We start from the raw sequence: 137958 nt of genomic DNA, 5'->3' as shown, positions 1-137958 counted from the left end.
TCATGGATTTCTAATCGTGCTAGGGAAATAGCAAAGATTCCAAACGCTAGAATAATCGGCCAAGTTCGGAAAATTCGGATTGTTTAGAACAGAACTCTCTGCTGGAATTTATATTTATTATTCACTCCTGACATATAAACGGGACAGCTGATCGTTGTCCCTGTAACTTTAAGGTAATTTACACCAAGACTGGAGCGAATGTGCATTTCCCAAATTGAAAGATACCCAAAATTGTCTGCTATAGCCAGTTAGGTTTTGCGGCGTGTCTCGAGTTCATTATAAAGCAAATATTCTAATGCACCTGCAAATAAATAAATAAATAAATAAATAAATAACGGCCAACCATAAATTATGGAGATTTAATCCATTGCTGGGCTGTACCGGCAATGATTCGAATTTACGTTGGGTAAATAGCTCGGTTAAGGTTTGTAAGTCCTGGGCTGGCTCTTTTTCCTGCCCCTAGCAAGTGTTCACTAGTGGTATAATTAAGTAGTGTTATCACCGCTCCGTTTCTGTCTTAAAATTCCTGTCATAAAAATTCGTGCACTAAATAAATGCTTTTGTGTTTTGAGGAGATGATCCCTTCTTAGACTATCTCGCTGAACATCGAGGCACACCTGTAGTACCAAAACTGGGGGAGTTGAGACAGGAGAATCTACAGTTCGAGGTGAACCTTGGCAACGTGGGAAGTTAGAGGCTAGCCTAGACTATGGGAGACCCTATTTCACACCAAAATAACAAAAAAAATTTTATGAAAACCAGTAATTTTTAAGATTTATTCACTACTCTGAATATATTTATATGTTCCATTTAAAATTTTTCAAAATGACATATTTTAGAAGCTCTATGTTGTCCTCTTTTAAAGCCATTTTCTTATTTCTTGTGTGTTAAACATATTTAGTCTACATCTGCTTAGTTTAAATCCAGTACTGGAAATTACATTTATATTTGTCCTGTTTCTTCAAAAGCAACCACATTTACTCACAAAGCCTATTTCTATCTGGGTTGGTATTTTTAACTCTGAATTCATTTTTCTATGGTTAATAAATATGGAAATTCTTCAAGGCTGGAGTTATAATTGAGTTTATCTAGAGAATATTAGCATTTGATTCTGCAAGTTGCTGCAAGACACCATCAAACTTAGGGTCAAATTAAGTTGTGTAGTTGAGGTTTATTATATTGCACAGATAGATTGAATTTGAGTCTGTTAACTCAAATACCTCATATACTCCCAGAGGAGACTTTTTCTTCCTTACTGGCCTCTCAGTCCAAGGCAGGCATGTTTTCTTACGAGCTTCTTATGTGCAAAGAGTATTTCTCACCCCCCTTACATGAGGCTTTTGGGAGCCTCAAATTTTGTCTTCTATTACACTTCTCTTTGAGAACTGACCATTGACTATAGTGGCATGCTTTTGGGCTGTCAAGGCAGCAATTCTACATGGCCAGGGTTTGACTGATAACCTCTGAACAAGAAGTTCACTTTGGCCATTGTTTCCCCCAGATGTGCTAACTTTCCTTCCCTCGTTTCTTTTATATCCACTCTGAGAATTTCTTTTTCTTTTTTCTTCTTTTTTTTTTTTTTTTTTTTTTTTTTTTTTATCCAAGACAGGTTTCTCTGTGGCTTTGGAGCCTATCCTGGAACTAACTTTTATAGGCCAGGCTGGTCTCAAACTCACAGAGATCTGCTTGCCTCTGCTTCCAAGTGCTGGTATTAAAGATGTGCACCACCACCACCGCCCAGCAACTCTGAAAATTTCTTGATGTCCTACAAGAACATCCATGTATTTGAGTTTGTTTGAGACAGGCTTTCAAGGTGCCCAAGCTGGCCTCCAACTCACTATTGTAATCAAAGATGATCTCGGACTTCTAATCCTCATGCTTCTACTTCCAAACTGCTAACTTTACAGGCCTGCACCATCTCAACTCATCTGGCTCCATTTGAGCTTGTTGATCCAGAATTTTTCATCATTTTTTTTTCAGACATTGCATTCAGAATAAGGAGTATGGCATGCTGTCGAAAGTAGAAGTCTTTCGTGTCAGTGTAAACTGAGCTTCCTCGGGGAGTGTTTTGTATTGAGGAAAATGAAATTTTAAAATGATTCGAATTTAGTCAGTGTACATATACCCTTCAGAGAAACCCAGAGTAAAGCTTACGCACTGTCCATTTTCCTTACAGAACATAACCCTTATTGCTGCATCATATATCACCTGCAGGAAGCCAGTCAGGTTGTGGAATTGATAATACATGGTAGTGCCACCCACGCACAACCAACACATTCCTTGGCAGTGCTTCTAACGGGAAGAAGGGCTGTTTATGTGTGAATATTCTTGTGTTCCCTGATAGTAGCTTATTATTTCCTCCTGTAGGATGAAGTTGACCCTATTACATGCACAGACTTGTGGTGTAAACTTGATTAAAAAAAAGACACAAGAGACCAATAACATTGTAACACAAGTGCACTCCTTGTAGCACAATAAATGTGTGATTTTTCTTGCTCCTGTTGCTGAGATCCTTGCTCTTCTCAATGTTCTCTGTCACTCTGCCTAGTGAGAGCTGTGTAACATTGAAGGTGGCGTTAACATTCAGTGTGTCTGTGTCCAGATGTGTAAATGGGAAGTAGCAACAGCAGTTCAGACACGGGGGGGGGGGTGCTTAAAGCCATCATCTATGCAGAGCTCTTAGATTAATACCAGGTAGATGTTGTTTTCGGCGAATGTCAGCTGCTATTGCCATCATCATTCTTAGCATTATATGTCCCTTATAAGTTACCCATATTACAACTGGGACTTTGCACTTCTCTGGCTTCTGCTTGGTACCTGTGCTGCTTTTCAGGCCAGACAGTGTTGAAAAGTTAGCATTATTTGAAGGGAATTTTTTTTTTTTTGTCTGTGTTTGTGTACCTGCCGTGCACATGCCATGGCTCATGGGTGGAAGCCAGAGGATGTCTTATGGCAGGCAGTACATTCTTTCCTTCCACACTGTTTGCTCCAGAGAGGAAACTTAGGTTCTCATGCTTGCTATTAAGTGCTATTATCACTGAGCTACCTCCAAGGCCCTCTAGCATCAACTTACCCACAGCTATGATGCTGCCATTGTCATGATAAATTCTAGGGAGTGACATGCAGGAAAGTGTATATACTATGATGTACATCAGGGAAAATGAATGCTTAATTAGGAGTTAGAATTTAGGGAAATGATTTAAAAGTTGATGCAACGTGTGAGGTTATCAGAGTTCAAGAGAAAGGGGATTTTAAATCCTGTTGGCAGTGTGTTCTCATGGCAACATTTTCTTAGCTTAAGGTTCTAGCACTTTGCTGGCTTACAAAGAAATCCACCATCATGAAACAATAGACTTTGAAGATTAATAGTAGGTTTTAATTCTGCCTTTAATGGCATGTCTGCCCTAAAGACGTCTGCATTATGTACGAAGAATGAAAGGTACCTTTAGGAAACTTCTCTACAAAGTTTAAACTCCATTAAACCAGTCCCCGAATGAATCACAAGCACACCAATAGAGTGACATTCTTCCCTTCCCAGATCTGTGGAAGCCAGATGTTTTCTTCCCAGTACTCACCTTTCTCGGGGAGATCTCCTTTATTTACTTTGTTTCTTGGTGTTGGTGATAAGGGATCTGGAGGGTAGCAGAAAGCAGGCAGGAGATGGGGAACTAAAAGAGGGAGGGGACGCTTTACAGAGCTGACTGCTCTTCAGGAGAACAGTGGATGTGGAAGGGAAGACACTGGAAATGGATGGTAGATAACATGGATAAAATGCTGCCACAAAACATTCTTACAAATTGACTCCCAATCAAATGGAAAAAGATACCCATAACTAAGAGAATGAATCTCCTACATGCTAGAAATAGGAACTACACTCTATACTGAACACCTTCAGAAGCCAAAATAAATAGTTTACAGGTCTTAACTGATAGGATTTATTATATTTGTTTTTGTTTTCAGAGCTGCAGATGATACCCAGGCCCTTAGACACACTAAACAGATTATAATACTGTTGTATCCCTAGCCACCAGGCATTGAAGTCCTTATATATGGAGTGAAAATACCAACCACCTCAGATCCTGTGCTGATGGGAAGCAAATGTTAACTATCTTGCAGTACATCAGCCATCATAGATGGATTGGTTAATGTGCCCCACCTTTCAAAGGCCCACAGCACCTTCCAATCACCCTGGCAACCAAGGTTTTACTATGAAGGACCCTTCGGGGTATTGAAATTTTACAAAGGCCATTAACACTACATAAGAGTGCCTAAGTGAAGACAAACCTAATACTGCCCACCAAGGTTTTTCCTTACCCTAGGAAATCAAGAGCAGTTTGTATTGGAAATGATCTCATTTCTAAATGTAACAAATCAGAGAAAGAACTGACTACTCAGGCTATTAGCTGGTGGACTAAACAGAGATTTTGAAAGTGTAAGTCCTAGAAAGGTATGATTAATGAAATCACATCAGAGCAGGCAAATAAAGCAGATGGATTTATAAATGGAAAAGTCAGTCTGGACGGTCAATGAGGGTTCCAGAAAGAGAATAGGGAAAATATAGAGATACAAAGGAATCCATATTTAATGGCAACATTTTGATGTGGTTTTTCTTAATATATGAAACTCTGGTGGCAGAAACAGAAGAAAGGTTGCCACTGAGGAATGGGGGAGGAGAGTGTTGAGTGATCTTGGGCCATTTTGCTGAGAGAAGTCACCCCGTGCCCTGCTGTGTAATAACTTTCAGAGGTATTGAGTCATTTATGTAATGAGTACGAAATGGTACTGGGTAGCTGTGGTATTTTAAAATTGGACAGAGCTGACTTAGAATTCTATATGATTTAGTCACATGAGTTCAACTGAAGTGCTCAAGCTTCCTAGGACTAGGCTGAGAAGGGTAGTCTGCCCTGTAGATTGTGGCCACCCTCACCTTCTGCACTGCCCAGCACATAAATATAATCTAAAAATACCTTCTGCACTGCCCAGCACATAAATATAATCCTGAAAAATGATTTTAGAATTGGCAGTGCCAAGAACTAAATGGGTTGTAAGTAACATACCAAGGGTGCTGTGGTGAGAACAGCCACCCGAGCAGACAAACAAAGGAAGATACTGTCTATTGAAAATCTCAAAATAACGGGAAAATTGACTTTCATAGCCTGCTTTGTGTCATCATGTGCCAGACCCTCTAAACACCGTCAGTGGTTAAAAAAACGTTTCAACAACTAACTTCTCCACCATCGTGGAGCCCTCATCTAGTACCTGTTAGAAACAGAAGCAAACACCCATACCTAAACACTGAGTCGAACTAGAATCCAGATGCAGAGGGGGAGGACAAGACCAGGCTGCAGAAACACATAGAGACAGCTGACCTGAACAAGGAGGAGCTTGATAGCTGGGAAGCTAGCATGGGACTGACTCAGCTCCCCTGAATATGGGTCTCAGCCAGAAGGACCTCAGACAGTGGAACCAGGATGTATTCCTGGTGCACAAAAGGACCTTGCAGACACATCCCCCATGGAGGGATAACTGCTAAAGACAGGAGAGAAGTCCTAGTCCCTACTTCAAATGACTTGACAGATTTACATGACCCCACCTGGATAGCATTGTCCTACATGTGGAATTGGGGTGGGGGACGGGAGGGGAGGGTGGTCAGGGTGCATTAAGAGGGTAGAGAAGGTAAAAGGGAGGGAGGGAGAATGAGGTGGGATAGACATGTAAAATAATAAAATAAATCTATACTGAAAAAAAATAATAAAATGTTGACCTAAGTTCTACACAATCATTGCAGTTGTGCTTGAATGTAATAACTGATGTAATAAGTAATGGACTGAAAATAGTAATCAAATGTATCTTAAGGACTGTAAAGACAGGAGCAACAAAAAAAAAATTTGACTTCGATCCTGTGTGATCACTTGTAGCTTTTATTTGTGCTTTTAAACCATGACATAGAAATATAAATTTTTTTTTATATGCAAATTTTTGCTTACACACGAAACACTGTACTGAATTTGAGTAATATCTTAGACATTTTTGACAAGCATTATTTAACATTTTTATTCTCTTTAGCTAATTGATGTAACATTTTAATGTATCCATAAACATAGCAGACCCATGTTTTCTGCCTCAAAAAAGAATGGTTGTGAGGTATAGAAGCTTTATAAAATGATCCCAGAAACAGAGAGTAGTACCAGAGGGTCACTAGAGGGGAGAGTGATGATATATGGGTAGACGGGTAGATGTAGAGGCTGAACATCTAATACAAAACCCAAGATGGTGTGAGAACTAAGTTCTAGTATTCTGCAGCATTTTTAGGAATATGCCATCTGTCACAAAATAAGTAGGAGAAGGGTCAAAGAATCCCAACACAAGAGATGCTAACCATCCTGATTGAATGCAAAGCTTGCCAATTTGCTAGACTAGTTGGCTAGTATGTCCCATTATTCTCCTGCCTCTAGCTCACAAGCTCTGGAATTACAGGCTCACGTGACCACTCTTGTCTTTGTACATGGGTGCTGAGTATCTGAATTCAGCTCCTTATGCTTGCCCAGAAAACACCATCCACCATGCATCTCACCAGGTCCTCAGGATGCTTTCTTATTTTAATTTTTACTCTGTTCTTTATTAATCCAAATCATAGAACCATAGAAAGAGTCCTATCTTTCTAGAAGGAGCAAATTATTTTTCTAAAGTTGCCTAGGATATCCTCACCATTGGAAAATAGTAAAGTATGATAACACAGTTCTTTTCTAACTCTGCTGTAAATATATTATAGAACTTTCTACCTCGCATTATAGGGCTTGCCTCTCCCACTAATTCAGAATTTCTCAAGGGCAGAGACCATGTTTTATTCATCTGTTGATCCACAGAGCTGGCAGGTAATATGACTTCAATAAAGATGTGATGAATTATTGAATGAATGCATGTGCATTGAGAACAAGTTCATAAGTTTTCAAGTTCAGGCTGGTGAGGGCAGCATGAAAGTGTGGTGATGGCTAACTACTCAGCTGTCTGGAGAAAATGATATTCCATTGGCCTGAGAAGTAACAGACCTGAATGCTGAGAAGAGTCTTCTAAATAGAAGTCTTTGAAGGAGTCTCAAATACAAGAGTAGGTCAACTCCTTGGGAGTGATTTTTAATTAGCTTTCCTTAAAAGTGTAGGCAGAGGGAAAATGAAAGTAATATGGTAATTTGTGATGCTCTATATTTTAAAAATCCTTTGAAGTTCTAAATGCTAATCTGAAATAACAAGGCTTTTTGGGAATCTGAGAAAATATCTACTGCTGTTTATCTCAGCAAATATTTATTTAGCAGCAAACACTGCTAATATGATGATTTCACAAGGACACAGTTCTTGCAACACATTCAGCTGATCAAGACAAATTTGCTTAGTGCTACAATAGAGTGAGGTTTTGAGGTTGGGAGCAGATGATTCATCAAGATGAGTTAACATAAAATCTATTCAGATATTGATTTACTTGATGAAATCATACACAGATAAAAATGTAAGGTGATAATGATAATGGTATATAAAAATACAGATTCAAAAACACTGCAGCCACTAAATATCATAGTTTTGATGACCATCTATAGCAGTTGTTCTCAACCTTCCTAATGCTGTGACCCTTTAATATAGTTCCTCTGTTGTGTGACCCCCAACCACAAAATCATTTTATTGCTACTTCATAACTATAATATTGTTACTGTTATGAATTATAATGTATATATCTGATATGTATGATATCCAATATATGACCCCCAAGGGTGTCACAACTCACAGATTGAGAACTGGCCTGCCATCATGTATTAATGACCAGAATACTTTCTAAGAAATGGATATCATCGTTATGTAAGTGTCATAGTATTTACACATACAAGTTTAGCAGGTCAAACAGCTGTGTGTTATATATTTTTGATGGAGCCTATAGCTTCTAGACTACAAATCTGTACTTCCTACAATACTGATGGTCTGGCAATCTGTAACACATGATAAGTATTGTGATTTAAAGATATCTAAGCATAGGAAAGTTATAGTAAAAATGCTAGGCAATAAGAAATTTTCAGTTTCATTATGATTAATTATGTAGGATCACCAGTGATACTGATTGTAAACACGTGTCAAAATGTAATATATGGTGCTTCCTATGAGATTATTCACTTAATAGCAGGCCTACCCAGTTGTTAATGTATCAATACACTTCTACAGGCTGGCAAATACCATATTGTCTGTGCAAGTGGAGTGTCCCATTCTAACCTGTTTGCCCTGTGACCCCCTTGACATACTTTCTGGACAACCATCAATATGGGTCTATCTAGCCAAGGCCTCCCAGGACTTGGTTCTTCACGAGACAAGCTTTTGCTGTATGCTGTTACTTATTTTGAATACCACCCCTGGACCCAGTTTAAAGTATAAACGTAGGTTCTATAAAATAATCTGTAGAACATGGTGGCACTTTTGTAAAAATTTAAAAGTATGGCATATATGGGCCTTTACCTACAGACATATTTATATTTAGACAGTGAAAGTTAATATAGTTAAGACAGTGAAAGTTACTTCTGAATGGTAGTAAAACTACAATGAATGATATTTTAACATTTATTAATTTTCCAAAGTATATGACTGTTTTATAATGAGAAATATATCTTGTATGTACAGACAAGGAAAGTGGTAAGATGATCACCGCTGTGTCTCTGCCTCACAGTTTTCCAGGTCTTAAAAATCACACAAATATCTCACAGCTGTTTTTTTTTTTTGGTTTTTTTGTTTTTGTTTTTAAAGGTGGTTGTACTCTCTCAAGCCTTTCATGTTGGGTTAATATTGGTTTGAGGATACAGATGGTACCCAGGTGTCAAACTACCAAGACAGGTCACAAAGCCAATAACATTGGGATTCTGGATTCTGAGTCCCATGACAAGACCTGCACCAGACACGTAATACTCAGAGGTAGGAGAGGCAAATGAAGTCAAGACCATGTAGAGAAAAGAATTTCTTGCCAAGTCAAGCCTGGAACACAAGATGCCATTCCAATGGCTAGTGAAGGCCATGCGAGGTGGCAGAGACTACTAGTGAGGGCACTGAGTCTGTTAGAGATAAAGATGAAGTTCTCTTCTTGCACATGCTTGGGTCATGACCCATGTGGGGTGATGGCTAAAGCAGGTGATAAAAGTGGAGGACCAGCACTCCGTGTCAGGGGATCACTTGAATTGCCTTGTCATTTAGTTCAACCTGCAAGAGTGTGCTTTTTAGCACTAGACTGGTACTCAGGTACATTCATATGTTATCCAGATAGAGATTTCAAGTGGATCCACTAGATAACACTGTTCATTGCCTTGAGCTTGGATTCCACAGTGAAGCTGCATTACAGAAAGATTGCTGGTTCTCAAACAAGAGTGATTTTGCCCCCCCCCCAGTGGACATTTGGCAATCTTTATAGATATTTTAGATTTCATGCCTTGGGGAAGGACTAGTGGTAATAAGAGGATAGAATCCAAGGATGCTGCTAAACATTCAATAATATGCAGCCTAGGTACACGTAGTAGTTACCAGGCCTAGAATGGCAACAGCACCTTCATGTTATCGTTGAAGAGACCCAAGGTTGATTTGAGGAAAGCATATGGAAAACGGTGATAAATTATTGTTATACTAACACATTTCCTCCATGATCTTTTCTTTTTCAACTTCTCTAATTGCTGAAACAATATTAATAATGGAAATGAAACAATTAAACTAAAAGAAACTTTGCATTTTTTGAGGACACGAGATATGCCAGTGGTTCTCAACCTGTGAGCCAAGACCTCTTTGGGGATCACATATCAGATATTTATAATTCATAACAGTAGCAAAATTGCAGTTATGAAATGGCAACAAAATAAGCTTATGGTTGGGGGTCACCACAACATGAGGAACTGTATTAAAGGATTGCAGCATTAGGAAGGTTGAGAACCACTGCTCTATGCAATGGTATATTAATGATTTTAGAAGTTGGAGCCACACTCTTAGAACTGATCTATGCTTCATTTTTATTGCTTCTTTTCTTCACAAAATTAGTAAAGACATTTAAATGTTGAAAACATGAGGTACTACCTAATACTAATAAAATTTATCAACTGTTATTGGTAGCCTTTCCTAATATTTAATAAACATTATTTTGGGGGAACTTACTATAAAGCCTATGTCCTTGTATACTGAGATGTGTATTCTCTTTAAATGAGAATTTTAAATATATATCCTTAGTCTTTTTTTGCTAAATTAAATATCTGTCAAAAAGTAAGTTAAAGTAGTTTCAGCTGGGCCCCTTACAAGTTACTACTACCACTGGCATATGTGTCCTTTCTTTTTCCAGGGTTAGAACCATGGGAAAAATTAAAGAAAGTCTTTTCATACATCAAGTTCTCCAGGCATGCCACTTTCTTCTTTGCTCAATATTTTAAGCATTAACCATTGGGTTTTTTTTTTCCCATTATCTTTCTATAGTTGGTATTTTCTTTCATTCATAGTATTTGCCTTGTAGTTATCATGCATCTACTCTATCAACTTTATTTCCTTCATTTCTCTATCTCTTATCTTCATATTTTACTTCAACCAGTGCAGCTATCGTCCTGTAACATAATTTTATTTACACTGGCACATGCTATATGACTAGCTTCTAAATGTTGAATTCACATTTTATTACTTTGCTTAATTAATCTAGTCTTAGTAGAGTTGTCCTTGTTTTTATAAATTTCTTTGTATACTCTATATGTACAAAATAATGTTATCTGTGGACAAGGTAATGTCATGGGGTGAATTATGTCTGCCAAAAATTCATAGGTTTAAAGCCTAAATGCCAGTACCTCTGAGTGTGATGGCCTCTGGAGTTGGGCCTCTATACAACAATGACTGAGTTTACATGAGGTCTTTAGTATGGGTTGCCAATCCCATACTATCGATGTCTGTATGGAAAAGAGACAGACAGAAAAAAAAAAAAACAAAAAAGGAAAAACAAAAACAAACAAAAAAACTGATATGAAAATATAGGAAGAAGCCTTTAGAAAAAACTAACTATTTTACACGTTCATCTCAGACTTCTAACCCCTAAAAGTGTTAGAAAATATATTTCTGTTTAATAAACCACACAATCTACAATGTATATGGCAATTGTAGCAAACTTATAATTTCCTTTCTTTATTTTGTGTCCAGTTACACTGGGTAGAATTTCTCAAATAGAATTCCAAAGTGAAGGCAGGAAAAAAAATGATCCTGCTTTGTTTCCAAGATGGTGGTGGTGGGGTTGAATAGTTTGTTATTAAATACAATCTTAGTTGGAGGTTAGATTTTCTAAAAATACTACGTTCCTGGCTGAGACATTTTCTTTCTATTTCTAGTTTGTTGGAAGCTATTTTTCAAATAATGAATTAATGTCAAACTTTTCTAAATGTTTGTCTAAAGCTAGAGTTCATGATATTATTTTGATAAGGGGTGGATTTCATTTTGATTTGAATTTTGATGAGTAAACCAACTTCATGTTCCTGGGATAAACTTTTCATGGTTATGCTACTGTAATAATTTTCATAGACTAATGAATTTGATTTGGCTATTTTGAATGTAATTGGCTCCCATAGTCTTTTTTTTTTTTTTTGTAAAGGCAGTAAAGTTTAATTAGTTAAAAACAATTTTGGGTGGGGATTAGTGTCAGCATCACTTCTAGGAGCCAAGTACTGAACATCAGGGAGAAGTACACCACATGCTCCCTGTACACTTCCCATTGTGCTGTCAAGACACTGAGCACAGAGTCCTCTGCCCAGCACCAAGGCAACTTCTAGTAAGCATTGTTAGCTCTGAGATCAGAGTCACCTGAGCGGCATGCTGCACTGGAGCCCAGGAGAGGGGTTCAAAGGGATGAGGGGTCTTTAGAAGGACCATCTGTGAGGTCAGCATCAGAGGCAAAAGGGAGACAAAAAAAAAAAAAAAGCCCAGCTCATGACACAGACAGCCAGGTTCACAGAAGCAGATTATCTAGAAAGGACAAGGCCCTGAAAGTGTATTATAAAGGCCATTCCACCAATTTTCTTTTTGTCTTCAGTCCTCATTCAGAGACAGTCATTGTCACTGGAGTGAACTCTCTTTCTTTTCTGAGACTGGATGATTCTCTCTGTTGATTTTGCCTCTAGGTGTAGAGAACTGTATAACCAATAAATCAAAGAAGGTGATTAATGAAGTTCTTATCAGATCCTGCCACACAGATAGCCAGTGCTACATTGTACTCAGTCTGTGACAATGTCTCCAGTTTCTTAATGTAATGGTGAGAAGGATGTACTGAGAACCACTCAGAGAATCTCCACTTTAAAGTCACCGTAAGAAAGCTCTAGTGGAAGACTTTCTCTCTCCCACCAAAACTGTCCGGTTCTCAAACTAGCAGTAGGTTTCAGGGATACTAGAGGGATTAATGCTACCATTATAAATTTAGAGCTGTATACCTGGTTCCCACTAGAAAAGTTACCATTATGTCTCTGTATAAGTGTAGTGAGATTCCAAGTCACCTCCGTTTCCTCTCCACATTTCCTCTTTCCCTTTGCTACACTACAGAAAGAGTTGTCCTTTTAAAAGACAAGTCACAAGAAAAGCCAGAGACAATACCCTAGTCCACAAGTTCTCAAATGTCCTATCTTTCTGTCGCCTTTCTCTTTTAGCTTATTTCCGCTCCACCATGGAGAACACAGTAAAATCATGCAAGCCTACTGCTCCTCCAACAATTCAGTTGGGCGCCCATCTGAAGGCTTTTCAGTTGACCAGCTCCCCAAGTAGTGGCTGCATTGTTTGCTTTTACACCAAGAACACAGGATATCAATTGTTATATTCTTCTCAGTGAGCTTTTCTCTGGCTATCCTACTTAATATGTTAATGCCTCCTTATTCTCTTCACCACCCAGGGCCTCTTCCTCTCCTCCCCACCTCTTTCTGGCTCCTGGTCCCCTTCTCCCTTTCCTTTTCTCGTTTTTTCTTTATGTGGACTTTCCTTCTACTCACCGGAATGGAAACTCTGTGTGGACAGGGAATTTGCCTCTGTTAACTGTTGTATATTAGAAAAGTACCTGCCACAGAGAAATTCTGTTCAATGATGAAAAATCTAGAGGCTTCATTGTGAAGACTCTCATCGCATTGCCATTTACACAAACCCACATTTGTCATGTTCTCAGATTGATATATGGTACTCTCTGATTGACAAGACTTCTGTGCAGCACATCTAAGGAGATGGCAGTATGTGCTAAGCAGCTACTGGTCTGTGGATTTCTATATTCCAATAAAAAGAACACCAAACGAAGCTGAAGTTCTACAATAGACAGCAGGACACACCTTTGGATCCATGGAAATGTGACACCTAGCCTGTTATATGTTCCATGAGGAAGGAGAGAGAGACAACACTTACGGGTTTTATTAAATCACCACATAAGTGGATCACTGATCTATCAGGGCTGCAGGACAAGGACTCAGGAGCCTTTTTCTTCCTGATGGCACCCAGCAGGGACAGAAGCAGGTTTATAAGCATAAAATCACAAATATTTGTTGCCAAGTTGCAGTTATAGTTTTCACCAAACAGGAATCAAAGAGTAGGATCTTTCCTTGTATCTTTCATCATTGCCAATTGGCATACAATGCAAGCCTTTCATTTGTTCTTTCTGTTGTTAGGGACAGCCATACTGTTTCTAAAGAACTAAAGATGCAGCATAACCATTTCTATGGTTTAGGAATGAGGTCTGTCAGCTATGGGAATTCTCCCACTTTCACTAGGACTTGGGAACTTTGTTTCACCCGACAGGTAAAATGGAGTCTGAAGTCAAAATGGCAGTATTTGGGCCAAGGTGCTTCCACCTGCTCCCTTCAATACAATCTACTGGGATTTGGTAATCTCCACGTCTTACTGGGCATCATGCTGACTCTGTGGGGTGAAACAGTGTAGACAGGGATGAGTGTTAATGGAGTCACATATACTTTGAGACTTTGTGTCTCAGACATTTCTTACAAATTCCATCAGATAATCTTGAGTATCACCTTTGCCATATGTGTTTTGTCCCTCTACTTCTGCCATGATGTACTTATTTCTTTCTTCACGCTTACTCCATATCCTCACTTCTGCTCTACTGTTACAAGTCTATATTCACATTCTACAATCACCAAGAGGTCAATACACTGTACAATACATCTTTGGCCCTTGGAGGATGGAAGCCAATGATATTCTCACATCTTAACTCACCAAGTGATTATCCAGAAACACAGCTTACACTCTCGAGAACAAACATTAGCATTGTAAGTGGCCCAAACCCATCCTAATATGATCTCATACTTCATGCATATCCTTTTTATGCTCTTACCTCTGATCTCTTGGATTTATTCTCTGGTAGTAAAATTCCAAATAAGCCATATGCTGTAGTTAGTGAGAAAAAAAAAAGGCTCGGGTGGATAGTAGGAGTAAAAATCTTAAAGAAAGTTTCTTCAAGGAAGAATTTTGAGGTTGGCTGTTAGAGAGTGAAGAGGTTATTAGGATGGGTACTGCACTGACTGTTAGTGGAACACTCTTTACAGATAGACCTTTCTCTTTTGATTAAAAAAAAAAAGATAAGTGAAACAGGATAGGCTGTGGTTATTGAGATGGAAGAAAATACAATCATGGCTCATTAGAAGAAGCAAGGAATAGCTCATGGATATACTTAGTGATCTGACCAAGTTGTCTCAGACTCGGGAAAAGAAACATTGGAAAACTGATAGTAACAGCTTTTGGGCCAAGTGATATATAATAGATGCCATGTGTGAGAATGTTTGTGTCTGTGAATGTTCACACAGAGGTTGCTCCAATTCATGTCAGGAATCCTGTGTCCTGTTCAACCCTAGGGCTTCTCAGTAGCATGTGTCAAGGACCCAGATTCTCATTGCTATCAACAAAAAGGACTTTCCCTCATATAGACAGACATAACATTGTGATGCCTTTGTGTCAAAGGATTTGGCAGAACCAGCCAGCTCAGTCTATGGGACTTGGTTACTTGTGAATACATTTGGTATCTTCTGAATTAGAAAAGATAATAAAGGCAGGCTTATCGATTTTCCCTGCTACCATGTACTACCAATGCTACCATCAATGGATTGACTACGTATCTATTGATAGATAACTGATCCAGTGATTCATTTCTCAAAGGAAAAATTAAGTAATAAGGTAATAGTCATAGCATTTGAAAATATTAGCATATAATGCCCCTGCCTCTAGAGAATTTGTAAAATAAATTGGTAGAATAGTCAGTTAAACACTTAACCCATTTGGGAGACACTCAATATATATGATTAGATTGTTGTGGTACCCAAGGAACTAAAAATTCTAAAGTAGGAGCGCCATATAGTGCAATATGTGTCCTGTACCCAGAATATTTGAGTCAGGGTGAGTAAGGAGTCAAGCAGGTGTGATCCATTTCCCTGTTATTTGTACTCCAATCATGTAACTCTACCAGTTAAAGACAACGATATGTTTGATTTTGACCTGTCTCCCTTTTAGGTAGAAGGTGAATGTGCTTTTATGATCTAAGGAATACTGGACTTACATAGTTTTAGATGAAATTAAAATTGGGAAATATGTACATATTTCAAAGTAAATATTGAATATCTAATATTGTGGGGGTATTGTAGATATTTCTCATACTTTTTACTTACCAGTAAATAAACTAATTATGGATATTTATTTCTGGAAGTGTGAGGGGACAGTGTCTCATGTAACCCAGGCTTGCCTTGAACATGTTATGTAGCCTAGGATAGCTTTAAACTACAGATCACCCTGTTCCCACCGCCAGTATTTTGTTTACGGGTGTGTCTTAGCTACTTTTCTGTTTTTGTGACAAAACACCATGACATCACTTCCCTCCAAACTCATTAGTAGAGCTCTGAATTTCTATGAGCTTATGTTTCTTTTTTTCTTTTTCTGTTGACTTCTAATATTATTGCCTTGCAAAGAGGAACTATAGTCCACGTTATTTCTGCATTTTAATCTATTGAAAATTTTTAGCCATGGTAAATTTTAGCAAATGTTTAAAAGAACCATAAAAGACATTGAATCAAATACCTAGGAAGACGGTGCACCATATCATTACTGGGTCTTACATCCTTATTTATTTTTCTACCTCGGTTGTGTCATTTTCTGTGACATTTGTATTTTTCTGCAGCCTTTTGAAATTAGAGAATGTTATTTTATTTTGGGAGTTCCTCAGGAGATATTTGTTTTCGATATAGTCCTTATCATGGGCAAATAGCTAGTATTTTCCTTAATGCCATTTGTATTCATCCTCACCTTCATAATTGCCTAGTAGAATTTACAAACGGCATTGCAAACCTTGTTTCCCCATATGATTAACATCTCTTTGCCCTTTTACCATCGGCCTTCCTCAAATCATTTTATTCTAAACTGTCTGCTCTATCTACTGGAGTGTTCTTTACAGCCAATCTAATAGATTACTATATCCCATTTCCCCTGGGATATGACAGCTGTATTGAGACATTGTTATTATCTCATATTGCTTTCTTCTCAATATTGTCATTGTTTTCCGTGATTTATCAAGACAAATATTGAGGGCACAAGCTAAGACAGCATAACCTTTTTTAAATTATTTTTTTCTCTAAGAGCAAGAGTTGTGACAACCAATTTTGAATCCAACTTTGGTTTTCTCACCTGAACTAAGGAGACACTTCCCTGCGATACATCTTCCATATCCAGTCTCCACAGCCATGAATTCTTAGCCCCAGGTTTTTGGTTTAGGGTTCTAGACAATTCTCTATCAAGTATCACATATAAAGCAATCCTTTCCCTTGTGAGACTTCATAGCAAAATCTCGCCTATGGGGAGAAGCTGCTTTCTTTCTCTCATTCATTTGCCATGATTTAAAGACAGTGCATACGGACTAGGGGACTTGTGTTCACAGTGTTGGAATTCTCATTCTAGATGTTTAAAGGGGAAATTCTTTATGTAAGTGGATCCTCCCTCTCATTCCTCTGAGGTTCAGACCTGTAAAATCAAGGTTCATTGAAGCAGTTGATAAGTCTTTCAAACCCTCTTGTAAATGTACCACTTATAAAAAACAATGTTACTAGGTACTATGCCTCTACTATCTCTCACCCTCCCTGTCCAGACAGCATGATAAATACACAGCCATATCTTAATTCGGCTTTTAAGACTAAACCATCATACATTCCCTTCCTAAAACTAAGCATCTGCTGACTCTCTTCATGTAAACGCTCAGAGATAGCTATGTCCATAAACAAAATTCGATGATAATAAATATCAAATAATTCTTTATTGTAAGCATACTATTTTAATGGAATTTTTTACTTTAACTTGGATGGTTTCATCTAAAGAAATAAATTGTACATCATAACAAATATTTAAAGATTATGATTTACTTGATTCAGCAACAGGAAAATGGAATTTCCGTGTATCTTCAAATTTGACTTTTAGCCCAGATTTTAGACAAAAACACACCATCGTTTTTAGTTAATTTCATTTGCAGCTGAATTAGTCATAATTTCCTTTTTGGTCTCTTTTAGACTACAAACACATCATCAGTGATTAACCATTTACTTTCTACATTTTCAAAGTCTGAACTAAATTATATTCTCACTGTTCAGTCCTCTTAACAGAAAGATCAAAATTCATCTCTCATACTGTCATAGAAAGCAACAATTGTTAAAGTTAAAAGTTTTGTATGTGAGTCAGTCTTCAAAGAATTTGCATGTTAAATAACTCAAAAGATATATTTAAAAATTACATCATATTTAAATTCAATGCAATTTAAATTTGAAGGTAATTGCAAAGACAGGTCATTTTTCCATGCACGTAGTAATACAATGTTAAATAAATCTTGTACTGTAGCTACACTTGTTCAAGAACAAGTTAACAACAAAACAACAATAAGGACAACAACAAAACCCAACTAGGATAGACACCTTCTCCGTAGCTCACTGCTACATCTAACCATGCTTTGCTTCAGTTTTGTAATTGAAGACAGGACTAGTTTCTATTTCCCAAGCTGCTATAAAGATGAATAGAATAGATATAGCATAGAATCCTAGTAAATTCTTAGAAGAAGCCTGACTTTGAGAAACACTACAATAGTATGAGAGGCAGAATTGAAGATGCTGGAGTTGATCAGACCCAGGTCCCCAGCCAAGTTCTTTGTACTGTTACATTGGAACTTGAAAGTTATTTCTTTGTTGCGTCCTCTTAGCATCTAGCTAGCTAGCTTTCCCATCTGGTAAATGAAGGTAATAATACATGATGATTCCTTTGTGTGTAGTGAAGCACATGAGATGAAAGGCTCAGTACACTGTCACTGTGTGGTAAGACACAGCCAATGGTTCCCAAACACTCCAAATACCTTTCAGAAAATCTTTTCAGTATTTTTGATAGAAACAAAAAGGGAAGCATTAACACTAAGGCAAAAAGAGTAAAGATCCAACAAAAAAGCATAGACTCTTTTGGTCAATAGTACTTATGTTATGCAGGAACATCGTGTCCTTAAGTGCCAGTCTAAGGATAGAGATAAAATTCATTTTTTCATGCAACTCTGGCCAGTGCTTTCTTATTCTAAAGCCCCTTCAATCCAAGCATCTTAACTTGTTCACATACCAATGTCACAGTGATGCTCTTTCCAGAGGCTGGGTTCTTACAGGGCTGAGTGGGAAAGCCCTCCTTCCAAAAGTAGGGTTAGAATCCAGCAGTCAGAATCCACTGTGCATTGTTCATTGATTTATTCTAAACCTCTTCAGAGTTAGGTGAGTACAGTTCTACAGAGTAAAGTTTGAATGAGCAAAATAAAAAGTGTTTTTAAAACCTGATTTTCTGGAGAGGGGGAAATTCCAAAAGTAACAGTCAGTAGAGGGTGTTTGGTATAATTTTCTTTAAATCAAAAGTTAAAAGAAATAGTCTGTAAATATTTTTACTTTGAGAACAAAATGATAAAATAATTGAATGTGCTTTGAGGATTCTTTTAATTTCTGTGGACAACTTTTAGATATGGAAACCACAACTTGCAAACAGTTCCTGTTTCGTGGTGGCTAAAAATAAGCTTTTGGTGGGTGGAAGCCCAAATTTATGTCTAGAGGTCATTACAAATAGGAACACGGCTCACAGAAATCACATTAGACAAAAATCTCCTTGAAGCAAACTGGAGATATGATCTGCATTGAGATATATACTACTTGTGTTTCCTCTGGGAACTGGGCTCCTTGCCCCTCAGTGGTAACCCATTCCCCTTCTAGTTCCCTTTTACAGCATAGTGTATACAGGGCTGCAGTTTGGTCCCATTTCTCAAAGTCTTGCTGCTAATTTGATGTAGACCCTGCCTCAGGTCTGAGTCACTGTCCTCGTATAGTAGCATTCTGCACAGCGAATGCTCGTGATTTACTGTTACTGCTCTGCCTGCTCTTTTACTATCTCCGTAATGACTGCAATGCATATAGTCTATTGTCTGATGGTAAATTAAAACTTAATAACTAATTTCCATCTTAGCCGCATTACACTAGTCAGGGTCATCTTTTTCATACTCCGTATTTTGCATGGTTTTCTTTCCTTAGATAAACTAGCAGGCAGAAGATGAACTTCGTTGAACTTTATGTTGTCTGGTTAATCACACTGATGGAACTTTTCTTCCAAGCTACCCTTCTTCACTGGTTTTGGCTTTCCTCTAAAACTATTTATTGGGACTGGATATTGTGGCTCCCTCCCCTAAAAGTAAGGCTTACATGGAAATTATTGCTTCTTTCTGATAAGAGCGGGGTGTCGGTGCCCTGATTGATTCAAGGATCTTTCCTTGATAAGAAGCTGCTTTTCCTAACAGTCACATGATTAATGATGCCTTGCTCTGACAGCCAGGGTACTTACATGAGAGTGTGGTAAAATGATATTGCTCTAACTGGCTTCATAACGGGGTGTCATGATTAATGGCAAAGGGTTCCTTAAGCAGGGGTATTTATTTATACAAAGAAGGTAGTCACACTTACTATCTTTACAACAAAAACACCACTTCCCCCTTAACTTTCTTAAAAACATAACAGTGAAATGCAGATTATATAAATGAGCTATGTTAGTTTTGGATTCATAATATCCTCAAGGAGCTACTAAATTTTAAATTACTCTAATGTAATTGCAATAATTAATGGCTTAAAGTTGTTGTAAATGTATATTTTAGACTAGAAGTACAATAGCTAGCATAAATTGATTCTTTATTTAACTTTGCTTACTGTAGTTTTGATTAGTGCAATATAACAATAATATCTCTTCAAGAAATAGTTTTCTGGATAAACTTGGAATCATCAAGGGATATTATTAAAGCATACATCATTGACTCATGGGAACTCACAGTAGAGAGCCTATCCTACTATGAATTTTTGAAACAGCTCATTGGGCAAGTGATACAAGTTTATTTCTGGCAATTTCTGGTACAGTACTCCCGAAGCTCAGAGAATTACAACTTAGACATGTAGGGCAAAAGAAATGGCAATGGTTTCCCCTTTTCTTCCACTAGTAAGGTCTTCAGTCCATCCCTTTCCAGTCTTTATCCTGTTTGCCTCACAGAGTTAATAAAAGATAAAGAAAGAAAAGATTGCATGGAAAAGGTAGGAGATAAGGAAATCCAGACACTAAACTAAAGGTTCGCCAGCAGCTGTTAGAATCCACTTCTAACTTGGAACATGAACTTAGCACTCAAGATTTCCCTCCAATTTTAGTTGTCTCCAAATTATGCATGGCTTGGTATGGGTTATTGTTTTTAAATTTTTAAGAATTATTTTATTATTTTGTGTGTATGGGTGTTTTGTCTCCATGCATGCCAGTGCCCCACATGTCTGCAGTGTCCTCAGAGGCCAGAAGTGTGTATCAGAATCCTTGGGACTGCTGTCCCAGACAGTTGTAAGCTACTATATGGAGCTGGGGATCGAACCCAGGTCCTCCGAAAGAACTGCCGGTGCTCTTGCCGTTGAGCCATTGCTCCAGTTCTGAGTCAATTTTTTTGAACTGAAGACTAACTAATAGAATGAAACCCATTGACAGCATGTGTAAGAAAACAGCGAAATACAGAGACCTTCATGAGATGCTATGTGCCATGAAAAAACATTGAAAACAACCCTTCCATGTTCAAAGACTATAAGAAGTGACATTGTGAAACTGACCTTCCTACCAAAGGCAATCTATGGATCCAATTCCCATAAAAGCACCAGGGCCTTATTCACAAGCATAGAAAAAAAATCATCAAAAAATGTGTATAGAGGCAACAAAGACCATGGATAGCCCAAGAAACCCTGAATTAAAAGAATACTTAGGAAAGTGTCACCATACCTGATTGAATGTCACACCATAGAGTAAGAAACATAGCACAGCATGGGCACAATCATGGGCACACAGATCAGTGGGGCAGAATAGAGGATCCAGATATAAGTCCATGCAAGTTTCAATACATAATCTTTGACAAAGATTATATATATATACATATGCATATGTATGTATACATATATATGTGTGTGTGTATTTATACACACATATATGTCTGTGTGTGTGTTATACCGACAAAATTTATATATACATATATACATTATATTGAAAAAAGACAATATGGGGATGGGAATCGAAGATTTCAATATACAGAGAAATGAAGCTGGGCCCTTACCTCTCACTTTGTATAAGGCTAAATTAAAACCGAATCAAGGATCTCCTAAGAGAGCATGACACCCTAACCCTGCTAGAGGAAAAAAAAAATTGGGGAGTACATTTCAACTTAAAGGCACAGGGAAAATTAAACTTACAGTCACAGGCAAGATTTTTTTTTTTAAAGAAAAATAAGACTCCAGGAGCTGAGGAAATGAGACAGTTTGGCCAATGGGGGAAAAATACGACCTTAGGGAACTAAAACAACCTTTGCATAGTAATGTCAGTGGTGAGGAGAGAGACAACAGCATGGGAGGAAAAAAAATCTTTGAAAGGCTATTCATTTGACAGAGGATTAATGTCTAGAATATACAGACAGTAAACAATCTGCCAGCCAGTCAACAAAACAACAAAAGCTCAGCATCCTGTGCTGTCTGGAAAGTACAGATTAAAGCGACTTTAAGTTTACCATCTCACCTCAGAGATAATGTGAATGTGAGCTGATGATGGGAGTGTAGACTAGTGTAGCCCCTTTTAAAAACTTTCTAGAGGCTTCTCGAAAAACTAGGAATAGAATGATCACATGACCCAGCTATACTCCCTCTTATAATATACCCAAAGGACTTTATATCTTGCTACGGAGACATTTTTCACATGCATGTTCATTATCACTCTACTTACAATAGCTAGGAAATGAAATCAATCTGGATGTCCATCAAATAATTAATGGATAATAAAAATGTGACACATATACACAATGGATTATTACTCATCTGTAAATAGAAGTGAAATCATGAAATCTGCAATTAAATGGGTGGAACCAGAAAAGAATCATGCTTAGTGAGATCACTCAAGGCCAAAAAGACAAATACCACATTTTTTGTCTCATATGTGGATACTAGCTTCAAACTTTTGTGTGTTTAGCCTAGAGTACATGTGGAAGTCAGTAAGTCAGTAACTGGCCAATGGGTAAGGGATGGATATATGTATGTATGTATGTATGTATGTATGTATATGTATATGTATGCTTATATTATAATATATTATTTATTTAACTCTGTAAAGATGTGTTGCTTTGTTTATGTTATGTTGTGGAATATTTATTTAACTATATAAAAATGTGTTGCATTTAATTGTATAAAAATGTCTTGCTGTTTTACCTTGCTTCTTTAAGGCACCTGATTGGTCTAATAAAAAACTGAACAGCCAATAGTGAAGGAATATATGTGGGTGTGACTATTGGGCATGGAGGGTAAGTAGGAGGAAGAATTTAGGCTCTGGGGAAGAAAGAAATAAGAGATGTCAGGGTCCAAACAGACAGACACAGAGGAAGCAGGAAAGTAGGACATACAGAAGGAAAGAAAGGTAAAAGGCCCAGAAGCAAAATGTAGATGAAGAAAAAAAATGTTAAATTAAGTTAAAGAGCTAGTGGGACAAGCATAAGCTGAGGCTGAGCATTCATAATTAATTACAAGTCTCTGCGTTTTCATTTGGAAGCTGGTTGGTTGCCCAATGAAAATTCCAATTACTATTGTAGGTGCGATGCAAGTAGAGTTGGGAAATTATGGCAGAGAAAGTTTCAAGCAGATAGTAGAGTGGTGGGAGTGAGAAATGAGGGGATAGAGAAAGGGTTAACCAAAATGAAGTGTACATGAAAAAGTTACACAGTAGCCCATGGTCTTGCAACTATAAAAGGATAGAGAGTAGAACACATGTGATATGAAGAATTGGAGGCGGCATACAGGAAGTTACAGGTTTAAGTGGGTACAGGGGTAAGATATGGGGAAATGAGAAATGAATTAACAAAAATGAAGGATGGATGAAGAATCCTTATGAAACTCCACTAGTATATAAGCCTATTAAAGGTAATTTAAGAGGGGAAGAAGGAGGCTGTAGAGGAGAAGAGGGAAGAAGGGTGAGTAGAGGTTATCACACATGGTTGAACAATGACTTGCCTGCATATAGCATATTTTATTTTGGAAGACAAGCCACATGTAAGTTGGAATGCAAAGCACATGACTGTGTTAAACTGGAGGAGGAAGGGTTGGATGAGCAGAAATGACTCAGAGAATGAAAAAACTGCACAAATATTTGAAGTTAAACACTAATCAGCCACATACTTGGAGAAGAATGTTCCAGGTAGAAGCAATGGAAACTGCAAAGTCTTGAACAGTAACATGAGTGGTGTGTTATAAGAACAAAGAGGGTTCTTAGCTGGGGTCATCTTTGTAGGAATTTCGGGTGCCTGAATTGGCCTTTCCCCATAATCAGATTAGTGACTACTAATTCTCATCATAGAACTTACATCCAGTAACTGATGTAAGCAGATGCAGTGACCCACAGCCAAGCACTGGGATGAGCTCTTGGAGTTCAGTTGTAGAGAGGAAGGAGGGATCATGTGAACAAGGGGAATCAAGATCATGACAGTTGACCCAAGCTAATGGGAGCTCATGGACTCTGGACTGACAGCTGGAGAACCTGCATGGGACCAAACTTGGCCCTCTGAATGTGGGTGACAGTTACATGGCTTGGTCTGTTGTGCGGGCCCTGGCAGTAGTACTAGGACCTATCCCGGGGGCATGAACTGGCTTTCGGAGCCCATTCCCTATGGTGGGATACCTTTCTCAGCCTTGATACAGTGGGGAAGGGTTTGTTCCTGTCTCAACTTGGTATGCCAGACTTTGTTGACTTCCCAAGGGAGGCTTTACCTTCTCTGAGGAGTGGCTAGGGGTGAGATGGGGGAGGTAGAGGGATGGGAGAAGAGGAGGGACGGAGAACTAGGGTTAATATGTAAAATGAAAAAAATTAAATAAAAATAATTTAAAAATAAAACAAAAAGAGCAAAACGGCTGATATGGGCAGAATGAAGAAAATAAAACACAACACAAAATAAGGAAGAACAACAACTCATAAACACATCAGCAAATCTGACCAACAACATTAGCACCATCAATCTCCTCACCAAATAGGTTTGTTGTAGTCCTATTACCAGCAGACCGTGGCTCCCGCCTGCACTCAGGAGATGTGGAGGAGAGTGTCAAGGAAAGTCCACAACCTTTCAAGAAGCTTCCCTGTCCTGAGACTTTGTTTTGTGTGGTGTGTTGGGTTTTCTTTTCTCTCTCTTATTTGTTTGTTTTAAGGCAAGGCCTCCTATAGCTCAGGCTGTCATTCAATTTCTTTCCCTTTAGTCCCCGAGTGCTGAGATTACATGAAGGCTGTGTATTAGTCTTTCTGGTTTTCTTGATTGATTGGTCCATTTTGGTTTGCATTTTAAGAAATCAACCTCTACAGATACGGTTTAGCACAAAAATATGATGCTAATATTTTATTTCTTTGGACAAATACCTTACATCCACTAAAGAAATCTCCATTTGTTAACACGTAACAGGCCCGCATGCCATCCTCACTTTGCTTTGTGGCTTAATGTTCCCCTCACCCCCAAAAATAGAAATCCCTGACTCCATTCATTCAGGATATAAAACACACATTTGCCATATGTAACTAAGAACTATGGTATGGTCAAGTAGCGCCCTGAGAGTTTGCTCTATTTCTTGCTTTATTATAGTTGACAACACACAACTGGACCATTTGAATCTGTCATTCATTTCCCATGATCAGCGGTGAAGAATGAGAGGGACAGTCAGATCTCAAGAACAGCAGGAGGACACTGAGCTAGGATGGCCCTGAAAGTCCCTCTTATGTTCTTCTCTATGCTCTGTTTCATGTCTTCCTCTTACATTTCCAGGACCGTGCAGACTCATTGAAGCTTTTTTGTTCTTAGTCAAGATCTGTTCACTGTTCAGAAGATTTGTCATTTTATGGAAAACATATGAGTGGATTCTGTGTATCTAACTTCTGGGAGACTGATTTTCTGATACCTGATAAATCTTTAATTCTCTGTGGCCTCATACTGGGTGTCCCATAAATCAACTCTACCACACTAACTACTCAGAGGTAGCATGCTGTTTGGTAGGTTCAAGGGCTCTACTCTCATATAAGATGTTAAGTGCAATTGCAAAGACCCTAGCAACTTCTAACTTGGTAATAGTTTTGGATTTAAAAGAAACTGAAGAACATAATTTTTCATCATATTTGTGGACCAGGTTTATGTTTTCCAACATATTATAAAAAATGAAATATACTTGTATACTTAAGCATGATAATTATTTATCAATTCTAATGTTCATTATAGGCACACAAAAGAAAAAATATTTTTCTTAATACCCACTGAGGTTTATAGTGCAGACAAAATTGTACATGAAAATATTGTCTCAGATACACCTTTATTTTTGCAATGCTAAAGGTTTTACCTATGCTAGCAAATTTTCAGCCAGCTGCATTCCAGCTATGTATATTTCTTGAAATTATATATATGTATTTCTTGAACATTAGAGAAATGTTTTCTGAATAATTCTCCATACTGTGTATCTGTAATCTGAAATAAAAGTGTGCATAGTGCATGTGAAAAATGTCACCAAATATTAACAATAGCAGAATCTCAGTAAAAAATGAATTTGAAATTATTTTACAATGTAAAATGAAACAAAGCAAGTATAGTTATCATAGTTCATTTAAGTCAAAAGGAATCTATTGGGAAGCTAAAGAACCTTCACTGCCTGGATCACCTACGTGGACCTGGGAAGGACTCTAATGGTACTTTGGCTTCCTAAGGTTGTCATAACAAACTATCAAAAACTTGCTAATTTTAAACAATAGGATTTTCTCCCTTCTCAGTTCTATAACACAGAATTCTAAAGTCAAGAGTCTCGGAGCTTCAGTCACACTGGAGGCTCTAGGAAATGAGTCTCACATTTCAGGTTCCTGGTGCTGATAGGCATACTTTGTGACTGTCTCATAATGTCTGAACATGGCTTCCTCTGCCATTGTCGGTCTCCACCTCGCCCCTCCTCCTTTCCCCTTCTGCTCAAGTGTTCTTGTCACTTAGATTCAGGGATCTCTTGTGTAATCCAAGATAATCTCATCTCAAGTTTCTTAATTATATCTGTAAAAACTCTTGCCCAAATAAGGCCATGTTTACTGATCCGGAAGTATGATATAACTGTATCCTTTCTGGGGGTTGGGAAGAATTTCTCATCATGTATGCTCATTTATTTTTGAAAATAAAATTTCCAAAAGAAAAGAATTTTAAATGAGTATGGTTAAGAAATGTTTTTATATTTTGATTTTTTCCCCTCAAACTCTTTTACATTGGATGACTTTAGAGCTGATGTGAACGGACCTGATGGAAACTTGAATTAGACATGTCTTTGGTGTGAAAAAAAGTTTAGGTAATTTGTTGGTTTTTTGTAACTATGGTGAAGAAATTTAAAGTAGGGATGGCTTCCTGGAATACTTGTGTGCAAATTAAACTGGCTTACACACACCTCCCTGATACAAAAGTGCAAAGCCATAGGTATATTATCCATATCTATTCTATATAGGTTATATATCATATTCTTTAATGACAAGCACTATTAATGCATGTTTCAGACAAAGGGGAGTAGGAGGTGGGTATAAATGTTCTGAACAAGAAGTATATGGAAACTTCTTCCTATTACCTTGTATAGAAATCATGAGCAAAAGAGTGAATCTAATCAATGTTAATTTCAAGTCTCTCATACCAGTAATATACTTGTTAATACAACAAGAAGATTCATAAATTCACAATATTTACATGTAGTCAATGCAGAAGTTCATGAAAATTTTACTTTTCAAAATTCTTATGTTTTAAGACATCATATTTTAATAGTACTCTCAGCAATTAGCATAACCAGGTGTGAAGACATACATTTTATGTATTAGAAGTTATTCAAATATATATTAGAGCTGTTAGATCATGAGCTAGACAAGTCTTTCTGTTACAAGTTAAAAATACACATTACTATGGACACACTGAAATGACCTAAAGAAATACCAGTTCCAAAAAAAGCTCAGGGCCAGATGGGTTCAGTGCAGTCTACCAGAAATTCAAAGAGCAGCCAATACCAGTACTCCTCAAAGTGTTCCATACAATAGAAGCAGAAGGTTCATTGCCAAACTCTTTTTACAAGGCTACAATTACCTTAGTACCCAAGCCTCACAAAGACACAACTGAGAAAGAGAATTACAGATTAATATTCCTCAGGAACATTGATGCAAAAATACTCAATAAAATACTGGCAAATTAAATACAAGAATATATCAGAGAAATCATCCCCCATGACCAAGCAGCCTTCATCCCAGTGATGCAGGGATGGTTCAACATATAAAAATCCATCAATGTAATCCACCATAGAAACAAACTGAAGAAGAAAACTACATGATCATCTCACTAGATGCTGAAGAAGCCTTTGACAAAATCCAACACCCCTTCATGACAAAGATATTGGAGAGATCAGGGATAACAGGAACATATCTAAACATAACAAAAGCATTATACAGCAACCAACAGCCAACATTAAGCTAAATGGAGAGAAACTCAATGTGACTCCTCTAAAATCAGGAACAAGACAAGGCTGTCCACTCTCTCCATATCTCTTCAATATTGTACTTGATGTTCTAGCTAGGGCAATAAGACAACAAAAGAAGATCAAGGGGATACAAATTGGAAAGGAAGAAGTCAAACTTTCATTATTTGTAGATGATATGGAAGTTTCTATAAGCTACCCGAAGGTCTCTACCAGGGAACTCCTCCAGCTGATAAGCACCTTCAGCAAATTAGCAGGTTATAAGAAAAACTCAAAAAAATCAGCAGTCATGCTATATACAGATGACAAGGGGCTGAGAAAGAAATGAGAGAAACACCACCTTTTACAATAGCCAAAATCCCAGACTTCAAGCTCTATTATAGAATTATAGCTTGGTATTGGCACAAAAATAGACAGGATGACCAATGGAATCGAATTGAAAATCCTGATATTAACCCACACACCTATGAACACCTGGTTTCTGACAAAGAAGCTAAAATTAAACAATGAACAAAAGAAAGCATCTCAAACAAATGGTGCTGGCCTAACTGGATGCTGACTTGTAGAAGATTGCCGATAGATCCATATCTATCGCCATACACAAAACTTAAGTCCAAATGGATCAAAGAGCTCAACATAAATCCAGCCACACTGAACCTCTTAGAAGAGATAGTGGGAGGTACCCTTGGACGGGCTGGTGATAAAACTGTACTCTTGAGAGAAGCATATTTAATTTTTCAAACAATCTCAAATAGATATTTATATAATTTTAACCATAAAGTTGTTGTATACCTACAATGCCTGTGTATACTATTGACATTAACATTAAAATTTAATCAAGGATTTGAATAAAGAGCATATTATATATATTTATCCTCTCTGTAGAGGACAAAATTACAAAATAATCATTACATGAATAAATGAAAAGCACATATAGTCTAAAACAGTAAAATTTCAGAGATGCATCAGCCTGATAAGTAAAAATATTTGCCCAGAGGTGAGTCTCCTCACTCTAGATTATTTGATCTATCCTAACTGTCCCCTCTATGTATTTACATATATAAAAACTGGGGTTGTATTGCATGATATTTGCACGTGTGCACACACACACAGACACACACACACAAATCTTAAGTTGTAACTGTTCCTTTTTCATTATTGTTTTTTTATTTATGTAGTTATATTACTTTTTAAGAATGGGCTTATAATGCACACATATTTCAGAGACTCTCTTTTTCTGGTCTAGGAGTTTTAAAAAAATGTCAACATCTGGGTAAGGGTGAACATTTGCAGTTCTGTTTTATCACAAGTGGTTATCTTTATGGTTGTGGTTTGAAGGAGCAACATCCCCCCTCCCCCATAGGATCATGTACTTAAACACTTTCCTAGCCAGGGGCTCTGCTTAGAAAGACTGTGAAACTCCTAGGAGTTCTTACTGTATCTTAGCAGAAAAGTGGCTAATACACGTAGAAATGCAGAATTTAGTCTCTGTAAAGAGCCTCCAGCACCATGCTCCCTGTAAAATGAAGTATGTAAGATTAAAACGACATTTAGATATCTCACATGATGTAATTGTGATTTAGTTTTGGAAGGGGACCCTACAAACAACTAAAACACTCGTGATTTTTTTTTTAATGAAGCATACATTGGCAAAAATACAAAAGCTTGAGTTAAAATTTGTTTCCTATATGTGTATATTTGTTCACGGCTAGTAAAAACAGAACAGCTATATTAGGTGCGCTTTGTTGTTGGCATAAAATATGATGACCAAATGTGGCATATGAAAGAAAGCATGTATTTTGGATTGCGACTCCAGTGGGAGAGTCTATAATGGTTAGGGAGGTAGAGCAGCAGGACAGGAGCGAGAAGCTGGAAAATTACATCTTCAGCCCTAAGCATGAAGTAGACAGTATATAGAAGTGGCGGGAGGCTGTACAGTTGCAGGGCCGACTCCCACTGGAGTACTGCCCTCCAACAAAGCTCCACCTCCTGAAGGTTTCACAACCTCCCCAAACAAAACTGCCAGTTGAGGACCAAAATTCAAATCCCCTACGAGGACATGAGGACATCTATTATTCAACATACCATAATGACTTCATGTACATATTTTCATTTACATAAAACATAAGAGTTAAGACTAGGATGGTAGCCTACTTGATGCAAGAATTAGAACCTCAGCTGGAACCCCAGCAACCAGGTAGATAGCTGGGCAACAGTGCATACCTGTAATCCCAGCACTAAGAAGGCACACCATCCCACTGCATATTAGTAATTAAGTTATTTTGAAAATAGACTAATATATTTTACCCATTAGGCTTAGCCTCCGAAAAACAAGAAAATCTAACTTTTAATAACAGGCTAATAAAATGGTTTAATTATTCCAATGGCTTCTTTTTTAAGGGCGACAGTTTTAAATCCTTCTTGATGGCACACACTGTGGCTTGAAAAAGAAACAAAACCAAAAGCATATGGGAAAGAGGTTTTTCTTTTTATTATTATTTTTCTTATTTTACATATCGATCCTAGTCCCCTCTCCCTCCCTTCCTCCCTCCCTCCCTCCCTCCCTCCCTCCCATGCCACCCAACCACCCTCCCATACCTTCACCCACCCTTCACTACTCCACAAGGAGGGTGATGCCTTCTAGGAGGAATCAACAAACTCTGTCAAGTCATTTGGAGTAGGGACTAGGCCCTCCCTCCTGCCTCTAGGTTAAGGGAGTATCCCTCCATGAGGAATGTGCTCCCATCCTTTTGTGTACCAGGGGATACATCCTGGTTCCACTGCCAGAGGTCCCTTAGACTGCCTAGGCCTTCTAACTGAGACCCATGTTCAGAGGGTCTGAGTCAGTCCAATGCTGGATTCCCAGCTATCAGTCTGGGGGTCCCCCTTGTTCAGGTCAGCTGTCTCTATGTGTTTCTGTAGCTTGGTCTTGTCCTCCCTCTCTGCATCTGGATTCCAGTTCTGCTCAGTGTTTAGCTGTGGGTGTCTGTTTCTGTTTCCATCAGCTACTAGATGAGGGCTCTATGATGGTGAATAAGTTAGTCACCAATCTCATTATCAGAGGAGGGCATTTAAAGTAACCTTTCCACTGTTGCTCAGATTGTTAGTTGGGGTCATTCTTGTGGGTCTCTGGACATTTCTCTAGAGTCAGTTTTCTCTTCAAATCTATAATGGCTCCCTCTATTATGGTCTCTCTCTCTCTCTCTCTCTCTCTCTCTCTCTCTCTCTCTCTTCTTCTTCTTCTTCTTCTTCTTCTTTTTTTCTGTCTTCTGTTCCTCCCCTGACTCGATCTTCCTAGTCCCACATGCTCTCCTCTCCTCCTTTTCTCAGGAAAGAGGTTTTTCAAACCAATCTTCCTGTTGTCTTGCTGCTACCCACTTTATTATGAACACTGCATGCAGTAAATATACTCAGTGGTAATGAGCTGATCGCATTAAACCCTAGGTCATTAACAAGCTAAGCTTTAAGTTATATATTTTAATGCACAAATTTTATCAATAACACATTAATATTTCATTTTTGAGTTTACCAGGGGATTTCCAGTTAATTATTTTCAGGGGGAAAATTTTTTTCATCTGTCGTGGCACAAATGTTTTATAATTCATGGCTTTGGGACATAAAATTCATCATTTTTTTTGGCTAAGCTGCAATCCCTCAAGAGGACAGTCTGAAGCTCGGTTTGTGGCAGCCTCCTTCATCCTTGGCTGCTTGCAGCCAAGTCTGAATCTGAACCCTGACTCCAGGGTTCTCTTCTCGGTGTTGTGTCTTCCTAACTAGCGTCTGCTTCCATTGTTTTTGTTTATTTTGTTTTACTAATCTCAGCCTGATTATTGTGTCCACGGTATCAGAAAGAGTCATATGATTTTTACATAATTACTAAGGTGTCCCTAATCAGCAGAGTTTTTTTTTTTTTGTTTGTTTGTTTTTTTTTTTTTAGCAATTACCCAGTTAGGTTTTTGGGGATCAGGCATTGATCTTTCCATGACCCAATATATTCTGGCCAGGGTACCAGGAGCATGTGACATAAAGCATGGTCCAGGTTATTTCATTTAGTTTTAAGCAACTGCTTTGAGGACCAGAGTGATAGCCCAGTCAGCAAAATGCTTGCCTTACAACCATGCATTCCAACATCAGTGCACATGTGAAAAAGCCAGGTGTAGTTGTATATGTCTGTAATCCCAGCACAGGGAGGGGGAGACAGAAGGGACCTAAAGGCTCATTGGCTGACAAGACTGGCCTAATTAGCAAGCTTCAGGCCAAAGAGAAACCCTGTTTCAAAAACAATAGCAACAACAAAAAAGTAGATTGCATATATGGATCAACACCTGTGGTTTTCTTTTGCTTTCCATATGCACATAGGGCACATACATACAAACACACACACACACATGCACACATATATTCACACATGTATCACACATGTATACACATACCATACATAGATACACACATGTATACACATACCAGGCATACACACACCAAACAAACAAACACAGACACACACAGAGACATAAAAAACACTTTGAAGGTATAATTAGAAATAAGATGCAGATATATTACATGCACTGAACATTTACTTCAAACTAGAATTAAAATCATTACCACATATAAACCTGAGCAGACACAATGTGAAATAATACACTAATATATTAAATAAAACCCACTTTGGCCTGGCTGCTAGATAAATTGTCCTCAGTTTCCCAACCAAACTAAAGGTCAGAAGAGCAGTGACAGATTACATATGCTTGAGGCGTATTTTGGGTATCCCATCTGTCATAATTACTCCATGTTATTTAGAATATATTTCATCACCATCAAGTGGAGTTATGCTTTATCTAAAATGACCAGATAATATCACCACTGCCGAGATTCTGGATCCCAGCCAGTCCTCTGGCATTTCAGCGATCCCTAATGTAATCCAACACCACTGTGAACAGGATGTGTAAGCAGCTGTTGTTGCAGGCGGCAGGGCGGGGTAGCATTTATACCCAGTGGGCAGAGGACTGGATCATAATTGAACAGAGAAACCGAAAACATTGTAATCGTGCCTTCAGCAAAACAGTCTTCCTAAAAGTGTTTGGGTACAAGCAAAGGCTAACTTGCAAACCCAGTAGCTATTTCTCAATAAACATTTCTGCTCTGATGAAACAAGACTTGTGTGTCTGTATACATCTGTGTTGGTTGTGCAATTTTTAACATACGTTAACGTATGAATTGTTTGTCAAGTCGTTCTTGTAGGCAATTGAAGATTCTTTCTTCGACTCAGACTAGGGATAGAAATGGTAAGAAAATCAAAAAGGGCACAGTGGGAGAGGAAAGCATGACCAGGATGTATTAATTTTCAATTAAAAAGGAGGGAACACAATCTCAAAAAGAGGCACAAGGGAGCTGAGTCATAAACACAAAAAGCCAAAGGATTTGGACTGCGAGTATGTGACCCCCCCCCATAGTCAAGGAAGAATGGAATGTCTTTAAATGAGGACGTCTACGGGGGGTTGATTTGCCAACAATGATGGTATATACCTTTCTTCTCTTCATTGGCTACCGAAATGGATTCTGTCTTTTCAAATTAATTTCCCTCCTTCTACTGATCTCAGAAAAGCTCCTGTCTCATTCAGCAGTTTTTATGGTGCATTTTTTAGACAGAGGGATGGGGAAGGAGGCGAACAATTTGAGGACCAGAAGGTGATTTAAGAACTGAAACTTGCAAGGAAGCTTTTTACAGGAAGTTTGTCAAGGGACACAGATGTTGTCACAGAAGAGGAGCTGAAGAGAAAGGAAAGGTATTTCAGGGCTTGAAATCGACTCTATGCCTTCTTTCCAGATTGTAAGTGAAACACATGAAGAACGTGAATGATTTAAAATTATTGCTTAGATTCCCATGTTCTGGCTGCCTTACTGATCCCACCGTGGACCCCAGGGAATTCAACTCTATAGAAATTATGTTAACTTGTGCCTGATCCTTAACTTGATCCAACAGCTGGGCATGCTTCTTGTTGAGACTACAGTGAAGACAGGGAGCCTAAATAGTAACTTAGATGAGAAATAATGGCACAAAAGAAACTGTGACTTGCTTCATTAATCATCATTGACCTTGTCCTTGGTGATAATGGCTTCTTTCCTGCTTTGTACTGTGAACTAAATAGCATAAAACTTTATTTGGTTAATGTCTGATTTCAGGTACTCCCTTCTATTTTTCTCAACCATAAATTTTCTAAAGAATTTTCAAAGATATGACCTCTTCAGTCAGAGAACTACTATTGTAGTTTTAAAGTGGTCATAAATTATATTGCTCATCTCAAGCATACAATTTCCTTTCCCCTCCCACATATGTCTGAGACACATACATACCAAGATACAAACAGGCAAGCAACACACAAACCCGTGCACCACGTGTGCATGCTAACACACACAGCTCTCCCATCCTAACCTATCCTCTTTGTCTTTCTTTCTTTCTCTCTCTCTTTCTCTCTCTCTCTCTCTCTCCCCCCTCTCTCTCATTCACACACACATTTTACTTATTCACACGGCTTTTAAAAAGTCACAAAAAAAAAAAAGATAAAATGTGTAACCTTTGACTGAAGACAAAGACGATGGTAGTCTTTCATTAAATGTCACAGATTTAGGCACTGTGAGAAGAATATTATAGCTTAAAATATAGTTAATGGGCTGTGGGGATGCCTGCTTGGGTTAGAGTGCTTACTGCACAGTTGTAAGAACCTGGGTTTGAATCCTTAGCACCCATATAAAAGCCAGGCTTGGATGTGTTGTGAAGTGAAGAAAAAGGAGTGTGACTGGGCCTTGATGGCCACCAGCCTTGCTCTTGGCTTAATGAGAGAGATCATCTCAAAGGAAGCAAGGTATAATGATAGCCTACAACACCTGACATCCTCCTCTGACTTCTGAGGACAGACACACAGACATAGACACACACACACAGACACACACATACACACACATGCTTGCAACACACATATATACCACATATACACCGACACATACACAATCAGAAATAATATTAAATAAGATGATGAAGGCCTAGGTTTCCCGGCAAAATGCAAATTCAGTATCTCTATACCATACCTGTCAAGAGACAAGCTACAGTTAAAGATATACCATGGCTGTATTGATATGATGGAAATATATAGAGACTGTGCAAGCCATAAAATTTGACAAGAAACTGCAATTCCCTCATATTGTTCCCACCATGATGAACTGAAATTCCCTTTAAAGCTCTGGACCAAAATACCGGTTTTTTGTGTGTGGGTTTTTTGTTTGATGGTTTTGTTTTTGTTTTGTTTGTTCCTTAACTTCTGTCAGGTATTTTGTCACCACAAGAGAAAAGTAATACCTGTTAGCCGAAGTATCTGCTTCCTCAGCAATGAGTACCACTCAATCAGCGTGAACACTTTCTTTCTCTCTACTTTCGGGATAAGGAGTGAGTGGATAGCGTGGGTGGAGATAATCTCCAATGCTGGGGGAGTGGAAGTAGGAGGAACCTGCATTCAGGAACTCCCTGGACAACACTCAGTTCAAGGTCCTCCTGAGCATCTTAGCCTTGGCTAAAACGGATAGTATTAGAAGCAATAAGGATATGTGTTACAGTTACAGAACTTCCCTAGCATGTGCCACAGGAGGAAAGAAGGGAGGGAGAGAGGGAAGGAGGTAGGGGGAGGGAAGGAGAGAGGATGGGAGGAGAAATGAGAAAAAGTACAGGTGGATAGTATCCTGGCTCCTTTCTTGTCCTGGCACAGAGGCAGAGCTGGCCTCTATGGTTTGTTTAAGAGGCAACCCAGAACCATTGTGCTGTAGCTTTGTAGCCTTTGATGAAGAGGAGCACACGCAATCTCACATAGGAGTCTCTTCTTCCTGCTCAAAAATTCAAAATTCTAGTGTTGTTTGCTTCTCCACCCCTCCCCCAATTGCAGCTGGAGCACATTCCTCTCTATTCAAAGGGAAGGCAGAATCCCACTGCTTGGCCACTCCTAAGGAGAGTGTGCCTCTCTACATTTACATGACACTTTCAACTTGTCATTAGCTTGAAACATTCTATGTGTGATAAGATAAATTCTACTGAGACATTTAACGATGACACCCATCCTTCTCCAAGGAGCCATGTCATCTGAAGCCCATCATGTTTTGTTTTGACATTTAAAATTTGTTAGTGTTTTCCACCACTTGTAGGGCTTTAAGAACATGACATTTTACTCAAGATGAATGAGAGAGCTAAATCTGAAGTATGACATAATGGTCTAATGAGAAATTTCCACCATAATCTTGGGCGTTTTAAGACTTGGTCCCCAGTTGGTGGCGATTGTAGGGAGGTTTAGATGGCATGGCCTTGCTGAAGGAAGCATGTCACTGTCACTGGGGAGTAAAGACCCTTGCCAATTCACTCTCCATTGAGGATGCAAGCCCTCAGCTTCCTGCCATTCATTGCTGTGCCTCCCCACTAAGATGGACTCAATTGTTTTAGAGCCATAGGCCCAAATTTTCCTCTATGAGTTATCTTAATCATGATGTTTTATCATAGCAATGGAATTAATTAATGCACATATTGTTTACAATGAAGATAACCTGGAATCTTTTTGCTTCTAGTAAAAGCCTCCAGACTGTCATTTCTGTGTGAGGACTTCCAAAGTGTTTGAGGGTTGAGACATTCCATGTTTCCCACTTACTTGAGTGACACCTGAGCAAGTTGGGTCTAGTTAGCCAATAGTGCTGAATGATAATGAAGCTCTGTGGTTAATATGGTATTGGTAAGTTGCTTGTTTATTTGCTTACATGTATGCTGGTTCCCCTACTTAGATACGTTACAACAGCTGCACAGCACAAAACAACTATATCAGATCATGCTTATAGCTGCCTCCTCATATTCTTAAATATTTTATAGCTATGTTCCATTTTCTCAATCGAAATGTTGTTCTGAAACAAAGATAGCAAATACAGGTTTTAGAGTCACCAAGAAAATAATAATTTTAACAGTAAATTAAGTTTTTAGAGAAATTTAAAAACCTCACAAACTATCTCAGTTAACACAGAACTTAATACTCTAGATTTTTGTATAATTTTTTGGAAATGACTTACTAATGGACAAATAGAGTCCCACTATAACTAGGTCTATATTAATTTGAAATACGTTATGAAAATTTTAACAGCACAACTAGGAATAAATAGCACATCTGTGTGATAGGGATACATTATTTAACATTATATCCCTAAAGAACATGCTCAGAAAAGAATTAGTTTAGTGCATTGCTCTGAGTTGTTTTTAATAAAATCTCTTTGAGATGTCATTAAAGACTCTTAAAGGATTATTTAGTAGAAAAATACAATGTATAGGATAGAATTTGGGGTTATCTGGTGTGTGTTTTCATGGACTGAGAACTTGAATAGCAGTGGGTCAGTAACACAAAACTTCCATAAATCTAAATTCAGGCAATGTCTCTTCTTGATGGCATTTTCAACGCCTCCCTCTTTCTCTCCTCCCCCTTCTCTTTCCCTCTCTCTTAAAAAAGTGATGCTTCTGTCTTTCACATTTAAAAAGAGTGCATTTTGTATATATTCAATGTATTTTTCAGCAATTATTTACATTTCATTAGTTTCTTTTAAAATTCAACTTGTCAATGAAATTATTTCATGAGCATAGTTTCAAGTAAAATTCTCTATTAGTTTATATTGTAAAAGCCACAGGATAACTTTGCTTGTTGTTTGTAGTTTAAAGAGCATTCTTTAAACTGGCTATTAAATACAATTAGAACATCTTCCTGCTTCTGGCAAAAGAAAAGATTGATTCTTTATGTACATTGAACAATGAAAACTGAGCAAATGAGAGCACCTGTCAAGGCAGCCATTGCACATCCCGCTCTGAAAACACAGAGCACATCTTTGTAAGAGGCGGTCATATGGCCTTATGTCACATTTATTTGGCATCTATGAATTAAATACCAAAAATTTCTACCCCAAACTATAGGGGCATTTTGTATCTTATAGAATTCCATAAAATGGAACTGATGAGGTTTTGATAGAGTTAATGTATTTCATTTAATGACAATACTTCATAGTTACTAAAGAAGTTTTCCATTTGCTATTTCTAGCGTTTTGTTTTGTTTTGATTGATATACAACACACATGTAATGAAACAACAGTTAAGCCATGTATCATGTTGAGGTTTTGAGAAGTGACTATGTGTGCCATGAAAAACAGTATGTAACTCCTGACTCCTCAATGATCTAACCAACGACTGACCAGAATAGTCAACCAGTAGTTCTCAACTTGTAGGTTGTGACCCCTTCGGATGAATAGTCCTTTGACAGGGTTTGCCTAAGATCATCAGAAAACACAGATATTTACATTATGATTCATAACACTAGCAAAATTACAGTTGTGAAATAATGATGAAATAATTTTATGATTGGGGGTCATCACAACATGAGGACCTATATTAAAAGGGTCTCAGGTTAGGAAGGTTGAGAACCACTGCTTTATGCCATGTATACAATATGTCCTGAAAAATATATGAGAACTATCAGAAATGACTTCTTATGGCCATATGTAATTTACATGAGGGGGACAATGTAGTGAGATAGTCCTTCTGTGGCACTGACCACGCCCATTGGGGGGTGGAGCCATGGGCGGAAGTGACCTGTGGAAGGAGGTCGGAGGGGGCCAGGAAAGGCGCTCTCTTTCTGGCGTGACTCGGACAGGAGAGGATCGGGTTGAATTTCCTGGTGTTCATCTGTCTAGGTTGTAAGTTATTTCTCCCTGGATAAACATCTATTCGGCCTATTTGTTTATCCTGATCCTTATTTACCGCTATAGGACAAACTTTTCCCACAGAGACGATTGGTGTCAGGTGCACCTATCTCATGTATCTCAAGTAAAATATTTAATTTCACTGTAAATGTATCAGGAGGGAAGTATGAAATTATTATATACAGTATATTATTACTGCAGTCAGTTGTATATAGTTTTAAATTAGTAATGCATTACTATATTTGCTTTCATTTCTCTTGATTAAAAAATAGAACTATGTATGGTCCAAAAGTATTTGTGCATGCAAACATGGGAAAGTTTTAAATAAAAACTTGATTACTCTATATTTTATGATACTAAACAATAGACTATGATCAGGATACTTTTTATGTTTCCATACATTTTTCTTAAAATTTTTTGTTATCTCCAGGCTTTGCATTTCAAATTATTACACACTAAAAATATTTCTTGTGAATATGGACCATTGTGCAACATGGATGGCCAATGTGTACTTTATTTTTTTTTTTTTTTCATTTTGGACAACATTCAGATTCACTGATGTCTGTTGCTATCTGCTCTTTCTGCACATAGCCTGTGACTAACATGCTTTCCACTCCTGTATTACATTTTCAGGATGTCAAAAGAGTAAGTTTAGACACCATGTAGATTTTGAGGGAAATATTTTATGTAGCATATTGCGTTAGAGATTGATAATGCCAGCATTTCTTTTAATAACCAAGAAGCGCTTCAGTGGTGAATATGTAATGGTTTATTAATCCATTATTATTCATTGATAGTCATATAGATTGTTTCCCATTTTAACAATTATTCATAGGTTCTATAAACATTTCTAAGATGTTTTGCACTAAGTTTTCATTTTGGAGTACTTTCCTAGGAATGGAATTGTTAGAGTGTATGTTACATGTATGTTTAACTTCGTATACACTTGTCCAGCTGTTTCCCAAGTTAATATGGGTCTTCACGATTTCATAGTGATGGCATTTTGGCCCACACTTGCTTTGCTTTTTTTTTTTTTAATCGTTTGTAGCCTTTCTAGACAGAGACCCCATCTTTGTGGATTTCCTGTCTGATATCTTCATCCTCTGGGAATTCTTTACTATAGAGCCTGAGACTCAGCAAATATAGACACTTGGTCCTCAGTTGCATAACTTACTGCCTGTGTATAAAAAACTAAAAGAAGCCCACACTTGGCTTTGGAAAGAAAATCAGACCATAGATAAGAACCAGAAGATCTTCCCTAGGGGGCGAAATAGAATTCTAGTAGTGAAGTAATCAAAGAAGCACAAGATAAAGGAGGGCAGTGTGTTCCTTTCTAGAGAGCAGTCGACCAACACTGTGATCAGTGCCATGCAAAGCAATGAAAAGGAGAAGAGCCTTACCTGTATGTTCATGATATAGGTAAGGAACTGGGGATGTTCATAGTTATTTAAAAAAAAAAACGAGGCCAAATGATGAGCATACATCTATCTGTGCGTCTTGGTCAAGACAAGTTGGTCACCAAGAAAATGTTCATGGATGAACATAGCTACAGGTGAAGGTATTTAAAATCGTGGCTTCCACTGAACAAGGTTCCAATTGGGAGTAGTTATTACATAAGCTGAGCTCAAGAAATGTAGAGCATAGACATAAATGGAAATGAAGGAAGATAAATCCATTTCTAAATATTTGGACACAACCTATAGAAATTGGGAATGGTGTTAATAGGAAAAGTAGTAAATGAATGCCAACACACCTGTGCAAACCCACTGCATATAAGCAGTGTTGTTGTAAGGAAAGAGTGTATGTTCATATGTATAATATTGTCCTGTTTCTGTAAAGCAACAAATGAAAGCTGTGTGAGAGAAACAGAAGAGGGAGAGAAAGAGAGGGAGAAAAAGAGAGGAAGAGAGAGAGAGAGGGATAGAGAGACTGAGACAGAGAGACAAAACGTACTCATGAACTGGTTTATATACCTATATGGGAATAGAGAGCATCTTTGTTGAGCGAGGAAGAGTATCTAAAGCATGAGTTCTGGATCCTTGTTTGTCTTTCTGTACTTTTTTGCATATCTATCTCCCTTGTTACAACTAGCATTTGATACTAACAGAAATTCAACAAGATTTAACTTTAAATCTCTGTCTGAGAGAATGTGAGCTACCTTGCCACTTTATGCCTAGCTCCCTGCAGCCAGTCTGTGCTTGGTTCATCAAGAAAGCTTCTTGGGAAACTACCCTGCCTTTGAGCAGAAATTCGCTATCTAGAACCATAACATGAACTACATTCTCTCTTATGTACTATTTGACTATATATATATATTCCTTGAAACAAATTATTTTCTATAACACTATCTGCATTAGAATTGCTAGTGCTTACAGTGAATACTTCATTCTAAAACACATATTTAAGAAATTTTAGCCTTGAAATTTTCTGTGAATGTACACATGGGGTACGTCAGTATATCCCAACTGAACTAACTATAGGAGATGGGGGAAGTGAAGGATTGCCACCCTACAGCAGCATTGCTTGCTGATCGAGACACCATTTGTTTGCTTTGAGCTTCTGCTCTTTTCTTTCAACCTCAAGACTTCTGAAGGACTCTCATCAACCTCCATATACAACAGTCAGGTTGAGAAAATGAGTGGGTAAAACGAAGGGTGTCTTCTTTGTTCCTTTGCCTTAGAAAGGGGGTAAGATCAGAATGCACAGAAGATAATGTTTGTAATGGTTTGTTTAACTTTCATTTGCATTGAAACTGAAATGCTCTATAACGAAGTTTATAACATAGTCACTTCCCCCATTGCATCAGAGTTGTGTAGCAACCACAGAAAACTAACGTGTATTTCCACCATTTATCCCTTTACAGCTGAGTTTTGGGTTTCACAAGCATTCCTTTCAATTTTGTTTTGATTCCGTTGTTTGCTGTTTTGTCAAAAATCAGGCGTTCGTAGGTGTGAGGGTTAGTATCAGGGTTTTCGATTCGCTTTTGGCAGTAGGAATTGCACATGCTAGGCAAACACTCTATCACTCTACTGCATCCCCAGCTCATCTCGTGCCATATAGAATACCATATATCCAACCATATATATATATATATAGAATACTAATTCATTAAAGGTTTCAAAATAAGTCACTGTAAGTATTTTCTGTAAGTAGCTAGAGGATAAGAAAGAAATAATTGTTCTCTGAAATCCACAATGACAAAAAAGACAGTGATTTTAAAAATTCTCCTCTTACTCCCTGTGAATTTCAGGGAAATCCTCCTGATCTGCTGTAAATTCATAAACAAATACATTATCATTGTTGTGTGTAGGTGTAAGCATTCTACTTATCACGAAGGAATTTGTTGTGTTGTTGCCTTGGCCAGTTGTCGTTGAGCATTCCAGCTTCCTTTATAATGAAAAACTTAGAGCAATATGCCTACATAAGCCCAGATACACACAGCACTTCATTGCAATAGGATGGTTTTATGACAGTTGTATGATGATAGTGTTGAGCATTGGTTAAGACCATGGGTTTTGCACTCACATTGCTCAGACACTCCTCTCTGCTCATTCATTACTCGGTATGGATGCTGCTGAGTTAATTTCTCTCAATGTCATCTTCCACTCATGCAGGCAGTATGTACTGCATAGCATTGTGAAGAAGATTCCAGAGAAATGTTTTGTAAGGTGCTTAGCACAATGCTTGGCACATGGCCAGTAGACCGTATTTCTTAGTCATTGACTGTTTTAGACATGTTGAAATCCATTAATTGCATTCACTGAGTTGGAAAAAAAAGTTGCTTGTTACATTTTCATATTCTTCCATTATCTAGATCCTACAAAAAAAGTTTAAGAAAACTTACGTGAGAACAAGTCAGCCAATCCTCATGTGAACCAGATCAAAGAAAATTGTGGACTCTAGACAATAGAACATCCTCTTTGGAAATGCTATGGTTTTCGGGAAGTTGCCTGAAGTCTTAATGTCAAAGGAAATAGTCCAGAGGAAACTGTCCCTGCAGCTTTTGAGAACAACAATATTAACTGCAGACTATTTAAACTAATATTTAAACCCTCGAGTTGGCCACTGTAAGGAATGAGGGGGAAGTTGAGTGCTTGCCTTTCTTTTTTCTTTCCTATATTATTTTCTTCCTGGTGTCTGGCTATAGTCGCTGTTTGTAGTGATTCTAGGAAGAGGGCGGGAGAGGTACAATAGTAACAGAAAAAGATGAAAAAGAGGAGATGGCTTCATTAATTATATATCCCCGTTAGCTTAAAATAGGATATTCACTTTTTTTTTTTAAAGAAACTGCACAAGATTAAAGCGAGAAAAAAGCAAAGCATCAGCACTGACTTATCAGCTCCCAAGTGTTTGCACTATCTAATGGAATCTTTGCATTGATTGCCTAAGATGTTCCATTGGGCTGGACAGGCCATCCTGTGGTGACAAAGTTCAGTTGTTTTAAACAGCAAGAAGACTGTTAGCAAGCCATCCTCAGAGGCATTGGCCATCCCTAGCATTATAGCTCTGATCTTCATCATGCTAACACATACTTCCTAGATTGTTCCAGAAATTAAAAAAAAAGAGTATTTGTAAACTTTCCAAAGTCGATGAATCTTCCAGAACTAATATGTTTCCTGTATTTATTATTTATTCCTCATTGGCCCAAACAAGAGCATAAACTCAAAAAAAAAAAAAAAAGAGAACAAACAACTCAGAGTTGTAGAGTTACAGATCCTGACAAACTGTCTTGTTTCCCCACAAAAGGCTTCCCCTTAAAAAAGTTCTTCTTTTTTAAGATAAGAGCATGAGATTCTGGGAGATGTGGACATCTGAGACAAATTTATGTTGACAGTTAGCAAGTTATTGGGATACACATTCCCCCAAATCTTCTTTCTTTTGTATATTGTTGGTTCACATACACTCATTTTCACATTTACTGATGTATTATTTCCCTATGGAGCAGTGAAGGGTATAACTCATATCAAGGCTGGATCAGTGTCGCAGTTTTGGCTGAGTCACTGATATTGCATCACGTACTTTATTGATATTGAGATAAATATTTTCAATTCCATAGTCCTGTTGCGTGTTGTTTGCTTTGCTGTTCCAAACTCTTTTAGCACTCGTGAGGCCTGAAAGAACCTCTGTGTGCACTTCCAGCCCAGTAAAACCATGGCATGTAGTTCAAAGAGAGGGCATCAATTAAGCTAAGAACATTTTCCAGATTCAAGAGAGCCACCGCATTTAGAGCACGGTCTATGGATCAGTGGAGATAGTAGTTCAAAGGGACTAGCCAGTTTCGTAAAATAAGTACCTTGGTTACCCATTAAATTTGCCTTTGTAAATAAAGCACAGCCCGCTTCCCTTTGATCTTCGGAAGATAGTTCAGGATGCTATACATAGCACAGAGATGAAAGTAGACGAAGCAGCTTAAAGTGAAATACACCACCGAGTGATATACAGCGGGGGGATTGCCGCGAGAGGCACAAGTAATTTGTAAGTAATGTCCTTGTTTCGTAGTATTTTCATAGGGCGGTTGACATTAATTTCAGGGTTTTAAAAATTCATATAAATAAACAATGGGTGCTGCAGGGAAGGTTATAAAACATGACTCATAAATATGATCGATGGTTCATAATCGCCTGCATGCACCTATCTCCTTCCTTTAAAATTACATCTTACTTTCACGTTATTTTATCAAGCGTCCTTGGTTAATCTCTCTGCTGGCCAGGAACCTGATTTTTGTTTTTTAAATTTAATAGAAACGCCTCCATGACATACATTTGACTTTTTTTTTTTTTTTTTTTTTTTACCCCCTAGCATTGGCATGGCTTTTAATTCTGTTAGAGGACAGTGTGCTTAAAATAGAAAATAACACAGTTATTGTATTTTCTATCTCAATGACCAACTACTTGTCCCTGTTAACTTATGTTCGAGGCATGTCTCCCCTCCCAATGTCAAGTTTTATCTTAGTTTTTAATAGCTGCAAGGAAGGTGTCTGCTCACATCCATTTTTGCCATTTTAGTACAGAATGTAAATCTAAAGGAATAAATCTCTATTGAATTTTAACAGAGGTAAGGGATGAGAAGAAGAGGGCTTGGTTGGAATGCAATAACTGTGACTTATTTCACCCCGGAGGAAGCTTTCTTGTGAACAACTACATATGATAAGTGAAATCAGCATTTTACTTTAACCTTTCCCCATGTTTACTACAAAAATCCTTATTTTTTGAAAGAGCCAAAGTTATCTCCAAAGTCTGACTTTTCAGTATTTGTCAGGTTGCTCTTTTTTTCTAAATAAAAATTTAAAAGTGCCTACTTTTCAACTGTTTTTTATTTTCATAAACAAGCCTGTATTTGGCTTGAAATTCATTTTGAATAATGTTTATACTTAACAGTACGTCTTAATGCTTTTAAAGTAAATTTTGGTACCTTTAAAAATTAGCAGAGAATTACCTGTAGATAAATACATAATCATGTAATGATGTCTTAGATCCACATATGACAAAAAACATGATGATTACATAAAGATGTTCTTTCTAAATCTTTGGTAGCTATATGAAAGTGGTAGTGTGTTACAGCAATAAAACAAAATAATACAGATGTTGGCACCAGGAATTCATTTGCACCTGTCCAACAAATATCAGGTGTGTGTCTGTGTTTGTGTGTGTGGTGTGTCTATGAGTGTGTGTGTTGCGTGTGTATTTTTGTGTGGTGTGTGTGTCTGTGTGTATGTGGTGTGTTGTGTGTCTCTCTGTGTGTGTATCTATGTGTGTCTGTGTGTATCTCTGTTTGTGTGTATCTCTGTGTGTGTGCAGTGGTGTGTGTGTGAGTGTGTGAGTGTGTGTGTGTGTGTATGCGTGTGTGTATCTATGTGTGTGTCTGTGTATTGCTGAGGACTGAACCTAGATCTCACATACACTATCTTGGGTCCTTTTTCACTGAGCTACAAACTCTGCCCCTTTCATAAACAGAGAAAGTAAGTGTGATTGGGACTCAGTTTAATAATAAGAAATTTGGAAAAGTAGGTTGCATACAGAATTTCTTTTAATAACTTTTTATATGTATAATTTATATCTCCTTTTTAATGAAAATAGCTTTATTGATTTTTCTCATTATACTGGTAATAGAAGAACATTAACACAGGAAAGAAATGCAAGCACAATCCAGTCCAAATTAATTTTAACCATTATGAATTTCACTATTTTGAAATGTCTGCAGTTAGCATTTTGATGATTTTATGGAAATTGGAACTATATTCTATTCTTATATCCAATCATTATTTCAAGATAATATTAGACTTGTAACAACTTTAAATCAAGATTATAACACTTCTGACCTATATTTAATATTGCAGAAATAAGTCCAGGATGACCAATTAAATTTGAAGTTTGAATAAACAATACCTACTTATTTTTGGTCAGTCCCTCTAGGGCACACTAAAAAGAAAAAAAATGGTATGGTCTATCCACAATTCAAATTTAATCAGCTACCTTTCATTTTTATTTTCTATGTATAGCATGCCTTCCAATATGATTTGGCTACCTTAAATAAAAACAGAGGATTGGGGCTGTAGAGATGGCTCAGCCATAAAAGGCTAGGCTCACAACCAAAAAATATAAGAACAGAGGATTGAACATGTAGTTAGGGGAGGCTTTGAGCACACATAGGCTTGACAATGTTTGGCAATGATTGTGGAAAGTAAGAGCCCACCAAACCTCGTATTAATCAACCCTAAGATACAGTTTTCATATTTCACATGATTAAATGTTCTAATGTTGGCTGGACAGAATAGATCATATTTTACTACCCACAGAAGCTTGTTATTACCACTAGTATTAGAGGCAACATATAGCCATACATATGGTAATCATCAAATCATTCAAGGAGCATTTGGAGGAAAGACTATGATGTCTGCTTGCTATATGTAGCCATTTTTCTGACATGTTTCATTAGGAGCTAGGACATGCAATTATCAAACCTGAAGAAAAGCTGTCTGCTTTGGAAGAAAACCTTGTGTCTTTTCTCGGAAATGCTTCGGTCTCAATGCCACTGGTGGCACGGAGTCAAGTTGTGTGGAACAGCGTCAATGCCAATGACATCGGGTCAAAAGATGACTGCATATAGTTAAGCTCCAAGTGAGCAATACTACTTAGAACACTTTAAGTGCTTTGTTTTCTATTTGCTGTAGACAGTAGAGAGACTTATGGTAAAAAATCTGTAAATGGTAAATTAGTCTGGGGGAAGCTTTAATAAGCATATGATGGTAAGACTTAACCCCAACCTCTAAGAATGCCATCAGAGAATCAGAAAGTGCTCAAGAGCACTTGCACTTGCTTCTCTTTCAGAGGACCCAGGTTTGGCTCCCATTACCCACCTGGTGGCTGATAACTACCCAGAACTTCAGATCCAGAGAGTCTGACATCTCCTTTTGACCTTCTCAGGCACCCAGAATTTACATGGTGCAATACATGCTTGCAGGCAAAACAGTCACACACATAAATAAACAAATTACCTGGGAACATAGGTTAATGGTGGAACCGTAGCCCAGCATGTACCTGTCTGTAGGTCCATTCCTCAGTGCTTCTAAGACAAATAAGGAAGCAAACAAACCACCAAATCACCACATTAGATGGTCATATTTTAATTGACAAAGTTTTATGTTCGCTAACAGAATATAAAGTAATGTTATACTGCAAGATTTCCTAGGAAGTGAATTTGAGACATAGCTTGGTTGATAGAGTTCTTGTCTAACATGCAGAAAGCCCTGGATCAGATCTTAGAGTGCATCATTCAGATACAGTAGAACATACATGTAATGTCAGACATTGGAAGGGGAGATGATGCAGGCCAGAGGAGCAATTAGTCAAGGCCATTCTCAGTTACATAGCAAGTTCAAAACGAGCCTCAGGTACATAAAAACCTGTCTCAAAACAAACAAACAAAAATTAAAGAATCAACCAATCAGTAGATCAATAGGAAGTTAGAGTAGATGAAACACATTATTTGTTAATGATTTGCTAAAAGGGACGTTAAGTTTTTTAAAAAAAATATGTTAACTTTCCCTTGCTAGGGCTTTCGAAAACCTACTTGACAATGGGATTATGATTTATGTTTATTAATTATAAATTAATCTTTAGAAGTAGTATTCAGTAGGACTTTATTTTGGAGACAGTGTTATACAAAGCCATTTTTCTCATTGTGATGCTTGGATCTCATAATAAGGCCAATGTTAAGAAGGAATTGGTGTTGAATGGAAATTAAAATTGTGATCCCTCTTTCTTCATTATCCATTAATTTAGCTAATCTGTTTGTTACCTTTCTTTGAGATTATAATTTAATCACAACATTTCTCCCTTCCTTTTCTTCACTCCAAAGCCACACATCTACCCCTTTCTAATCTTCAAATTCATGGCCTCTTTGTTCATGAATTGTTATTATATGCATATATGTATATACATATATATTCCCAAATAAAATCTGTTCAGACAATATAATATTATTTATATGTTTATTTTCAAGTCTGACCATTTGACACTGGACAACCACTTGGTGTGCTCTTCCCTGAGGAGGACCACCTCTTTTCATTTCCAACCTTTCCCCATTGTTACCTTCATCCAGGGATTGCTGGTTACACAGTGGGTAGATTTAGGAAATCAGTATATGATATTGAAATAAATGTTTCAAAACCAGTTCGATAATATAACATTTACAATTTCTGCTGATAAATAAAGAAATGAATGGATGGAATACATAAAGTCAATCCACAAGGATGGCCCCAGCTAAGACTCCTAGCAATAGTAAAGAGGGTGCCTGAACTGGCCATCTACTGTAATCAGATCTGTGAATACCCTAATTGTCATCAGAGGGCCTTTATCCAGTAACTGATGGAAGCAACTTCAGAGATTCACAGCCAAGCTCCGGGTAGAGCTCTGGGAGTCCTGCTGAAGAAAGGGAGGAGGGACTGTATAAACTACAGGGGTCATGGTCATGACAGGATAACCCACAGAGCCAGCTGACCTGAGCTCTTGGGAGATCATGGATTCTGGGCCAATAGTTAGGGAGCCTGCATGGGATCAACTTAGGCCCTCTGCATGGGTATGATAGTTGTAGTAGTCTGTTAGTGAGATCAGGACCTGTCCCTGGATCTTAGCTGACTTTTGAGACTCTGTTCCTCAAGCCAGATTACCTAGTCCAGCCTTGACGCAGCAGGAGGAGCTCAGTCCCACCTCAACTTGAAGAGCATGCTTTGTTTAAGACTATGGGAGACCTGCTCCATTCTGAGTGGAGAAGGAGATGGAGTGGTAGGGAGGTGGGTAGATGGATGGTGGTGGAGGGAATGGGAGGAGAGAAGGGAGGAGAAACTGTGATCAGGATGTAAAATAAATTAATTTAAAATTTTCAGTCTTCAAATGAAATAACTTTGGTAACAAATACACAGTTTCTTTTCTTGTATCCAGAATTTCCCCCTAATGGGAGCATGTTCTAGCAATGATGAGGGCCAGAAGGAGGTAGAACAGACACGAGGTAAAGCCTTGACCCGGCAGTTAGAGCATTTAGAAGTCCTGGCTGACAAGTAGAAGACCATATCTTCCCTCTCCTCTGATTATTCTCTACAGTAAGCCTCCTAGTACTTCAGCTGTGAGTTTGTGGGGGCCCTTGGAAGGTGTCTGGATTCTTGAATTTTAGGTTGAGGGAGTTTGAGAAAAAAGACAATGAATGGATCAGAGAAGAGACTCAAAGTGTTTAGAGAAGCCGAGCAGTTTCTAGGCCCATTAATCTTGACATCAGTTTGAAATCATATGTTAATGAAAACACTGCAAATGAGAAAAGGGATGAACTTACTGTAGGGACGTGGGAAGATGAGAACCCCAGTGGCTTGAGGAAACAAGCAGTATCCATCCTGACTCCTGTGGCCGTAAACTGCACAGCTGCTCCCTGGTCCAGTAGCAGATCTCTCTTTATTTCTCCTTCCCTGCTTCCTTCCTCTCTTTCTACTTCTCTACTCCTCTCGGTCTCCACCCTTCCCTCTCTCCTCCCTTGCACCATCCCCCCACCAACCTTTCCACAGGATGGACATAGTCATTTTGGTCTTCTCTACTGCCTCGTGTTCAGGGGCCTAGCTTTGGAGATAGTAGCTGAGGCTGAACAATTATACTAGTAATAGTTTAATACACTGGAAAAGTTTTGTCAGCTTCACTTTGTTTCATAGCCAAAGCTTTGTCTGCTATCTCTTCTTCACGAGTAATAAAGCTTCATCTTTGTGAGTCTGTATTTGCTTTTTAGTATATACTGGATTTGATGAAGAAGGAAAAGATATTACCTATCTGGTTCCTTTCAACCCTGACACAAGGTTATCTCAGGTTGATGATATTAATTACCGAACCATGTCTACAATTTCTCTTCTTTTGATCTCATGATATCAAGAAGCCCTCAAGTATTAACCTGAGTCTTTATGAGGTTTATTTCTAGGAAAATAACGTGTGCAGTAGATATTAAGTATCTGGTCTCCTTGGTACTTAGATCCCTTCCTGTGAATTAATAAATGAACATTTGATTTGATACTTCACTTTGATGAGCCTGGTTAATATGCATCTGTTCACAAGAGAAAGGTCAGTCTACAAGATGATCTTGACATTTTTAAGTCAAAAGGGCAAAGTTGTAAGATATTTCAGAATTCAAGCTGATATGCGTTCAGTATCAGGCAGAGCTGCATGATTTGATTAGTGTCAGAAAATGTATGATTTCTTTACATTCAAATATGTCCATCCCAAGGTGTAAACTATATTTACTTGCTTCAAGGACTGGGGAAAATAAAATCAAAATCAGAGGTACGGTTAGCTGGTTGTAAGGTAGTAGACTACAAACTGACTTGAAATCGGGTAGTGATATGATTTACTTATAATGTATATGAGTCACGTGAGCATTTTCTTTCTTAGTTTCGAAGTTCTTGTTTCTGCATACTGTAAAAAATCTACAGGGCTCACAATGTTTTCATGCCATAGACAAGATACAGTCTTGTCCTAGGACTTACCTTCCAATTAATGGGACGCTCCTAAAATTATAGTGCGGGAAGATGCTTGAGTGGGCAAAGAGCTGGACTGGAGTTTGAATCTCCAACTTCCATGTCAAAACTGGTGCCATCTATAAATCCAGTCATGAAGGGATGGAGTGAAGGGATCCTTGGAGCCCACTGGCCATCTGGTCTAATCAGTCAGTGAGGTCCAGGTTCAGTGATAGAACCTGTTTAGAAAACAAAGTGGAGTGCCACCCATGTAGAGAGCAGAGATTGGTCCCATTCGGGCTTCCTAGCTGTCAGTCTAGAGCCTGTGAGCTCCTATGAATCCAGGTTTGTTGTTTCTGTGGGTTCTCTGTGATGACCTTGACTCCCCTGGCTCTTACAATCCTTCCTACCCATCTTCAGCTATTTGTGATACTCCTAAAAGTGTGACCAAGACTTGAGCTGGCTTTTGGGAACCTATTCCCTATTGCCTGGCCCAGCCCTGATTGCAAAAGGAGGAGCTTGGCTCTACCTCACCTTGCTATATGTTATGCTTTGGTTCACCCATGGGAGGCCTGCCCCTTGCAGAAACAGAGGAGGAGTGGATAGGGCGGGGAGTGGAGGGGAGTTAGGGGAAGAATAGGAGAGAGGGAGGGGAAACTACAGTCAGGATGTAAAATAAATGAAAAAAATTAATTGATAAGAAAGAAAGAAAGAAAGAAAGAAAGAAAGGAAGAAACCAAAGAAAAGCAAGATAGAGGAATGCACCCAAAATTTCCCTCCAGACTCTACATAACATTACCTACATATGCCTGTGCACACTCATGCATACGATACACAGACACACACACATAAGCACATATAAAAAACCTCACAAATGTGAGATTTTCTTTGTGGAAAAGGTTATTGTTGATGGTAGGCTTTATAACAAACAGTGTCTTACTATTCTGTCTAGTTGGGTAGTTCTCCACATGTGGGTCCCTACCCCTTTGTGGTCACATATCAGATGTCCTACATATCAGATATTTATATTACAACTCATAAGAGTAGCAAAATTACAGTCATTAAGTAGCGATGAAGTAATTTTATGCTTGGGGGTCGCCACAACATGAGTGAGTGTAATAAAGGGTCACAGCATTAGTAAGTTTGAGAACCACTGTTAGAGTGTCCTCACACTCATAATCTTTCTATACTATCCTCCCTAGTGTGAGGCATCACAGTGAGATAGAAAATGCACTTTTTTAATGCCTAGGGAGATTTAGAGTTCATTTTAGAGAGGTTCAAGGGGATCAAAATGCAATATAATTTTTCCATTAATAGTACCTATTTGCTATTAAGAAATGGCTTGTGGGTTAAGAGCACTTACTGATCTTGCAGAAGGTCCACGCTCAGTTTCGAGAACTCACATGGCAGCTCACAACAATCTGTAACTCTAATCCCAGGGGATCCAATGCCTTCTTTTGGTCTCTACAGGCACCTACACCTGTATGTGTGCACATTAACTGATACAGGCGCGCGCGCGCACACACACACACACACACACACACACACACACACACACTGGAGCGCTCACACAAATCATATTTAAAACTCACGTTTACTTTGAGTGATATTACAGAAAGTTCCCAAGCAATTCAACGTTGGCAATAGTGAAGACTAGTTTGTACCTTTAATAATATAATTGACCTAACTCTTAATGACTTTCTGAGACATTTCAAGCAAGCTTTTGCCATAGCCTCTGTGTCTATTATAATGCATCAATAGATGACTAGATATGAACAGGCAGGTCTTGTGAATTCCAGAAATTGAACAAGATAAAGATCTTTAAACTCCTAGCTTTCTAATTGGGTGACAATACATTATAGTAATGTTGTAAAGTTTTAAAGTATTACATGAAAAAGCTTGTTTCACAGCTGACTCAATGGATAATAGATACCAGTTTTTAGAGCACACCCAAAGCATCTAGCATGCTAGAAAGGTGTGCTACCACTAAGACACATCGCTAGTTCAGATATGATTCTGATGAGTAATTGTAAATTGAGATGAGGAAAGGTTAATTTACTACAGAGGGCTTTCTCTCTCTCTCTCTCTCTCTCTCTCTCTCTCTCTCTGTGTGTGTGTGTGTGTGTGTGTGTGTGTGTGTGTGTGTGCAGAACCAGCTGCCTTGACAACATTCTGCTGCAGTGAATCATGGCTGGCTGCCAAACAGAGCCTCTTGTGCAAAGTTGGGTGATGATCTGCATAGTTTAAATGATACATCGTCAGAGCCCTGGCTTCAGATGCCATGGGATGGAAGCCCCACACAAACTCCCAGAGATCTCACACTCATTACAGTGAGAAAAATCTGTAAGGCTGACAATTATCCACACGGACTTTTGGGGATGTTTACTTAATTCTTTAGGATTTCTTCCTCTTTATCAACTATATTCCCAGGTACTTTAGTCATATGACCATTGAATGCTTGCCTACATCCCTTCTAGGGTTGTGATTATTTGAGCTAAATGAACAGAATCTAAATTGTTTATGGAACTTGAAAAAAAAGTTTATCTTTCACAATCTGTTGTGATTGGCGTAATTCTGATACAGCATTTTGTATCAAGCCACAACTCTAGACTGCATTCAAATGGCGAAAAGGATGGTCTAGAAATGAGAAGGTGGGAGGGATCAAGGAAGTTTACAAGATTCTGGCTTTGGAGACTCTGAAACAGCATGTGCAGACTTTGAAAAATAGTTCCGTAAAGAGGAAAACAATCCCCCCTGCATTGATAGACTTACAGAAATTGACTAGTTTTCTGGGAATTCTTTGTATATATAAAGACAACCTTTTATATGAAATAATAGAGATGGGATCTAATGCATACCAGAAGAAAACTGATACCAATTTCATCAGGTAAAGGGAGCTGAAATAAAATGCTTAGCAATCATTCCAAATTTACTTTACTGATATCTTCCGTCAGGTGTGCCAAATTCCTTCTTGATAAACTGCTCCATGGAATTTTCCCCAAACTAGCCCTGGTGAAACTAATTTAATTAATAAAATATAGGTTTTTATAAATATAGGTTTTAATTATAAAATGCATTTTGATTGGCTACAATCTTATGATGGTAGAGGTTTGGGTTGAGTAAAACATTTTTGGTTATTATTTTAGAGAAGTTAATTGTTTTAGGTTGAAAAATGTTTTGAGCATGCATCTAGGATAATGCTAATCCATTCAGAAGATGAGCAATGGTGATTATACTTAAAGAGGTTGTTGTCTAATGACAAATATAGATGAAACATCATTATAAAGTATAATTTGCCTGTTCAAGGGATTCATGTAATGTGTTGTTGGTGAAGGGCAACTCTGCTGGACCTGTGGAAAATTTTTTTTTGGTATACTGTGTTGAAAATGCCAGTGGGTTATCAGCAGAAAGCTAGATTTACTAGTAGCAATTTCAAGTAACAGTTACAGATAGGAAATACTCATATTTGTGGGAAAGCAAATCAAACGCTTTTGAGGAACATTGGTATTCACAAGGAATGTTCCATTCTTCATGATTAATTTTAAGAATTATGGAAATACAAGCTAGTTATAAATATTTTTATGGGTGGCTTTAGATCTAATAGATAAAGATTTGATCGCTTTTCTCAGGACTGATTCATGAGAAAGGAAACTCCTTGGTTGGTTGTTCTAGTCTCAGATGCTCAGCACTTTTTGCTAGGTCCTATGACATACTCTATGAAATTAGTAATATATATATATATATATATTACTAATATGTATATTAGTAATATATATATATTACTCAAATATATATGTGTTATATATGTGTGTGTATATATGTGTGTGTGTGTGTTTGTATATTTAAAAACAATAAAAATAGCTACAAGTTGATATCAAAGGGTCAAATATTTCAATCTAGCATATTTTCTTTGTGAGTTTTAGATATACTTTCATCTATTTAAATTTTATTATGGTTTTCTTATGAGGTTAAATACACGCCCTTAGTAGGGGACCTGAAAATCATGCAAAAATTGCTGAAGCTATTACATCATTCTGAGTTTCCTTCTTCTGCTTCTTCCCTAGAATCACTTACTATTCTTATATTTTATACAACATGTATATCACATGCTTAACTGTATTTTATGCCTTACTTTGGAGATCATTAAAAGTATTTTCATTTCCACTATTCCTATAGATATAGGGCGCTAGCCTAATCTAACAAAAATAACTGAAAAATAAAATATCCAGATATTTTATCTGGTTGTTCATATAAAGTGGGCTAAATTGTTCAACACCTTAGTTAGTTCACCTGGATTAAATTTCCACCTGTTTTAAAATATGTAGCCTTGTAACCTGGTTTAGGATATTTAAAAGAAAATATCAAAAATTAGAAGGATAGAAGCTAGACTATTTTAGGTAAAAGACACAATATATGCAATGATCCAGGGAAAGGAAAAGGCCAATATATTTGAAAAAGAAACAGTGATTTTTAAGAAGGGATTAGACATGTATGACTGTAGGGAGAGCTTGAAGGATGGTTCATTAGGTGAAGACACTTGTGACCTTTGTTTCATATTTGGAATTCATGTAATGTTTGCATGAAAAAACCTATTACAAAGTTGTCCTCTCCCCTCCGCACACACATTGTGGCACACATTCATTCTAACAGTCATGTGCATGTTCACACATGTGCATGCACACGTACGCGCACACACACCGTGTATGGGAATGTGGGAATGTGAGCCCCCACCCACACAAGTCACGGCTGTGAGGAGTTTGTATTTCACTGTAACTGCAAAAGAAATATATCTCAGTGTTTAGCCTTGAACATTACCAATTTTATTTGTGTGTTTATTGACACTAGTCTACATTTTAGAGAGAGCAGATGAGTGAGAGTAGGCAGATGTGACACGGGCTTTGGAGGTAGTCCACTGTAGGCTCAGTGACACGGGCTTTGGACGCTCAACCGACCGTCATTTGCTTAGGTTCGTGGTAGTAGACAGAGAGCAAGAAACAACTGAACATCTTTTGTTGTAGAATTGATAGAATTTCCATTCAAGTGACCACACATGGGGAGAAGAGTAACCGAGGGATTAAAAACTAGATTTCCAGTTGGAAAAAAATATTTTGAGTAAATGGTGGCAACTCACTACTTACCGAAGAGCAGTGTGGTATTCTACCCATGAAAATATATTGTGCACGTTAGACCTGAGATGTTGTGTGAGTTTGGATAGAAGAGTTTAGAGTTCTAGGTTAGAGTCAGAGTATACCTGTAATTTAAAGCTGGAGAACTAAGTAAGATTATACAATGGGAATGTGGACCCAGAGTAAAAGAAGACAAACAACTGGAAGAGGCAAGAATGCTCAACCATGCAGCTGTTCTCTACTCTCAGAGCCCTGCAGGGCCAGAGAGCTATTGAAATTAATCCTGGGTTAATTTGGTGGAGTAGGATGGGAATAGTAGAGACATATATGAAATCCCTAAATAGAAACAGCTGCTCGCTCCTCTGTGTAGTAACCTGATGACTATTTATTTAGCTTCAGCAGAATATTTTGTTATAGGAAATATTGTTGTGGATACATTCACAGAAAGGCATTTTTAAGTAGGATTAAAATGTTTATAATGCACAGAAAATTTGGAGGCAGCGCTACCACTAAACTTGTAGTGCTCTGTGTATTATTAAAAATGAAACCTTTTCTACCTGTGCTTTGTGAGGTTATCAAAGAAAGTAAGGTCACCTTGGAAATGTGCTTATCCTGGCTCTGCAGCATTTAATAAGTGGTTGCTTTTTAGTTGGCATTTACTGGAAAGAAATAATTTAATAAGCCCATGATAGCTCTTAAATAATTATTTCACAGACTGTGAAGCTTTTCTTTCTTCTCCTTATTTGGCCTCAAAGCCTGGAGACTTTTGTTTGGCTCTGTTTTGTTTCTTTCCTTTGCTAAGGCATGAATGAGTTGAAAATCCAGCGACTCTGTTATGGTCTGCACTGGGCTTACTTAGTTAAAAAACAAGTTCAGCGAGTTTTAAAGAAAAGACCCATTGGTTAAGTAGAAGGCAAATATTTTCTTTAGTGCTGAGTGGGAAAGGGGAAGTCTCAGGTGACATGCCACTGCCCATCACTTCTCACTAACGCTTGCTTTCCTTATCTGCAGAGAATAGAGAAATGAGATAATACTTTTAAAATAAGACACATTTACATCAGAAAAGCACCAGTTTCCTCATAATACAGAATGAAACAACACCTTGGTTTTCTCCAGCATCTCTGGATTTGGTTTTGAATGAAAACCAAAACAAAAGAAGGTCCTACAATTATTAGTATATGTTTTTGACAAGGATGGAGTAATTAAAGATGACAAAATAAAGACACTAAATTCAGAAAGGAAGACTAAGAGAAGTACCTTCTTATGGCTATCCCACCATGAGCTTGTGGTGGAGCCAGCACATTCCCTCACTCCCAGATGCCTCTGAAGGCTTTACTGACCCCTGGAAGGCAGCCATGTCTGTGCACAATAGAAGTGACCTGAGAAACTCTAGAGCAAAAGGTTTTTCTTCACAGTGATCTTAGTTCCAGAGAACTCAGTTTGAAAAAGGGGGAGCCAAAGTGGTCTGTTTTCAAGCAGGGAAAGTTAAATATTACTGACAAGGCTTAATGCCCGCTACTTCGGGAGTCTTCAAAATTTAAAAGAAATTTGTTCCAAGGAAATATTCAGACTCAAAGTTTCTTTAGGAATATGTTGGAGTTCCAAAGCTTTCTGGTCATGACACAACTCAAAGAAATGCTATCCTTGTTGGAGAAGCCCCATGTTAACTCCATAAATAGATATTCTTCTACTGAGGGACCAGAGCAAGAAAGGAGGCAAAATGTCATGATTTTCCAGCATCACCCAGAACAACATCACCGGGTTAGAGTTCAACAGTGGGAATGGAAGTTCAGTCTCATCTCTAAATCTGCTTTAATATGCCTGCAGGCATGTTGAGGGAGAGGTAGCCTTGCTGTACAGCAGAAGGGTATAAAACCTTGTAGTCTGAAAAGAGGAAAAACCCTGTCGTTGTGGAATATTTAATAATGTAAAGGTATGTTACCTTTCTTTATTCTGCTGAATATTACTTTAACTGTGTAAAGATGTGTTACATTTGTTTATGGTGCCTTTGTTTAATGATGTAAAGATGTGTTGCATTTGTTTCTCCTTGCCTACCTAAGGCACCTGATTGGTCTAATAAAAAGCTGAACAACCAATAGTTAGGTAAGAGAGGGATGAGGTGGGGCTGGCAGGCAGAGGCAATAAGTAGGAGGAGAAATGTAGACTGGAAAGAGAAGGAGGAGAAGGAGGGAAAAGGTGAAGGGCATACCTGAGACCAGAAGCCAGGCAGCTACCAGTCAGCCAGACAGAAGAAAGAGGAAAGTGGAACATACAGACCGAAAAAAAGAAAACTCCAAATCACCGAGGTAAAACATAGATAAAAGGAAACAGATTAAAGTAATAGCTAAGATAAGGCCGATCATTCATAATTAATAATAAGTTCCTGTGTCATGACTTGGGAGCTGGTTGGTGGCCTTAAAGAAAGCCTGCCATGTCCAATGGTTATAATATCATTCTTCCAGTACTGTGGTTTCTAAAATTTGTAATATATATTCCACTAAAGGACAGTACTAAAAATGTTGAATTTATAGTCCAGACTCCAACAAATTAGGATGGATTAGGTGATTAGGTGGTGAAAGTAATGATAACTTTGGCCACATCAATGCTTATGAGAAGAACGTGGTCTCTGGGAAAATTAGACAAAAGTTCTCGTTGAAAATCTCAATCAAGAGCATGCAGCATATATTTTTTATAGCAGTGGTAACCCCCCTTGCTTCATCGTCGCCATCATCATTGTCATCCTCATCCTCATCATATATTATTTTACGAAACATCAATTCTCTTGAGACCCTCTTTATACTTAGATGTATAATCAGAACTGAATTATTACCAAGTGACTGACTTTTATTTATTTATTTTCCAAAACAGGATGTCCCTGTGTAGGTCTGGCTATCCTGGAACTTGCTTTGTAGACCAGGCTGGTATCGAACTCAGAGATCCTCCTGAGTGCTAGGTTTAAAGGTGTGTGCCAGTGAGCCTGGCTACAATTTTAATATGTATGCATGTATTTGAAATACCTCAGGACCTTATTACCTGGAAATTTGGGGGAAAACTCATTTAGCACAGCTTTTCAAAGCATGATTTTTAGTGGAACATGATCTTTTCTAGCCATAGATTGTAAGCAAGTTGAGATGACTCAAGACCTCTGCATTGGCTCTTAAATTGGTCTCATGTGTGGTTCTATTCAGCATGCCCAAAGTATAGCCCTGACCAAGCAAAATAGGGCACATACATTAAATTGCTTTTCCGTAACAAAATTAACTTCTCGTCTACCCTCCTACAGACCTTGGTGATCAAGTGCCACATTCTCAGGCAGCAGTAAGGAATAAAGTTCTGGCAAACAAAATTGGTGCTCAGAGCTCCCTTGGTTTTAGAGGAAGGAAAATAAACTGTTAAGTAACCGGAGAACTTTATCACTTCAAAAATAGTAGGTCAAATTTACTCCTCTCTGCACTTTTCTCCAGAGACAAAAGGGTGCTCGAAAGAAATGGGGCTGGAGGGGTGGCTCAGCTGTTAAGAGCACTGACTGCTCTTACAGAGGACCTGGGTTTGATTACCAACACCCTCATGGTAGCTCAAAACCATCTTTAACACCAGTTTCAGATGATTTAATGCCCTCTTCTGGCTTATATGAACAGCAGGTAAAAAGTGGTGTGTGTGTGTGTGTGTGTGTGTGTGTGTGTGTGTGTGTGTGTGTGTGTGTGTGCGCGCGCGCGCGTGCTGTATCTATATCCACCCATTCATCATCTATCTGTCTGTTTGCCTATCTGTTTCTCTAAGTAGGCAAAACACTCACACAACAAACAACCTCCAAAAAAGAAAGTCAAAGAAATGGCCACCAAAACAAGATACAAAACAAAAATACCACCAATCACTTTCTTCAATGGGATAGGTAAGATGATGTAAGATGATGGAAAATACACAGATAGACAGATAGAAATAAATGGAGAGATTGGTAGATGATGGATGATCATAATGTGTATGCACAATACAAGCACACACACACACACACACACACACACACACACACACATACAATCAGGCTTAGATCACCTCCTGAGCAATGTGAACAGAGCATGATCTCTCTGTGTGTACATGTTTTCACATCTTGCAAGCCATGTCATCAAGGCTTACTTTTCCATTTTTTCCTGCCTTATTCCAGTGTCCTTGGCTTTCCATTTCTCTTCCTTCTCTTCTTCTTCTCAGCATCTTTCTTCTAGCCCCTGTTGACTCCTCTCTTTCCTTCCTTCTTCCTTCTCTACCTCACTACAGCTTCTTTCTACCTCCACTCTTCTGGTGCTCCTTTCTTTCATCTTCTATTGAGTCAGGACCTGCAATTAGCACCCATGATGGAAATTTGGACAAGTTTCTGAGGTGGGGAGATAAGGAAGCCAGGGAAGCTTTGGGATAAAGGGACTGTAAAATATTTAATATGTGGGCATACTCAGGTTTTGTATAATTAGGATGCCTAGAAAAAACATATAAAGGGATACAGATTAAACTAAATGTGCCTTTAGCTGCTCGTTAATTAAATGAAGTGAATGCTTATGATTTGTTTTATCATTTTTGCATTAAGAAAATTTCTCAGATGGAGGATAATTACAACAGAAGCCTAATTACATGCTAACAGACCATCGTCTTTCTGTTCTGAAGCATTAATGATTTCTTTTGTGTCGTAATTGTTGTATTCATCAGGGCATGGCAAGTGTTTCCTTTGCAATAATCGTGTGGAGAGTGCAGGGTGCCAAGTGGGGGATGTGACACCGAAGAACACGCCAAAGCTTTCAAATGCATTTGACATTTCTAACATTTCTAGCTGAATTCACTATGGCTTTGCTACCTACATTATGAAAAAAATTTTGAAACATTTTGTAGTAAGCTTTCTTGTCGGGTTATCTTTGGATCTCCAGCCCCCAAATAATGACATGTAGACTTAATATTAATTATGAAACCTTGACCTTAGCTTAGGTTTTTTCCCCTCAACTTGCTCTTGTAACTTAAGCTAACCTGTCTCTATTAATCTACATTCTGTCATGAGTCTGGTTACCTACGTTCTGACAAAATCCGATGATGTAATTCCCTCATACCTAGATTCCTCCTCCTCTTCCTCTCTCTCCCCTGAAATCCTTCCTAGCCTCTCCTGCCCAGCTGTTGGCTAGTTGGCTTTTTATTAAGCCAAGCAGAAGATGCCTTAGGCAGAGACACATCTTTACATTATACACAAATATTCTGCAACTACATTTGTGATTCTCCTGTGAGTTTTAGCAGAAAAACATATCTTTTGAAAAATCATACCTTTCCCTCATTGAATTAAAAATCACAAGAACACTTCCAGGGACTACTTCAGATCACCGATTCACTAATTATTTTGTGATGGCTTTCAAGTTAAAAAAATCCAATAGTATTGTCACTTTGCACTGTAAATGGATGGAGATAAATTAAATGCACTTGACTATAGGTTAGAAGAGCAAACAAACCAGTAGCTATTGGTTGGCTGAGATTCATAAAGTGAAATTACACTCATGATGAATGTTCAAGGTCCAAAAGAAATTATGAATTGATATAAATGTGGGTACTTTGCAACACTATATAGTTCAATTATAACCATTTTAAGATTTTAAAAGCCAAAGAAGAATCAAAAGAAAAGCAGATTTAATAATTAATTTTCTTAAATGCACCCAGAAAAACCATGAATATTTGACCTATATAACACATGGGCCATTTCTGAAGTTGTCTTAAACAGGAAGTATTTGTTATTGTTGTTTGAAGTAAAAGAAAGTATATGAACTAATTTTGTACACTTGAAACCCTCCATAACAGAGATGAGGTTTGTCTCTATCATAACTGTTAGGTTTCAAAAGCAGGACAAATGGCTGAGGCACTTATTGAACACATCAAAGGTGACTCTGGATGCCAGGTTTTCCCTGCATCCCTGAGGGTCTACCTGTTACTCAGGCCTCCTTGGCTGGTGTACCCTACCCCATACTGTAAACTTCTCCAGCCCATGGGTTGGGCTACCCTTCCCTATATAACCCAACCCATTTTGGTTCCCTGTTCTTTTTAGTCTACTCTCTGTGTCTTCTGGCTGATGCCGCTGGTTCCTCTCTCTTCCCCTCTCTCTTCCCCTGGCCCTTTTCATCACTTGGCTCAGGCTCATGTCCACTCAGGATTCTCCCAGTTGTCTCTGACTCTGGCTAAGCTCTCCTCCACAAAAACTAGGAGCTGTCATGTTCTTCCCCCTTTTGCTTGTTTCTTTTTTCTTTTCTTTCTTTCTTTCATTCATCTGGGATCAGGCATGTCCCTTTCCTTTTTCATTATTTCTTTTCCTTTTCATCCAAAAAACATTGAACTATTGTTATCCATAGGATTAAAGGGCATGCCCTTAGCATATGAGTTGTCCAGTTTTCTGAGAATCGATGTTAGAGTTGCGAATACTGTTCTAGGACACAGAGGCAGTCTGGAGAGGCCTGGAAGCAAAAGGCTTGGTTCTCTTGCTCTACCTTGTGTGGTGTGATGTGAGGGCTCTGGAAGGACGAGCATTTCAGAGCAAGTATCAGGAAGTGGCTGCTGAGAATGGGGGTGGGGCTTCACAGCTCTGGGCCAGCAGTCATATCAAGTCCTTTCCCTTCCTTCCCTTCCTCCTCTTACCTTTCCCCTTGTTTTCATTCTTCTCTCCTTTTTCTTTTTCCTTTTCTCTATTTCCTATACCCTCTTCCTCTTCTTCTCTCTTCCTCCCTCTCTCATACACACAGTTTCCTTCCTTCTCTACTATAGTTCTGTGTTTTTGTGCTCCACGTCTCCTTCTTTGCCAAGTCCTTTAGAACGGCTCAGCATTTATAAAAATTAGTGTTTATTAAAGCATGTGCAATGTAGTATTAAGCTTATTAGTGTTAATAAGAATATTCCATATGTACACATGTCAATGTGTCACACACATGCACACACACACACACACACACACACACACACTTCTGTGTTATATTTACTAAATAAAGCACATGCCTTTCCTATAGGAGTTATCAGAATGGTCAATACATTGAAAAGTTTGCCATTGTCTAGGAAGCAAATGCAATAGTTAGTGTTTCCTCCACCCTTAGATTCCTTAAAAGGTTAGTGCTTGTCCCCTTTGGTAAATGCTGCCAGTAGAGATGATTTCCTCTCTCCCAGTCTTCTTGCCTCCAGAAAATCCTACCTAGTGCTATCAAAGTATTCTTCCTAACCACTATACAGCCATTTATTTCTAGGTATTTTGCTGACTATTAGGTCTTAGAGGACTGTGGGACTAGACAACCTAGCATTGCATTTTTGTCTTTGGCCTTTACATAACATGACCTGCCTTGATGTCCTCATGACTGAGAAGGATCAGTATTAAATTGTTGTTATTTGTATGATGCTTAAAGATAGTTCCTACCATATAGCAAGTACTGTAAAACAAAACAAAACAAAAGTTTGCTTATTTTTCTTAGGTAGAGGATTATGTGAAAGCCAAATTTTCTAGGGTAAAGGCAGATAATAACATAAAAGAGATAGCTATAGCATCTGTGTGAGAAGTTACCAGGAATTTGGAGCTGAAGGTTTCTCAGCGAGAGACCCCAGGGAAAGGGGCTACTGGGAAGACAGAGACCTAGCACACTGAGACTTGCTAGTGTTTGTTGTGAGTGGTCTGTGTGCTGCTACAGAAGCCCCTCCTCATTCTTTGAGACATTAGTCAAAAGCAGTGCTCAGCATAGACTGTCCTGGCTGTACTTTAGGAAACTCTTCCTGAAGGCTGCCACCTTCTGAGAGAAGGCTGGTACGCAGGAGATGGCAGGATGATTTCTAAAGGGCATCAGAACTCTGCAAGTTCTTCCTCCTTCTTGCCCCATTCTTGAATCCCCAAAGGGAGTGAAAGGTGAAAACGCTTTCACCCACTACTTGCAGGAAAGTGGCTTAGCCTATTCTATTTAAATCTCCAAGGACAGTGTGACCCCAGCTAAATTTAGGTCACTCACATATTACACAACCTTTATGGCCACTTCAGGAGGCAGGTGGACAGATAAGAAAACTGAGGTCACCCGCTGACAAGTCTGTCACATCACTGGTAAGGGGCAAAACCTTCACTCAAGCCCAGGTACCCCTTCAAGCTTTCTGCTATGGTTTGCTATTGTGCATTCACGTATATCAACATTCTCTGGGGTGGATGTCTCTGGCTCTAAATTCATGACAAGTTGTTCAGTCCAGAAACTGCAAACTTTCCCAATTAGAATATTGAATTCTTAAAATTAGGCTTGGGGAAATATTCCCAGCAACCTTATTTCCTGATTTTGCATGGACTAGAGTTCAGATCTCAGGATCAGTCACAGAACTTGGGCTTGGCCAAAAAGTGTCTAAGTCACCTTGACAGAAAAGGGAATCTTGCTTCAGGGAGTCTTTCTACATTCTTCCTCTCTCCCCTCCCTCCCTCCCTCCCTCTCTCCCTTCCCTCTCCTCCCTCCTTTCCTCCCTCCCTCTCTCCCTCCCTCCCTCCATTCCTTTCCTCCCCTCCATCTCTTCCCTCCCCTCCATCCCTTCCCTCCCCTCCATCCCTCCCTCCCTCCCTCCATGGCTTCCCTCCCTCCATCCCTTCCCTCCCCTTCATCCCTTCCCTCCCCTCCATCCCTCCCTCCCTCTACCCCTCTCTCCCTACAGCCCTCTCTCCCTCCATACCTCCCTCTTTCCCTCCCTCCCTCTTTTTTTTGCCAGTTTCCCTTCCCCCTGAGCTCTGTCCATCTGCCAGGGCACCTGCCTTACACCATTTTCTGTGCCTCTTTGACTGCCATCTGCTTTCCTGCCGAGATTTCCACCTAGGGCTTGCCAACACATTCCCCTCATACTCCGTTCCGCTTGGCTGCCTGAATTTACGCCTTTTGATGAGTCTTTGCTCAAGTTCCAGTCACACTCTAATTGATTGGTCTAGATTTTAGGTTCTGGCCGTCCTCATCTGCTCCCATAACTGAGTGAAATGAGGCCGTGTGTGAAAGTTTGGTGTGCTGCGGACTGGATAAGTTTGTCTGGGACACTTTGAGCCTAATAGCTTAAAGATTGTGGAACAGAAGGAAAAGGGGGCGGAACTTATGATATCATTTATCTATTGGTAAGTTCATGACAGTAAGGGGAAGGAAAAATGGGGAGAAAATCAATTTAGGTAGCACAAGTTTCCTGTTGGAGTCTAGGTTTCACGTCTGATCTGAGGAGTGGCCATTGGGACCTAGTTGATGAAGTGACACTATGGTCAGTTCTCCAGCCTTGGCTGGCTGCTGCTGTTTCTTAAGCTTCCTTCCTGGAAATGGCAACTACTTCATCCCCCATGGCAGGCTTGAGAAAGTTACATCCAGGTAACAGAGACTCATAAAACATCAGCAGAAAACTCTCTCTCTCTCTCTCTCTCTCTCTCTCTCTCTCTCTCTCTCTCTCTCTCTCTCACTCTCACACACACACACACACACACACACACACACACCTAAAACCCAAACGTTTTAATTCTTACCAGTCATTTTGGAAAATATTTATAAATTTTCCAAATCAACCCTGTTACATCCCAGATCTGTTCTAGTCACAGTGACTTACCTTGATAATACAGTTAAGAGATATACTCCAGTGTTGGGAACACCCATATGTCATTAAAATTAACTGTGGGGGTTCAATGTGACATTCCTGTGCCTCTGGTACGTTATCACCCCCTTCTTTCCCCTCTGAGATCAATGGTCAGCTTATACTGCTTTCTGAGAAAGAAAATCAGCCCTAAAAAGATACCACTTAATGGAAAGTGATGTGTCCTTTAAGTAAACATCGCATCACCACTAAGTAAGGGAATAAGGACATTAGTCATCCTTCAGCCAGCTATGTGTGCATACAGGCTGTGGAATAGAAATTCACTGCAGATCAGAATGTATGACTTTGGCTAGGAAGCACACATATACATACCTTTATGCACACATGTACACACAGACACACGTAGATCTGAATACAATAAGAGAAAATTTAAATTCCAATGACACTTTTTTTTTGTAAAGGCTGAATTCTAATCACAAAATTACAGCTGACATTACATGTTGTTATCTTATACATGGTAGAGTAAGAATATTTGTGGACATCATTTTAAAAATCAAATGTTTCAGTATTATAAATGAATAGACATTTGATGACTTGTCCAGTTAGATAGGAGCTGAAGCTGGGGGCTGGAGAGGTGAGGTGTGTCACAGTTCTCTCTGTCTTTCTCTAATTGTTGCACGTGGACACCACAGAAAGCTGGCATCGTGACACAGTGAAGTGCTTTGTGATAATGCTGTTAAGGGAAGAAGGGTTGGGAATCTGGTAGTTAATTAGACCTGTATTCTTTCCTTTCCTTTTCGTTTATTTTATTTTAAAGTAAGTGAATTCAGATTTTTTCATGAAGAAAAGGCATTTTTCGATTTCCTAAGTTTTGCTTTCTGAAGGGAAAGTTGTAAACTGAGAGCTGGGATTTCTCTAAGTTCCTACTGATGATTTATGGATGCCTACTGAGTACAACAGGGCTGTCGGTTCCAGTGCCTCCTGGTTAATGAGTCCAAAGTCTCTGGCGTTGAGACAAGAGTTGCCTCGGGTGCAGAGACGGTTTTCTGATTGGTTTAATATCCATCATGGTAAAGCCATACTTATTGCTAGCAACTAATTCCTTCATGCGTATGGAGCAGGGTCATAGGAAATGAGACAAGGGTGACACCTTCCCATACTACCTCAGAGGGAGGAGGTTTCTTTAATCGCTAGAGAGATGCACAGGGAGGTCGTAGTTCCTTTTTTTCTCTAGGAATAATGGTGACTTAATATGAAGTCTGACTTCACATAATGGCTTTGTGACTATGAGAGAAAACGTGGCGGCTAAGGACACAGATGTTGTAGATGGTGTCAGAAGGTGTAGAGAGACAAGACCTGTCCCCATGACTGTTTCAGAGTTAAGAAGCCATGTTTGTTAACTCATTGTTAAGCAAAATGCTGTTCTTACTTATTGTGGACGCATTTTGAGTAAAATTTCTAGTTTCCAATTTGTATATATGTTCAAATTTAGTTAAGAAAAAAATTAGGTTGTTCGGTTAAATAATAATTTCAGGTAAACGCTGAAAGCTACATACAATGGCATTAGTTCTGCGGGACATTGGGGGCATCTTTATTTATGTGAAATTTGAATCTGACTAGATACTTTGCTTTTGAATTTTTTAAATAGGGTTTCACTATGTCGTCCTGGTTGTACTGAAGCTAATTAAGTAGACCAGGCTGGCCCTGGAAATTACAGGGATCCTCTTGCTTCTGCCTTTTGAGTACTAGGATTAAGGGCGTGAGTTACCATGCTCAGCAAATACCTTGCATTTTATCTGGGTATTTTAAACATACACTACAAGGAAGGTTACCCAATTCAGAAAAGAAATAGGCTTTTTTGGTCTTATTGGGCTTGTGCTTTCAGAAGAACAAGGTAAGGGTATATTCATAGCTTGAGTATGTGTGCTTGACAGAACCCATAGGAAATGACCAGTCTGTCTTCCTTCTTGGAGCCTGTCTGACACCTAGATTTGGGATGCTGTAGTAGAGATTAACAGTGGAAAGGGGAAGACAAACGTTATTTAAAAACTTAAATTTTAGATGTTCCTTTACTAGCTGCATGTGTAGGCCTGGAGAAGTTGGTTGAATCTCAATGTCCCATCACAGTTCTGAGAAGTTCCTGTGTCATTGTGGGAAGCTGACACTATGTTATATACACGAGACTTGCTTTAAAAAACAAAAAACAACAACAACAACAAAAAAACAACAACAACAACAACAACAACAACAAAAAACAAAAACCTGTTAGCCTCTCTTGGCTGATGATTGTGAAGAACTGGCTTTTATGCCCAGAAGCCAGAAGCCAGCAAAAACTCAAAAACTCATTCATTCACGCCACCACCAAGCCCCTCCCCTGTTCCTTCTGCTCTACCTTAAGTATAAGTGAAATGCCTTGTGCATAGAAGAGCCTGTGCCCATCTTCCTGCATGGCTGAGTTCTGCTTTTTACTTGGGAACCTATAAAAGAGTACTTGTAAATATAGATCTTACTCATATTATTACCATTAAATAAATAGAAAGGAACTGTTTTGCCGTTTCTCAGCAGGCAGGGACTTTCATTTTTAATATCTTCAGCAGGAGGGAGGTACAGTAAACGCCACACACTCAAATAATACTTAATGCAGCATGCAGTGCCTTAGAATGAATTCCTGCCTTTCGGGCAGTGAGTCTATGCATTCTTAATTTGCCACTCCTTCCTTGAATGGTGACGGTCCCCATGGAGTGAATGTTGTTGAGAAAATGACAGAGTCTACAGAATGACTGCTGTGACATCCATCCCAGAGAGGGAGGGAAACTGACAGCCATCAAGTAGCCCCTGAGCTGCCTGGTAGGAGATCCTGCTCAGGCTGTGGAGGCAAAATGGCAAAATGAGGGTACAGAAGTTGCAAGAGGGGGCTGGAGAGATGGCTCAGAGGTTAAGAGCACTGGCTGCTCTACCAGAGGACCTGAGTTCAATTCCCAGCAACCACATGGTGGCTCACAACCATCTATAATGAGATCTGGTGCCCTCTTCTGGTGTACAAGCATGCATACAGATAATTGTATACATCATAAATAAATAAAATCTTAAAAAAAAAAAAAAGAAGTTGCAAGAGGTATGATCACATCAAGGCGATTACGGCTGCCCTGTATTGCAGGGTTTAAGTGTGTTGAGGTCTCTCATACTGAAATTGATTAAACTCCTGATGACCATTTGTCAGGGATATCAGAGAAATTATCAGAGAAATAACTACAGCTGTCTTCTTCTTATAACATGTGAATACTCTATGCTCATCAACTGGCGGGTGAGGGATTTAATCCTACTCCACCTGAAGAGGCTACCCTGCTCATTTGAGGGTCCACCAAACACTAGTGGATTCTTAAACTGTACTGCACATTTAATTTGCCACGAGAAGTTTAAAATGGCAAGCTAAGGCTCCACCTTTGGAGACTCTGACTTCAGTCTGCTGAAGTCCACCAGCACTTCAGGATTTTTCTCAAAGCTAACTAGAAGTGATCCTAACACAGAGAGTTTGAGAGCCATTAAACTGCTGTACTAGACCGACAGCTGGGATTCCAGACAGTGGCGTGGACTCTAACTGGACTAAGAGGTGATGTTAAACTATTACTTTGACTTTCTTTTAGTTCCACATTCCTTACTCACTGTGGAAAAAGAGGACATTTTTATCTATTTCATTATTTTATCATTCTCGGCTAGGTGACCAGTCTTCTAACAATGGAAGGGGATTTTCTTTCTGAGACGTGAGCATTGTTAGCATTCCTTTCCCCTGTTTTAATGGCAAAGCCACCCCTCTGTGAGGGAGCTTTTATATCTTTCAGGAAGTGTGTGGCACCAACAGCATTTGGATGGTGGTTTGTTCCAGTTGCCTTCCCTGTGAATCTGGCAGCTGCCTCCGCTTGTGAACACACTGACAAGGATGAAAGCAGCTTTCTGAGCTCCTCCCCACGATTCCAGAAGTCACTGTGTGACTGGAGGGGCAGTCATCTGATGGACGCTTTCCTTGCCAATCTGTGTGGATGTCTGTACTTCTTGTATGCCTCTAAGAGCTGGCTGTTTTAAGGGTTTGCTTAGGAAGAATGTTAAACTTAACCCTGGGCATCCACACTGTCTCATGGTGTTAACCTCAGTTCCAACCAGTTTAGACCATGTCCCCTTGTCACTTTAGTCATACGGCAAAAAGGTGATGATGGACACAGACTACAGCTGCAAATTGTACTCCGGTTATTAATTTTTCTCAAAGATGTTGCTAGGATATCAGGTAACACATTTATTGGTGAGGTTTTATTTGCTGTTAGATGTGGGAACAAATGATCACAGCAATGTATGCTATTCTGAGGGAGGGATAAAACACAATCTTTTTTTTTTTGAGGTGCAACATGATCCAGCAATTTAATTTTTTTTTAAATATGAAATTTCTTATTTCTGAGATAGAAATTAGGTTTGGAGAGATGCTTTGTAGTTATCGTGATGCTATCCGAATTTCTAGTTTAAAAGACAACACTCACCACCCTGTGTGCATTTTGAGATATATCACCAGTTAGAACATACTCAACACAATTGAGAGAAATTTGGGAAAGTCTGGATTACTTGTGAGCGAATTAATTGTTCTTTTCCCTATCTGAGCCTGGATATAGGGATACACCCATGGTTTTGCAAATATTAGTGGAGCTATCTATATCATCTATCTATCTATCTATGTATCTAAATACATATATATGTAGATATTTGATTGGGGAGTGCAACAAATCAGTAAGGATCACAGGGCACACGTTAATGACAAGTCACAGGAGGTGGCTCCATAAAGGTTGTGAAAACTAGTCTCTCATTGCAGGAATTGGATTGGGCCACCCGTGGCCCCCCTTCTCAAACACAAATATTTTCATATAATAAAAGCCTGTTTCCTTATGCGTATAACTCAGCTTCCACCCCTGCGACGACGCCACCATTTTAAACGGATTTGCTGTGAGGACTCCCTCAGCTCTGCAGGTTTTTATCTCTCCAGCATTCTATCTTGCAGAGGTGAAGAATCCCTCTGGGGTGTCACTCTGGGTGAGAGGGACAAGAAACACCCACTAGGACCCAACTCGGCAGCCAGCGGCCGAGCATGCGCTGAGAGTTTGTGCAGCTGGCCCTGGCTGCCGCGGCTCCCTCGTCCGGACTTGGCGAGGACTTGGGAGGGACAGCAGCGTTGGGAGGTGGCTTAGCAGAGACTTTCCAGCGACTGCTGCCCGGGACTTTTTTTTTTTTTTTTTTTTTTTTTCCTTTTCTTTTTCCCAGGAGTCAGCGACGGCGACGGCTGGGGAGAGTAAGACAAGGAAGCGTCTGCTGCGGGAGCCAATGCAGCCCTTTGGCTCTCCGGGAGGAGCGTCCCTGCCCGGATGAGTGTCCGCCGTGTGTCCCTGACTGTCCCCCGGCGGGAGCGCGGCTCGGAAGGTGAGTGGCCACAAGTCCTGCATCTCTTCTGCCCGCGGTCCGCACAGTCCACCCGAGTGGCTTCTGCTCTGCACCGTGCGTCCTGCCGGGGGCGCGCAGCCGTGGTGGCTTTGCCTGACCGCGCGGGCTTTGTGCTTTGCGGGCGGCGGGGACCTTAGGGTCGCAGCGGCGTGCGGGGCCCCGAGGTTGGGGGTGGTGGTGCGTGAATGACCTGCCCAGAGTGGGCACAGTCGTACCAGCCTCGATTCCCCGAAGTTCCCTCCCCGCCACCCCGCCCCAGGCTCATCCATTATTCCCGGACGACAAACAGTGTTTCTTACATTCTCCCAAAGAAACCCTAGTCCCGGGGCGGAATGCTAGTTCTGCGCTGCGCCCCCTGTGGCCCCTCGAGTTCACACCCGGGCTGTGCTACTGGGTGGTGGGGTGGGGAGCGCGGAACTCTCTCTCTCTCTCTCTCTCTCTCTCTCTCTCTCTCTCTCTCTCTCTCTCTCTCTCTCTCTCTCTCTCCCTCTCTGTGTGTGTGTTCATCTGTCCGTCCATCCGTCCGTCCGAGAATGGGGGTAGCAGTGGAGCCTGTGGCATCTCCAGAGGTGGGTGTGTGTGTGAGTGAGTGTGTGTGTGTGTGTGTGTCCGGGAATGGAGGTAGCTGTGCAGGTGTAACATTTAGGGCAGTTGAGAGCAAGCTGTCTCCTGGGAGAGGGCAAATAAAGTCTCAACAGAATAGAGAAGGCCCCTCCGCAGGTCTCCTGGGAGCCACCTTCATTCATCCGGAGATTCAGCCTTTTCTCTTGGCAACAGGTGTTATCTGAAGCCACGTTAGAACTTTTGGGAGCTTTGTTCCCTTTATGACGCTAACAAATGAGTTTTGATGAGGCGATGTCTCGAATAAACTAGGCTTGGGGATCCTGGGGACCCAATCTGAAGGCTAGCCGAATACAGGGCTGGGCTGGCAGAGGGGCGCACTGGCTGTGAAGTTAGTTCTCTGCGTACCCACCCCTGCAGATCCTGACTGCTTTGCCTGGGCCGGTAGGATGTGGTGAAAGGATGGGGCTTCTCCCTCCGGAGATTCACAATGGCCAGAGAAGATTCCGTCAAGTGTTTGCGCTGCTTGCTCTACGCCCTCAATCTGCTCTTTTGGGTAAGTCTACACTTCGATCATTCCAGCAGGTGGGCAAGACAGGACCCAGTTTTCTGCACCACCAGAGAAGGCTCCAAGGGGCATGGCTCAGCATTAATTAATGACGTGAGATCACATCCTCTGTTTTTCAGAGAAGTAAAATTTGACCTTCTTAAAATGCCTTTGATCTAGCTCAAGTTCCATCTGTAATTAGAAGGGAGGGGGGAGTACACTCCTGTATACAAGTGCCAGTAACATTAGACATGAAACTAGTCTATGAGATAGAAATAAAGACGCTGGTAGATAAGACAATTATGACATACCTCCTGGGAACTGCTACTTAGCAGGACTTTTAGAGAACTGTGCAAGCCTTATAACTTTTCTTTACGTCTGTGCCTATAAAAATTGGTTGGGACAAACAGTCTTTAGAGGGATTCATACCTAGAGAGTCTATCAAAAGTCTGGGTAGGTTTTTAAAGGGAATTCCATACCGTCTAAAAGGTGGTTTCCACATAACTGTTTCTAAGTTGGGATGTTTGGGTTTTATGTATGCTTTTGGAAAGAAAAGACACAGCCATTTAAGGATACAAAAATACATAAAATTTAACAAGCCCATGGAAATTATGCTGTATGAATTACTGACACTTCATGCTTTCATAAAGTGCTAATACTGTATTGTTTATAATACTTAGGAAAATATAAATACTAAAACTGTGAATGCTGCTTCAGAAGGCTGTCATATTAAGCAAATTCCCTTTTGCCACTTTTGTTTCCTTTCAGTAATTTATGTTCAACATTTCCTGTTGGAAATTTTAATGTGCAGCGTATTTCTCTGTCTGTCGTCTGCCCAACAGCTATTATATCTAGTCTCTTGAGGATGACATTTTTGTTAAATGGCTCCTTTAGGACTGACACCATTCTAAGATGACAAGTTAAGTCATCTTTTAAAAAGTCAATATGAAAATTAAATATTGAGTAGTTACATTCACGTTTGGAAATATGGAATCACTAATCAGTCTTACTGTACTTTTCAATTCCAAAAGGACACATTTTAAAGCAGGCCTTTAAATTGCCAATTTAATATCAGGTGTTAAGACTCTGAACTCTGTTTCTTCTAAAATGTGTAATTATTAGTGTTATTGCTAGGTTTTGGACTTGCCTATATTATGCATCCTAGGGACACATTTGTTACTGTTACAGTTTCTCACTAAAGGGACCTTTATGGAGGGCCTGGTTGAACTTCCTTTCTTTGTAAATCAGGAAATTGAGAGCCAGTTAAATGGTATGTCAGAGGTCAGCTATTCCGACAGTGGTGCCAGGGACAGGACTAAGCTCCCTGGCACCTAGACGATGCCTTTAGCAGGCAGTCTTTACTCACCTCTGAACCTCCGCATTAATAAGACCTTTTGTTGGTTGTTCAATGAAAAAATAAAGTACTGTGGAAATTTCTTAATATTTTTTTCCATTGGGGAAAAATACCCAAATCATTTTGCAAAGATATTGCTCTTCTGAATAATGAAGTTTGCCTAAAAACATCCTTCTCACACCCCCCCCCCCCCTGCTTTAACCATTTGCAAGTCCCTTTATTCTACCAGGGACTGCAAAATGTTATTCTTTTACTGTTAGCCTGCCCTTCAACTGTCTGACTGTGGGAGTATGTATGTTATGATTTGCTGTTTATCTAGATTGTTACCTGTTCTGTCTCCAGCCCTTCTCTCCCCCTCCAATATCTCCTCTGTAACAATTCAGTATGTGCCCCTCCCCGTGTTTTGATTTGTTTTAGACAGAAGTACCATTTATTTATTGCTACCTGCATGAACCTATTCATATTCATATACACGCATGACTTTTCATTTCACTGTTTTGTAATTGTCATAGACATGAAGTTGCTTATACCAAAAATATGTGGTGACAGAAGTAACATGAAGACAAAAATGTAGCCAACAGCAATAAAATATTAAAATGCAGTCTGTACAAAATAGTTCCCATATAGTTATTATGTGTTTGACAGGTAAACTTAGTGCCTTGGCTTTCTAGTTTTTAAAATAGATAAAACGCTCCTGTATTTTTAGGGGTGTGGTGAGCATTTAGAACAGTGGCACATCAGGACTGTCTGTTTAGAAGCTGTGTGGCCACTGCAGTTACCACAATCTTGCTAATCTCCTCAGGGAGACAAACAGGAAGTGGATTGTTACTATTCCTGGTAGCAGGAGTGGTAATTATTATTGTCCTGATTGGAACTGCTGTTACTGCCACTACTACTATATTTTTGATCCAGTAACCTTGTTTGAGCATTCTACAGCTTAGAAACAAAGTCATCAATGTACGTTACGATTTGTATGAAGGTATCCCTTGCCACCTTCTTAGGAATACTGTGCTTTTCAGTCTTGACCAATCTGAAAATTTAAAGTATTATGTTATTATTCTTTTTTTTAATCTCTCCCAATACCTGCAAGAAACACCACCTGCATACATAGTTACACATAATTTTGATGCACTTTCTTGTACTTAATTTTGTCCTTACTGAGGTTTCCCCCCTTGCTTGTTAATTTTGTCTGTTGTTAACACATTAGTGAAAGATGTTTTTATAGAATTTTTTTTTGTAGATAGGTATATGTTCTTTTATAGCACTGACACTTTTTGTCCTGGTTATTTTCTTTTTCCATATAGACTTTAAGATTTGTTATAGTGTGTGTGTAGGGGGTGAGGGGTGAAGTGTCTGCTGCCAATACCATAGCCTGGTGGGTGGACATCACAGGGTATGTGGATTCAGTTGAACTTAGGTATTTAGGCTTGTGTGGCAAGCCTTTCCTGACTGAGATGTAGTGCCAGCACTAGGATTTTTTTTTTCATTCAGTTAAAAATATCTGTGACCAGGCAGGATGGCTCATGACTCATGCTTGCAATCCTAACAATAGTAAGGCTGATACAGGAGGATTGCTGTAAATTGAAATTCAGCCTATGCTGAGATCTAAGCTAGCTCTTGCATACAAAATGCAACTTTGTTTCAAAAATAAAAACAAATATCAGGTAAGAAAAAAAAGATTATTCTAACTTTGGGAAAGCTGGCAATACAATAATATAAAGCAAAATATTTTCCTTTGTGACCAGCTTCTAGGAGGGCTTGTATGTTCTCTCTAGTTTTCATCACAGCCCCATACTCAGCTTCTTTTCACCTTCTTCTTCTTTTTTTTTTTTTCCTTTTTTTTGAGACAGGGTTTCTCTGTATTGTTTTGGAGACTGTCCTGAAACTAACTAGCTCTGTAGACCGGACTGGCCTTGAACTCACAGAGATCTGTCGCCTCTGCCTCCTGAGTTCTGGGATTAAAGGTGTGCACCACCAACAACCAGCTCTCCTTCCTTTTATTTTTTTAAATGATTTATTTATTTGCTTATTTTTTTTGATAAGGAAAGCAGTGTTCAGATGAGTTCAGTAACTTAGTAACTCTCTCGGAAGCATCAGAACAGGAAGTCCAGGTCTGGGAGTTGTTTGTTTCTGCATATGTAGAAAATAGAAAAGTTATACTGCTGGGAACCACGCTGAATGCACTTGCAATGATGTCAAGAAAACACAGTGGGGAATGTAAGCTATTCCACACCCTCTTGAGCTGGCCTCTCAGTCCAGAGCCCGCCTCTCAGTCCAGAGTATGGGAAAATCACCTGAGCAGTGCTGCTAAACTTCAGGCTCAGCTCCCCTTGTGAGTGTGCATGTGCATGTGTGTGTGTTTCTGTGTGCGCATGTGCATGTGCACATGCTCAAACATGTATTCTGGAATTGAACTGAAGGCCTTAGACATGCCAGGCAAGTGCTCTGCCGCTCAATTATATCCCTAGCTCTCAACATGTTAATGACGACCCTCTGTCACATATTGGTCTGAGCTATTCCCTTTCTTCACCAGCAGGGGCAAGTGCTGGCTACTAGTTACCGCTGGCATTACAAGGAGGACAAAAAGATGGGGTATCTGCATCCCATTTCCTAAATCAGACTTCACATCCTGATGATGGAGAAGGGATTGTTTCTCTCTCTTTTTTTTTTTGCAAGTTGACACACCTTCCCTTGCCACCCATAGGGCTCCAAAGTAGAACCTTTTACGATTCATATTTTAAATCAACAAACTTATACCTTTTGAGTATTGCATTGTCACTCAATCCCCTTCTCCCTACAGTGATTTTTTTTTCTTTCTGCAGAAAACAATACATCCTAATTTGGAAAACCTAGCCCATGTAATTTTTGTTTCGCTACACTCAGAACTGAACAGTCTTTAAGGAAAAGCATAGATCTTGACTTTTGTAAGATCTTTTGTTAAGTATGAGGTGTCCATGTGTTTAAGAGGAAGACAGTCCACAGGTCCTCAGACCCCAGTGCTCTGTATTCTCTTCATTCCCGAAGAGCTGTCACTCTGACTTGCCATCTGCTGAGTGTCTTCCTCATTACGGAGGAGCTTGACTCCGCTGCCGGATGCCTGGTGTTGCATGGGTGTTGTGCAGCTGTGTGGGTGCAGCTTATAGGAAGTGATTGATACTGGATCTCTGCTGCTTAGTGCCCAAGACACCAAAGGGGGGTTATTATCTTTATCTGAAGCGTCACACTCTTTCTGTTCGAAGGGCATGTTACTTGGAAAAAAAAATGAAAGTTTTCTTCTGTTTTAAAAATGACTGTAGCTTTCTGATATGGACACTGTCCTTAGGTGATGTGTGTCTGTGCCTGTATTATAAGTAGGAATAGTATGATTTCCTTTAGAAAGTTTAGGAAAATGACAAACACTCGTATTTCACAAATTGTATATTTGTAATTTTCTAAAAGTGTGATACCCTTTCTGTAATGTTTAGCCTCCTTTTCACTTATCATGTGAGTGTCATTGGGGCTGGCTTACCATTTTAAAAGATGCTAAGGGTGGACTTTCCCCGACTAAACTTGAAAAGAGACCTAGAAGAACTAAAAGGTGAGCTGGGGTTTAGGAATGGGCTGCGAATATAGATGAAGCAACAGGAGGACCGGAAGGAATTCCCCTTGCGTTATCTGGACATCAGCATGTGTAGCGAGATTTTCTACCACACGCTCCTTAAAAGGTTGCCCTCTTGGCAAGTGAGAAGAGTTTGCCTCCAAAATATAGTTATATTTTGTCATGGCCTTGAGTCCCTGCAAGCTTCATGGAATGCTTTTGTGGAGTAGATGTAGATTCTGGATTACCTCCATTCCTACTGGAGACAGGAACATTGGGTCCTTTACCCATCCTGGGACGGTAGAGTTGACTGCCCCAGATTATCAACTGTAGTGCAGATCGAAACCTTCTGCCTTTCTTTTGTGACTGTATTCATTCTCTTGTAAACCAGTGTGAGTCTGAGAATGGTGATGTCTCCGCTAATTATATCATAACACTGGAGACTTAAAAGTGAGCCTCTCTGGTCCAGGGAAGGAAAGTCATTGTAAGCAGGGAGAGATGATGTATGAAGACCCTCATTCCGAACTGTTGTTCTGATGCTATTGATTACCACTTCTGATTGATGGAGTCTGTGCTTAAGTTATGCCCTTAGGTCATTTCTCTATCTTTTCTGGCCATTATTAACATTATCTGTTCTTTGAAGATGTTGACAAATAGTCTTATCTGTGTGTTCTCTTTGTTTCTGTCATCTACTCCTACAAGAGAAGCTGAGAGAAGGTATGCAGGGCAGGGGCAGAGGTATCATGGGGACATGTAGCTTTGGCCTCCAAACCAGCAAGAATTTATTTAACTTTTAAGTAAATAAAAAGTCAGTTTTTTTTTTTTAAAAGAAGCAAAGCTCTTGACTCACTCTCAGGATTTACAAGATGAGTAGATGGAGCTTCTGAAAGCCTGGGTGCTTTGTCTGAGTGTTCTTTGTGGAGACAGGAGAACTAAGATCTAGACCTTGCTGACATTCTGTCATTGCTAACAGATTTGACACACAAAGGGAAGTTCAGGAAGGTAGTTTTGGACATCTGTCACTCTTGCAAAGAATCTGTGCCACTGCCATGTTCCATGACTTATGCAAACAGTTGAAGAATTTTAAAAGCTTTGTTTTTGACAGTGGCCTAGTTTGTGTGAACTATAGATATATGCTTCATAACACAACTTAGAAAATGTGGATACATGCACAGTTCCAATATACAAGAAAAACTTGACTTAATACTCCTAACCCCCATAATTATATTCCAGAGAAATTGGACCATGTTCTCAATAGAACACATTTGATATTTCTGATTATTTGAATCAGAATAGTTATGTCCCTGATTTGATCTATATGTGCAAAATTCATAAATTAGAATAATATAGTATTTTATATGCTTAGTCAAAAAGAGGAAATATAAGTCTAAGACAAAATAAAAACTAATTTGGAGAATTCACAGAAAGTACCACAATTGAGTTAAGAATATGAGTTGTACCTGTAATTTACACTTCTAAGTTATGTAACGTCAGGGTGACTTATTGAAGAGATTCAGTCTCTTTTTTGTTTAGTTCCTTGGTGTGGCCATGTTCTGTTTGCACCTTCTGTTATGTTCCTAACTTCCATGAATAAAACCACTCTTTGAGGACGAGATGATTTTCAGGAAGTTAAGCCATTTATTTTCAAAGGTGCTTGCTTGCTGTGGTAGCCGGCTTTGTGTTGATATTTATTTTGGCTAGTGTTCTGGGTGCAATGTTTGCTAGACACCTGTCAGGGTAACATAGTGAGACAGAATAGACTGTAAAGTTTACAGTTCGAAACATTCCTGTCCAAGTTTCTAACCTGCATTGTAAATCATTACATTGTCATTTGGATGACATCTCCCTACAGAAATGTCCAGCATGGGAAGTTTAGTTCTATTAGAGCATCTGTCTTTTTGCTGAAGATCTCAGCTTGCTTAGAAAGCAGAAAACATTTCCATCTAGTTTACTTCTTTTTCCATTTACTCACCTAAATGGTATTTGGCTCTACTGGGTATGTACTCTTCAGATGGGCAGGTAAAATAGGAAATGAGACAGAGGCTTCCCCAGGACCGTAGCAAGAACATTCAGAGTGCTGTGGGTACAGAGGGAGCCTGGAGACAGTCTTTCCCCTCTAACTGGTGTTTGGGCTGGTGTCCAAGGAGAAGTGGAGGTTACTTTGCTCCTGAGGACTGTCATTGTGGGGCAGAGGCAACTGGAAAAGCAGACATGGGACCTTGGGAGATGTGTGTGGTGCCCTTTGCAAGGACTTCCATCATTGTTCAACTGTGGGGAGGAGCTGGCAGCAAACAGAGTAGAAGAACTAGGTTAAGGAGTGAGTAAGAGTGCCTTGTGCGATCTCTGCAGTCATTTGAACTTCATTCTTTAGAAGGGAGATAAGGGAAAAGGCAGTAGGAGTTAGGGAATGGCATAGGGACAGCTATATGCTGAAGCATGCCTGATCCTGTATTGTGGCATAGGAGTCTATGAACTGCAGAGATACCTTATAAAGATGACATCATGACAAGAGAGGATGGGGGCTTGAATTAGTCTGAAGCAGCAGGAAATGGGGAGGGTTTTGCCAGATGCCTCTCAGGAACCATGCAAAGGATTCAAAACTAATTAAATGTCCAGCGAGGAAGAGGGAGAGGTTCGGGCTCTCTGCCAAGTTGCCAGTCGATGTGATTGAAGGGTTCATTATTCCATTCACTAGGCTTGTAAACACCATGAGGAGGACAAAGGAACAGAGCAGAGATCAGTTTTAGACATGCTAAGATTGTGCATGGCTGTCTAGTGGCTCTGTGTGCTGTCTGCCTGGTAGACGTCCACAGTCTAGATTCTTACATTGAGAAAGATTAAGAGAAACTGGTCAAAAGTGATTTTGTTTTTATGATGATTTAAAAGGGGGGAAAAACAAATATTGTCATAACAAGTGTCATTGGCTGAAAAGCTACAGAAATGGGATTCTAGTTCCAGTTTAGAGTTCAGTGGCTTCCCATTGTCATCATGGTCAAGGACACACACCACCAGGCAGCTTCCAAAGCTATTATCTGACTCTTGCCTGCGTGTGCCTTCCCACCAGGGGTGATTTCCCTTTCCTGAACTTGTCTTCCACTCTGGAACACCTTTGCTCTTCTTTTTGACTGCAAAGTTCTTTTTGTCCCTTTCCTTCCTAATTAACTTGACATTGCTCTTCAGATCTCAGCTACCTTAGAGAAGTCCCTTTGACCCTGTGGATTAGGTCAGGCAACCCAAAAGGAGTTGTTAAAGCATCTTTTACTATTTCTTTCCTGTATGCACATTCACACCTCTGATGAGTTGGTGATATGTGTCCTCTTCCTTCAATTAATTGCATCTCGGAGATAGTGTTAGTTTCTTCTCATTAGTGTGTCTCTAGCACATAGCACAGTACCTGGCCACGGTCATTGCATATTCTTTGAATGGAATAATGACTTCAAAACCAATGCTTTATTCATCCTGTCATTTAATAAATGTTCAAAAGAAATGAATTTCTTTTTCTCTTTGTTCCTCTCTCTCTCTCTCTCTCTCTCTCTCTCTCTCATTTCTCTCTCGTTCTCTCTCTCTGTAGAAAACTGTGTCTAGTGGCAACAACTGTTAATAAGTTTTACACAGTAAGACTGTGATGTTCAAAATGAACTAAGAAACATAAGGATGAGTTGGACAGGTGAGAACAAGGAGCAGATATGGTCAAAATGCATTATACTAGTGTAGGGAATTCTCAAAATGATTAAAAAGTAAAAAGAAAGACATTTAAAGATGGAGATCTGAAGATTATTTCATACTTTGTAGAGCAACAAAAGAGTTCTTTATAGGTGCAAAATAATTTAAAATAATGAAGTATCCTATCTCTGTGACATTTACAAGGTAAAGATCCACATATAGTCAGGTAGCTGTGAGATGAAAGATATGGAATAGAGATTTGTAAACAATGATGAGATGGTAAATTTCCCCACTGGCTTCCCAGCAGAGAGCCCTTTGCAAGGACATGAGCTCACCTTGGAGGCTACATCTAGAGAGCCAGTTTCCGAGGTCAGTGTCTGCATCAGCTCAGACTCATTACCATCTTAGATAACCCTTTCCTCAGCATTAACTCTGAAAATAATGGATGTTCATCAGAATGCCAGAATTGTTAGAAATCTGGTTAAGTCATACTTAAACATACTATGTTTAAGAAAAACAAAGACACATTTTGAAAAAGTGTTACAAGGAGTTTTCCCGCCAGCCTGGTCCCACAGCTGCATCAGCCCCAAATAATACAGAGACACTGCATTAGCTATAAAGCTGTTAGCCTGTTACTAGCATTTCTTATTGGCTAGCTCTGTCTTAAAATATTAACCCATTTTTATCCATCTAAGAGTTTCCACATGGTTTTACCTTACTGGAGAGAGGGTCTGGACTGCTGTTCTTCCAAGTCTCTACATCTTGAAACTCTACTACATCTCCCAGAATCCTCCGTGTCTCCCAGTCCCACCTATCTTGCCTTTCTATTTGCCAATAGTGCTTTATTCATTAACCAATACGAGAAACATATTTACAGAATGCTATTTCTCATCATCTGCTCTTTTCTGTCTAAAATAAAAGGGTTTTAACCTTAACATAGCAAAACATATAGCAAAACAGTTATCAAATAAGAACCACAGTTAACAATGTTTAGTTAATTAACATTTAGCAAAATTTAAAGAAAATATTTCATCATCTATCCTATCTTTGTGAGTCTAAAGTGCTATATGTAATTTATCTTTAATCCTAACTTAGGAAAACTATAACCATAATTATCTGTCTTCAACTCCATCAAAAAACCACAGAAGGATAATGTATAAACTCTAGAAATGACAGAGACATCTCGCTACCTGGTCAGTCACCTGAAGTTTTTCTGTAATGTTCCATCTTCAGCCAATAGGCCATATAGTGTGTCTGGCAGACTTTAAACTGTCCACCTGTATTGACAGTTTGTCAGTCACTTCTCTGTGTCCTGCAGATTGTCTGGCAGACTCTTCCATGAAGTAGGAACCTTGTAGTACTATACATCTTGTTTTAGCAGTCACTTTCCAGTGGGTCCTGCATGTCCAGTTTATACAGCATAAAGTCAAACAGTCCAGACAAGAGCAGTATCTTGCCCAAATGGCTAGTCTTGCCATATTGAGAGTAAAATTTATAATGTGATATGTGAGGGTGACCCAGGCAAGGAGGGAATAACACGCCAGGCAGATAGAGCTTAAATGAGGAGTTTATCTAGAAAGGGAGTGAGGGAGAAGGGAAGAGACATAGAGACACTGGGAACAGAAGAGGAGAGACGGGGAGAGAGAAAGGGGAGGGGGTTGTTGGTGGCTAACTGAAAGCAGGAGGGAGAGAGAGAGAGAGAGAGAGAGAGAGAGAGAGAGAGAGAGAGAGAGAGAGAGAGAGAGAGAGAGATCGGTCATAAGTGGGCAGGGGTCTGACTTTAAAGGGGTCCATTATACCTGCCTGCAGACAAGTACTCATGGAATCTTTGGCTGACCAGAGTACTGCCTGAGTGCATTCTGCCAAGTGACAGGGGCAGGCCAGCATAATGCCTGAATCCTTACAGTTTTTCCTTGCATTTTTGAGTTGTGAGATTTTAAAACACTAATAATTTCTCATTACTCAATGTCTGAAATTGCCAACATAGCCTCCTCCACTTTCAGGTAACCTTCCCGGCAGGGCATGGCTATTTGTTACTGCCTCTCAGTCATAGTTAAATTTCATCCCCAATTCACAGCAGAGCTCTAGAAAGTAAGGGATCTTGAAAATACATTGAATTTGTATTCATACCTAAAAGAATAGTCAAGTTCTTAGTATTTTAAGACATCTGATCAATGTTTCTCCAGTTTTCTGTGAATTTCTTTGCAATTGATTTGTCAGAGTTCAAAGCAGGTAAGCATATTACATTGGGCAATCTCTTGAACTCCTTTTAATATTTAATAGATTTCCCTTTCTTTTTTAAAATTTATATTGCAATATCTACTTTTTATAAATTGAAGAAACAATTTTGTTTGTTTTGTAAAATAATCTCATGGTTTTGATTTTCCTTACTGTATCCCAGAAGTGGTGGTTAGAGCTAGAACTTGTAGTTTGTGGTCAGTTACTGATGCAGTTGGATGTTTAACTGGGTTTAAGCTTGACTTTTTTTTGGTAACAATACATATATTTCTGGCTACCGCTGATTGCTCAGATCATGAGAACTAAAGTGTCTGATTGTATCTTTTATTGAACTAGATGAATCGGGTGGGTCTCGTATCTGCAGTCTGATATTTCCCTGCTATACATCCTTCTTTCATGGCTACAGTGATCCTCAGCCCAGCCAATGAATCGGAATGACTGTCAATCTGTCACACCAATGCCACTTTGTCCCTACTCCAGGGCTGGTTTACTGTGGGTTCAGGAAATGTTTGAGTCCTAGGTGACTCTAATGTACAGACAAGGCTAAGAACCTCTGATCTGCTAATTTTGTCTGGTGTTGAGGAATTTCCTGTATAGCACCATTATTTCAGGAGAAGTTGTTAAATGGTGCTACTGCAGTATAATGGCTACGTGTATAACTAGAAATTCTGCTTTTAAAAATCTGACTCAGTCTTTGGTTCTGCCTTTACTTTGTATAAGAAAAATAGAATAAGAATAAATAAGAGGTTCATGTCATTTTCTGAATAGTCATTTGGGTGTTCATCGTGCTATAATGATCATCCTTGAGTTTGGAACATATTGATGTTTCAAACCATTACATTTATTATTATTATTATTATTATTATTATTATTATTATTATTATTCTAATGTTCACTTTGTTTGGGTTTTAGTCAATAGAAGCTTTTATGGTAGGTCCTGTAACCTTTTTGACAATATTTAATTGTTCAGGAACCATATTTAACTGCTTCATTGTGTTTAAGAATGATGATTTTAAGTTCATCTTATAGATTTAAAAATTAAGTTGTTCTTAGGTAATTTCTTCACTGAACTTGATAGCACCCACTTAAAAGTTCATTTGTCTGTATCTTATTTGCAGATATTCTATTTAGTGTATGTGTGATTACTAAATGGATTAGCCAGATATTTATGGTACCAGTAAAATTCAATAGAAAGCCAACAGGTTATTAAGAAAAGCATGAAAATTATATAGCAAAGTCTCCATTTACGGTTGTTAACCTTCAAGTGAATACTGCATAAATCTCTGGTAACCAGTTTGTTATTTCTTCTCTTTAGTTAATGTCCATCAGTGTCTTGGCCGTTTCTGCTTGGATGAGGGACTACCTGAATAATGTTTTGACTTTAACTGCAGAAACAAGGTTGGTCTATTGAATTCTTTCACTTGCTCTACCCAGATCCCAACTTTTAAACATCTTTGCTCTGACCTGTTCATTGAGCTCTTCTCCTCCACCATTTGTAGAAGACATTTTTCTGCACCAGCAACTTATTTGCTGAAATTTACATTTATTATCACATTTTTATTAAGGAAAACTACTAATCTTGCAGGACATCAGGTAACAGTGCATTTGCATGGACAGTTCTATGGTTAGTAACAAACCAGTTGTCTGTCTGGCTTGTCCTTGTCTGTGAGTGGAGACTTTACTATGTACCACTCTGAATCACAGTACGGATCAAGTGAGAAGAAACCTTTCGAAAAGTCTGTAATACAGCAGAGCGTACAAGCACTGCACTGAATAATGGCTAAGTTTCATTATGATCACATCACAGGCTCTGATTAATGACTTCATATGTCCTAGCAAAAAGTCCCTACTTTACCTTCTCCTGTTCTCCAGTTTTCCTATGTATTCCTGTTCCCCTCACATTAGAAAATGATTAGTTATCAGAAAGAAGAAAAGTGCTGTAGAGACTCCGAGATCAGAGAAGAGGTCAATTCCCCTGGTTGGGACCTTGGTTTCTATAGGCTGGTGCTTTGGAGCCTATAATTAAAATGTGTTGGGGAAGAAATGCTAACACCTACATAAAAACCAAAACAAAGATAAAATAAGCAAGCAAATAGACACAAAGTGACAAGTCACCAGCTTTTGAAGGATGATAATTTGCAGAACCACAGCTCACAGTGGCATTTGTTCAGTGTCTGGGTCTGGGGAGCATTTTGGTCTTTTGATAATGATCTATTTATCTTGTGATATGATCTTCCTCTTTTAGGGTAGAAGAGGCAGTCATATTGACTTACTTCCCCGTCGTTCACCCGGTCATGATTGCTGTTTGCTGTTTCCTTATCATCGTGGGAATGTTAGGATATTGTGGGACAGTGAAAAGGAATCTGTTGCTTCTTGCATGGGTACAGTGTTTATACCTTCTCTTTATTATACTTAAAGAATTGCATGATAACGCATTGCTATGAGTCCATAACTGTATTAGCAACTCCAAGAGGTGGTCATAACAACATCCTGTCAGACCGGACCTTTCTTTCTATATGAGATGACTTTGGCACAAATATGTGCAGAGAGATAACATAGACCATTTAAATATTTCACTTCTGCTCTGTTTTTGACAATATTTTGTTTTGATAATATTTTTTTAGTGGTATATTCCCTCCTCCCTTCAGGGTCAGAGTTCCATCATAATGTAACCTCTCTCTTTCAAACAACCCACCTGGCTACCCTATTTAGAAATTCAGGTGGTGAGACGAGATGGATGGTACATTGCCATCCCCATACTGCCTTATATTGTCTGGTGGGTACAAGAGTCTTAGTTTCCTTAATCTAAATGTTTTATTCTTTTATTATTTTGTTTTTGTTTTACCTCTGAAAGAGTTGTGCCAAATTGCTTCTTAAATTGATTTTACTTCTTCAGCTTCTATAATTAATCTTATAAATAATGATGGCTAACTTTAAAAAATAAAAATGAGAGTCAATTAAAATAGTTTACACATGCATTTCTAAAAGAATACTAAAAGTAGCATTCTTGTGCCACCAGGCAGTGAGCCTGCTCACATGTAAGTTGCAGCTATCAGAGACTGCAGAGAAATTAATGCATCGACTATGTTTCTTTCTTCGTAGTAGGTTTCAAAATGAGTAGTTTGCTGGCTAACTGGATCTTTGGGCTGAATGAAGGAACTACTTTTTAGCACTTAGAGTATTTCCATAAGGCAAAAAAACTCCCAGCATGACTGACTTCAAGTTACCCAGATGACATCACCGAATGCAGGACTGGGGAGGAGTGAGTACAGATTGGCTTACCACAGCCAGCTTGCTCAAGTCTACGCTTGCCAGCCTCCCAGCCATGCCAATTCAAACAGAATCTTAGTGTGAAGCCGAATTAAGCTCTGAATGTCACAGCCTTGAATAAATTATCGGTATGTTCCTTGGAGAGTATCTCCCAGGTTGGAGAATAGAAAACAAAAGTTGTAGAAAATAAGCCATGCTCATGGAATGGAAAATGTGCTTAGCACCCTCCTTCACACGTGGGCCCTAGAGAAAAGGAGAATGGTAGAAGGGTTTCAGAGATTATGGTGTTCTTATGATGTCTTTAAGACACTTGGGGAAGTTTAAGAACTCATGTGCTTGACTTCATACACGTCTCCTATAATCTGAATACTGTGAGAATGCATTTCAGAGGTAAGAAAACCACAGCTGCCTTCCTAAAAACCACAATGATAAAATGTTCTCTCAAGACCAGTTTCTTTTATATCCAGTTTCAGTGTGATTGGTATCTTCTGCTTCTTTCCAACTTTTACTCTGGATTGTCCTTGGAAAGTGGTATGAGGTGAAGGGGGGGGGTCCAGGTATACTATGGAACCACAAAAACTTTTGAGAACACATTTTAAAAACCATTGATGTATCCCATTAGGCTGTCTCAATGCTAGCAAAAGAATCCAGTAGAGTAATTCAGTCTGCTCCTTGACATATTTGACCCAGAATTGTGAATGAGTGTCTAGTTTGTGATGTAGGAAAAGGCCTTATAATACACAGTGGCATGGAAGACTGAGGTCCTATAGGCATTCACTTATTCATTCACTGATTCTTTAAATATTTATTGAGCTTGTAAATGCTACATTTTTTTTCCATCAGAACAATGCACATGGTAGATGGATAATTCCACTGTTCTCTGATAAGACCTCTATTAGGGCTTGCAGTGGGTACTCTGAGTTCAGAGAGGAACAGCTTCAAGGGCAGCCTTAAAGGTCAGCACAGGTCTAGGGCTTTAGTAGTGATGTTGAGCACATCCTCTTTATCGCCCTTTCCTGCCTCCTCTCCCTTTTATGTTTGCTTGTGTTCTTTTTTCATGAGGCACCTTTGAGCCATCACTGCTTAGAGTGGTGCCACCTACATCTTGGTTCCTTCTCTGTCAACTCTTTGGTAGTCCAGTCTTCATTCTCATTATAGTTGCACTACTCACAGCAAGTTTCTAGACCTTCCTCTGTGTAGACCCAAGCACATCTCCATTGCTAAAAATAAACTGTGCTCTTAACTCCCAGTGGTCCATCACTCCCAACTAATATGTATCTGCTGTTTCTCAAGCTGTTTATCCCGCAGCTTCCTCCCCAAGCTTCCTGTGTCACACACAGCCAGTCCCTATGGGTCTTGGTTCTCCAACTGCAGGAACTCAGCCCCCTTTTCTGCTCCTTTTCGGTTAGCTCTTGTACAAGCTCTCAGGATGGAGTTTCCTGCCTCCACTATTGCCTATTTTAGCCCAGTGTACTTCAGTTAAGACAACACAACCATGATTGCATTAATCCTGTTACGCTCTAAGACTCTGATAGTCTCCCCATTGGGAAGTGAAGGTTTTACAAGCATCTGGAACGTGCATCAAACCCTTCTATCTTTAATCCTTCATCTGCCAGTTTTAGCTTTCATACCTACTTCATTATTCTCTAGTTAAGGTGTATTTTCTAATCTCTGGGGAGTTTTTCTTCTCCCTTTCCCTGCGTTTATTCTTGTCTCTTTAAGAATTCTTGCCTTAACCCTTTTGTCTAGCCATTAGTGTTCCATCAAGGCTTATCTGAAATGTTACCTCCTGAAATAATAGTGACAATAAGAAAAGTAGTGATATTTCTAAGATGCTTCTCATGCCAGACACCGTAGAGTTCTACTACTTGCATTTTGCTGTGTTACTGTATAAATACTGACTTTTCCTAAGTTTTTTTTTTTTTTTTTTTTTTTTTTTTGTAGTGTGTATTGCAGAATGCAAAACATTTTAGCAAACATGGTAGCAGTGGTCTCTGACAACTAAATGTTAAATGAAGCTTAGAGAGCTCAGTAGCCAGCCCAAGGTCACTGAAGGGTGAGGACTATGGCTGCGATTCAACCCTCGGCGCTTCTGATTGCCAAGGCCAATTCTCACTAGGCTTTTTCTCCAACTTGGAATTCCAGTGAGTTGGCCTGGTCATAAATTTCTTATTATGTAAAATCAGTCAAAACTACCATACTTTGTTCGAATAAATGTTTATTAAGCACAGTTACAGTTACAGTCACAGTCATGAAAGGCCATGACATTAAAATGGCGCTAGAGAGTTGCCAGCACCTTGGACTGAAGATGGACCATGGGATACTGTGAGAGTAGATGGATGAGCTTGGCTGTGGGGAAGGTTTAGATTACAGAGGGAAGGGCTTGGTTAAGGGGGAGGGGTCAAGTCTGGAGAATATGACATTGTTAGGTCTTGAGTAAATATTTGTGGAACAATCATTATGGTTTCTTCTTTGATGCCTCTTTGCCTTTTATCCTAATTGGGAAAACTAACTGGAGGTTCATTCTTTTTTATTTAAGATATAAATATTTATGTATGCACAATGTGTTTCTCTAATTTGTCTGTCTCCCTGTATTAGGACTTAGTTCAGTTTTCTTTTTTCTTTGTAAGTCGTATAAGCCGGATTAGTGTGAAAAAGCAATTTTGCTTTGCATTACTTTTGTCAAAACCACTAATATTTCTAAGAGCTGATGTGTCTCTTGAATAGTTACGAAAACAGGACCTGTGTTGGACTGGGATCCCATTCAAGTAAAGTAAAAGTGTCATTATCCAACTGTCCAATTTAAAACAATTTCAGGGTCTCCTTCCAAACAAACCCTTTTAACCAAGCTGTCCCTGCCATGCTCCACCCTAAAGACACTAAACCAAACTATCTGTAAACAAACAGGCTACCTATTAAAAACTTCTGATGAATGCTCATTAACATAACCCTTGTATTGAATTATTGGTGTATAGATGCAAGAGTATTTAAGGTTCCCAATAAGACACAAATTGTATAATTAAATTTAAGATAAATAATGGATACTTTTATGTGAGTATATAACATGAAAAGTTCAGAATATACATGTACCAAAATATTACTTGTGTGTGTGAGGTTTAAGTGACCATTCTGTTTCTGGACACCTTACTCTCTCTGATTACAAATGTTTCTTCCCTCCCTTCCTCCCTTCTTTCCCCTCCCCCGGGGCAGGGCCTTGTTTATGTAATACATGCTACAGCCCAGCCCTAGATTTGATCTTAATAAGTATGAAACTACCATAGAATAAGAACATATCTTTATATTTCTATTTTTTAAAAAAGACTCATTTTTATGTGTGTGAGTATTTGACTCCACGTACATAAGTGTATTGTGCGTGTGCCTGGTACCCGCAGAGGTCCAAGAGGGCATTGGATCCCCTGGAACTGGAGCTACAATCAGTTGAGAGCCTCCATGTATGGGTTCTTGGAAACAAACCGAGGCCCTCTATAAGGGTGGAAAGTGCTCTTAACCATGCAGTTACTTCTTCAGCCCCAGGAACATATATTCCTATGAATAGATTAAGAGTAATTAAATTCTAATTGTGAGAACATACTCATTTCTCATAGGTCAGAAATAATTGGGAAAAGAAAGTTGGACAGTGGTGACTTTCCAAGTAATTTCAGTGACACAAATTCCTTCAGCATTCGCAGGGAAATTGAAGCTAAATGGAAATTGGTTTTAAGCTTTAGATAGGTACTCCCCAAGGCTTTACTAGTAGACTAAATGAAATTCATTTGCTATTGCAGTTCCGCTCTGCTATTAAGGCAGGCATTAGGGAAGCTGTGCCAGCTCAGGGGGAATGTAAACAGGCTAACAGACACACACTCTTACAGAGTCAACAGCAGCTGAATGCGACCATCGGGTCATCATTTGCCAGAAGGGAAAGCTAATGTTTCTACTTCCCAGTCAGCACATGGCAGGTAGCCACGGACCGGTCAAAATGAAGCTGGTAGACACACAGGGAGGACCTGTGGATTCTTTCAAGGAAGAGTCATTTTCAACGCTCTCACTCCAGACAACTTGCAAAAAGATGATTGAGTTTGTGGAAGCATTTCAAAAGCTTCCTTAAAATAAGCAGTGACTGAAGCAGCTCTGAACAATTTCCTTCATGGAGATCAGAGAAATCTTCAGCAACCTTTGCGGGGAGGGAGTTTCCTCAGTAGCGCTGCTCAAAGCCACAGTGTATCTTTACATAGCCATAAGTTTTCTACAAGCCTTGGTTTAAAGTTTTCCCTTAGGTAGATGTACATTTGTTAGCTATAGAGCCATTCATAGGCTATCAAGTGAACATCAATCGATTAGGTGGCACGTTTCTTACCTGGTTTGAAGTTTGGAGTTGCGGAACCTAGTGACTTTAGGCTTGACTTCTAAATTGAGGGTCACTGTGTTATTTTCCACATGCTCAGCATCTATCCAGTTTTACCTTTGCCTTCTCAGAAAATGTTCTTGATGATTCATTTTGGGTAGGCTAGTTACGGAAGAGCAGAAGTAGTGTGTCTGAAGACATGCAGCTGGTGATGCTGTGATTAGTGTTCAGATACAACCTGTGTGCAAAGCCCATGAGTGTTTCACCGCAAGGTACTGTTAGAATACATCTGATTGGCTGCACTGGCCATGCTTTTTTTTCCCCCCAATGCTTAACTGTGCTCTGTCTATTAGTCCTACACACTTTATTATTTTAAATATAATCTTTGTATTTTACCAAGACTTTTACCACAGTTACTCTTGCTAATCCAGTCAAAGTATCAAACATGTTCTCCTCTCCTTGCTTTCCCCTTCCCATTGTCCTGTCTCTCCATAATTACATGCACTGAGCTTGCAGCCTGTGATGGGCATTTCAGAGACAACAACGTGTGTTCCGTCACAATAAGCACTTTGTTTCATACCATTTCCTAATGCGTTTGAGGTACTTTTTAGTTAGAGATAAGCCTATATCCATTGAGCCAGCGACTGCTCTTAGTGTATGGAAAGTTTAAAGTTAGGTGTCTGCGTGGTGGCACCCATCTCCCGGCCTTTACATGCTGGGCACGACTTCTGCTCCATGTGCCTGTGGTGAGGAAGGTAGCAATGGTGAAATGTTCCTGACCTCTCCTCTGCTTCTGTATTGCATCTTTTCTGAATTTCTTTGGCAAACGCCAAGAGGTAGCTATTCATTTAAAGTCATGTAGCTCTTTAAATGACTTGAGAGAACCTTGAGAGTGCACAGAATCTTAAAATAAGAGGGGCAAATAGTGAAGGGTAAACGTGAGAAAATTAAATCCTGTAAGGATAAGCTGCTTAGATCAACTGCGCAATGGCCAATGATTGCAAACTACTAAGTAATAGTATGAATGCAAATCTATTTAGAAATGTAGTTTTCAAAGACTGGTATCCATATACCTTTATTCCCTCTCAGATAAAAAGTGGTAACAGGCCCTGGTTATATATTTGTAGGTTAAGATGAATCTTAACAACTCAAATGATAGAAGTGACTATTTGAATTTTATTTCAATGTGGAAATAATATAGTTGTACTTCTAGATTAAGCAATACATGGACTTATGCCAAAATAAGTGACTATTTTTTTTAAAAATATTTTCTTTAGATTGTCATAACTTGGGTTTTTATAACTTTAGAGCTTGGAAGCGACAAAGTTGCTCAAAATGATTGGATCCATGAAGATGTCATAGAAACAGTGTTCAAGTAGATGGGGATTTTTATTAGTTGATGCTTACTGATTTAAGAGTTATTTCAAATTAAGCAAAAATCCAAACGATTTCAGGGCATCTCCCAGGTAACACCTCTTGAAATATCGTAGAGTTTCAGGTTCTGAAAGCATGGACTGAAAGCCTAACAGAACAATTAGAGGTTTTCCTTTTTAAGAATTAAAATATTGTAATTCCATAAACTGTGTGTGTGTGTGTGTGTGTGTGTGTGTGTGTGTGTGTGTGTGTGTGTGATTCAAAGTACTTGGGAAGAACTCTGAGAAACAACTGTCTTGTTCTGTGGAGGGTATACAAGCATGCATCTGTGCTAAGACCTGAGGGCTAAGGATAAAGGCAGGGGCTGGGGGAGCTTAGTGGGCAGGGGCAGAGCAGTGGCTACCGAGGCCCCTGTGGGGAGCAGAGAACTTTAAAGACACGAAAATGTTAATAAACAGAGCAAATCTAGTGACATTTAGAAGCCCCTGGTGGCTAGGAGCAGCACACATGTAAATCATAGGGAGCTGGTACCAGGTACAGCTGAGATGGGCTGTAGGTGCTGGGATGGGGTTAGGGGCAGATAGTCCTGAATATCACGCACATGATTGGCAGTCTGTAGTTTTTAAGCAGAGGAGTGATGCCATCCAGCTCATCTTTAGCGTATATCCCTGGTATCAGTATGTGCTCTTAGTTGCTTTGGGGCCTTTTGCTCAGCAGAATGGACAAAGATGCCTGACTACGCCACTATGGACCAAGGGGGCTCTGTTTATAGATTTTTAATGACAGAAGAGAAAATAGAAGAGATTCTTTAATACTCTCAAGGTGCCTTTAGCTCTAAATGTGTCTATTGTAAATAAAATTGTAGCAGTCTGGGTGTCTTTACTGCAGATTTGATAGCAAAAATATAGCCATCTAGCTAAATTGACACCAAGAAATAGCATGCTGGCCTAAGACATTTTGTGGAGACAAGTGAGCACCTGGAGACCTTGTTGGAAGGTACAATAGTAGTACATGTTTGGTATGCTCTTGGATTTTTCTAGCCTCAGATAAAACAGTTCCATAGACAGCAGGGCATGATGGTACATACTTGTAGTCCCAGGTACTCAGAGGCCGAGGGGGGTGGATTTCAAATTTGAGTCTAGTCTGTGCAACATAGGGAGATTTCCCACCACTAACAACGTTGTACTACCAGCTAATTTATGTATGGATTTGGTTAGAACGGCTGCTTGAGATGGAGTTAGTGAGGTTTGGATGAGTTGACTTGGAGATGACGTATATGCTTTACTTTGCCATCATGTGTTTGTTTCGGAACGTAGGTCCTCAAAGGTCAGTACTTTCCAGTGTTGTTCTATCCACGTATTTGTTTGTAACAGAAGTGCATTTCTTTAAAATCGTGTTGAAATTCATGTGGTTTACTTCAATCGCTTCCTGCTGTCATCTAGACCAGTGCTTCCCAACCTTCCCAATGCTGTGACCCTTTCGGTACCGTTCCTCATGTTGTAGGGACAGCCAACCATAACATTATTTTGTTCATAACTGTAATTTTGCTACTGTTGTGAATAATAATATAAATATTTAATATGCAGGATATCCGATGCGTGACCCCAAAGGGGTCATGGCTCATAGGTTGAGAACCACTGATTTAGACTGAATGGTTTCTATTTTGGGAACTTGAGATTTAATGATTTTGCCGTTCACACATGATTTCCCTCCTTTGTACTCCAACCATGACTGCCAGTCAAGAATTGTTTTCCTTTTTTATTGCTATTATTATCCTAGTATGTGTGTATGCATGGTGTGTGTGTGTGTGTGTGTGTGTGTGTGTGTGTGTGCTCACACTTGCTAGGGTGTGAATGAGGATGTCACAGAACAACCTTGGACTTTGGTTTCCCCTTCTATTTGCATGGGTGCTGGGGCTGACGTGCCTTTACCCAGTGAGCCATTTCAGCAGCCCAAGAGTTCTGTTCATGTAGCTGCTTCTTTGCCTTTCTACTGTATGGAAGGGTTTTCTTTTCTGTGTGAGATACCTGAATGAAAAGGCAGTTGGCAATGAAAGTGTGAGTAACACTCTAAGTGAAGCTCCATGGCTGCAGAATGGCCATTCTAAGGACATAGAAGGTCACTGAGATGTATAGGGGTTTAGGATTGGGCAAGTGTGTGAGGGACTACCTTAATTTGTCTGTGTGATATATTGGTGAGTTTATTATAATACAGTGGTTTCATTTTATTTATTTTAAAGAAAACATTTTTTACTCAGGGAGATAACATTATTTACTTAAATAGGTTAAAATTATGAAAGAACAACTTGTCCACTCATTATATATGTACACACACACACACACACACACACACACACACACACATTTGCTTATGTGTATTTAGGAAAATAGAAGCTTTCTTGCAATACTGAGGATTTAACCCAGGGCTTCATGAATGCTAAGCGAATGTGCTATGACTAAGTTTTTTGGTTTTTTTTTAACTTTCTAACATGCGCGTGTGTGTTCGTGTGCGTGTGTGTGCTCGAGCGCGCGCATACAAAGTAAATTGGATAGATTAACTAAAAAAAAAGGTTAAATAATGTGAGAACTTGTTCTCATGGTTGTAAGGTTTTGAAGTTATTAGCAGTTTGAGTTTTGTACTTTAGTGTTTTTCCTGTTGAATAGTATGTCTTTAGCCTTCCAGTTTCATCTCTTATTAGAGCTATTGTCATGGTGATGCCTGCCGCTCTCATGCTTGGAAAGGGTTGGCACATTTGGTTGAGTCTGCATGAGGTCATGCTCTGGGCTGTCATGTCTAGCCTTGCTTGTGTATGTTGCTTAGGTGATGTCTAAGGCCACTTTCCATTTGTGTGTTCATGCACAGGTTATGTGAACAGGGGTTCTCCCACTCTGATGAATAGCCCAATAATCTGTAGCCATTGCCTCTTCAGGAAGAGCCTGTAAATTATTTGGGATCTGTCTATGCTTGTAGACTTGAGCTGACCTAGTTTACAAGGGAACAGAAGCTGTATAACACAGTGACCTCTCTAGCGTGTCCAGCTGTTTTATTGCCTGAACCTTAATGTCTTCCCTTTCATGATATAGGTCATTGCCCCACCCCTACCCCAGGAACTTAAAGCACTCAGCCAGATCCCCAGAGTCAGGCAGGACTCATCAAGAGATGCAAACATTGATGTGAGGCTCACCAACAGCCTTGATAAAGACATCTTCTCAGCAAAGACCAGTCAAAACAAAATTGCAAAGGGAGTAGGTGACATGAAGCATGCATGTAAGAGCACAGCATGCCAATATTTACCTGAGCTTGGATTTCTGCCCATTTCATGTGGTTACAGGACTGCAAGGTTGCTCCTTCAGCCACCCTCGTTCTTTCCAAAACTAGATTAAACGCATTCTGTTGGTGATTGCTCAAAGGAAGGACATTCAGTGTTGCCCTTTCTTTGAAAACTTTATAGGACCACATTAGACCTGACTGATGCGCCTGTAGAATGTCCCCCTCCTGTCTCTGCTGCCACTCTGTGTTGAGTGCCATCTAAACAGAGGCTGTGTGTGTGTATATGTGTGTTTTAAGCAGCAAGTATTCTTGGGCTGTTAGCATTTCAGCCCCTGTGAATTCCTAACACAAGGGCAAACCATTCCATTATCTTGTACAAATATTTGGCCCTGGAATTCTCTTATTTACTAACTATAAGTAATATAATATTTTTAAACCCGCAGTCTCCGAGGGAGGAAAAATAAACAACTGACATAAAGATACTGAGCACTGAAACCTCACAGAGCTCAGTATTTGACAGAGCAGAGACTGGAGTTTATCATTGATCATTTAGGGAACGCAGGCCTTTCATCAAACTCTTTGCTTGTTCAAAGAGTTGTTCTGAAGCGGGGAGAAAAAGTCAAAGGGTCTCTGTTTTTAAAATATTAAAATGTCCAGTAAGACATGTTGTATTTTGAAACTGTCTTTATTTGGGAGAATTTGTGTGAATTTCCTAGATACACAATTCAGGTTTTTGTGGTTTAAAGTTACGTGGAATTTTATGTATGAAATAAAATCTAACTGGTTGGTTATAAATTGAGAGGTGAGTATACTTAAATAATTTTTATAGTGTTTATCACTTGTAGTGAGATATCCCCAATCACTTTTACTTTTTTTTTTTTTTTTAAATCAGGAAGCATTTTCGTTCAGTTGGTGATACTTGGCAAATTACTTCTTATTTTCTCACAAAATATATGTAAACATTACAATGTTGCTTTATTGGAGAAAACTTCTTTTCCAATTGGTATTATGGGAGAACCTGGATGGATAACAACTACCTTATTTTTTGATGTTGCATGTAGGGGTTCGGTTTTTGTTCGTAGTCTATACCACAAAGTTCTTACTATAGAATTGAATGCAATAGTGTTAAATTTTACACAGAGCACATTTTCACTGAGAGACACTACTGTAATTAAAATATTCATTTTCTACACTTCTCAATATCCTACTAGGTTTAGCATGCTCAAAACACTGGTTTTCTTGGCAAAGATTAGTTTTGTTAATTCCATTAGATAGACAAAAGTTAAAAAAAATATTTAGGAAGTAAGTTTCCCCAGTAATGAAAATTAATTAAAATATTTCATTAAAAATACATATTGCCTTCTTAGAAAGATTTTTAAAAAATATCGTTAGTAGTAAAGATTAAAAAAAAGAAATAAAATCACTTTCTTTTGTCAGTTTACTGAGCTCTGGGCCCTCATCTGTCTAGTCCTTCCTCATAAAAAATGTAACATGTAAGTAAAAATGAATTAATTTTATTGTCAGAAGGAAGCTAATCTGACCAAAGTTGAAGCTATAAAGTAAAGACAATATGGAGCTTCTTTCTGATCGGACTAGTTAGAGAGGTGATAGGGCAATTAAGGTTGTGCCTTAAACTAGCCAGAGTGTGACAAAGGAAAAAGGGAATTTTTTTTGGTCATTTTAAAAAATATGTATTGGTAGGTTTTTATTTTGCAACTGGAAAGATGAAAGATGGAATACAGGTTTTGGGGAATCACACACACACACACACACACACACACACACACACACACACACACACCATATGTATGAAAATAAAAAGATCCAGAATGGAGAGGAATGCTGTGAAATACTGTTATCTTGAACATTACAGCATGGATGGAGAGGGACCATCTATTAGATACTGTTATCTTGAACATCCCAGCATGGTTGGAGAGGGACCATCATGGAGTAGTTAGCAGGCAGAAGGGGGTAGGTGGGAATGACCAAATTTCTATGTGTATGGGATTTTCAAAGAATAAGTTGAAAATATTGTTTAATTGAAAACAAATGATAGCCTTATAATTTTTGAGTAGTAAATTGTATTAATACATGTAGATAATATATGATTTGTATGTGTATACACACATTCATGTGCATCTATATATACATATTTGTGTATACACATGCTAAATTTTTTTTATTTTTGCATCAACTTTGGTGTATACGATTTGATTATACCCATATGTAGATATATTTCATCAGTAAAGAAATTCATCTCAGAATAAAGTTACCTTCATGATAGCATCTTAAGCTTCATGATTTTGTTATTGAAACAAGCTATTGTAGAAGATAATCTGACTCCTGCTAGTTTCAGTAGAATGTGCATATGGCTTTAAGAAACAATGATTTCCAGTCAAGGTCAAGGCCGTAAATCACATGTAAGCACATACTTTGTGTGTTTTACTAAACTACCCCTAATTTGAACTACTGAAGGTGTATTAACAAAAGGAAGATAGTAACCTGAGCATTTTGGTAAAGTTTCTGAATGCCACTCAAAGTATTTGACTCTAATTACCCCGAAATACACTTCATGTGCTTACAGTTTCCAGTACTTTGGAATGACTTCTTTTTAGAATTAATTCTTCAGTATAAAGCACACCTAAAGTCCTCTGGTTTCTGCATCTTTTCTCCTGCCCCCCCAAGGCTGCAGGGAGAGATATCTGCTTTAAATTTTTGTCCTCCCTTCTACGAGAGAGCGCTCCATGGATGTAATTTAAAGAGTTAATTTAGTGCTAAAAGCCTTATGAAATATAGAAGTCCTTCACCCCTGCCATTTCCTACTTCCAAAGGCAACTGCTATCAATTGTGCTGCTGCAGATTCCTGTGTCATTTGCCTCCATATCTCTAAATCACATTTTTATGTAAGGTTTCTCATTCTCCCAGGCTTAGTTTTAAGTACCGTACGTTAACCTCAGTAAATGATGAACGCCTGGTCCTTTCTTGCCCACTATTGCTACTTCTCCTCTCCTTAACCCAGAGGTATCACAGCTTTGGTTAGTTCAGAGTTTTCAAGATTAGAACTATGAAAAAACTCTACTTGCAACCAGGCCACATGAAATAGTGCATTTATGCTTTATTTCTGAAATAATGTCATATTGAAATTAATAACTTAGTTTCTTATTATAATCTTACATAATTGTAATTCCTTCTGGGATCATTTTTCTTCACCTATTGAAATGTATGGAACCATCTAGTTTTTCAGATCTCAGGCTGTGCTAAGCCTGTTCCTGTTTAGGAGCTATTCATCAGATATTCATCAGATCATCTTTTACCATTCTGTCAATTCATGCACGGCCTCTTATTTTAAATACATTTAGGATTTTACCTCACTTTTTGTTTATCCTCTCATTTCCATGATGAGTTCCTGGAAAAGAACAAACACATAATTCTTTGTGTGTGTGTGTGTGTGTGTGACTGGAAATGGCTTTTTAATGCTGCTCACACATTGATTTTGGAGGGTAAAGAGTTACAGCTTGGAAATAATCTTTTTGCCAGAATTTTGAAGAGTCTTTTCTGCTGCCCTTTAGCTTAACATATTATTGTTTGATTGAGTTTTGAAATGCTGCAGAAAAAGTGTGTAGACTTGACCTTCAGATCTGCTGTCTCCTTGTGGAAGACGATCTTAGTAGCTCTGTGGCCTCATCTTCTTTCTGGTGGAGACAGGGTAGTCACCAAGCTCCATGGCATTGGGGAGGGCACAGTAAAGGGTCCAGCGTTTCCTTAAATGGGTTTTTCAGAACCAGCCACCTGGAAGTGGATAAAGCTTCTAGTACTCAATGAAGTTGCTCTGAGATTTTCTCTCTACCCATTTATGCTTTAGTCTCTTCAGGATCATGAATAGATTTACCACTCTTCTTTCTACCTTCCTCAGGACGCCTGCTGCTGTGTCATTTCATGTTTTGTTTTCTCTGGGATGATACCTTTGTTATTATTTTAGTCACATGTTAAGAGACAGAACAGACAGACAGGCATGTGCTTGATCTGTTTACATTAGGGTGGAATCTTAGTGAAGGAGATATCAGGGAAGCTGATCATTTCTGTAAATAATTGCCTCTGTAGTAAATTTGAGGATTTGCTATTGCTATACTCTTTAAAAGGGATTGGCTATGAACACCCACATTTCTACTGAGGGACGCATTCACCAAGGACTTAAATATACCTGGTCTTTACCCTTGCCATTTTCCAGTCTTAAAAAGAAGATGCCACATCTTTCCCTTCCTCTTCAAAAACATCCAGTGGAAAGAGGCTTGTAGTTGATGCCATGCTTCTATGCTGTGGGCAAACCTAGTTATTTTTAAATAACAAACGTGTTGATTTCAGTGCACTACAAAAAGAAGTTGACTTATTCACCTTTCACACCATCCTGCTGTAGTTTTCGAACACAGACATTTTGAAAAGTTCCAGATGTAGTCTTTCCAGACAGGTATTTTACTAATGATTTTTAATAAATAATCTTTGGGATTATATTCTGTTGTGGGAATGACAGTCATAGTCTCAGAAGCTTGAGCATTGTTTGACCTGGCCATCCTCTAGCCATAATAATTCAACAACAGTGCTGTATTGGCCATGTGCCTGGAGGTGAGCCTAGTTATTTTAAACATAATGTGTGTCCCAATAGAGTCTATTACATGATTAAGAATGGATACCATTATTTTAGGGAGTGGTCAGAATGCAAGGGTACAATATGTCATTGAATCCTGAGTATGGTACTGCTAAGCAATTCTCATTTTATGAAATAGGAAACAGCCTTACTGGTTTGTGGAAGACCATCAAGCTATTAGTTAAATTATTCAGAACCTGAAGCTAGGCCTATTATGTCAAGGCCCATATTTTTCTATTACCATAACAATTTCAAAAAAGGCAGCAGTGCAACTCTACATGTGTGTTGCATGTCCTATTATTACTAGATGCTTTTTCAAAATTATAGTGTTTTGAGGGTAAAACTTGTATGTATAATGCAATTTTCAGCTTATTTAGAATAGAGGGTCTTAACTATTTTAAGGAACCTTACACTGAACAATTTTACAAAGTAAGTAAAATGGTGATGAAAATAATTACACTTGAGTTTCCCTACAGAACCATGCAATTTCTTATTCTTAGTTCTTTGAAATGCTTAGTTGCTAGTAGCCCTGGAAGATGGGGAGGGGCACAGTGCCCCCCCTTACCTGTGTAAATGATCTTAAATGTTTCCAGGCACACTGGATTATCAGAGTGTAGTCTACAAAAACAGGCGAACGTAAATCAGAGAGGCAGTATTTAAAACACAAATATATAGGCAGATATCAAGGGAGTCCCATGTTAACAAGAGACTCAAGGTTCAAATGAGAAAGGAGGAACCTAAGAAAATGCTGAAACTGGCCGTTCGAGTTTGCAAACTGATTATTATTTCCGCTAACATTTACTGAGTATGCGCTGTGTGACAGGTACTGCTTAGGCACTGGGTATAAAATGATGTTTAAAAATAAGATCTTGCCAGCTGGAACTGATGGCCTAGCTACTGACAGACACAGTAATTTGTGGAGAAGGCAGGCAACTGGTTTAAGCCTCTGAGGCCTAAAATACAGAAGACAGGGAGACCCAGAAACATAGAGGAAAGGAGGAGAGTCCAGCGGTCGGGAGCCAAAGAAAGTGCCAGAATAAATGGTACCCCATGGAAGACAATGAAGGCTGTGCTGGAGGGAAGAAAGGGACAATCAGTATTGCACTAGGTTTCATAAAGTAATACAGAGAAGCATTTGTAACACATTTCAAATTTCCTGGAGCACTAGGTTGGATACCAAATCTCCCTTGACAACTGCTTCACTTTTAATCTTCATTGTATTATACAGATGAGCCAACTGACAGCAGGGCAGTTAAAAGAACAGTCCCAAACCACTGCTATTTGGAGCTGGCTTTGAACTTCAGTTTTCTAGCTCCAGATTCAGAACTTCCCATGTTCTAGAAGGAAGGCACATAGGAGGGGACAGGCAGAGTTGCTGTGTAAGCAGGCAGGTTCAGGTAAGCTCATCAAACATACTGCATGCACCTCATTCCTTAGCTAGACAAACATTACCATCATGCATCCAGATGCTTTAAATTCAGCTCCTCAGTGAAAATAGTGATTGAATGGTCCTCTGCACAATGACTGGTAGGGTACTGACTAAATGACTCAGATCTCCCCAGAAAGAAAAGCAAAGGGAAAATACAGCTGGCTTATGTGCTGGAAGGATGGACTTGTCATGCGGAATCTTCCCAGAGTGGATTTGACATTTTGAGTGTTCCTGGAGTTAGTTGACTGATGTTTCAGGTTAAAGCAATAGTAACAGTGTAGGATAATAGACAGGACCATGTAGCATCCTTCATAAAAATGTTTACTTGAATTAAATCATACATTTAATTTACTTTAAGGAAGCGTGATAATGTAATAAGGAATATTTTCAACCTCAAGGGCAAGTAAGTCAGTCCCTTGAGTGTTAATGGGATCAAGACCCACTGATTATTTCGCGTGGGATAGCATCAGGTGAAACCACTGGAATTTCCCAGAGTTGAAAGAATGGCCAGGTCATATGGAATTTATCCTGTCATGTGGTCAACAGTCAGTTTTGAGTTTGGGGATGAGAGCATGTCTGATGTATGTACTTTACATCCCATATCTGTGGATGTTTAAGTAATGATAACGGAAGTTCACTGTCATGATTCTTTTAAGAATGCAGGGCTAGAGAGAGGGCTCAGCTGGTAAGAGCACATGCTGTCCTTGAAGAGGACCAAGGGTTCAGTTCTCTGCACTGGGTGACTCACAACTACCTATAACTCCTATTCCAGAGGAACTTGCACACTCTTCAGATGGCCTCCATGGGTACCTGCATACACCCAGGCACATACATACACAAAATCATAAAAATATAAATAAACTAGACATGATAGCACACTTGTTGGTATAGGCCTGTAGCTTGAGTGGATAGGCCTGTCCGTTTTCCACGTATTGCACATATTGCATACATCTGCCTGTGGTCAGGTCCTGTATCCTTTTCCATACTCACCAGTGACTCCAGGAGGCATGGAATGAGGATGGTAACTCAGCCAGGACTTCAGAGGTTTTAATCTCAGTCCAGAAATGTTTGTGGCTATCACCAAGGTAGAGTCAGGGCAACTCCCTTTCCAGCCAGCACACGTAGTTATCACCTGGTCCGTGTTATCTGTAGTGTTATCTTGTTTTTTTGCAGGAACTGCTTCGGCTTTTAATGTGAGCGGACATCAGTTTTTTGGTTTTTTTTGTTTGTTTGTTTTTTAACGTATTTTTAATATTGATTCTTTGGAAATTTCACATCATGCACCCCAAAACCATCTCTGTATCTCCCCAGTACCCCATGTCTGCCCCTCACCCTTGCAGTGTCCTCCCAAAGGTAAACCAAAGAAGAAACAATAAAAGTAAGATAAAGGTTCTAATAATAGTAACAATAAAAATACAAAGAATGTCAGTTTCAATTAAAAATCAGAGGGACAACAACAACAAACCAAACAAGCAAACAAACAAAACAACAACAAAAGGAAAAAAACCAAGAATTTGGGTTAAGGCTTTGTGAAGTTATCTCATAGTGCAATTTTTCCCTGGAGTATAACTGCCTCCTAATAGCTCTCTTTCCTAATAGCTCTCTCTCTCTCTCTCTCTCTCTCTCTCTCTCTCTCAATTAAAGGCAAGTCATTGGTTAAGCAGAAAAATCCTAAACACTTGACATTTTTGTATTATCATAGTAAACATAGTTTTCATGTTGAAATATTTCTTAAATATTAAAGAGAGTGCTTAGAGAGACTGACGGGGTAACCTAGTTCACCAGATTTCTTTTAGCCGACCTTTCAAAGCAGAAGTTTTTCAGCACATTCCTAGAAGTAACGCTTAGAGATGAGATCCGAGTCTTGAAGCCACCCATGTCTGCATCTGTGTTACATACAATGGGAATAGAAGTGCCTGGTGAACTGGGAGCTCCTTAGCAAATCCTACTTCATCTTTTGAACCAATTACTGTTTCTAAGTTGTGCTACTTAGAGATTAAGCAGTTGTATTTTTTGTTTGTTTGAATGCAAGAAATATGAAGAAAGCAAGTTAAAACTACTAGCAATGGTTTCTATTTTTAAGTCAAGAGGACTATTTCACAGAAATAGTAGGCAAATGTAATTTTCTACATCTTTGTTTGCTCTTCTCATTTTGACAAACTTTGAAGAAAGACTCTAAAAAATGTCAAGCTTGAAAGTCAACAGTCCTGTGCCAGTATACTCCTTTATTGTCCTCCCCTCCTATCCTAGTTTAGCCATCATTTTTGTAAATTTTGTGACCTTGCTTTATCTGGAGGCTGCTCTCTGTAAATAAAACAGCTAGAAATGTTTTCATTGTGTGCATCAGATGATGCCACCCATTAATGATTCCATCACACTTAGAATAAAATGCAAATCCTTTGCCCAGCCTGCTGTACCTCAAAACTGGTATCTGCTCTATCGACCTGGCCACATCTATACTCTGGTTACTTTGAGTTTGCTTACCACTCTCATCCACTAAGTGGCTTTGTGCTTGGTGCTTCCTCCTCTGAGACTTCTTTTTGTCTGGAATCCTAACAGAATTGTTTCCTCCTCCTGCTCTTAAAGATCGCCTTTGTTAAGAAGTTCTTTCCAGCCCATGGCATTGGCAACCATTATCAGTCCATCCTGCTTTCTTTTTACTTGTTATTCTGTGTAACAAGGATTTGTCAAGCACTAACTATGTGATAAAGAACACATCTGGGTGTCTGCTCTTCATAGAGCTGTGATTGCAAGGAAGGAGGTAATTGAAGGTACCGCCACCATCCAGTTTGATCACCAAATCTCATACTTCATAGTAAATAGAAGACCTGCGTGCTCAGTGGTGTTCTGTTCCTGCTGGGATCAGTGCAGAGAACATCTAGGAGGCCCATTCTTCCTCCAGTTTTCACTCCTTGCTTCTGTAGAGGTCACCTCCACCAATGGGGCGTGGTAAGGATGAGCACACAGAGCGATGCTGCAAAGGACTAGTTCACCAAATTTACCAGGCACAATTCTAAAAGTCACATGACCTACCTTTTGTGGGACCATCCTGTTTCAGAAGGTTCTTGACCAAATTATGAACTTGAAAAGTAGGGTGCTATCCAAAAGTTACTCTGTTTCTAATAAGAGAATGGTTTCCCTCAGGCACCTGAGCTCTGAAGTACCGCTTTTAATGGAATGTGTTTCTAGATTTTGTAAATAAAATACACAAGTTCATCGTCCTCCCACAAGAACTCCATCTCTTCCTCTGCTTTGGGGAGACACATCTTCCTCTCCTTATCTATGTATCCAGGTGGCCCAATGTCCTTTTGTTAAATTGTTGGAAGGTCTTGTTTCCCACTTGTTTGCAAGGCCACCACCTAAATTCAGGTCAGACCTGTGTTGGCTGTCTTCTAAGATTTTTCAACTCATCCTTCAGCCCTTCCCTTTCAAATTGATTGCCATCCCGCCATTATTTAATCCATTCATGTCTTTCTCTTATTCAAAAACACACAGAGATGCTACCTTATTACCTATATGATGTGTTTAAATTCTGTTAGTGGGTCATCTGGTGTCCCCATGATCTGGCTTCAATCTGCCTTTCAACTCTGTTCTCGCTTTTCTTTCTTCTGGCTGTGTTTGTGTTCCTACTCGCTGTGTGGGGCCACCCACCTGCCTCTGTGTATTTGTTTATGTCATTTTCATCTGCCCAAACTTCTCTCTTCCCTTTGTGGCAGATCTGCTCCCTGTTCAGGATCCTGCATATTCTCTACTTCACAGAAATAACGACTCCTTATTTGTATTTCTGTTTTCAATACTGCCCTCAACATTGTGACCTCTTTGCCTCTGCATGCCTCCTGAAACCTCCTCCCACAGGAGAAACTTACTGTTCACTTCCAATTAGCGTGAGTGTGTAGTAGAGATTTTTCATTTCCATCTTCTTTTTTTCCAAATGCAAAGGAGCCTTCCTCCTCCTTACCCAAAAGAAATTGAAAATGCGCCATGGGGAAAGCACTGAACTTGCAGACCTCACTTCATTCTTTGTGAGAAGAACTAGGTGGATTTTCTCAGAGAACTCAGTTCAGTTTTATTAAATACCATCATGTAAGTTCTTAGCTCAAGGAAATGATTGATATTTATAAAAGATTTACCCTAACAGCTGACTAATGACAAAACAAAGGCCCACTTAGGTGAGTCCTCATGGTTACCAGTAGCTGGCCCGGGCTTGGGGAAAGTATTTCCATGTGCTCCCTGGAAAGGAGTGTGTGTATTCTTGTTATAGGTCAACACAACCCTGATGCCTCAGATAGCTTCATGCTAACATTCCCTTTGTCTTTCTGCAGTACTTTGGAACTTTACTCGTCATCTTCTGTGTAGAACTGGCTTGTGGTGTGTGGACATATGAGCAGGAGGTTATGGTGAGTTCCCAGTGGGGCAGAATCATGGTGTGGGAAACTGGAGAGTGACTGTGCTATGTTGTTGTTACTTCACAAGATCACATGACATGGTATGGCTGAACATTCCTCACACTTCTGAAAAATCAATGCATACATACATACGTACATACAAACATACATATTTTTTTCCTCCCCTGTGGCTAAAGCACATTTCCAAGTGATAATTTAAAATCTTTATCTTGGGGTACTGTGATACATTGTTAATTCTGTAGATTGCTTAAACAGGGACATCATGGATTGGAACTAGTCTGAGACCATCACACCGGCTTCCCGAGTTAATAATGAGGAAGATGAGCATGTGTTTGTTGGAGAGTACTAGACCTCCTCCTTCAAGCCCATTCTTGCTGACCTCAGCAGAAAGCAGGAAGGAAGCCAGCATCTCCTGATTGAGGCAAGCTAAACCAAGCTGCCCTTTAAGAAGAGTTGCTGTGTGCTCACTGTGGTGTAAAAACTCTCACAGCTTGAGATTTGGCTGCTTGAAAACAGAAGTTCAGCATTTCCCCTCCATTTCAGCCATGGAAACCCCCAGGGAAAAACCTTCATAGCCTCCTTAGAGTGAACGAGGAGTTTTTCCAACCTTTTTCACCTGGTGCTTTGTCACTTGCATCATCCCCCCACCCTCACCCCCCACCCCTGGCCCTTGCATAATTTCAGTGGTGAAATGAGTACAGTTGTTCCCAGCGAGGAATGGCGTTGCTGTGTATGCCTGTGAATGCTGGCTCGTGCCATGCCTCATAGCATACTTCTGTTTCCGCAACGTGGTGCTTTGCGATGTGTTGGCCAAGGCTTAAAGGTGATTCTTAGTCACATGTGTTCCTTTGTTCCAGTCCAGATGTGCTCAGTTAGAATGGAGGGAAGAGACAGGGCCTGGGCACCGGACCAGTTCCTGGTGAATTTTAAACATCTAAAAATTCAAGACCTCCTAAGAGGGGTGGTAGTTTTGTATTTGTTTCAGAGATAAGCAGGACATTAGGCATTTGTGTAACAACATTGATGTCATTTCCGTTGTCAGGACAGTTATTACAGGTCCTGTGGTGAATCTGTAGTGTGCTAAGACTATGGATACTCAGTGGCTACTGCAGACTAATGCCGAAGTTGACCTGTGCAGGCCACTGTGCTAGCAGTCATTGCTCTGTGAAGACACTCATGCTTCCGCATATGAGGACTCATGGGAAGAAGACAGAATCTATGGAAAGTTGAAGGCTCAGGGTCTGTCCTAACTAATTTAATATACAATTGAGAACGTATGGGGGGAAACAACCTCCCATAAAATGGGAGCTCACATTTTCATGTTATCCCTAGAAACGTTTACACCAGGAAAAAGGAAAAAGTAGTAGGGCCCAGAGTGTTGTTTCGGCTATAAGGAGATTTACCCTGTTTTCAGAAATAGCCTTCATCCCCGACATGCGAACAGCAGAAGAATAGATCTTATAAATAAGTCTTAATTCTTTTAACCCCCACTTTTGGGCTCTATTTGATTTGGTAATTGAAAATTACTGTTTTGAAATGAGTATCATTCTATGGATTCATTTATTTATTTAATTTAGAGACAGGATCTTATTTCACAGCCCAAGCTAGCATAAAACTCACTGTGTAATGCAGGCTGTCTTCACATTCATGGCAATCCTCCTGTCTCAACCCTTTAAGTGCAATAGTTCTTGCCACGAGGCAGCACACCCCATTAGTTCTATGGATTTTTCCAGCTGGATTGCGAAGTCAGTGTCCTCCTGATATGATGAATCTCCAAAGCTGGGGTGAGTTGATTCAGCGTGTTTGAGGGGGGTGCTTTCTCCATGCTCAGAAACACGGGGACACAAAGCAACTCCATTTACTCAGATGCCGCCCTCTAAGCAGGGACCCAATGGCCTCAGGTCCTGGGGCACTAAGTGAACACACACTGCCAGCCATTTGAGTCAGGGGCACATGTCATTGACTGTTTTGCTTGTGTAAATCTTCCCCATTACATCACCACCGGGAGAGAGGCAGGAAGGGCTGCTTGAAAGTGAAATGTGGAGAGCAGCCTTGCACAAAAAGAAAAGTCGGCTTTGCAATTTTTATTGCTTCTGTACTAATAACAGTGTAAAAGAAAAGTGTCATTAAAGTTTATTGTCTGCCAACTTTCACAGAATCCAACCTTTACATAGAATGGGCTTTTGTGCTCCAAGCGGTTTCACGCAAGCAAGTTGTTCACTGTGTGTTGTACTTTATGGCCAGACCCCAGTGTTCGGTGCCAGATCCTCAATGGCCCTCTGTTCTCTTGCCACATTTGGTTTCAGATTGATGGTGACCACAGTGAAGAAACAACCAGTGCTTATTTTGGAAAGCAAAAATTTAGAAAAAACTTACTCTGTTAGCTAAGTCAGGAGACTTGACATGTGTCTCCTCACCCATTAGTTTTATTGTCTCCATGTGCTCAGCTCCTATCAATCCTCCAGTTAAAATCTGTCGATAATGCTGCTTCAGATGATATACTTCCCGAGAATTTATTTCACTTCCATTCACGGTATGCCCTAATGCATATGAGATAATAATTTTTAGCCGGTGGCTTGACCTTTGTCTAGTTTTCTGAACTTTATTAAACCACAAGAATAGAACGGATTCCCAACCAACTTGCTGTTCTTTGTATTAAATGCTTCCAAGTGGTTTTTAAAAACGACTAGAAAAGAAATAAAACTGAAGGATTTCTGTGGCTAGGGAATTTTAAACTTACTTCTACTGATATTACTCCCCCGCTTTCCCGACACCCCCCCCCCCAGGTAGCTCTGTCTATTCTTGAACTTGCTTTGTAGACCAAGTTGGCCTTGAACTTACAGAGACCCACCTGTCTCTGCCTCTCAGCTGTTATTACTATTTTTAAATTTAATTTTCATTAAAAATGGCATGCGCATATCTGTGCCCTGTGTGCATGTGTGTGAACATTGTCTGCAGGTGCACATACCCGTGCTGAAATGCTGAGGTCAGAGGGTAACTGGTGTCTTCCTCCACCCAGCTCTGCTTTGTCCCTTTGGGACAGCATCTCTCACCGAATCTGGAGACTGGCATTTTCTGCTAGGTTGGTACCCTTAAACTCCAGGGATCCTTTGCTCTCTGTCCTTCCCCCCCCCACCTCCTGAAGTGCTGGGTTACAGGCACACGTGGCCATAGCCAGCCTTTTCTATATGCTGGGGATTTGAGCTTAGGTCCTAATGCTGTGCAGCATGCACTCTTATACACAGAGCCATCATTCTAGCCTGATAGTACTGTTTTTAATAAGATTTCAAAATTACCCTGGTTTTAGGTTTGAGGGGGTCAAATGACCCTTTCTCAGAGGTCGCCTAAGATCATTGGAAAACACAGACATTTACATCATCATTCATAACAGTAGCAACATTACAGTCATGAAGTAGCAATGAAAATATTATCGTGGGGATCATTACAGCACGAGAAACTGTATTAAAGTGTCACAGCATTAGGGAGGTTGAGAACCACTGTTTTAGAGGCTTATATGCACCTGCTTTTTCTATGTCTTCGTTCTTGATCCCCACACCAATTTCTTGAATGGCAGGCGTGTTGGTGTGAGCTTAATTTAGGCTCTAAGCAAGTATAAATTAAAATGGTATGTGTGAGCTTTAACACACTCTGTATACATGTGGTGTTGTGTTGTCAGTGTGCTCTAGGTTGTAGATTTATGTATGTGAGTGAGCCTTTGTCTGTGGTATTGTGTTGCCAGGATGGTGAAGGTTGTAGATTTATATATGTGAGCAAGCCTTTGCCTGGCTGGTTGGAGTTATATGTTGATACTTTGTTCTGTTTTGTTTCTTATCTCTAGGTGCCAGTACAGTGGTCAGATATGGTTACTTTGAAAGCCAGAATGACAAATTATGGTTTACCCAGGTATAGATGGCTTACACATGCTTGGAATTTTTTTCAGAGAGAGGTAAGTGCTGCCATTCCTGGGGGTAGAAAGTGCAGAATAAGTGGCAAATTGTCAAAACAGGTGTCCAAACTTTGGTTTTGATCATATTCTTCAGTGAAAACTGAAGCCTGGTGTATTTTTTTAACCCCTGCAATGCCGCAAATCATCCCTGCTTGTCTTTCCATCTCATTTACACTTTCCATCTTCATTCCTTCTTGTCCACACATGCTTATTTAGAAGTTGTTTTGCCCAACTGCTCTGAAGTTTCTTTTCATGAGTTATTTGATAAATAGCCAAAGTGTTACGTAGGCATTTCTCTTTCACTGTCACTTTGCTACTTTTAGAGTCACCGGTGTTTTAAACATTATTTCAACACTTTAAAAGCTTGCTTCCATTTGTTGTGAATGTCATTAGTTGTGAACATCATTGCCAGCCTGGTTACTAAGTTATCATTTTTTTTTCTAGTCAGGATGTCTTTAGTTCAAATCCTAGCTCTGCCACTTACAATCATTTCACTGAATTCCCTAGGCCTCAGTTTCCCCACTTGTCACATAGGAACAGCACAGGTATTCACCTCGTGGGGTGCCAAGCAGAGTGAAGACAAGTGAGTCAACCACATCATCGGCCTTATCTCACTTAGCCTCTCCTGCCATTACGAAGTATACCTTCCTTCCAAATCTTCTACATTTCATCCATCTGAAGTGGGAACTGATTTCTAGATGCCTAAAAGCCAGTGACTGGAGATTACTCATTGATCTTGCTTTAAACCAGCTCTCCTGAGCATTTTCCTGGTGAGCCGAGTGACAATGCTTTCCTTTCTCTTGCTCTGGACCATGAGGCATATGAGAACGAGTGTCTTACTGGACGGCCATCCCTGTCTATGCCCGTGGCAGAGATTCAAGTCTAGGACAATCTCCAAACCTGGCTTCGGATCACAACTGTTGAGATGGTGACATTATCAGTGTCGCACAGATTTCCTGTTATTTCATCGTTTCCTGACTTTGTTTGTTGCACCAATAGTGTAAAAACGGTGCAACGAGGAAGACACACAAAACGCTGGGGCATTTATAGTAAGCTGGGTTTGGGGGCTGCCCTGGGTGGAGCCCTGGAGTCTTCATTTCCAGGAACTGATGAAACAGATTGCCATAAACCAGATCGAGAAACAGTGAGCTGCTTCTCCTCCTTACAGGGCTCTGCCTCCGTGAACAGTTTACAAGCACTGCGAATGTTACATGCTAGTTTCTCTTGGCATGTTCTCTCTTGCTTCACAATGCTAGTTTGCACAAAAGGTGTGGTGAATACTGCCAAACACTTGGACGACTTTCAAACTCTTTATATTAACCTCACAGAACTGCCACAGTTAAGTGTCACAAACAGGGTCCCTTAGGCCAAGTGTTTGTTCACTATTGTAGAGGTTAAAAGTTCAAGATTGGCAATACTGATGTCTTTTGAAGCCTCTCCCCCTGAATGGTCTTCTCCCATGTCTTCTTGTTGTCTTGACTTTATCTGTTCTGTGTTTAATTTTCCTCTTCCTATAAGGGTGTTATTTATACCTAATTATGGCCCTTGATGATGGCCTTATTGGAAATCAGTCACTCCTAATGACTCTTTCATCATAAACTGTCCCATTCTGTGCCACCAGGGCTAGGATTTTTAACATGTAAGTTTAGATGGAGAGAGACAACTCAGCCTAGGATGACTTTCTTCCCCAACAAATCATGGACCAGAAAATCACGTGGTCAGGTTTCAGCCCTTGAAGCCCCTCAGTCACTGGAACCATGTGCATGTGACAACTGAATGGAACCCACATAATTCTTAGTAACCCCATTATAAAAATGTATTTATTTTAGCATGGTACTGGTTGTGTACTTTGGAATCGCTGATGTTGCCATACACTGACCTGTGATTTTGGAAAGTAACTTCGCCCATGAAGGGCCTCAGTTTATTTACATGCAAAATAGTGATTCTACTGTGTTTTCTACAGCTTGATGTAATATCAACTCGTAGTGAAACAGTCTTGGCAGGTAGTGGCAGAACACAGGAGTGTACTGGGGTAATATTGAGTTCACCTTGAGGAGGTTCAGGAAGCTTCCATACACTCTCCTCTGTTGGATAGGCAAGACAACCACAGAGAAGAGGGTAGTGGTTCCTTAACAATGTTGGCACTGCACACGGCATGTTTAAGTTATCTGGAAAAGCCGCCACTGTGGAAGGCTTCATTTCCTGACAAAGCCAGATAAATGGCCCACTCTACTGAGGCTGGAGGAAGAGGGCTCAGGGCTCTGAGATCTGCTCTGGGATGTCAGCCCCACAAGGTTTTGTGTGGCTAGGAACTGAGGGAAAAGGCTTTTCTCTGGGTAAAATGTGATGTCAAACTGTGATAGTTTACAGCATTTAGAAAGGGGAGTCTTTTAACCATGTCCTTTATTTTCAGGCTCCCCAATGCTTTGCATCAGTGTGTGACATCAGATTAGACAGTCTGTGACATTTGTGTTAAATTTGTAGCTTAGGATGTGCCTTTGTTGTGATGGTTGTGGTACACCCATGGTTTTAAAACAATACGGAAAATATTTTTACATTTTCCCACAACTTGGTATTAGTGGCTCCCAGTGATTATCATTCAAAGTGCTTTTCAGATGTTTTTCTTTTTCCTTTTAAAATCATAAGCTCTTTAAAGCATAAGCTGTTTAGGCACAGCGAGTGAAAACATACCTAGTACATTGAACATTTTCCTCGCTTGCCGTTGCATGAGGAATTCAGAGTTCTTCCAAGTTTTGGTTAAGCTTTGAAATGGCGCTGGATTGTGATATTTTATGATTCAGTCTTAATTCAAGCACAGATTGGCCTCCTGGGCTATGTAATTTGCACAGCCATAACTCTCGGCAGGGTTCTCCATGACTGCCCATATTCCTTCCTTCTCACTGTGTAAAAGAGAACTTCTCTTTTATCCAAGGACAAAGCTCTCCTCACCACAGTTACTTCTTCTCAGTCCAGCCTGCACCTGCCTTCAAGCAGTGTTTCTAAGCCTTCATCACAGTTTTTAATACTCTGTGGTGAAGTACAACAACAGCCACAAAAAGTAGTCTGTTTGGCCATGGTATAGAGAAAGACACGCTCACTTTAAGTCCAACTACATTCAAACCAGGAACACCATCATTTTTTTCCTGAGTTTATAATGATGCAACATGATGGTATATCAAGAACTCCACCCTATTGGGTGATACTAAGTTGGACAAATTATTTACAAAATTTTTGCCTTGGTTAAGGACAAAGACTGGCTAGTGACCTCTGTGATGTGAGCTTTGGTCATCAAGTCTGTCCATAGAATTTTTGAAAACTTTTATTACAGTAGTTGTCTTTGTTGAGTAGTTATGCTAGTGAATGGACAATAAATAAAATGCTTAGCTACTTTCTAACTAGAAACTAGTTAGTTTCACTAACTAGAAGTTAGTGAAAATACAAGTTCATCTATTGAATTTGTAAGTATGTGTGTGAAATCTGCCATTGCTGTGATCATCCACAGAGGATCCTAGAGGTGGAGAATGAGACACGGGCTTGCTTTTAGGTGGGGTGGGTGATGCTGTTCAGAATGGTTCCATTATGGGATGGTTACTTGGATATTCCCTTAAGATGGGTCTGTTGTCAAGATAGAATACACACATAGCTTTTGCTGATAAGTGAGTTTCACACTGAGTACAAACATTTAAGTAATCTACTATGACATCTCTCAAGTTAAACAAAAACTATATTGTGTGATTTCTAAGTGTGGCGGGTAACTCTTTTTCAGTTTAAGTGCTGTGGTGTGGTATACTTCACTGACTGGCTGGAAATGACAGAGATGGACTGGCCTCCAGATTCCTGTTGTGTTAGGGAATTCCCGGGATGCTCCAAGCAGGCCCACCAGGAGGACCTCAGTGACCTTTACCAAGAGGTAAGATCAAGTATGGTCATCATACCAAGAGCAAAACTTCCCAAAGAACTTTTAACACTATTCTGATTACATTTTTACTTTCTGTGCAAATCTTTAGGCCTGAAATTTTTCTCTGATAAATGCAGCAACAGGAAAACAAAGTGAAGAAAAATGATCACTAACCACATTTTAACAAAGGAGCGTGAGAAAGACCTAGTTCCATCATTAGTTGCGTTTTCTTTTATTATTTTAAAAAAATAACCCTTCTAGTTGATTGGATTTTATACTTCAATGCTTAGAGCCTGTTTCTAGTGTGTTTTAGGGCTCCTTTCAAAGCACATGTGTGTGGATTGTGTAGATGAATGGATCTGTGGGAAGCCTGGGCTCTGTAGTTTTCAGGGATACTTTTTTAAGGGCCCTGATACAGGGGAAAGAAGTCTCCTGAGGAAAAGCCTGTGTGCTGCTCTTTGGTTCCCCCTGCTGGTAATAGCTGGTAACCTCAGTTTTGGTTTGCTGAAGCAGTTTTTCTTACTGGGTTTAATCATTTGGTGCCAAAATGTTTACATATTGTCTGTTCTGGGATTTATCCCAGTCATCAGTTGCCCTTTCTTAGGAGTTTTTATGCTCCTTTATATTTAATGATTGCCCAGTCAGTAATGGGATTAAATTGTAATGTAGTTGGGCTAGAGAGGTTGTTCCCTGGATAAGAACACTTACTGCTCTTCCAGAGAACCTGGCTTCAGTTCCCAGTACCCACTCTGTGGCTCACACCCATCTGTAACTCCAATTCCAGGGGATATGACTCCCCCCACCCCAGTGCCTGCATACACATGCATATATCTAAATTCAGACATACACACATATACATGGGATTATATAAATGAAAAAATTTCAAAGTTTTACAGTAGTCACTGGCTAAGTGTAGTGATAGTCATTAAATTGGATCAAGTGATTAAATTAAAATGTCATTACTGAGTTGCAGTAAGTACGTTTCTACCTGTGGTCATGTAGTCATGGGACACGCGGAACGCTTGGGGCTTAACCTAAGAATATGTATTTGTATTCTGTGTATCTATGATATGACTGTAATAATAAAACGTGTGGGTGTGCATGTTCATGCACACATGCTGTGCATATCTGTACATGTGCAGTGGCTCATACATGTGTATGTGGAGGCCGGAGGTTTATTTCAATTGTCTTTTTTCCACCATGTCACCTAGTTCTTTATACATAGGGTCTCTCACGGAACCTGGCGCGCACTGTCTAGGCTGGGCTGCTTAGCAAGCAATCCCCTGGTATCTGCCTGTCTCTGCTAGCCAAGTGCTGGGGCTGCAGATATGTGCTGCTGTGCTCAGCATGTATGTAGGTGCTGGGGATTTGAACTCACATTCTAATGCATGCATAACAAATAAATACTTTTCCCCCTGAGGCATTCCTTCCCACCCCCAGCCTCAGGACTTTTAAGATATATGCCTTTTATTTATTGTAGGAGAATTTTTATTGTTGTTGCTTCCCCCACGCCATGTTGTACGTTCATATTTTTTTTTTTTTTTTTAAGGCTAGCTACCGAAGTCAGTTGTGGAAATGCATAGTTTATACTGCACGTTAATTGATTGGAATTAATTTCAACAGTGCTGTAAGCTGAGTGGCTTCAGCAACAGAAACAGGATTGTAGTTCAAGGTCACTATGCTTGCACGGTGAGGTCAGCCCCTTCCAAGGCCCAGGAAGAAGGGCACCGTGTACCTCTCCCTCAGCTTCTGCTCTTGTTGAAAGCTGTCCTGGCCTGCGTTTTTCTCTTCACTTGGTATTTTTATGTGTGTTTCCGTCTCTGAACTTCCCCTGAGAGGTCACCTTGGAGCCCACCGTTCTGCAATCTGGGTTCATCATCACTTCATTACATCTTAAACAACCCAGTTGTCATAAAATCACATCCTGAACTGTGAAGAGAACAGATCAAACATAAATTTTTCGAGGCCATAGTCTAACCTATAACCAGAATTTTTGTGACAACTGAGTAACTCAGCTTGTTTACTATAAAAGATAATAATAATAATAAAAAACATGTATTGCAATTCCTCCCATAACTGAAAATATGGTGTTTGGCTTTGATTATTTTGCACATGTTAAGATTAGATGTAGTTGGCTTCAATGACACAAAGGATACATCAGATACGGTTAACTGAACAAAGCATGGTGGAGACAATGTTTCCAGGTCCCTCACTCAGTGTTCGTGCTCAGGTGGACTGCTCTGTTGTCTAGGGATTGTCCTAAAACATGATGAAATGCAACCAAGCCACAGTTTTCTGTGCTCCAGAACACAGGACTCAATATTTCTGAGAGCGTTACATAGAAACTACTGCGGAGATTTAAATACATTATAGCTTACTGCTGTTCGTTAAAAGAACATGTGATTAGGGCATAAATACATGTAGGCATGTGAATTGAATCCTATCACTGTTCCTAGTGTAAACTTTGCTCATTGGTTGGTTCTGACAAGCAGTAAGTCAGTATTGGAAATGACCGGGCTCCAGCCCAGTGATGTGGCGTCTGCCTTGATGCTGATGGTTAGAGCCATAGTGGCGATCGTAAGAATATAGTGCTGCTCGGCAACTGTCTTTTTTTTTTTTTTTTTTTTTTTTTTTTTTTTTTGCAGTGATTTTCTTCTTGTGAAACTCAATTATTTATATTTTTCCTCCAGAGTGGCTTAGATTATTTTTGCTAGTTTTTCACTTCATAGTGGGATGCTTTCTTTTGGTGGTTTGTTTTCAGGATGTCTAACGGAAAGGTTGGAGGAAGCCATATTGTTGCACTTGTGTAAACTGGTAACCCAGATTAATTTAAATATCTTCTTATTTTAGTCATAAGACCGTCAATCAGCTGGTCTGGGCAGTTATAAATCAATTTCAGACACAGACCTCTGATTAGGTAGGTTGTATCAGAACAATCTGCTTTGGCATCTTACAATTAACAACTGATGCTAATATTAGTAATGATAACAGTGCACAGTTATACGCATAATTGACTCTCAAAAGTGGATCATTTAGTAGCTTTATTGCTCAAGTACAATTAGGTCCATAATTAAGAGATTAGCATCCTGAGATCACCCAGTAACAAAATGGGTGCTTAAAAGAAGAAATAGTGACTAAGAACTGGGGGATTTGAGAGGATTCTTTGGAAGTTGAGGAAACTAAGGGGAAATAGTTTAGATATTTTCAAATATCTCAAAGTTCATAATTCATAACAGGAATGAGGCACACACAGGGTTACTCCGAGGACCAGATATTACAGGAAGGAAAGTTTGCATCAATGGGAGGAAGACCTTGCTTATCAACCTCTGTCCAATCCTGAGACAGGCTATCTTGTAAGATAGTGTCTCATCACTGAAAATATTAAAGTCAAGGTCGGATAGCCACGTCATTGAGGGCTCTAGAATGGGTTTTTAAATTAAGAGTGAATCTGTGCTAGATGGGCTTCAAGGTCCCTTTATCTCCCATATTCTGTAAGCCCAGAGATAAGTACTGGCTTTCTTCCTGTCCCCTTTCTTCAGAAGTCTGAAATCAGGGAAATAAATCACTCTCAACCATCTGGTGGCCTGCCTGGTTCCCTGACCCAATAATATTTTATGACACGTTTTGAAACCTGTGAAAAATGATAGGATAGAAATATAGCAACAACTGCACATTTTTGAAATATCCTTACCAGAGGTGCAGTTAGGTTGGGCAACACAAATCCTTGAATGTCCATAATAAGAGGCATACACACATGAATAAAATATAATTACAGGTGCAACTATCTCTGACTCTTACTTTGATTTTCTATATTCATCTACCCAAAATATTTTGTGATTGTCTTGAGTTCCACATGCATTGTAGAATGTTGTGAACAAGATTTTCTCTGATAGCTTAAAAGGGTAGTAATATAGACAGTTAGCAACAACACGAAAAAGAGAATTACAGAAAAAAAAGGAAAAACAGGTGTTAGTAAACACTTTGAAGGCTTTGAACTCAGTACAAGGGTGAGGCTTTTTTGGTGAGGGAGCTTCTTTGGATAGCATGAGACTATCACAACAGTTACTAGTTCACCTGAAACCAATTGGTGACAGGATCCAACTGGGCAAAGCTTGTGAAGAGTATTTTTTGGCTTAGGAAACTGCAGGTACCAAGATTCAGGTGGACTGAGTCAATGATCACCGGCTTCCTGGTACCCCATTCTTAGAAAGTGTTTGTGTAATCATGCCCTCAAATACTGGATGTTAGACTTCATCTCAGCCAAGCTTCAAAGTCAGAGTTGAAGTTAATGAAATTCAGCATGCTGCACATCTTGTTTCTCCCGTTACAAACGTGCAATGTTTGGGCTTGGTCTGGAGAAAACAGAGAGGAGTAGAAAATACGTGGTGTTAAAAAGTTTCACACAGCAGGGATCCAGGACCTGCTGCCCATGGGTGTGGGCTCTTCTTGGAAGAACTACAAATTTACACCATCAAACAAACTCACTTTCAGTATTTTGTGTGCATTTTGCTGATGAGCAGTAGTCATAGCTTTCATCGAATCTTTAAGGGCTTTGTTAGGAAGAATAACTGTAGTCCTTATCTCAGATGGGAAACAAACAGGCCCTTCAAGGGAACTCAAAGGCTTTTGTGCTCCATCTCAGGAAAAATCAGATGAAGCTTAACAGACTCATACCAGCTCTACTTCAGATGAACCCACTCAAAATGTCAAGCAAAGATGGACAGAAAGCCAAGTGAAACATGTCTAGAGACATGCATCTTTGTTTTGTAGTTAAAAGAGAGACACTTGCTAAAATGGATTGACTACTTCTCAAGAAAAGTAATGATCGAAGTGATGTATGTCAGGGTAGAAAAGAGTGAGACCCTTCATAGCAGGGTGCCTTTGGGGCATTTTTCCTTTAAACCCTTAGACTTTCTATAGTTCATGTGTTGCTATAAACCATGTATGATTATGGATCAGTGGTTCTCAACCTGTGGGTCGCAACCCCTTTGGAGTCAAACACAGGGGTCAAATATCAGATATCCTACATATCAGGCATTTGCATTATGATTCATAACAGTAGTAAAATTACAGTTATGAACTACCAACAAAAATAATTATATCACTGGGGGGGGTCACCAAAACATGAGGAACTATATTAAAGGGTCTCAGCTTGAGGAAGGTTGAGAACTACAGCTTTACATGGTAGTTTACTTCTTCTTCTCCTACCAACTGTGAATAAAGGATGTCAGAAAGGGCAGCAGGTATGGAGGGTTTTTCTGTTTCTTGGCTTTCAGGGCGTAGTGAACCTGGACAAAGTCTAGTGTGCAAAGATCTTCAAATACAACATGGACTGGGGACCAGGATCGGGGCTTAATTAAGAGCAGGTGAGCATTAGTGAATGGAAATTTACTAAAAGGAAACCTTAAGACCAGGGGGGATTTAAGCTAACAGGAGCCAATAGAGTTCTTGCTGATGGCAGACTAATGTGATCAAACTTTCACAAGGTGAAGGATGAGATATGAAGAATGGAGAGCTCTAGGTAAACCAGCAGAAGAATTCTTGCAAAAACTGGTCCATACAGATGGACGGACATGGAGGAGTGCAAAAGAACTAAGAATAACCCAGAATTTGGTTATCAGTCTGAAGTCTTCTTACTCTCATTAGAGTATTGTGTGATATATGGGCCGAGTATAATGAATTCACGCTGTTTATCACCTCAGAGATGCTGTGTGGGTCTGTTCTTGCTCATGTCTTCTGTTCCTGAAGAATAATCAAATCAATATACACTCTTCCTGAGATATTCCTGCCGTCCCCGCTGTTTGTTAATAACCTTCTCCTGTTAGCATCGTCGACCAGTTCTAATGATTAGCATTCTCTGTGTTTGGTATCATTTTGCACACATGACACCCTGTTCTAATCTTCTCTAGCATTTCTGTGCTGAGGTGGAAATACAACGAAGGTACAAGATGCTCTGGTGGGAAGTGAGTGTGGCCTTTTGTAGAGAGCTCTACCTACTGACACAGCCATTTGATTTTCACCTAGGTCATCCTATTCTCCGGTTTGGATGGGATTCTCCTCAGGACCAAGGAAGTCTTCACACATGAGGCAGACAAGAAATCAAGAGTGAGAATTACAGAGAAATACAGGGAGGGGAAGGAGGAGCAGTTTAGACCTTTGGGCAAGTTAGCCAAGTCACAATAGGGCCTAGAAAATGAAGTAAGATTTAGATCCTCTTGAAGGAGGGCACAGAAAGGAGCTGGTATGCAATAGGCAATCCTTAGTTGCCATTGTCTTTGTGCTCCAGACGTACAGTGGGAGGAACACATAGCAATGGTGGTATCTCAAGGGGCTTTCAGTCTAAAGGGTAAGTGGGTGTTACCCAGGTGAAGAAAGCATTTGATTGGCAGGTGTCAGAAAAGGCCATTTCCCGCATAGCCATGTTACAAAGTTAGAACTGATGGCAAGTGAAGAGAATGGCCTGTCACTGTGATGCACAAAGCAGGGCCTGGGTTATGAATAGCACCATATGTTCTGCTAGCATGCAGATTTTATACTTGAGTCTGTAATTGCCTAGTCAAAAGGCAAACGTGCTCACAAATTTAAGGCATTCCTATGAAAGGGAGGCTTAGGACAAAGTAGTCATGGGATACTGATTTATTAATAAGGAATCTCCACTGCCAGATAAACACACAGTGAGCCCCCTGCCCAGATGGTAAATGGTAGGCAGCTTTTCAGGCTCAGTGGTTATTTAGATGGAATTTCCCCAAGAAGTTTCTTTCTCAGGGTTCTTTATATAAACTCAGAGGTCTTCCCTCCTGCCTTTCTTCTGACTTCATTATCTCTTTCTAAACTGCCAGCAGGATCAGGTTGACTCTGGCTTGGGGTGTTGCCTGTTTTATCAAAGCCCCTGCAGGACCAGTTTGGGTTGTTTGCAGCTGGTGGGGGCCAGGCCTTTTATCTTCAGGCTTCACTTGATCTAATCTGGCCTGGAAAGCTCTGGCACTTTTGCAGCAGCTATACAAATGCATTGTTCTTTCCCTTCGCTGTCTTTCTTGACGCAGTTCAATTGCGAGTTTCCTGTTCCTTCTTCACTGTTCAAAAGGGCCACTTTCCTCCTCCGCTTTATTAATAGAGACTAGTAATGTTTGCCTGCACAGTGCAGCGCCTGCTGTATGAAGCTTTTATCGTGTTTTGGCCTGGGAAAGTATGTTACGCAGCAATAACTTTAGATCTGTCCTTGAAATTCATAATGCTGGTGTTATTAAAAAAGGGGGGGTGGGTGATTAAGGATCCTGTCCTGGGGTGGGAAAATTAGGTAGGAGACTGGTGGATAATTAGCGTGATCCTAGGGCTAGCATTCAGTGTACGGCATTGAGAATGGGCTGGAGGGAATGATGGTGTAAGTCACTTAAAATCAGGGACAGAAAAAATAGGTGGAGTCTGTGGTTCATGGCCATGAAGCTGCATGAGGCTTTGATTTGGACCCTGGATAGTTGAAGCCTGGGCTGAGGGGGTGGGGGTAGTTAGCTTCTGTCTGTTCCATTACTGAAATGCTGCCTTTAAGACTGTGGCTAGGAACAGGTTGATGCAAAACCCCAGGTCACAGAATGGAGCTCAGGAGGCAGAACTCAGCTGGAGATGTGGTTTTCCTGGGTGCCAGTTAAAGGAGGACTAGGTCAGAGGCTTGGATGAGGTAGGAGTTTGTTGCTTTTTCTTGGAGTAGACAGCTGGCTTGGGCTGCCAGTCAGCCCTGAGGTCAAGTTTGTTCAGGTGAGGTAACCTTGCCTTCTTAGTTACCTGTAGAGTTATTCCTACTTTCCTCAAGGTCTCTGGGCAGAAGGAAAGGATGTGAAATGGGATCAAAGCCTATTCCAGAAAGGCCTGCCTGCATGTTGTGGTGGTTTGGCTTCCCTTTTATGCAAGGGTTGAAAGTTATGTGGGAGGCAAAGGACAACACTGTTTCCTCACCAACCAAAGGGCCATGGCTGACACTGTCCAACACAGCAGCTGGCTGGTCCGAGAAGGACCCCAAGGGGCCAGAGAAGCAGGGAATATATAGGGTAGAGCAAGAGCAGTGTCTAGGAGAATGCAACAGTCTCAGGATTGGTGCCCTTCTGGGCTTGGATGACCTGACCTGTGTTAATTGGCCAACTGGTTGTTATGGCCTATAGGCCCTCCCAGGTTGCTATGCTCTACACGACACTGTTAGGCCATAATGTAAGACCAGAGCCATAAAGCACATCCAGAGTTCTGCCAGCTAACTTCTGATTGGTTCCTTGCCGCGCGGAAGGTATCTGTCCTCCTAGTGTCTATGGCAGGCCCAGCAAGGTCAGACATGGGCTGAGTCAGAGGCCTACATGTCCTTTCTGCAGCCTGTCATGGCTGCTAAAGCAGGGGGCTGGGTAAGGGTCCAGTCCCTTCACGGTAAAACAGCTTAAACTTACTCAAGAGAACTTTTACATGAAAAGGTAGCTTGAGCAAGGAAAACCCAAACACTTAGAGAACACTGTTCCCTGAAATACAATGAATGAAGTGTGTGGTCGTGGAGGAACGTGCCCAGCCCAAAGGGATACGAGCTAGTGATGTTCAACCCGAGAGGAAAGACGTCAGCAAGACATCCTTTGTCTTTGTTGAATTCCCTGGCAGCCCCTCAATGTGCAGCTGGACAACTGTCACTGGATTTCGACAGGGAGGAGGAGATTAGAAAAGAAGTTCTTAGGTTTTATGGCTTGCTTCAGAGGACCAGAAGTCTAGTATCTGAACCTGTACCTCACTTTGAGAGAAAAAGGTGGAGGTGGCAGGGAAAGGAGAGCAGGAGGGGGTCATGAGACTTCTGTAGTGTTTTTTTTTTTTTTTAAGTCAGCCTAAAAGTCCACTGTCACATTTAGGATAGGGTATATGCAAGCTTGGGTTTATCAAGTAGGAAACTCACTCACTAGAGGTTCTGAGTAAAGGTGTTGAAGGTGTTGCCTCCTTAAAGCCCCAAGACAATTCCTGCAGTATTATCAGCCTTTTGTGGGAAAGTAGTCCAGGCAGAGACCAGTTGATTTGGCCTCAGGTTGTAAGGCTTTGAGGGACTAAGCTTGAGTCTCCTTGTTTCAGAAGCTTAGGCTTAGATGTCTCAAGTGTAGGATATATGATAAGAGCAAGCTGAGTGTGTTCAAACTTCTCAAATTTCTTATCTGTTAGATAAGGTATCAACAGTGGGAAGAGAAACAGAAACCCTCCATACACCACTTGGCATGTAATAAACACACATTTTCAGTGCGCAGTGGTGGCTAATGACGCCGATAACAGCAATTTATTGAAGGGTTTATTGAATTAAATAGAAAAAGCAGTGATCTGAAGTCAGGCTTTCAACTTGGTGAGTGGCCATCATTTTGCTCACACAAACAGAAAAGGCTGCATCTTCTGGCTATGTGATTTTGTGCTAACTAAAGGAGAGTTTTTCAGGTTAAGGATTTTGATATTCTGCAGTTTCTCCTTCCCCCACTTCTGGTAGTTGAACAACTAGGGTAGATGTGGTAATATTTGTTTGTGATCTAACAAATAAATCTTGCCTGAAGATCTGAGTGCAAAACCAGCCACACTAGCTGGCCATAGAGGCACATGCCTTTAATCCCAGCACTCAAGAGACAGAGGCAGATGGATCTATGTGAGTTCAAGGTCACCCTGGGCTACACTGGAGTGAAATCAGACTAAAAGAAAAACAGAGCTCACACAAAGGTGATCCACACTCGGAGTGACACACCTATAATCCCAGCACTAAGGAGGTGGGGACAGAAGTGATATGGATGGGTGGAAATAGGAATGTAAGACGGGAGGAGACTGAGGCTCAGTGCAGTCTAATGTCTGGAGACAGATGCAGTCTGAGGACAGGATCTCCCTTTCTGTTTAAGCATTGGTGGAGGTGAGAACTCTCTAGTGGCTGGCTGCTTTTCTTCTCTGATCTTCAGCTTTAACCCCAACACCTGTATTTTATTATTAACACCAATTAGAATTAGTGCAATGGGTGGACAAATCACATTAGTTGGGGCCTACAAATAAACCCTAGTGTGAAGCAGGCATGGGACCCCTTCTGCTGTGGAAACCTGGGTATGCCTGTTGAGTTGTTAGATTAGTCTCTTTATATGCAGTTTTGGTAAAATTGCAAAATGGTCAGCAAAATCCATTTTTACACTTGGTAATTTTGCCTGTGTTCTATGGACATTATAAAGATTCAGTGAGCTATGAGGATCTGTCAAGCATTCAAAAATAATAAAGTAACTTCTGCATTCATGTTTTTTGTGCCTGGATAAACTCTACTCTTTAGAGGACAGAAAGTTTTGTCTTAGTATGCTGTCCAAGTTTTTTTCTTTAAGGAAGCACTTATTTCCCTGATGGGTTTAATATTCTTAGTAAGGAATTTTTGACCAACTGGTTCAACACCTATGAACTCATGAACTGATATCATTTAGTTCTTAGACTCTAAGAGAAAGAAAGCTGAAGATTCTATATTTTACCTGACAATTACCACAGTCATTTCAAACTTGAGAGCCACACTTACCATCAAAATCAATTACAAAAATATTAATGCTGTTATGCATGTGTTGGTGAGTAGATCTTACTTATACTTTATCTTCATAACCCTTTCAAGGCCTGTCTGGGTTCTGATGTGGCTTGAGACTATCCAATACTGAAAAGCCATGGGTGTTCTTCCAATTTTAGAAACTCATTTTGGAGATAGATCAGAGAATAATTTCAAGTGTATAATTTCCATAAGTGAAATGAGGCATCCTGATGTGCCTTCAAATAGATGCCAGGAAATGTAGAGATTCATGTGACTTTTTTCCCCCTCTCATAAACGTAGGTAGCATTGTTATTTATGGTTAATAGTTGGCCAGAATGTTAATATTGTAACATGGAAAATAGGTGAGTCAAGAAGTCTTATTCATAACTTTGAATTATCTGAGCCCTATTAGCATAGGGCTTACATGCCTTTATTTTAAGAAAAATCAACTCAGAATATTTTATCTGCAAATAATCAAATGAATGAAATTCAGTTCTTTCCTATGGTGAATAAAACTGAAACCTATTTTGCTTACTGTTTCTATTACTCACTCATAATAAGTTTTTGTTTACAACTATGCATCTTATGAACAGTAATACATCTTGCAAGCAAATAACCCAATTGTTTTGTCTAGACCTAGTGTCCTCTTTTTCAACAATTGAGGTTTACACTGGAAAAGTATAAACCTTAGTTTAGTGGCTCAAAATAAGTTCAGGGTTATATTCTGATTTAATTTTTTCAAGAGGAGTGATGCAAAAATGAAAACTAAATGCCAGCATTATTTCTGTGCCAAATTTAGAGTAAGAGAGGAGAGGAAAATGACCACACATGGAAGAATGCTGGTTTGGAAAGGTAATCTGCTCCTCTGACTTTAAGCACTTCTGGAAATGATTCACTGATATTCAGCATGTTTATTATGCTGCAAGGTTGTTCTGAGTCTTCAAAGATGTGTTAAATTGTGTGCACCTTAGAGAAATTTGTGCTGTTATTTATATGCTCATACTTTTGCCTTTTATTAAACAAAGAATCTAATAAAGCATATAAAATGCACTGTAGTAATAATAATGAATTATAAGTAGAGTTGAAAAGTCAAGGTGAAGGGAGAGGGAAAAAATGAGCAGACATGTTCAATATGAAGGACCTGTAGCTATGGTTGAGTGTCTTCCTGCATCTTAGCTTCCTAACAGACCCTGAGAAGGAGAGCTGCTTTTCTGCCTAATCCTGATGCTGGAAGAGCTAATAGTCTAATTTTTCAAAGGGAGGAAAATTCTGAAGTCCTGTTTTTCAAGTGGGATTTTATGTGTACAGCTTAGCTAGAAAGGTATCTTCAATCATGAGTATTTTCACCAGTTTAGAGATAGGTGTTCCACACTGTTCTTCAAAATACTTTAGTGGGATATACATAGAAGCCCAGGTTAGGATATCGCACATTGGCGAGTTTGGTGATCTGATTTTCTGGTACATAGACATGCCACTTTATTTTATTTCATTTGAAGAATCCATAGATAATACTTTTAAGAGGTTCTTGATGGAAAAACATGTAATATAGTTTTATATATTAATGGGCCAAATTTAAGGACTGAAAATTCTGCATTGTTTTAAGGGTGAACTTTGTGGACAAAATGACGAAGTGGTAAGATAGGTGTGTTGTTTGAAAAGTAGAGGACTTCAATAAGATCTCTTCTCTGAGTAAACTATGTTGTCACCTCAGGGAGGAGATCAAGTCTTTTCATGACCTCCTGGGTTAGAAGGAAATCATGTCCAGTCTAGTGGTGCAAAAATCCAAACTCATGTTTGATACTCTGAGTGAAACAAAATGTTTATTACCCACCTGGACCCAAACACATTTGTCATAGCCTTGGTTTTCTTAAAATTCTACTGCATTTTCTAGTTTTTTGTTTGTTTTGTTTTGTTTGAGGTTAAAAAGCTTTATCATTTTCAAGGTAACATTTACAAACTCAGCATAATTCAGAAAAAAGATCAGGACCTGGCCCTGGTGGTGCACAGCTTTAATTATAGCACTTGGGGGGCAGAAGCAGGAGGATCTCTGTGAGTTTGAGGGCAGCCTCGTCTACAGAGTGAGTTCCAGGACAGCCAGAGCTACACAGTGAAACCTTGTCTTGAAAACCAACTAACCAACCAACCAACCAACCAACAAAACAAACATCCCCCTACAACAACATCAACAACAACAACAACAACAAAACCCCAAAAGATCATTGGGAGCTGGGCATATATATTTGGAAAGCTAGAAGAAGCTAGGAATATCCCCATTAAGGATTAAAGTGATGCAGCATCACCTCTGTTGTAAGAAAGGGAATGTGCAGACCACAGAACTATAGAAAGGCACTTCCAGCACAGGGATGACAGGTCAGAGCTAGTTATATGGGCTACTTAACTCAGTTGTAAGAATGCATATTTAGCATTCAGGAGTCCTTGGGTTTGGTCCCCAGCATCACATAAACCAGGTGTCATGTACACAGCTATAATCTCAGCCCTCAGGAAGTCAAATCCATTCTCAGCTACAGAGTATATTCATTTAAGGACACTCTGGCCGGGAGGAGACCTAGTCAGAAGGCAAAGGAGCAGTGTGGGTAAGATTCACTATTGAGTTAGGGATATCCTTGTGTTAAAAGTACAGCTGTATGATTCCTTTAACACATTTTTATACTATGCATGTGTGCTTTTCTTCTCTCTGCATATCTTGTAATTCTTCTTTCCTTCTTCCTCCCTCCCTCCTCCTTTCCTCCCTTCATTATCCTTCTCTTTCCATGTATCTTTCTTTTTTCCTTCCTTTCTGTCCTTCCAGCTGGGCGTTTCAAATAATTTAAGGACCCCTCCACCTGTGCCATAAAAGTTTCTTGTGGTTGCTTGTTAACCTATTGAGTTTTCTGCACTAAGCTTGTAAGGTACCTGTTAGTTTTTGTTATGAATGGCCTTTGAAGTCCCTGCTCAGGTAATTCTGGGTCAGTTCTTGCATAAACAGGGATTTTCTTAGGTGATTGGAGCCAGGCAAGTCTTCTATCCTTTTCTCAAGGGCTCCCAGACCTTGAGAAATGATATCTTAGGGCCTTCTCAGGTCTGCAACAAGCTCATGTATAACCTTGGGCATGTGTGTAACTTTATAGTTCCTCAAAAATAGACAGGAGATCTTCTAAGCATACCGTGGACTCATCATTCTCCCACTGTGACGTCTCTTAAGCATTTGTTTGCCCCCGCCCCGATCCAATGTACAAATGTCAACCAGTACCTCTTGTAACCTCTGACCAGTAGACACTCTGATTGTCTTTGATGGACACTTCCTGGGGCAAAGCTGATGCATTGACTGAGCTCTAGGCTCACATAACAATAGCCTAGAGTTCCAGAGAATCACCAGATTGGATAAATAATGGCGACTCTCGTAGAAATTAGGCTTTAAACAGACAACTCCATCCTACTCTTCCATGCCCAGCATTCACCATGGATGTAGACTGCTTTATATAATTTTACATATGATCCCAGTTCCCTCTCCCTCCCTTCCTTCCTCCCTCCCATACTCTCCGACCCCTTCTCTAGTCCCATTCCCCACCCACTCCACAGGGAGGGTGATGCCTTCTAGGAGGAATCATCAAAATCTTAGACTGCTTATTTTCAAGACTACTGCAGAGTTGAGAAGAAAGAACAGGGCACATCCAAATGCTGCAAAGCTTTTTGCTCTTCTTGAAAGCCAGGTGCTTTCTGGAATAAATGCTGCCTACATTGCTGCAAACCTTTGTCTAATTCCCAGAGTTCTGGAAACATTGATTCTGACTGGTTCTATTCTGCTGTCATTGCTTGTGTGGAAGACACCACTCAGAAGTCTTACTGGGCCACTTGGCTGATGTTACTTATTTTCAGCCATGTTTTTAAAAACAACAGAAAGGGAACCTACTGACTTCCAAGATCCACCTCACTCTAGAACAGTCTGTGTTCACTAATGTATCTCATTCCGAGTGCATACTGGGTAATACAATTTACTGGGCCTTTTAAAAGCTAAACTTGATGCTGAAAAATATCAACACTGACTTCCCATAATGCCAAAATATGAAACCCAACAAATTGTACCTAACCAACCTCTGTTCTGCTTTACCTGCATATTTGAAGTAGAAATATTACTTCTTCTATGAGATTTCTGCCTAAAATGAATTATTTTAAAGTGAAGAGAGACTTGATACAAACAGGAAAAATATATAGGCAAAATATAAGTATCAGAGACTATTGAAATGGTAAAAATAAAATGATTGATGTATTTCAAAGGGTTGAGCCACCAGCATGGATATTTTCCGAACGCTTTGCTCTTTAAATACTTCATTAACTGTAGTCACCATGTTACATAATAGATCTTTTGAACTTAACTTTCCCATTTAATTGAAAATTTTGATCCTTCAATGATCCCTTTTCATTCTAAAACGTATTATTAACTAAATATTAAAATGTCCATACTAATTTTTCTTATGCATTGAAGACTCATATTTATACCTCAATACTGCAAACAGGAAAAAAAAATCAGCCCACATCACCCAAGGCTGTTTTATGTTCACTTCCTGAGAAACTTGTAGAATATGACACATATTTTTCAGTGATAAAGTTAAGGGTGGGTAGGTTTCCATTTTTATTAACTTTCCATGTGTCTGAAACTTAAGTGGTTTTGAATTAGCTGTTTCTAAATTATATATACCATTTGTCTGCTTTGTCTGGAGGATAGTGCCCTAATCTCTCAATAGCAGGTAGATATTTTGAATAGTGATTTCACTATCCAATACTGACAACCACTTTGGCTCCTGCAGGCAAGGGTTAAAACATCAGTATTTGTTGGTGACATAACGCTATGCTTTGGTAATTTTACAATCTTACAAAGTGTTGCCACTCTCTTTGTATCCACTGGCCATCAAATTTTCCATCTGCATTTAGTTGAGCTTTCTAATTCCTAAACCCTCACAGAGATCAGAGTTAGTAACTCCTTTGTTCTGGTTGTGTTCTAGACACAATCCTGAGAGTTTGTTCATTAATTCTCCCAACATCATTAACAAGCGGATCCTATTATATGCTTTCAGGTGAGAATACCGAAGCTTCAGCTAATTAATAATGGCACTACACTGTTCCACATAAAGATTATATATGAGCATTTTAAAGATGATTAGGCTCTGATGGAACACCTGAGTGGAACAGTTTAAAATGCTGTTGAACTTTGCTAAATTCTCTTGGTAATATGTGTTTTGGTTTTCTCCACATTATTTGTGCATGTCAGTGTGCGTGCTCATCTTTCTTGCTGTGGTAATAAAGACAGAGACATGACTACAAGTTGATGTTAAATGTTATAAATTCTTAAGCATTTTAAATTCACTTTTGGTATGATGGATAACCCTTTGTTTTTTGTTTTTTGTTTCTTTAAAGTTCTTATTACCAGGAAATGGCGGTTATTGCAGTGTGTCTGACTACTTTTATAAAATTTCTTATTGCTTTGAAGTGATGTATTATTGGAGTAAAATTATCAGCTAGTATATCTGCAAATAGAATAACTTCAATAAGATTTGTGAAATGATAAGTCATCCCACGTCTAGTTCTCATAGCCATGTGAATTCTTTTTGGACTCTGGTAAAGGAGATATAGAGGTGAACAATTTAAATATTTATGGATTTCCTTTTATGCAAGCGGCTATCTTTATAGGGTAAACACTAAGTCCCTTTTACTGGAAACCAAAAGCTTTCAAGGTTTTCAAGATGTGTTTTAAAATGATTCAGCTGTTCACCTTAATTTAAAATTAAATTCCTTTTAGCAGAGTGAATTATTTCTGAGCCATGTGCTCACCAGGGACGCAGGTCCCGAGAGACTAAACACTGGTTTCTCAAGAAGATGACAGGGCCATTCTTAGTCACTTAGTACTGTTTCTTTGGTTCTTTACCCTATTTTTCCATGTCAAGATTTTTCCCTTCTCCTTTTATTCATTCATGAGTACTGGGTTTACCCCATATTCACCTTCCTTCAACTATCCCCATTCCCTTCTCTCCATTCCTCTTAACTCCATGGCTGCTTCTTTAATTATTATTGTTGTTGTATAACAATATGCATGTGTAAATACAACACAGTGGGTCCTTTTAGTGTTGGTTACCCATCCTTACATGTGTTTAGGACTGACTGCTTGTGGTTGGAAAACCTATCAGCCTGTCTCTGGAGAACACAGGTATTTTTCTCTCTCTCTTAGAAGCCATCAATTGCTCTTCATCTAAGAGTAGGGCTCTGTGAAATTTCTCCTGCCCAGGCTGGGATGTCAGCTGGATCTGTCTTTGTGCAGGTCTTTTAAGACACCAATTTGTTGAGATTTCATGAGGGCAATTGCCTGTAATGTATAGATGGCAAGTATCTTGTAGCTGACATTCTGGTCCTGCCAATCTTAAAATCTTGCTACCCCCTTTCCCGAGATGTGTTCTATGCCTTAGGTGTAGTACTTGTGTTGAAGATGCAGTGTTGGAGATGGAGCACTCCACCGTTAGTTATCTGCAGTGGGATGAGTTGGGGGTTTCTGTAACGGTTTCCCTGTTCAGGTGAGGGATGAGAACAAGTGAGGTCATAGACCCTAAAGAGGGTATGATCGCCGTGTCCCTAAACCAAGATAATTTCCAGTTGCCTTCTAAACACCTTTCTTTACAGCCACAGACCGTAGTTCTCCTGCTGTTACTTTTGTTAACCTCCCCTCTTCCTTTAGAATTCTTTCCTCTTATATGGTGTAGATTGTCAGACTCTTTTCATAAAACTAAACACCAACAGTGATCCTGTTAACTTTTTTCTCAAATCAAATATCTGTGACCTGTATGGAACTTAATATAAATGTTTCAGATCCATATCTGGTAGGATAGGTGTTATAACACGACAGTAACACCCATATTAAGACCCTTTGTGCAGTGTTCAGACCTAGTGAGGAGACACAGCTCTATACACTTGCATCAGCATGTTTGGAAGTGGGCTGAGGGGATACTTTTGATTTTTAGGGAATGTCTCTGATCAAGTGAGGCCTTACTACAACTCAGCAATGAATAATCATGATAATAGTAATGATGGCAATAATAATTCATTGTTTTGAAATAATCTGGATAAATCTTGATTGTGAATGTGTAAACTATGGCCTTGAGCTAAATCTGGCCTGGTGCATTTCTGTGTATAGAACTTCATAGTAGCACCCCGCTTCTATACCTATGTCTATAGTCAGTGTCTATTTCTGTTTCACAGTGGCAGAAATATGAAGTTGCAATATAGACCATAAAGGCTTCAAAGCCTAAAATACTCTATTAGTCCTTGACATGCATACCAGAAAGGTTGCCGACTTTCTTTAGATCATAGTGTCTTAAACTGTGGCTCATGATCCCATGTGAGGTATTATGAACATTTTGGCAAAAGTTAAATCAAAGTCAATCTTGTAACGAATGCAAGGTGTTTCTAAAAGCACTTCTCCAAGTCACATCACAAGAGTCACCGCAGTTTTGGGTCTGGGCACACTTGTGAACTTTGTACTGTGCTTGTCAGCCTTGCCTAAAAGAGATCAGCCCAGATATGTGACTGTCATATACTACAAATTGTAGTACTTTTAATTATATTAAAAATGTGGTCTTTAAAAGTTGGTGTTTTAATTAATGAGTTTAGTTTATTAAAATTGAGTAAATGAGTGTTGACTTGAGACTCAAATAGGATTTCCGAGTTTCTGAAATGTACCTAAACATATTCCTGCTACTATGTATTTTATTCAAACCAGTATCCTTGGCATTGAAGGGTAAATAAAAAGATTGGTCAACTCTGAAACACATGGTGTAGGATAAAACATTGCAACCTAAAATATTCAACCAAGATTTAATTCTTCATGTTAAAAACAAGAAGCATTTTATATTATGCTGATTTTCTTTAGTTTTTCATAAGTGGCAAATTTATATGATACCAAATTTTAAAATTTTTATTTACTTATTTGAGTGCTGTGTGTGTGTGTGTGTGTGTGTGTGTGTGTGTGTGTGTGTGTGTGTGTGTGTATACTCTCAAGAGTGTGTACTAGCTTGTACTTAACTACAAAAAACAGAAGGGGGTCATCCTCTGTTAATCTCTGCCTTTTAGACAGGGTTTCTCCCAGAACCTGGGGTCAGGCTGGAAATGCCATCAATCCTCCTGTCTCACCACTTTAAACTTGGAAGTTCAGGCATGCACAAGACACCTGACTTGTTTTGTGGGTGCTTGGTTGAACTCTGGTCCTAATTGTGAAGCAAGTGCTCTTTACAGCTAAATCACCCCTCCAGTCCCAATGAAATGTTTTAAAACATATTTCTTTATAATTTATTATCAGTAACTATTTAATTGATATGGCTATTTTATAAACCTATATATGTATTAAATTTGTATATATATATAATTCATATATATATATATATATAATTTCTCAAGTGAAAAGTGGCTACCATTACAAAATATTTAATAACTTCTGCTCTAGATGCTGGGTTTTATGTAAATCTATGTGTGTGGAAACAAAAGAAGGCTGGTCAGAATTAGCTAAGGGGACTTTTCAAGGTGCATACCACCTTGAAGTTAGTGAGGGTCACTAATTTAAAACTCAGGAACTTGACTAACTGATTCAGATTGCCATTTTTAAACCACTGTTTTGACAGTTTGACACAGACAACATGGAACTGATTATGTTGTTTCTTTTACAGGGTTGTGGGAAGAAAATGTATTCCTTTTTGAGAGGAACCAAACAATTGCAAGTGCTAAGGTTTCTGGGGATCTCCATTGGTGTGACACAAATCCTGGCCATGATTCTCACCATTACTCTGCTCTGGGCTCTATATTATGATAGAAGGGAGCCTGGGGCAGACCAGATGCTCTCTCTGAAGAATGATACTTCTCAGCACCTGTCATGTCACTCTGTGGAACTGTTCAAACCAAGCCTTTCCAGGATTTTTGAGCATACATCAATGGCAAACAGTTTCAATACACACTTTGAGATGGAGGAATTATGAAAAATGTCAAAGAAGGAAGTCACAACCCTGTGGCACTTGTGAGTTTGGGGGTACACAATTAACTGTTTCAGAAAATTTTAAACATAGGAATAGTCTACAGGTAAGTAGCAGGCTTTCTTGGGCCGCCAGCCCCAAACCATGACAAGGAGCCTTACTAGTTATGAATGCTCAGCCTTATACTTGTTCCACCAACTCTTGTAACTTAATTCAGCCTGTCTCTCTTCATCTACATTTTGCCTTGGGGCTTTTTGCCTATCATTCTGTACGTCCTACTTCTTTGTTATCTGGCTGGTGCCTGGCTGACCCCAGGCATTTCCCTCCTCTTCTCTCTCATTCGCTTCTATCTTGTTCTCTCTCAAGTCTAGATCCCTCCTCTTATCATCTCTGGCTGCCAGCCATGCTTACCCCTCTCCTGCCTAGCTATTGGCTGTTCAGCTTTTTGTTAGACCAATCAGGTGCCTTAGGCAGGCAAAGCAACACGTCTTTACACTGCTAAACAAATGCAACACAGACAGATACAACACATCTTCATGTAGTTAAAGTAATATTCCACAACAAAGGTTCCACATGTTAACACACAGACAATAATGCTTCAAAATGCTGAGGATAGTGATAATAACCACTGTGTATGTTTTCCTTTTTTTTTTTTTTTTTTTTTTTTTTTTTTTGAGGGCAATGTTGTTTTGAGGTGATGCAGTTTGACCAGCTGTTCTGCATCCTTTCATGGAAATGGACCACTCATGGTGGCATTGGAGCCACTGTGGAGGTTAACTACCTTCCTCTGGCTAGCCTATAAACTCAGCTGACTGCTAATGTAGGAATTTAGACAATACTAATGACCTTTATTATCTGATGATCTATTTTTTGAGGATGATTTGATTATATATTAAAAAAAAGCTTTCAAGATTGGTGACTACCTAAATAGGTTTTTTTTTTTTTTTTTTTTTTGTTGCTTACTAAAATAATCTTATTAACACTTGTAAGAGCTAACACATTGTCTTAAACTTATCAGGGATATATATGTATATAAGTCTGTGCTATGTCTGTATAATTCAGTAGGTTTCAGTTCTTATAATGTTATGGATAACAATATTTGAAGATGATGAATTTGTCTTATATAGCACTATTACTTTTTGTATTTCCCACCAAAAGAACTTTTAAATTCTGTCTTGGATCTGTATTACATCTGTAACTGTTAATTTAAGTTCTTAACCACTAATTTTGGAAATTACTGGTGTGATACATAAGAACCATTGTAACTCTGGCTGCAGGAAGTATTAACTACGGAATTTACACATAGTTGAGTCAGCAGAAATTCAGATGCTTTTTTTCCTCCCAAATAGGACTTTTCTTGACAGTAAATACTTTGTCAAAGAGCTTAGGTTTTCCTTTCGTAAAATAGAAGCAACAGTATTGAAGTCAATGTAATTTTTTGGAGAAACAACATTATCTGCAATGATAGACTAACTAGAAGGAACTTTTGCTTTATTTCACCAATTAATATACGGTGGCAAATTACACAGGATATTAATTTTCTTTACAGAAGTAGAAGATATTTATTTGAAATGGGAAAAAGTGCATTTTACTGTATTTTGTGTATTGTGTTTATTTTTTGGATTATGGAAAGAAAATGAATACAGGTGTCAATAAATATTTTCTAGATCATGATGGTTTGAGTGTATTTACTTTTAAGACAAGGTCTCACTAGGTAGCTCTTGGATGTGCTCCCATTTCTGGACACAATAAGCACTTTTATCAGTGCAGAGGCTAGCAAGAGGGAGATGAGAACGGGAGAAGCTGGCATGCAGAGAGGCCAGCATGATTGGAACTGATACAGCTCACAGTCCTAGGTCTAGGACGTGTTTCTCAAGATTCTCTGCCGTACCACCTTCAGGGACTTCTGAAGTAGAGCATTGGGTTGAGTTGAAGCACACGCTTGAGGGCATCCTCAGGTGGTCACCTAAAGACCAACGACTGTGTAAGGAGGAACAGAGTGTCTCAATGTGGGTGTCTTTAGGTGAGAACACAGCCGCAGGCCCCAGCCACAGAGGGCATGGCCTTGTATGCAGGTAACACCTTCAAAGCCCTGTGCTTATAGCCCTTCTGGAGCTTTCTGTGATGAAGCTTCAGGACTCAGGAGGCAGCATCATGAGAAAGCTGTGCAGCGGGGGCCCCAGACCCAGCCACAGATGCCCACTCCTTCCTGTAAAGGGAATTAGAGTGTCCGGTGTCCGCCTCTTTGTCTGCATCCTGTGCCATAGCAGGCAGGCATTAATGTCTGTAGAAGGGGCCCGACTCCATTTCTTTTGAGGCTCTCACTTGCCAAGGTATTGTAGTGCTGTCCAGTTTAGTACTTGGCACAGCTGCTCCTCAAAGCAACCACTGGGACCTTGGTTGCCCCGAAGATCAAGCTATTTGTGCTCACTAGATAGCTACAAAAAGAAGAGAGGGCTGAAAAGCAAGTCTTGGGTCATTTGTTTTGTTTCAAGCCTTCCTAGCTAAGGGCCAAAGGCCAGAAGCAGAACAGGTTTTGTGAGGCCTTCATATGTCTCAGGTGATCAGGGTAAAAAATAAGTCTTCCATATTTTTTTCTTTTGCACACATAAGGGTGCAGGGGGGGGGTAGGGTGTGCTACAAAGTATAAAATATACAGACCTCTCTTTCAAATAATTGGATACAATATTACTAATTTTCAAACTCAGTAACTAATATGTAAACTGCACCTTAAAGGGGGTGTCTTTATTTTTTCAAGCTCATATTTTAGCTAAGTGACAGTGTAATTTGATATAATAAATATGCTCATTTCTGTTAGTTTATCTTCTCGGTGCTTTCATATTGAAGATTTTGTTATTAATTTGTAGAAAGAATAAGAGTTGTTGTTGAATTGCTACATGCCTGTAATCTCAACTCCTTGGAGGGCAGTTGCAGGAAGACCATTTAAGCCCAGGAGTTCAAGGCCAGACTAGGCAGCAAAGAGAGACTCTTGCTTTTTGGCGGGAATGAGAGGAAGAGAAACAGAATATGAAGGTATACAGGATGAAACCTCGACAAATCACTTCCTCAGACGTCACCTATGACACCCAAAAATTTTAACAAAGCTATGCATTTCACTTGAATTATTTAGATAGCTGTTAAGTCTGGTTGCATCCCTTTGGATGTATCTGACAGTCATATAACATGCTAATGTTATACTGAGCTTACGGAGCAAACACCAGTCTTTAAATTATAGGAATTGACTTTTTAAAACAGGTATTTGATATATTACCAGATTTAGTACCCTCTAGAATAGTCACCATAAATTTAGACAATCCTCTTCTATATAATACATTGGCTTAATGGGAACAAATGACATTTATAGCCGTGGTCCACAAAGGCTTCTTATGGTAGCATTGCACCTGGAATAATAAAACTGCAAGAAACTTTACAAAGTGCATTTAATACTAAGGAGCTGAGGGACTACTCTGTTTGGGTACAGTGGGGGAAAAACTGTTAACTGTGTCTTTGGGAACTTTTAAAAGCTTTCTTGGGGGGGGTTAAAATCACAAGTTTTAGAGTAAAAAAAAAAAAAAAGATTATTTTTGGATTGGTTAACAGGCAATTCAAAGCACTCCTGAGACTCGGAGAAGGCAATTAGAGATGATGCTTGTTAGAAAGCCTGTAAAACCTGGGTTAGAGATGCTCGCGGTAGCCCCAGGAAAAGTAAATAAGGGAGAACCCAGTGAGTGTGGCCATCCTGAGCGAGGAGAGGAGCAAAGTGGGATGAAGGCGGTTCCACCCTGGAAATGGTCCTCAAGCAAGCAGAGGTGAGGAGGAGGAGTAGAACTCACCCCGCTCTTTGCAGCATCCCGCGAGTCAAGTCTGTTTAAATAACTGCATGTGATTTTGAGGCTGTGACCTGGGGTGCAGTCCGACTACACAGCACAGAATGCTGGAAGGAACAACCCGGGAAAGGAAGTGGGTGAAATGTGGGCTTGGGGCTTCATTCTGTATTCCCATGGTAAGCTGCTGACGTAATTTCAGAACAGGAAGTGTGTGACTCAGAACTTCCACTGTTTTATCCGATCAAGAGGGATGGGGCCCTGGGGAACAGGTGCAGTCCCTGGGGACATGGCATGCTTGGGTCTGCTGAAATGGAGATCTCTGGAGCTTCAACTCTGCAGACTCCGGGCAAAGCGCAGAGAAACTTTTCCTGGGCTTGTGGAGAGAAAGATCCTCACCAGGAAGACGGAAGTCAAGGAACAGAGTGTGTAAAACAGACTAGACTACTGCAGTGTGAATCTGTGCAAGTTAGCAGCAGGTTGACTTTAGGGTTATGGGATAGAAAATAAAAGGACTAACATTTCTATATTTTGTACATGGTAAGTTGGCAGTCGTGTTAACCTAGATAGGCTGGAGACTGAGAGTGTGGAGGGTAATTAATTTGGTTTGGGATGTACTGAGTTGGAGATGCCTGCAGGACATTCAGATGGAGAAGTCTATGGGCAGCTGTAAATTTGTCTGCCACTGAGGAGAACTCACTGTGGAGCCTGAGAATTTTTATGCATTGCTTTCCCATTTCAGGAAGCCTGACAGAAAACGGGCTGAGGACCAAATCTCATGAAGAGAATCTTAAACAGGGAGCTACAACAGCTCCTCTTTGTCTGACCTCCTATTCTTACACATGTGTCAGAGGAGGTAAAGAAACAAGAAATAAACAAGCTACTGAGTCTTCAATGACAAAGGAGCCCGCCTCCCTTAAAAAAAAAATATACTTCCAGCTGCCATGTTGGTCAGTTACCCACACTCATTCATTCCTATGATCCTGTGATTTAAAAGTGCTGCTTCCTTTCCTAAAAAGAGAGTTCTTACCCAAACAAATCCCATAAGCACATATAGAAGAATCTCGAACATCACCTTGAAT

The 137958-nt window shown here is 39.5% G+C and overlaps 1 protein-coding gene across 1 annotated transcript; it reads left to right on the top strand.

Annotated features, from left to right (window-relative positions):
• Window positions 1-70828: 70828 nt before the first annotated feature.
• Tspan12 (tetraspanin 12) lies at window positions 70829-133072 on the top strand. The gene is made up of 8 exons (XM_051175733.1): window positions 70829-70978; window positions 71981-72116; window positions 84255-84337; window positions 85185-85320; window positions 105592-105666; window positions 109514-109621; window positions 113388-113531; window positions 132753-133072. Exons 2-8 carry the CDS (start codon window positions 72051-72053, stop codon window positions 133056-133058), a joined length of 918 nt encoding a protein of 305 aa, XP_051031690.1. The 5' UTR covers window positions 70829-70978; window positions 71981-72050; the 3' UTR covers window positions 133059-133072.
• Window positions 133073-137958: the final 4886 nt, after the last annotated feature.

This window comes from Phodopus roborovskii, unplaced genomic scaffold (assembly GCF_943737965.1).
Source record: "Phodopus roborovskii unplaced genomic scaffold, PHOROB, whole genome shotgun sequence".
NCBI lineage: Eukaryota > Metazoa > Chordata > Mammalia > Rodentia > Cricetidae > Phodopus > Phodopus roborovskii.
This window is presented reverse-complemented; position numbering and strand designations above follow the sequence as displayed.

Coding starts and splice junctions, on each gene's coding strand:
- Tspan12 (XM_051175733.1), top strand. CDS start 72,051: ATGGCCAGAGAAGATTCCGTCAAGTGTTTGCGCTGCTTGCTCTACGCC. Junction 105,667..109,513: donor CATATGAGCAGGAGGTTATG/GTGAGTTCCCAG, acceptor TCTTATCTCTAG/GTGCCAGTACAGTGGTCAGA. Junction 109,622..113,387: donor GGAATTTTTTTCAGAGAGAG/GTAAGTGCTGCC, acceptor ACTCTTTTTCAG/TTTAAGTGCTGTGGTGTGGT.